Raw genomic sequence first — 144,179 nt, forward strand, 5'->3', positions numbered from 1 at the left:
CCATCACAATATTTCTTATTGCAAATCGAGCACTTTTCCATTTTGTTTTAAATTTTTTTAGTGGTTTCACTCTAAACTTGCTCTTAAATTATTTGTAATATTATAAAAAGATACTTTTAGGGAAGAAAACATAAACAAATTTGTTGTTGCATTCATTTAGGGCGAATTCACCATTGCAACAATTTGTTTTGACATTTAATGGTGCTTGGCTATTATCATTGTCGATTCAACAGTCGACGTGACATCGATTTTTGAGAATATCTGTCGCCGTAAAAAATTGTGACGACATTGCATTTTTTAGTCGACGTTGATATTGTAACCATTTTGTATTTGATTTTTGACCATAAAAATAACAACAGCAAAACAACTTGAAATTTTGGTTTCCGAATTGAAAAAAACCATGTTTGGCAAAAAGGTTTACCAAAGGTTATGTTCGGGCTAATTTCAAATCAGACTGAAAATCCATTGCTACAAAATTAAATGTAAACGGGCCTCCGATTAGAGACTCTGATGACTGGCAAAAAGTATGTTAAAATTATTTTTGTATGTTTTCATTATTTAGTTTTCTAAAATTCTTCTAGATTTGGAAAGATTTAAAATTCAAAACTAAAAAAAAACTTCAAGGGTCAGGCAATACAAATAGGTTTTTTTTTGCTGCCTTAGCCTTTGCCGCTGCACTATTAATACATTCTCCTCTTCATCCTCACTTGAACTTAAGATATGTAACGCATTTATAATATTCACTATTGACAACAACAACAAACCAAATCAATTTGGAATTGAAAATGTTGAATGAAAAACTATTTAAATTTGCAAAAATTGTTGAAAAACACGAATTATAATAACCTCCGAATGACGTCGTATAAGAAAACATATTAAAATCTACTTATATTTTAAAGAACATTTACATTTTTTTGACATATCAATGCTCCCAAGCGTTGATGCATCTACCTGTACTCTTCTGCCATGCTATGTGGTGATGCGAATTATTCTTCAACTAAGGCGAGGGAGTAGGGCAACAAGGAGGGGAACAACTTTTTCTCAAATGAGACATTCTTTTTTCACAAAGTGTTCATTTGAAATGAGAGTTAGAAAACGAAACAATTGAACGAAGCGGAGCTAGAGCACCAAATATATTTGTATGATCAACGCGACGACGGATGATCAGTACAAATAAAACTAATTATTTCCACAACAACAGAACTACTTGTTTTAGGGGAATGCGCTTGATTAACACATGAAGTGTTAATATAAGTCGACCAACTGACTTGTTTTCAAACGAAAGGCAAATGTATGATACCGCGACGTAGGATAATCAGTACAACGAATAATATGTGGACTGTATTTTTTGTAGCAATTACACGAGCGTAAAGCAATTGCGATTCGACCAAAAGTAAACAAATTAATATGCACGAAGAAACGCGATAGCAAATTTTGGCTCGAATCCGGCTCGATACGACCAATGTTTAACTTAGGGGAGTGGGGATAATAGCTTCGGTAGCGACAACAAAACTCTCCAGAGTTATTATGTGAGTAAGATGATATGGTGAGGTGCGGGTGATTCGCTCGTGTGGTGTGTAAAAGAAAGAAAATATACAAGAAATAAAACAAGGATAAATTAGTATAATTCTAAATATGACTCCGTGTTTTATTGAGGATTCTTTCTTTTCTCATGTATAACAAATTACCTTTAGTAATTGGGTTGGCGACAGAGGCCGTGTGCTTTCGCTTTCGTTTCTACTAGACAAGTGAACGCAATGGTTCTGAGTGACCGTTGAGGGTCTCATTTCTGTCTACTATCACATATACAAATACAGACAAGTGAACGCAGAGGTTCTATGTGATCGCAGAGGATCCCTTGTCTCTTTTTATTACAACGAGGGAGCAAGGGAAGTTTTGGTGGAACGTATCCAACTTATACACTATGTTTTTCATGACACAAATCGTGGGTTGCAAATGCAAATGCATATCATCATTTGTTAAAATTTTTTAAAAAGTTCAATAAACTTTCATTCAAAATATTCAATTTCAAAATTGGTTTACAGTTCATTGTTCCAGCAGCTGTGTCGATGCCAATACCTGCATTCTTCTACCATTTTTTTTTTTTTTCAAAAATAAGTAGATTGGTATTCCTTTTCCTATACGACACCAATCGGAGGTTGTTTTGATATGCATTTTTGTAACCATTTGCACAAATTTGAAAAATATCTTATCCAAAATTGGTTTGACAGTTCATTGTCCGGTAGCTGTGGCGATGCGACTACCTGTATTCTTCTATCAAAGAATTTTCCTTTTATGATATCAAAAAAACTGCAAAACCAGTAAATTCCTACAGGTTCCGGAACAGAGCATAGAAAGCCAGTGACGTCTCAAGTCTCGTGTGAACATACCAATAATATCCATTTGTGTGAACCCCATATTTTGACATTTTTGCCATATATCATTTCTCCCATGGTAGAATAATATAAGTAGACGCATCGACACAGCTGCTGGGACAATGAACTGTCAAACCAATTTTGGAAGTGAAAATGTTGAATGAAAAATATTTATATTTGTAAAAATTGTTGAAAAACGGGAATTATAATAACCTCCGAATGACGTCGTAAAAGAAAACATATACAAATCTACGTATATTTGAAAAAACATTTAAAAATTTTTGACATATCAATGTTTCCAAGCGTTGATGCGTCTACCTGTATTTTTCTACCATGATTTCTCCCCAATAGTTAACATCAAATTTTCATTGTTATTGTGTTGATTGTTTTGTTATGATAAGACGCGTTTTCTTTGGACATTGTTTATAAGTGAATAATTAATTCATAAAGAGATTTTTATCTTAAAATGGATTGCGAAGATATGCAAATGATTATTTCAGAAGAGCCAAACTTGTCGGTATGTTGAATTTAAATTTGGGAATTCTTCAATACTTCGGTAGCTGAACTAATAACCTTGGGTTTTGTGGAAATGTTGAAAACGAAATGATTTGTATGAGTAGAATTAACACAATTTTATAAATTAATGTTTTTTTCCATATACATGTCTAATTAAATTTATTTAGGAAAAATTTGGTAACAACTCTAGTTTAGTAAAAACTTAGATTTTTTCGAAATTTTTTCCAGAGGTAGGTATTTTTACCCTGATCCCGGGAAACTATTTTTTTTTGGGGGGACGGACCCGGGACCCCAAATTTTTGACCCGAAAGTCCGGGATCAAGACCCCGCCTGGACCCGGACCCACTCACCCGATATAGACATGGGTATCGATTGAAAGCTTATGGAAATACCTATCCAACAAGTGTTCACATGAAAGGGGTAAGTTGTCATGGTTCGGAAGTTATAGTCAAATTATCGATTTTTTGGACCCGGATTTTTTATGAAACCCCCAAAAAGTCAAAAAAGGGTCCATTATGGGGTTCAACAAAATTGTTTCCAAATTATAGCTGACACTTACCTTTCCAAAATGCTACAATTTGTGCTAATACCTTTACTGAGTCCAGAGATATGGGTCTTTCCATCCGCATAACACGATTTTAACCAGTTCATTAAAACTATGTTTTCAATAAAAAAAGGTATATTTTGCGTAAGAATGAAATTCAGAAATCTTTGGTTCGCGTTAGCCGGTGTAGAACATACCCAGAGGAGAGAAGAAGCTTTCCAACGATATATCGGGTTCTCAAACCCGGACTTTCGGGTCAAAAATCTGGGGTCCCAGGTCCGTCCCCCAAGAAAAAAATAGTTTTCGAAAAAATTGAAGAGTTTTTACTAAACTAGAGTTAAGCCCAAATTTGTAAACTACGCAGTAAATTCGTTTTGGAAGTATAAGGGGGTTAAAAAAACAACATCCTGGATATAGGGGTTGTTTAATAATACATGTTTTTGTAAATTTGCAGGAACGCAAGGAAGGAGGAAAGCGAGGACGCAAACCAGGACGTAAGGCTTCGAATGAAAAAGTCGACATCAAAGCTAAACTTGGTATATTAATACTTGCATATCTAGATCCTCGAGACTTATTAAATGTCTATTCTTTCAGAACGTAGTAGGCAAAGCGCCCGAGAGTGCCGTGCTCGTAAAAAGTTAAGATATCAGTACTTGGAAGAGTTGGTAGCTGATCGGGAAAAAGCTGTACTAGCCCTGAGAGCGGAATTGGAGCGAGTAAGTCAGTACACAATTTTATGGATTTGATGTTCGGGTCAGTTCTGACGTACCTGTAACATATTCTAATTTTCAGTACAAACAATGGAGCCATAAACTGGGCGAAGGACGCATTCCCAATGGATTTCAGCAGTTATTAGAAGAATCTGGAATTCTTAAACAAGAAATATCATAGTTAATAAATAAAAGTGTATCACATAATTAAAATAAGTACCAAACATTGTTTCTACCATAGTATTTGTATACATAAATAATATATTTCATCCTAAATGTTAATATGCAATATACTGGCGTTCCATTGTTAGATTTTTAACGCTATCTCCATTGTTAGATTTTTTTTCTATCGTTACGCGTACACTATTTAATGTACTACCAAATTAATATATATATATATATATATATATATATATATATATATATATATATATATATATATATATATATATATATATATATATATATATATATATATATATATATATATATATATATATATATATCTTCTTCTTCTATATATATAAAAATCAATTGTTGTTTGTTGGTAACGGAATCAGTTGAAAACGGCTGGACCGATTTGCATAATTTTTTGTACAAACGTTCGTCATACCCCGAGTTAGGTTTTTAGGTTTAGGTTTAAAAAATATTGACCACGCCTACTTTTACGCCCACTATTTCGATTCATCTAAAATCCTTATATTTGCGAAATTAATGAAGATATCGGTTTGAGAATTATTACACGAGATACTGTTGGCTTTCCATCCAACCGTAAGTATTTATTTAGGGGCTGAGGAACGCGCCTACTTTTAAATCTGTCTCTCTATATGTAAAAGAAAGTTATGTTAGTTACTACGCTTATAACATAAAGACCGCCGGTCTGATTTTAACGATTCAGACAAATTCGGAATTGCCTCTTGGCAGAAAAGCATAAAATCCAAAAAAATCGCGTAAAAATGTGAAATTTAGAACATTTTCATTTTGACTTTTAAAATGTACAATAGTAATGTTTTATTTTGCATGATTTTTTTTCCATTTTGACTTACTATTTTCGAATGTACATTTGTAGTTTTTTTTTTTTTTTTTTTTTTTGGAATTCTAATATGATGTGTAGTTTTTTTGGGTAGTATAAAGCGACAACGGATAAAACTGTTATTTATAGATTTTATGTATTTATTGGGTAATACGAATAATATCATTTCAGAAGAGAATAAGATATGAAAATTCTAAAATCGAGAAAAATCTAAAATTTTTCAATGAAATCGAATTTCAAAATAATAGTACATTCTACAGACAAACTTTAAAAATTTGGCGTAAAAAAATCAGCGAACCAGTTGAAGATTCTTTGTCTTTTTTCAATCCTTTCTTTTTTTCTATATTGAAGTGTACATTTCTTATTGTTTTCAATTCGATGTTAAATGGCGATCTTTCGTGTATAAAATTGGCATCTAGCGAACACATTTATACAAACAAAAATAATCGAAAAAGCGTTATGGGGTTCACTTCAAAAAGTGGACCTGTTTCTTTCATATGACAATAATTCGTCCAATGAGAACTCAAAATGCAAAATACATTGGGACTGCAATCAGTGAAATACCGAATATAAAGGGAAAAGGATTTCTATTCTTCCAAAACTTTCACGATACCTTAAATCACTTTTGCAGTTCATGATATGGGCCATAACCCCCGGATAAGGATACAACCCGATTTCAAGTATATCATACATTTTAACCATATTTTCATACTAATTTTGGTAATTTGGGAAGAAACCATCCTTGCAAAAAATGATCACGTTTTGTATAACCATCATATGATTTAAGGAACCGGACATTTGTTTAATCGTCTTTGAATTATACTATGATAAAAGATATGGACATTATGAGGTCTCCAACGCGCAATTTCAATGACAAATACTACTTATTACTTTAAAAACAAGTAAAAAAAATAAGTTCGACAGGGCAGAATTATTACTATCATCCATCTGAGGGAAAAGGAAAAAGTTTTATATAAAGGACGCAAAATAGTAGAGCGAATTCCTTCCAGAAATTCAAGATACCTTTAATAGCTTTGGGAAGTTATGATATGGGAACAACCCGATTTCAAGTATATTCCACATTTTAACCATATTTTTCGTACTAATTTTACCTTATGTTGATAATTAAAAAAAAAAAACACCCTTGCAAGAAATGATCACGTTTTAGTATCACCATCATATGATTTAAGCTATTTTCGGGGTCTTGGACACTTTTTCCATTTTTTGGCCCTTATTTGACATCTTTGTTTCTAAGGGGGAAGAAAACCTCTTCTCATAATTTATTTTTTTTTATTTATTTTTCGGAAAAGGGCCCATCTTAGTCTTGTGGCTACATTGGGTATATATATATATAGTAGTTTTACATGCATGTATTTACTAGCTGGCCCGGTCCGCGTTGCCGGACCGTAGTAGTGCATAGTTTTTTATTTTTTATTCAGCCACATGTTTTAATTTGAGACTTTAAAACTTAAATAATATATAACATTATTTAAAAACCTAACTCGGGGTATGAAGAACGTTTTTACAAAAAATTATGCAAATCGGTCCAGCCGTTCTCAACAACAATTGATTTTTATACCCTCCACCATACTATGGAGGGTATATTAACTTTGTCATTCCGTTTGTAACTCCTCGAAATACTCATGTCAGACCCAACAAAGTATATATATTCTTGATCAGCGTAAAATTTAGCCATGTCCGACTGTCTGTCTGTTGCAATACCCACCGAAATTGTTTGAGATATCGTATTTGACGTTAGTAATGGATGCTATAGCCTGTGACAGAAAATTGTCTATGCTGGTCCAGGTCTTCGCACAGCTCCGATATAATTGTACCTCCCTATGTACGATATTTTGATGATTTTAGCTACATTATTCACCGTTTATTTCAAGTTTCGAGTTTGAATATGGTAATGGCTTATGACGAATAATGCCAATGTAGGTCCTCGTCGTATAGACCCCAATATAACGGCAATATTCGGTATTTTTAAAATTTAACAGGACTTTTTAAGGATTTTATTTTTTTTAAATTTCCAAATTCGTTCCAAATGGTGGAGGGTATTCAAAGTTTGGCCCGGTCGAACTTACTGCTTTTTAACTTTTTATACCCTCCACCATACTATGGAGGGTATATTAACTTTGTCATTCCGTTTGTAACTCCTCGAAATACTCATGTAAGACCCAACAAAGTATATATATTCTTGATTAGCGTAAAATTCTAAGTCGATTTAGCGATGTCCGTCAGTCTGTCCGTCTGTTGTAATCACGCTATCTTTCGAGACAGAAAATTGTCTGTGCAGGTCCACGTCTTCGTATAGCCCCCATATAACGGTACCTCCCTATATTCGGTATTTTGGTGATTTTAGCGTCATTATTCACCGGAATTTTTTCAAATTACGCATTTAGAGTTCGTAATGGAAACTACAGTCTGTGACAGAAAATTGTCTATGCAGGTTCATTCCAAATGGTGGACGGTATTCAAAGTTTGGCCCGGCAGAACTTTCTGCTATTTAACTTGTTCATACTAATTTCGGCAAAAGGTGGTTATTTAAGAAATTAGAAAGTAACACGAGACCGAACATTTCTCTAATCGTCATTGAATTACACTACGATGAAAAATGTGGACATTATTGGATCTCCATCGCACAATTTAAATGACAAAAAATTTATGCCCAAAAGAGTAATTTTTTTGGCTATTCTGACAACATTCTACCTTCAAGTATGAGGTGAACAAATCTAAATACCAAGCAGTACGGGATTTTAAACGTTGGAAATACAAATTTCAAATTATAGCTCATTTGAATGCTTTTGACGATATCAAAAATTGAGCTGAATTTTCACATGGGGCTATTATAGATGTTCTTTATCATATAGGTATTTAACTCTCAAATTAAAGCCTATAGCTGAAAAATAAGATCAGGCTATTCAAAATATGTAAAACCGACGGTAATTATAATTTTTTCCATTAATATTAATTTATATTTAGTCATGGAGTCATTACTCATAATCAAGTCATTACTTATAATCAAAATTGTGACGCCTACACAAGTCAGATCTGTGATTTATTATGCTTTAAAGACTAAAAGTACGGGCCGGCAAAGCGGACCGGGCCAGCTAGTATATATATATATATATACATATATATATATATATATATATATATATATATATATATATATATATATATATATATATATATATATATATATATATATATATAGTAGTTTTACATGCATGTATTTACTAGCTGGCCCGGTCCGCGTTGCCGGACCGTAGTAGTGCATAGTTTTTTATTTTTTATTCAGCCACATGTTTTAATTTGAGACTTTAAAACTTAAATAATATATAACATTATTTAAAAACCTAACTCGGGGTATGAAGAACGTTTTTACAAAAAATTATGCAAATCGGTCCAGCCGTTCTCAACAACAATTGATTTTTATACCCTCCACCATACTATGGAGGGTATATTAACTTTGTCATTCCGTTTGTAACTCCTCGAAATACTCATGTCAGACCCAACAAAGTATATATATTCTTGATCAGCGTAAAATTTAGCCATGTCCGACTGTCTGTCTGTTGCAATACCCACCGAAATTGTTTGAGATATCGTATTTGACGTTAGTAATGGATGCTATAGCCTGTGACAGAAAATTGTCTATGCTGGTCCAGGTCTTCGCACAGCTCCGATATAATTGTACCTCCCTATGTACGATATTTTGATGATTTTAGCTACATTAATCACCGTTTATTTCAAGTTTCGAGTTTGAATATGGTAATGGCTTATGACGAATAATGCCAATGTAGGTCCTCGTCGTATAGACCCCAATATAACGGCAATATTCGGTATTTTTAAAATTTAACAGGACTTTTTAAGGATTTTATTTTTTTTTAAATTTCCAAATTCGTTCCAAATGGTGGAGGGTATTCAAAGTTTGGCCCGGTCGAACTTACTGCTTTTTAACTTTTTATACCCTCCACTATACTATGGAGGGTATATTAACTTTGTCATTCCGTTTGTAACTCCTCGAAATACTCATGTAAGACCCAACAAAGTATATATATTCTTGATTAGCGTAAAATTCTAAGTCGATTTAGCGATGTCCGTCAGTCTGTCCGTCTGTTGTAATCACGCTATCTTTCGAGACAGAAAATTGTCTGTGCAGGTCCACGTCTTCGTATAGCCCCCATATAACGGTACCTCCCTATATTCGGTATTTTGGTGATTTTAGCGTCATTATTCACCGGAATTTTTTCAAATTACGCATTTAGAGTTCGTAATGGAAACTACAGTCTGTGACAGAAAATTGTCTATGCAGGTTCATTCCAAATGGACGGTATTCAAAGTTTGGCCCGGCAGAACTTACTGCTATTTAACTTGTTCATACTAATTTCGGCAAAAGGTGGTTATTTAAGAAGAAAGTATCAATGCAAAAAATGATCACGTTTTGGTATAACCATCATATCATTAAAGCTATTATCGGGGTTTTGTCCATTTGGCCATTAACTTTTTGGCCCTTATTTGTTATTTTTTTTTAAGGGGGTAGAAAACCTCTTCTCAAAAAATATTCAATTTTGGAGTAGAACACATCCTTGGTCTTGACCACATTCATCAATTGATTTGGTTAAAAAATTTTAATTGGGCCACTCTGGGGTAGAGAACCATCTTACAGATAATTGTCCACATAGGCATTTATTTAGGTATAGTCCCCACATTAGTGTACCCCAAGTCCACTTTCCCAACCAATGAGTGTTCAGAAAAGAAAATTTTATATTATATTGAATTGGTTGAGTACGTAGATTCGGGATGTACGTCTAAACTCCGAAATGTCAAACTGGGACTCATTCAGTCGGCATTAGAAAATAACACGGGACCGAACATTTGATTAATTGTCATTGATTTATACTATGGTGAAAAATGTGAACTATATGGGGCCTCCAATGCACAATTTAATTAAAAGTAATTATCTTTGACTATTCTGAAATCGTTCTGCCCTCAATTACGAATTTTTTCATCAATATTTATTTCTAATTAGAAATTACTATGGAGTCATAACTTATTTAAATATTGTGACTTATAGTCAGATCTGTGATTTATTGTGCTTCAAAAAATATGCATTAAAGACTAAAAGTACGGGCCGGTAACGCGGACCGAGAGAGCTAGTAATAATAATAATTTACACATTATTTTATATATTATTAATTGTTTTTCTTTCTTTCTTAACTAGCATCTTTATTACACAAATTTATAAATTATATAAATATATATTTTGTTGAGGCCTAACATTAGGTACGGTTTCTAAAAGTTTGAACTCAGAAGTACTCAAAGGCATACCTATATTTAAAGGACATGGTGCAGATAATCAAGTTGGCAACAAGTGTTTCTACAAAAATGTGGAATAGCATCCACAAATAAAATGGTTTAAAGATAGTAACACAAATTTCACCTGAAATATCAAATACGTTTATCCATGTTTAGCATAATAGGCTTGGATTTAATAAATATGACCATAAATAAAAATTCTTTTGCGTTGCAAAATCCTATTATTTTTGTTTTTAGGAAAACAGGGAAAACAATAGCTTCGGAAAGATAGACCAATCCTTACCAGTCCCCTTTTTTTTGCTTGGGAACATTCTCCATCTGACAAAAGCTCAGTAGAATACTGAACGAATACTTTGTTCCACAACCTGAAACAATCTCCTAGTCTTGCATTTTTTCGATATTATAGATGAAAAATCAGTTATCGTAGCTAAATTTTTATTTTCTGCAGGATATGGAACAGAGCAAAAGAAAACTTTGGCATATCATCTAAATTTTACAACCGTACTTATAAGATTTTCTATTCCACAGTTTCTTTGTCCACTGTACCTTGGGAGAAGGTCAAAACGAAGAGGGAGTTTAGAATTCTGTACTAAAAAGTATTTGGCATACTTTGGGATGAGATAGGAAAGCATGCACTTCAAATAAAAAAATAAGCAATAGGATGTTGATTTTTTCAGAAAATTGGGTAGTAAATTGTATGGTACAGTTACTACAAGGTAGACCTCAACTACGACCCATTTTATTTTTTTATTCATATGGCTTTTCACATACCAAAATGTCTTGACAATATTATTATAGAGTTCCCAACATACAAGAGCAACATCTAGAAGATTTTGGCCATAATATTTATCCCAAATACTACTTCCTTGGGTCAACTGTTTGGCATGCTTAAATTTGTGTTAGTACAATTTTAGTTCAAATTATTAATGAATTTCAGAGAACTCACTCATATAAAAAATAATATTGAAAATAATAACAAGTAAAAACGTCAAGTGCTTCCGGGCCACAATTCAATACCCATTAGCTAAAAATTATATAAAATCGAATATCGGGATGTATCGTTATACGAGGGTTATACTATTTAGTGGACCTGAATCGAACACTTTTTGCAAATAGAGACCACACATACCAAGAACCACAAATTTAAACCTTCAACTGTTTTAGTTGAGAATTTTGGCAGAAACGTTTAAAATCCTGAAAATCTATAGGTATTGTTATATGAACTTCACTGAAGTTATTAATGATTTATTTCTCATTTGGTTCTAGTGTATAAAACATTTTTATTAAATATACACTCAATTTGGTAGTAAATTAAATAGTAACGTAACGATAAAATCCAGCAATGAAGATAGCGTTAAAGGGAAAAAATTGACCGTAACTTGGGTAGATGAACGCCAGTATATTGTATATTGTTATTTAGTATCAAATATATTTATGTATACAAATACTATGGTAGAAACAATTTTTGGTATTTATTTTAATTATGTGATACACTTTTATTTATTAACTACGATATTTCTTGTTTAAGAATTCCAGATTCTTCTAATAACTGCTGAAATCCATTGGGAATACGTCCTTCGCCCAGTTCATGGCTCCATTGTTTGTACTGAAAATTAGAATATGTTACAGGTACGTCAGAACTGACCCGAACATCAAATCCATAAAATTGTTGTGTACTGACTTACTCGCTCCAATTCCGCTCTCAGGGCTAGTACAGCTTTTTCCCGATCAGCTACCAACTCTTCCAAGTACTGATATCTTAACTTTTTACGAGCACGGCACTCTCGGGCGCTTTGCCTACTACGTTCTGAAAGAATAGACATTTAATAAGTCTCGAGGATCTAGATATGCAAGTATTAATATACCAAGTTTAGCTTTGATGTCGACTTTTTCATTCGAAGCCTTACGTCCTGGTTTGCGTCCACGCTTTCCTCCTTCCTTGCGTTCCTGCAAATTTACAAAAACATGTATTATTAAACCACCCCTATATCCAGGATGTTATTTTTTTAACCCCCTTATACTTCCAAAACGAATTTACTGCGTAGTTTACAAATTTGTACTAAATAAATTGAATTAGACATGTATTTAGGGAAAAAAAATAGTTTATAAAATTATGTTGATTCTACTCATACAAATCATTTCGTTTTCAACATTTCCACAAAACGAAGCATTGAAGAATTCCCAAATTTAAATTCAACATACCGACAAGTTTGGCTCTTCTGAAATAATCATTTGCATATCTTCGCAATCCATTTTAAGATAAAAATCTCTTTATGTATTAAATATTCACTTATAAACAATGTCCAAAGAAAATGCGTCTTATCATAACAAAACAACAAAACACAATAACAATGAGCATTTGGTGCTTACTATTGTGGAGAAAGACATATGTCAAAAATGTCGAAATGTGGGGTTCACACAAATGGATATGATTGGTATGTTCACACGACGCTTAAGCACATCATTCGCTTCATGGTAGAAGAATACAGGTGGATGCCTCAACGCTTGGGAACATTGATATGTCAAAAAAAAAATATTTTATTTTTTCAAAAATAAATAGATTTTTTTAAGTTTTCTTTTACGACGTCATTCGGAGGTTATTATAATAAGCGTTTTTCGACAATTTTTACAAATTTAAATAAATTTTCATTCAACATATTCAATTACAAAATTGGTTTGACAGTTCATTGTACCATTATTCGCTCCCTGAATTGTGTACATGAATTAAGGTGTGAGTTCATAGCTTGGAATCATGGATCGGCATATTAATGTCAAAGTATATAATATTCACATGAAAAAAACAAAACAATAAGAAGAACTAAAAGCACGCATACACAAATTTTCATCTGAAAAATATATTATTTCGAATGAGTTTAAAGCTATGAGAAAGAATAAAAAATTACGTGGCCAATAAGTTCATCTACAAGTCTTAAACGACCGATTTGGGATGCTGCTCGTTAGAAATTTACAGTGCCTAAATACTCTAATACCACCAAGAACAGTCACGCCAGTCAAATCTGGCGAATAGCTTTAATGCGCGTCTGCAATGTACGCGTCTTTCAATCATTGATTTTGATAAAATTTTGTTTTTATATTTTAAAACAATACATAAACAAAATTGGCAGAAGTACGGCACACTTAAACAAATTATAATCAGCTGGTAGCTCTACCTTACCTTTTTATTGTACCGTGGTTGTCACTATGGCCCAATTATAAGGTCGACCAGAAGGCGAATTCCAAAAAATACAACTCTGCAACCTACGTTTATTGTCAAAATTTGTTATTGAGGCGAATAACTCAACAATTCGCCTGGCGAATTACTGTTTTGACAGAAAAATAATTTTTATTTTTTGCGAAATATAAACAAAAAAAAAACAAGCTAGGTTAAAAGTTTGGATAGGAATTGAATGATGTCGTTTTTAAAACATTGAAATGGAATAAAAGGGTGATGGGAAGGCTTGCGCATTGCCTCATATCATCTAGCATTAATCCACATATCTCTTTTGGACATTATTGCCCTTATATTGCAACGGTTTCGGTTTTTGAATCGAATTATTCTCAAAACTCACAAGTGGAAGATCATTTCTAATGCGGGATCCTGAATACAAAATATCGTTACCGCCAAATTCAAATTCATCGAAAGGGTAAAGCCATGGGCATAACCCTCAATCTACGCCCTGATTTCTCCACATTTGAATCATTGAAGTGGTGGTGGCTACTTTCGATGTGGCTGGGAATTTGTCCACAGCTTTTCTTTGGTGAAAGTAGAAAAAGTTTAAGGCCTTTATTATGATCAAATTCACAAAACACAATTCCTTAATTTCATATTGAATTTTCAAAATGTATATTTTTGAAATATCTGACAAATATTTTTTTGACATGTTTGTAATTGCAAAGCGAGTCCAAATTATGTTGACAGCAAATGTAGGTATCAGCTGGTCTTACTTGTCGACCTTATAATTGGGCCATGGTTGTCACCATGGTAGAAGAATATAGGTAGATGCATCAACGCTTGGGAACATTGGTATTTGAAAAATTTTTAAGTGACTTGTCAAAAATAAGTCTATTTTTATATGTTTTTTTTTAAATCGGAGATTGCAATGATATGTATTTTTCAACAGTTTTTACAAATTTAAATAATTTTTCATTCAACATTTTCCATTCCAAAATTGGTTTGACAGTTCATTGTCCCAGCACATGGCAGAAGAATACAGGTAGATGCATCAACGCTTGGGAGCATTGATATGTCAAAAAACAATTAAATGTTTTTTAAAATAAAAGTAGATTTGTACACGTTTTCTTATACTACGTCATTCGGAGGCTATTATAATTCGCGTTTATCAACAATTTTTACAAATTTAGTTAATTTTTCATTCAACATTTTCAATTCCAAAATTGGTTTGACAGTTCATTGTCCCAGCAGCTGTGTCGACGCGTCTACCTATATTCTTCTACCATGTCCCAGCAGCTGTGTCAATGCGACTACCTGTATTCTTCTACCATGGTTGTCACTATAAACATTTTGACAGAAAGCGGACACAGCCTTTGTGACTAGTAATTCATATATCAATATTGATGTCATGCAAAATAGCAATAATGGCAGGAAATTTTGCTATTCCGTTTTTTTTATGAAGTCCCCGGTGGATATTGAGTTTCCAATGAGTTGGGCCTCAATTCTTGTTCTATGAAAATGTGAAATGAAAACTTTTATAAAGGAAGGAAATGTCAAATGAAAAATTTTATAAAAGAAATATTTTCCATTTCATATTTTCATACAACAATAATCCAGCCCCTGATATTCACGTTTTATGGTAAAGCGGCGACAATGTTACATGTTTCACATAACGGGGATGGCGAAGCATTAACCCTTTCAAGAATCGCATTGCAGAAGGCATGGTTTGTGATAATTCGGTTTATCGCTTTAATATCAGCTGGGGCGGAATTTTTACATTATTTTAGCAAGACAATGAGAGGCCTGTTCAAGCCTCGATGCTTGTATTCGTTTTTCCACTTTGAGCACAAATCACCCAGCTATAAGGTTTACTGCGTCTGCTTAATAGAAGAACGCCCCGGGATGTAATGTAGCTCAATCTCCCCCAAGAGTTTTAATAGGTGTGTCTGGTTACCCTAAAGTTTGTAACAATTGTTACAAATTGTTACTGGAAGTCGTCTGTTAACCCAAAAGTTCTGCAAAAGAGAGCGGTTGGAGAGAGAAATTTTGACAGTTCTTTCAGTGAGAGTTTGCAAATTCTTGCTGTAAAAATTTCTTCTTGCAATCACTTGCAACTCTTCTTCTCATTCATCGAGATTCAATCAGATGTTTTCTATTGTTTGTTTATTTCTTTTTGTGCTTTCAATTTGAAAATATTTTTTTGGAATTAGCATGACTAATAGTTTTTGGAGAACAACTTTACAAAATGTGAAAAACGTAAATGTTAATATGCAATAAGAAAATAAACGACTATTTCCAACATTTTTATTTAAAAAACTTGTAAAATTAGTATTGGTTCCTTTGTTTTAATTCTCCTTATGGGGGACAAATTGGTTTGTTTTGGCAAATCAACTGATTAGTTGCAAGCTTCTGCAGGAATAGCGTCTGTTTACTTTTCGCGTTTTCCTTGCAAAAGAGAATAAAACTACCTTACTCTCTCAGAAAGAAGTTACTGGACAATTCCTGCTGGAAAAGTAACCAGACACATCTAATGACAATTCCTTAATTCTAGGTGTGTCTGGTTACCCTAAAATTTTTAACAATTGTTACAAATTGTTACTGGAAGTCGTCTGTGTACCCGAAAGTTCTGCAAAAGAGAGCGGTTGGAGAGAGAAATTTTGACAGTTCTTTCAGTGAGAGTTTGCAAATGCGATTCGTTTGCGATTTCTAATTGCTTTAAGGCCACCAAACGAAACAAATAACGTACCTCTCACACGTAGTCACAAACTTTAAACATCTTTTCAATCGTTTTGTACTCCGAACAAAACCGCGAACATTTCAATGCCAGAAATACACAAACAATACGATTGCCTTAAAGCTGCCCTCAGACACACCAACAGTTGGCCCAACTTGTCACTTTTAAGTTGTATGAAAAAGTTGGTCGGTCTCCTCGCACGTACCAACTTTTAATACAACTGTTGTACCAACTTTTCATTTACAAAGTATTTTTGAAGCGTCAACATGAACTCGGATGCTCTTGCGCTACTTGGAATTGATATAATTTTAGAGGAAGAAGAAGAAAGACAACTGCAGAGAAAGAAAAAGCTTATGTATGTGCTGCTTCACCAAAGTCAAGACATAAATAAAGAAAACACTGAAGTTGGTACAACTTGTCCTCGCACGCACCAACAGTTGACCCAACTTACGAAATTATCAAAAATTTTTGATATTTCCAACCAACTTCAACCAACTTTCGAAAAAGTTGTACAACTAGCCCTCAGACGCACCAATAGTTGTACCAACTTGTCACAAGTTGGGCCGACTGTTGGTGTGTCTGTTAATGTGCTTCGGCCGAACTTCGTTCGCAAAGGATACATTGTCCATTGTATGATGGACATAATAAATAAATAAAAGGCATGAATTGAACTTAATATTAGTTTTAAATGTATTTGTAATGAGTTAATATGCAGGGTACTGTTTCGTTTCCAATTTTGCGTACGCCGAGTACATTTCAGTTTTGTTTTTGTTTTCACTCATCTACGTAATCAAACAGTACAAAATAAAAAAACAAGTCCCGTAATCTAATATCGGTTTTGTTTCATACTTCGAGAAAATACAGAACGAAGAGATTGCAAACGTTTGATATAGTTTATTTTCGTACCCTGTTTAAGATCACTAAGACAATAATATAGAATGGCTATTTTAGAGGTCTCATTATCAATAACGCATTCCAATGCCTTCATGATACCAATAAGCTCAGCTGACATCGAAGGACCGTTGTAATGTTGGAAAATGCGAACACTATACCATGGCCTTCGTGAATAAGGGCCGAACCAGAGAAATTGGGGAAGACAGAACCGTCTGAAAAAATAATTTCGAAGCACCTACTTTTACCGTTGTTTGTTTTCTGACTAATCCGGTTCTTCCTCAATGTCCAGGTTTAGGAATTCTGCTACCTTTATGGGCTGTAGCCATAGATCCTTCGGACGGAGTTGGGTAGGTTTGGCTGGACAATTACACAGGTGCAGCGTATTGTGCGGGCCTGTTTCGCACGCTGGGCAGGCGTTTGGCACATTTTCCTCAACTCGTGCCCAATACGAATTGAGACGGCTGCACCAGTATGAATGCTATTCAGACCCGCTTGATAGGCTTCATGATCTAGGGGCTCTCTTTTATATCGCTGGACCTCTCTCTCTAGATCATGCAGGTCCTTCCTGACACGCCTGGGTGGGGGAGTTCTGTCCACCATGTGGTGGTTAGGGTGACTCCCACGATAACACCCAAGCAGGTACTGCAACGAAAGCATATGATTATGCTGACGTAAGGCAAGAACTTTCGTCTCCTCATGTAAATGTTCCACAGGAGTCATGAGGAGGCACTCTGTTGCAGTTCTCAGGGCGCATAGCTGATCACAGACCGACCTATCGCTTTATAAGAGGTCAACAAGGCTGCCGGCTAGCGCCTTGAGGACCCCCTTGTCCCTACTTTTCATTTTATCGCAAATAGCTGTGGCTTGCGCGGAAGACTTGAACATGCTATCGAATGTGACCCCAAGGATTTTGGGGTAGTTGGTGGTCGGAATTATGTGCCCCTCGACCTGCACATTCAGCTGCGTTCTAATCTCCGCAGTCCATGTGGTAAATAATGTGGCCGTGAAATATTGGCATCCAGAAGAGATCTGGCGGGCTCAAACTCCCTTTGAAAAACAAGCAAAAAGAAATCAACCTCGTATTGGAATAAAACACAGTTCTCCGACTGAATTTTATGTAAAGAGACTGTGTATGCGTTAAAGAGGAGTGGTCTCAATGCGCTCCCTTGAGCCAGTCCACCATTAACGGTTACGACGCGACTACCATGAACGAATCCTGTGGAGGAGATAATCCCCCCGTCGTTTACTCCCAAACTTTCTAATTGAGATTTCAAGATTTCGACACAAACGCAATCGTAAGCATTTACACAGAATCCTAGTACGTGATATCCTTTTGATTTTAGAGCGTATACCATGTTAATTAAGTCATTAATACATATGGAAGTCGAATGGCCCGGTCTGAATGCATAAAAACTTGTTGGAGCAGGTGATTGTATTCGATAAAATTTTTTAACAATTTTATAATCATTGATTCTAGGCATTTAAGATGCACAGAGAGCAACGATATCGGCCTATGGTTTTATATTTTAAAGGGGTGCTGTTCTTGTTTCGGGATTAATGAAATTTTAATATTCCTCTATTCCTTTGGGTTTTAATCGCTTTTCCAAATGTTGCAAAAAATATTGAAAAATGCATGAAGCGGGGAAGATGATGGTATTTTTAGGTAATCATATGATATCAGGTCTGGCCCTGGAGCCGAAGCATGGTTTCTTGATTGAATAAAAATTTGAAATGTCTCAAAGGGAAATTTTGGTAACTCAGTGTTTGAGGGTGCTAATACGAACGTATTCCTATGACCTTCAGTAGGCCTCTCTTCAAAAACGTCAGTCGAATCTTCAGGAAAGTCTAACACAGAGTTGTCACCAGATTCTTCCGCAGGATTCTCCTCTAACCTCACCAAGCAGTCCTCCCTTAAGATGTCAATATATTCCTCTGTCAAATCCTCTCCCATATCAGGATTTTGTTGATGCACAGCTACATTGTCTCTACTGGTAGCAGTAGCTTATAAGTCAGGGAATTCCCCCTCTTGCTCTTCGTCTTTGAACCCCGACTCTGTAATAAATGCAATATCAATAATATATTTTTTTAAATTTATTCTTCAATTGCAAAACATTCATGAAAAAGTAAAATCAGAAAATGTTTTGGTCCTGGAATACTTTTCTTCATCGACTGAAGATCCATTTGGGTGCGACTGCTGTTCATTTCATTTCTAATTCTGTTAATGAGACTTAATTGTTCACTATTAGCGAAATTTGGTATTGTTAGGACTTTATTTAGCATATCAGTAATGACTTACAAATTCAGAAGTTTTATGAATTTCAGAAAAATTTATGGATGAACAATTTGGTATTACATAGGTCTCGCTTTCCGCAAGTGCCTTGCAATACTGTTGTTGTGCCAATCTAGCATTCTTCTCCGGATTCTAATTTTATTAATTTTTGCAACTTTATCATAAGATTTAATTTTGTGAAAATAACTAGCAGATTCAATAATATTATGTGGTAAAAATTTAGAACCTCTTTCTAAAGTTTGTTTAGGCTCTGGAAGAGCTGGAAATTTATCGTCTAAAAGATAGAAACCAATTTTACATATATTTGCTTTTCACTTCACTATACGAATGCACCTTCATACGAGCACCGCCATAAATTTCAATGTTATCAGGCAACGAAAGCCCTTTAAGATTTGGTATTCATTAGTTCGTCCTTCTCCGTTCAAATTAAAACAAAACCGTTCGAACGCGATAAAATATTGATTTTTTTGTTCATATCTGACCCTTTATATATTATTCGTATAGTTCCATTTACCCAAAAAAAGTCTCTGAATAATATTTTTGTCCGTTTTTTTTATACTACCCAAAAAAGACTACACAGCTTATGAGTAAATCAAAATAAAATAATAAAAAAAATATGCAATACAATTGCATTATAATTGTACATTCCAAAAATCAAAATAAAAATGTTCAAATTTCGCATTTTTACATTCACGTTCACAATTGGCATTTACTTTGAAATCAGCTGGTTTTATCGGATAACCATGGCGCAATAACAAGTACTTCCTGAAAATTTTAAAAGCTAGATAAAATGTATTTTTTTTAATTTCGGCTTATTGTTTATCTTTTGTTCTGTTATTTCAATCACAATAATGTATTTTGACATTAAATTTGTTTGTCAGTTGAACTGATGGATAGGCTAAGGGTGGGCGACTAAGCTGCTGGCAAATAGAAACAATGAACAGGTCGGGCTGGTGACTACATATATCGATAGTCAAGCGGCCCTGAAGGCTCTAAATTCATTTACAATCAAATCTATGGCAGTTCTGGAATGCAGGAACGGGATGTAATGTCTCCAAGAAGATTTGGCCGGTGAACTCCGCAAGGAGGTCAAGGTCACTTATATCCGTGACGAAGCTGGACTTGAAGCTTGGGGTGGGCCTAATTACTGGTTAAGCAAATTCTGCTGGACTTGTACTCCCTCTCCGACACCGAGCCAGCAGTCATTCTTCAGTTAGCCAGAAGACTAAAATGGCTAAGGCGACACGTTAACACAACGTGGATGCAAACCTACTAACTTCTCTGCTATTTATTCAGATTCTTACTTCTTCACTATTCATTTTCTTTTCTTCTTAATTAGGATGAACATAATGGACCAAAAGGTCTCCGAGTGGAGTGGTTGCTTTTTTTTACAACGCGCATCCTTTAACCTAACCTAAGCCCATCTGACAAATATGTTTGCTGTAAAAATACATGTTGTTGTTGTATTGATTTGGTATTAAAAGATTCAAATAACAATTGTGTACAAACTTTTAAGTTTATTGTCAAAGCGTTGTCAAATGTATACTTCTTGGACGTCCTTATGTAGGCCTTGACTGAAGGATAAAAAAAAAACATATTGAAATATGTATTTTGAAATCTTAATTAACATTTTAGTCATTTAGGGGCAAGCATAGAAATGTATTTATAAGTTAAAACTAAACTTGCTCACACTGTACTCTCTTAAATTCCTCCGGCGTATTTTCAGTACTGTATTCATTACTTTGCGCCTCAATTACAGAAAATTCCATCGAATAGCTTTAGTTTTTTTTTTTTTATAGTAAACTGAAGTAGTTCATTTTCATAGAATTCATAATATTTCAGTAGAAGTAAAACAATATACATTATTTAGGATATAAAATATCATAATGACCAGGTCGATAAATTAGAAAAACTTTAGGTGTTTGTCCTTCTGGAAAGTCATGAGCTTTTACAGTACCACCTTCTCCCCGATCCATATACTCCACTCGTACGCCTACTCCGAGAGCAGAACAGAGAGCAATGATGTGAATATGATCCGACTCTTTGTACATGGGTTCCACTTCCTGATGTCGAAATTCCTCAATGGTAAAATTGCCTTCAATAAAGTTTTGGTAAAAATCAGCCTCCTCTTGAAGTTTTCCTGATGTGAGCAACCTCAGGTATACCACTACGTAATCAGAGTACCCTTGGTCATTAAATATTTTGTGTAACTGTTCGCTCAATATGTCTGGATTGGACGTAGACGGATCCACACGCTTAACAACTTCCATAAACTGAAATTACCGTAAAACTCTAAAATAGTTCGAAATTGTAATGTTTCTTCTTACAGTTTCGTGAAAATCCTCCAGCGTAAAACTAGGAAATCCTAATTGTACTAGTTTGTCTTTGGAGTTTTCGCCTAACTGCCGAAACTTATCATAGTCTTCCTTGTTCGAGATTAGGTGTTCCAAGTAAGCATACGCAAAAGCTCTAAAAAAACAGTTTCCATCTGGACGAGTACGCCTAAGATGCGAATATTTAGCGGACAAATCTTCAATTTTAGATGTAAATACAGCATCCCCTATATATTCGGCATTCAAGCAGTTCACCGGCAACTTTTCACTAACCAAAGGAATTGTGTCACTTATCTATGGAACGACATATACACATATTGATGAGACATGAAATTATCAAAAGTAGGGGCCTCGTCTGGTTGCAATCGCAGACGAAATTCAAAAAACCCTTAAATACCTCTCTTTCGATATCCCTTTGCTGTTGCATTATCAATTCATCTCTGTTGACGTTATCGTTTTGTTCATTTTCCATTTTTTGCTTTTTTTTTAAGAAATTTTAGAATACAATATCAATTTAAGTCTCACAAAGTACAGTGTCGCATTTTATGAATATTATCGGCGGCATTCTTGTTTATATTAGAGGTCTATAGGGAGACTTACAACTGAATGGACAATGGCCCATGACACAATTACTAAAGGTAGAACCATGGCAGAAAGATACAGGTAGATGCATCAACGTTTGGGAGCATTGATATGTCAAAAATATTTAAATGTTTAAATATAAGTAGATTTTTATATGTTTTCTTATACTACGTCATTCGGATGCTATTATAGTTCACGTTTTTCAACAATGTTTACAAATTTAAATATTTTTTCATTCAACATTTTCAATTTCAAAATTGGTTTGACAGTTCATTGTCCCAGAAGCTGTGTCCATATCATAATTACAGAAGGTAGAATAAAGCTACCTTTGTATATGTGTGTATTGTTTTGAATAAAAAAGACAATAAATTATATCAAAATGTACAATCTTGTTCTACTATCTTGAATCAATATATAAAAATCGACTTATTTTTGACAAAGCACTTAACAATTTTAGACATATTAATGATCCCAAACGTTGGTGCATCTACCCAAGGTACAATGAAGAAAAGGTAGGCCACCTTCGAAAAAATTGCAAGTATAGAGGTCTACTTGGTTTAAAAAAAAGAATACTTCTTAAAATATTTAATTTTGATGCTTTCACATCATTCCCCTGAATGTATAGTTGTTAGCTGTTGGTCCTAATCTCTCAACACTTCAAACATACATACATAAAGTATTCTACATTTTGCAAATTTAGGAAACATGAAATATACGAATATATTATCTAACGTGGTGTTGATGTCGCTTTTTTGTTTAATTTTGAGATTAATTGTTAAAGGCATATTTAGCAACAAAACAAACAAAACAACAAAGTCACGAAAGGTTATATGAAAGAACGAACGAATGTTAGTGGAACGCATTCTGATACGAAAGTGAGTGACAAGCTTTCGTTCGCACAAATTTTCTTTGGATAACGCTTTTCAGCATCTATTGTTTCAATATTAGCTTTTTGATACATTATTGAAAGGTATATTAACTTTGTCATTCAGTTTGTAAGTCCTCGAAATATTTATAATAGACCCTACAAAGTATATATATATATTCTGGATCAGCATAAAATTCTAAGACAATCTAGCGATGTCCGTCTTTCTGTCTGCTGTAATTTTGCATACATGCATAGTTTAGCAGTAGGCAGGTTAAGTTTGTAAATAGGCCATGTCGGTCCACGTTTTCGTATAGCCCCCATAAAACGGTGCCTCTCGATATTCGGCATTTTCATGATTTTAGCGACAGTATTTATCGAAATTGTTTCAAATTTGGTATTTGGAGTTCGTAATGGGTACTACAGCCCATGGCTCAATAAGAAAGGATGCTCAACTTCAAAGGAACTGAGAAAATGCAACTCAGTGCTAGTGTCTCATAATGTCAAATAGACTTTTAAATATGCAACAGTCGGTTTTGTTAATTTTTTAACTAAATTCTTATACTGAGAAAAAATCGCGCAACTAAAATGGAATTTTGGAGTTATCAACAAGATTGAATCTAAAATGGTAGGACAATACAGTTTTATCCCAAAATTGTATGTATATAAAAGATTTAATATACATTTATTTTGCAACCGAAATTGAAATAATTACAAATTATTGTATTTTTTATTCAAAACAACACACATGGTACAATAAGTAAGGTAGAGCTCCCAGCTGATTACAATTTTTTCTAAGTGTGCCCGACTTCTGCCAATTTTGTGTATGTATTTGTTGTTTTGAAAAATACAAACAAAATATTTTCAAAATCAATGATTGGAAGAAACCTAAATTGCGGGGCGCGCATTGATAATATTAACCAGATTTTCCATGGAATTGAAGGATTGAACACATAGGATCATATTTTTGAGAGAACATCCAGATATTTCATTCATCTTTCGCGCTATTTTAGAAATTACCAAAAAAAAAATCTAATAAATAAAAACAACTTGTTGGATATAATTTTGAATAATTCTGACAGGATGCGGGCATAGCCTCAGAGCTGTATTTCTGTAATTTTACGAAGCTGTTCTACCTCCTTATTGTACCATGACAACACATACACATACACAAAAGGTGTATATGTTTTGACAGAATAAAGGTGCAAGTACATAAAAAGTTTGAAGTCATGCCTAGGCACATTAATGTCAAATTATAATGGAAAATAACGGCAGGATTTTAGTGCGTCTCTTTTATCCCTTTATGAAAAGTCACAATATATGCCTAGCCATGACTTCAAGCTTCTTTTTTAATTACAGCTTAAGGACACTAAAAGAAAAAATTGTATTTAGGGTGTAGTTTTGTTCTAGCTTCTGTAATTGTTCCATGCTTCAGTCTATGACAAAAAATATCGTAAGCAGTTCCTTGTCTCCCTATAACAGTTCTCGTTTAAGTAGTAGTTTCCGGAAGTTTTTTTTAAATATTTCAAATGGTATTCAAAATTCAGCCCGGCCGAACTTTTATGCTTCTTTACTTGCATTTGTATACGTTTTGCATCATCTCTTGGTGGTGCATTTATATCTTCCTTTATATGAAGTTCACATGGTACATGATTCGCTCTCTATTCCTCGTTCGACACTTAACTATGAACGAATCACTTGATTCTTGAAGATTAGAATTCAAATAATTGCTCCCGGGAAAAAGCCAACAATAAGGAGGAATAAAACATTGTTCATATATCTGGTAAGTAAAAATTATTTGGCTATTGCTTTCTACCATAGTATGGAGCGTATATTAATCTCAAAGTTTCTATTACAGCTTTTGAAGAAATGCGAGTATTTTCTTCTCAAAATGGAAAGAAAAAAGGAATTAATAAAAAAACTAGTGATAAGCCGTCGAAAACTTGCAAATGTGACATTGTTTGGGCATCCAGCTCCAATATTAGGACGTTGACTTGGGATTCAATGTATCACTTGCCTCGGAAAGATTGTGCTGGCGAAAGGTAAAATTAAGAAATATGTTTTTGTTATACCCTTCACCACACTACGCAATTATGCATTTGCTCTACTCCATCCCATGGTAGAAGAATATAGGTAGACGCGTCGACACAGCTGCTGGGACAATGAACTGTCAAACAAATTTTTGAATTGAAAATGTTGAATGAAAAATTATTTAAATTTGTAAAAAATGTTGAAAAACGCGAATTATAATAGCCTCCGAATGACATAGTATAAGAAAACATATAAAAGTATACTTATATTTGAGAAAACATTTAAATTTTTTTGACATATCAATGCTCCCAAGCGTTGATGCATCTACCTGTATTCTTCTGTCATGACTCCATCCTATATGCTATTGTCTTTCATGTTATATTTAATTTACAAATATATTTATTGCAGGAACGATCTCAATATTTTTGGGAAGTTGATTGCCAAAAAGGTGATGACTCCTTTTTTAAAAACAATTTCCGAATGACTCGAATGGTGTTCAAACAACTATGCCTGTTACTACATGGCCTGCGCAAATGTGACACGAACATGCGGGCAGCTATACCACTAGAAAAAAGGGTTGCAATAGGACTATATGCCTTAGGTTCCTCGGCAGAATATAGAACAATTGGAAACATGTTTGGCATTGGAAAAAGCACAGTCTGCTCAATTCTTTTAGAATTTTGAAAGTTTTAGCTCCAATGTACTTAAAAAAATTCCCATTAACAAAGAATAAAATAGAAAACCTATGACAAGAACTTGAAGCCTTGGGATTTCCTCAATGTATTGGTGCTATCGGTAAGTTATTCATGCATTAAAATTAGCAGAGGTAATGTGTACGTGTATAGATGGCTGTCATATAGAGGTTCATCCCCCAAAAGAAGACGCTACTGATTATTATAACCTTAAAGGGTGGTACTCAGTTGTACTACGAAGTAAAACACATTTTTAACTTTTGTTATAAACCTTAATAGTCTTTAAGGTGTCGTTTCATTTATGTCAATTGTGGAAGTCCTGGGCGCTGAAATGATTCCCAAATTTTTGAAGGGTCTTGTCTGAAGAAAGAGTTGGAAGAATGCAAACTATTGACGGACATGAAAAGAAATATATCGAATGTAGATGTTCCCCTTTTTCTAATTGGAGATTCTGCATTTAAATTGAGTGATAAACTGATGAAGCCATATCCATTCCAACTATGCCAAAACCGGGAACAGAAATGTTTTAATTATGCCCTATTGAAATCCCGCAGGTTTGTGGAAAATGCTTTTGGGCATCTTAAAGGCCGTTTTAGAAGAATCGGAAAGGGAATTGATAACGCATTAAAACATACTAATTTAATTATATTATCTTCCTGCGCTCTCCATAATTTTTTGAGTGATCATAATGACGTAGTTAACGGCAAGTGGTTGGAAATTTTGCAGGCGTCTGAAAAATATCGTTCGTACCCAGACGAAATCATGCCCTTGTCAGATCAAAGCACTGGTCGTCATGCAGAAGAAATAAGAACGGCACTTTCAATTTACTTCGGTAAGTATAAGTCGATTTTTTGGAAAACATAATTTTTTAATTCTTTAAAATTTCTTCTGCAGCACAAAGCTCGTGTTATGATAATACCGAGGAGGACATATAATATTTCTATGGAGAACCGCAATGAATGTGGCAGCAAGATATTCACGCAATTTGAAAATTTTTAGATTAGAACACGAATCTAAGAACATGTCCGGAATAAACGTAAACATATTTTCAAATTTTGTGATGCATCCATAATATGAAAAAACAATAACAATGGAGTAAAGATTGATAATTTTCAAAGTACAAATTGAACAACGTAATAATTTTTATGCTTTTAATATATATGTATTTGAGTAAAAAAATATATAAACATATAAGATACAAATAAATTACAAAGAAAGATAGAAATTATAACATTATGGTTCAGATGCTTTAGTATTTTTTAAAAATGTTATCAACGCTTTTTGTACCTCTGCCTCTCTTTCCAAAAATTTCCTTTCTTTCCTCAATTGCTTCCTTTTTTTCTATTTCTATTAAAACGTTTATTTTTTCTATACTTTTTCTACATATTATTTGTCTCTTTTTCTCTTCCTGGATGATGATGAAGTTGAAGGCATTTCTGTTGGGGGATCTGGAGAATTGCATATGAAATGACTGCTGAATGTTGAGGCTTGTGACATTTCTGGTGAGTAGTCTGGGGGATTTGAGATGTATTGATCAGTGATCATGGGCGGTGATGAAGGGGGTGAATATTCTACGGTAGGTACGTCGCACGTCAAAATGCTATTAACATCTGTAAAAAGAGATAAATCAAAATAACAATTGAAAGCCTACCAAAAATCATTAAATTTTTGTCCGTTCTAAATGTATTCGCATTCGTTTCTACTTACTATCTTTATTATCCACAACCAGGAACTCTGTATTCAAGTTCTTGCACGGCGCTAGGAGGATCTCTACATCCTTGTACAGGTCCCACTCCGATGGCGATCCCCCAGTTGTGCCAATTTACGTTTTTCCCTCCTAAAAAAACTATTAACAAATTATTAACGGTTCTTTCAAAACATACCTATAGCTCGCTGTTATGTTATGCATTTTTGTTTGTAATTCACAAGCCGTATATGTAAATCCAATTTTTTTTTAATTCTTCGGTCATCTCTTTTAGAATATGACTGTTTTTGCGACATCCTCGTAGTTGGCCCATATAATTACTCCAAACTTCCAATAGAGCTTGTTCGGCTCTTACATCCCACTTGCTGGGAGTTTTTCGGCTTCCTAAATTTGACAAGAACGCATATATTTGCATATTACAATTATTTTACTTACCTTTTGCATTGAAATTGTTCATTTTATAATTTAAATATTGAACGGAAATATGTATAACTATTATTGAAACGACGAAGTGGAATTGTCCAAATTAATCACGAATGTATCGTATGAACGAGTTAATTCGTGTACGTAATTCTGAGAGCGAACAACGTGATTGGACTTCCAATAGAGCTTGTTCGGCTCTTACATCCCACTTGCTGGGAATTTTTCGGCTTCCTAAATTTGACAAGAACGCATATATTTGCATATTACAATTATTTTACTTACCTTTTGCATTGAAATTGTCCATTTTATAATTTAAATATTGAACGGAAATATGTATAACTATTATTGAAACGACGGAGTGGAATTGTCCAAATTAATCACGAATGTATCGTATGAACGAGTTAATTCGTGTACGTAATTCTGAGAGCGAACAACGTGATTGGACTTGTAATGAGAACATAGCATTAGCTGGTATCAAACGATAAGGGGTTTACTTATGTCCTGTCACTATTGTTATTTATGTGTATTTTTGAGTGTATGTGAAAATTGCCATTTTACATATGACTCATAATTCTTACTATCATTGCGATTATATTGTATTTTCTCAAAAATTATAATACTTTATGGATGACTTTTTACCTCAAATTTAATTTTATATTATAGACAAACAAGACTTTTGATTAAATTATTTTGTTCCGATAAAAAAATGATCGTTGTGATCGAAAATGCACATATGTACTTTAATTATGTATTTCTCAACTGCAATGTCGTCCATGCTTTACATGATGTGTGCAACTGCTACGTATAGAAAATTTGAGACTACATATGAAAACTCTTATTTTCTAATAGAAGATTTAAGATTAATCTACTGAAACTAATATACCTAATGGATTAATCTTCAATAGTATAAATGTGCTTTATAAAGGTACGGTCACACTGGGCAAATATTTGATCGAAATTTGTTTTCCCATATTTGACTGAACAAATGTGAAATTCATACAGAGTTGATTCGATGTTCACATTACAGTCAAATATTTGACAGATTTTGTTTGTTCAAGCAGCCACCAAACAGCGTCAAACAGTGCTATGGGAAAACATGTTTGACACATGTTCACATTCGTAAAATATATTTTCCCATTAAATTGTTTGATCAAACTGTGAGGAAACATAAATTTATTTGGCCAAGAGAAATAGACAGAGAGAGTGAAAGAGAGACATAAAGAAAATGTAGTTTCGGGTATAATTTATTTGGAGAAGGGAAGCAAAAGACCAGCTGTTGTGGAATAAATTCCTTGTTACAAAAATTTTATTTTGCATTTTTGTTTGTATCATGGTAGAAGAATACAGGTAGTTACATCGACATAGCTGCTGGGACAATAAACTGTCAAAACAATTTTGGAATTGAAAATAATGAATGAAATATTATTGAAATTTGTAAAAATTGTTGAAAAATATATATCATTGCAACCTCCGATTTTTCGCCGTATAGGAAAACATAGAAAAATCTACTTATTTTTGTCAAAACATTTCAAAATTTTTGGCATATCATTGTTTCAAGCGTTGATGCATCTACCTATATCTTGTTCCAGAACCTGCAAGAATCTAATAGTTTCGCAATTTTCTTCGATATAATAAAGAGAAAATCGGTTATCGTAGTAAAAACACTTACATTCTGGCAGTTCTGGAACAGACCAAATATACACATTTTTTACTAAACATTCAAATTCAGTTAGTTCAAAAATATCAAATAAACAAAACCACTTATTGCATTCGTTTGTTTTATTTTATTCATTAAACATCATGTTACAAATGCTCCGGTTGTTAAAGCAAAATGCTGCCCAATGTTTTAAACTGATGTTTTTCCTTGTTTGACCTTACAAATCATTTGCACCGTCAAATAAATGTTTGACCAAAAAAGAGCAAATAATTGATCATATGTGTTCACATTATGGACACAAAATCAGCTGTTTTTGTATTTACCGTCAAATAATATTTGATGGTCAGATTGTGACAAAGAAATATTTCACATTTTTCGTCAAATATTTGCCCAATGTGACCTTACCTTAAGTCTCCGGTACAGACTTGCATTGAGTTAAGTTGCAAGTTGAGCAACCTTTCTGGTTGATTCATGACAAATCATTATTATGTTGCAAAACAGACCTGAGTGTAATATTTTTCGAAAAACCATTGGTAAATGCATGGTACAATAAAAAGGTAAGGTAGAGCTATCAGCAGTTTACAATTTTTTTGTAAGTGTGCCCGACTTCTGCCAATTTTGTGTATTTATTTATTGTTTTGAAAATGAAAAAAAAAATATTTTCAAAATCTTGTACATAGCGGCTCGCGCATTAAGGCTATTAACCAGTTTAGCTGTTCTACCTCCTTATTGTACCATGAGTAAATGAAATAACATTATTGTTGTTTGTTGTTACAGAAATGACGGGAGTCTGAAGTTGCTTACAGTTTTTCAACTCACCCTGTAGGTAGCTTTACACTTCGTTGTAAATGGCACACTAATTTTTGGATGTTGACTTTCAATTGAGGATTTTGTTGTTGTTGTAGCAGTAGTACATGCATGTGTTTGCGTTCTGCTAATCTGGTTCCAGCTCCAGGTGTAGAAATTCGGCTACTTTAACGGGCTGTAGCCAGAGATCTTTTGGAGTGAGCTAGGTAGGTTTGGCTGTGCAATTAAAGAGGTGTAGCGTATTGTGCGGGCCTGTATCGCAAGCCGGGCAGGCGTCATGCACATCTTCATCAATTCGTGCCAAATACGAATTGAGACGACTACACCATCCTGAACGTAATTGCGCCAAAACTACCCTGGTTTGTCTAGGCAGCTGACGTTCTTCAGCTGCAATGGGGTGGACTCCGAGGACGGCATTCACTTTATAACTGCTAATAGCATCCGCTACTGCATCGGTGTGAATGCCACTCAGACCTGTCTGATAGGCTTCTTGATCTAGAGGTTCTCTCTTGTAGCGCTGGACCTCCCTCTCTAGATCATGTATGTCCTTCCTGACAGGCCTGGGTGGGGGAGATTTATCCACCATATGATGGTTGGGATGACTCTCACGGTAACACCCAAGCAGGTACTGCAACGAAAGCATATGATTTTGCTGACGTAAGGGAAGGACTTTCGCCTCCTCATGTAGATGGTCCACTGGTGTCGTGAGAAGGTACCCTGTCGTAGTTCTCAGGGCAGCGTTCTGGCAGGTCTGGATATGCTTCCACTGCGATGCACTAGTATTCGTAGACCATACTGGAGCCTATCGCGTTATATGAAGTCAACAAGGTTTCTTTGTCCGCACCCCAAGTGCTGCCGGCTAGCGCCTTGAGGAAATTGTTCCTACTTTTTATCTTGTCGCAAATAGCTGTGGCTTGTGCGGAAGACTTGAACATGCTGTTGAACGTAACCCCAAGTATCTTGGGGTAGTTCGTGGTCGGTATTAGATTCCCCTCGACCTGAACATTCAGCTGTGTTCTCATCACCGCAGACCATGTGGTTAAGATATTTTCGTGGCGGATATTTTGATATTCCTCGCGTGGAAGTATGCGGCAAGCTCCGCGAGATAGGGGTTCAGCCTTTCGCATATGTCATCGACCACTAGGCCCGACGCCATGACCGTACAATCATCCGCACACGTTACGATCTCGATGCCGTCTGGAGGGCGCGGAATTCCGGAAAGGTAGAGGTTAAACAGTTCCGGAGATATCACCCCACCTTGGGGAAATCCCTGTTTTACTCTACGGGCTTTGGACTTCTTGTTCCGGGATTCCACGTACGACTGGCGTTCACACATTGTACAAGTTGCGATACAGGCGTATGGACTTGTAGGGGTTCTAAATCTACAGAGTAGATTTAGATCCGAAAGTGTATTATTTGTTGCACAAAGACGAACAACAAAACTATGAATATTAGACAACACAACAAGTATACAGGCGATACTTAAGCTGGAAATACATAAAGCGCTGACTTAAGCCAACGAAATATGCTCTTTATGTATTTCCAGCCTTACGTGTTGCTAATAAGGCACTGGTGGTTAAGGCTTCAATAAAACACTTGTTTTAATTAAAAGACTCTGACGGTCTGAATTTATATATTTATTAGTTGAAACTATTCTTTTTGTTGTGGCAAAGTTTAGCTTCTTGCTTCTTCTAGCTTAGCGATCAATCACTCTGGTCGACAGCAGCAATAGTTGAGGTATCGATTGTTGGCCTATCGGTGTAATGAACCAGGAACCTCAACACACATATAGTTGATTATCCAACGTTTCAAACTTGGCCGGAGTGTAGTTCTCTACACGTCTTCAAACAGTGTGGCTTGATTGACCGTATCAAATGCCTTTGATAGGTCAAGGGCTACCAACACTGTTCTGTCACACGGCCGGTTCTGGTTCAGTCCTCTACTAATATGTGTGGAAATGGCGTGTAATGCTGTTGTGGACGGAATCCGTGCTGGTGGTTGGCAACTGTATAGCTTCCTCTAATGCTGGGGAGGAGTAATGCCATGTTTACGTTAGAACTTTTTGTAGGGTTAACCTACTTTGAGAGGATTTATTTGAAGTAAAAATAGTGGATATGACAATTTAAATCCAAACCCAGTGGGTTAACCCTCATATATATAAACGTACTATAAAGCCTCAAGAGTCTTAGCTACTGCCGACAAAAGCGAAATCGGCCTGTACGATTCGCCTTTACTGGCATCCTTGCTTGGCTTCTGTAGCGGGACCACACGGCCCATTTCCCAGGTTTCGGGCCCAACGCTTTGGATGACTTAGCGTTACGGATGACATTTGCAACATCACCCATCGTAAACTGTGGTGGTTCCTCCTCGGCGGGAAGAGATCTGATACGACGTAGTACTCTTCGCTTCGCCCAATCGCTCTCGGGGTGCTCGACAAATTGTCGGTTAAAATATACCGCGCACCTCTTCTTATCAGTCACCGTTACGTCGTTAAAAGTGACTGAGGTCCTATCATCCTTTTTTCCTGAGGTCCTATCATCCTTTATGAAATCGGGCGACCTGCTTATGGAGACGATTATCGGGAGATGGTCTGAGCCAAGAGAAATTACGGGTTGCCAAGTCACGTCATTTATCAGACCGGGTGACACTATGGTTAAATCTGGCGAACTGTGACACTCTCCCCTTATTCGGGTGGGGGGCATCCTCGTTAACCGTGAAGAATGTGGAGCAGTCAATCTGCTCTGCCAGCGCCACAACTCATAGTGGGCATTAAAATCCCCTAGTACCAGGCGGTTATTGCCTACCAATAATGGGCTAATATCAGGCAAATAACGCGGTTCACAGCTATTAATCGGCGACCTCTACCTCGGCAGTTCCACACTTGACTGCTACCCCCATACATTCCATGTATGGGTGACTAGAGACTAGCTCAAGCGAGATAGGTCTGTACTGAACAGAATGGTGTAACAGGAACGCTAATCCCCCACCTCCACTTCTGGTGCGATCCTTCCTTAGTACATTGTAACCATAACAACGTTGTAGGCTGCAATTTTCATTCAGCTTGGTTTCCTGCACCGCTGCGATCTTAATTTTTGCTCCGACTCATAAATTCCACTATCTCATCTATTTTGCCTCGAGGTCCGTTGAGGATTTTGTACTTACCGCCGCTATTGCCGCACTTGGTACGTACTGAGCACCACTTTTTGCCTTGGCCCAATAGTTGACAGTTTCTGCATTTCACAATTCTGTTCCTTGGTCTTTTATGAAACTCCCATTCTTTTAAACTATAGGGTTTATAAAATCATTTTCGGGAGAAACAATATGATGTCACTTTTACCACCTATCGCCAACGTTGTTGTGAGAAAAATATTCGCCCGACTATGTGATGCTGTACACCATTATACATACCTAGTCTGGCCATCCGTAACAATAATATTAGATTTGAAGTATATCATGCCTATTACAATACCTATATATTGCGTATTGCGGCTTAAATTTGGGCTGGTACTACTTTACTGCTATTTTTAAATTGTGTGCGACCTTTAATTCCAAGTTCGTAAATATAAAATCAGGCGAAACAAATATATCGGCACTATAGCTAAAACTGAATCGTGAATTCATCCTATTTGGGCTGGTACTACTTGTTTGATTCACAAAAAACTTGAATCTGAAGGATTCACAAAGGTAACATAAAGTAAAAGATCGCGAGAATAGAGAAAATTGATAATTGTAAGATTTTTTAGTGTATTGATTTCAAAAACAAAGGCAAACAAATGAAGGCAAAATATAAACGACGGCTGCGGAAATGTTTATTTATGTCAAAGAAGAAAAATAAGAATCAAGTTACCAATCTCAAAAAATTTACCATTTTTGGTAGAATTCTACTAACTGTGGCAACTGTGTACAAAAAGCACAGCGCGCCGCCGCCGGTTTTTTTACATATGATAAGCCGCCGCCGTCGGTAAAATTATTGCGCTTCGTTGTCTCTTCGCAGGGCCTTTCGGTGTTGATATATATATGGCCATAGTGCCCTTAACTTCCAAATCAATCAGTTTTGCATTTCACCTGGAGCTCTTCAAACAAGTATCATAATGGTAAGCTGTCAAAATATAACGTCATAATAATAATTAAATAATTAGCAGACCATCTTGGATTTTGACAAAGACAACATCTTTAAAGGCGATTTAGTGCATTCTGGAGAATTGACTTTCATTTGACCTTTGCTGATTACGGAACTTATGGAATGTTGTTCAGTCCGCTTGCGATAATGCCTTATTTTGTTGTTTTTGTTGTAAGAACATTTGTAGCGGATAAAAAACTTGTTTGATTGAACATCTATTAACTTGACACAAATAGAAGAAAACTAATTGTTAATGTCAAGGTCTCGTAAAAGGAAAGGTTGGCGGGCTGATCAGAAAGTGTTCAAAAACTTGAAGGAAAAGTTTTCTAAGGATTAAGATCGAACTATAGATCCCTGCAATGAACAAGCATTAAATTTGAGCTCTGTCAAGAAAATAATTAAATATTTAAAATTGGAGATTTTTACAAATTGACTGGACTATTTCTTTTGGATATTGGTGTTTGAAGGTCTGGAGCTGTGGCTTTTGGTGGAGTTGGTTTTTCTTCTCACCTTTTTAACCTGTTGCTGTGCATTTTCGTTTGGCGCTCTTTTTTTTTTATTCATTTGCATCTGCCAAGGTAATCCTGAAAATGCCGTCGCTATTGACCTGTAATGTTTGTAAGGATCATATTGCCAAATCCAAATATAAAATTGGTTGCAAAGGCTGTGCAAATTTTTTCCATTTGGATTGCGTTGGCATTTCTGAGGCTGAGGCTAAAATAAATAAGCAACTCAGATACACTTGTGTGTGCTGTGTTCGGGCTGCTGGTGGTAGTGGTGACGCTGGTGTGGTTGATCGTGGAACAAAAGCGAACACTGCAGTTGATGCATCTAGGGTTGGTGCCACAGCTGATGCTTCTTTGAATGGTGGTGATGAGACAGTTGGTGTGGCTGCGTGTGATTTTGTTGGGAATTCAGATGCTCTGCGAGAGCTGCAGGATAACTTGATTTTGTCTATGAAACAACAAATGGACACGTATATGGCTAGATGTCTGTCTGAATTCCGTACCAAAACTGATGCTCTGTTTGATCTTTATAATGCACAAATATCTGAGGTAAAGCGTGATGTGGTTGAGCTTAAAAAGGCTGTAGTTGAGTTGAAGATGACAGTCTCTGAAGTTAAAAGTACGGCTTTGTTAGCAGAAAAGAAACTTGCTGATAGGATTTCTGAGCTTGAGTCTTTTAACAATGTGCTCCAGCGAAGGCTTAACAGAGCTGATATCATTATAAGAGGTTTGCCGGAAAATATTAAAGACCTCAGGAGCTTTGTTGTTAAAGTTGCTAATTTGTGTGGGTTGCAACTATCTCATGGCGACATGCAGCAGTGCTGTTACATATCTGAACGTAGAGCGGTTTTGGTGAAGTTTAATTCTATTCAGACAAGAGATTCCCTTATCCGCCGATTTGTTAAAAGAGGGAAGGTAACCCTAAAAGAAGTTATGGAGAATTGTCTATTGGAGTCCCGTATCTACTTAAATGATCATCTTGTTAAATCGGCATCTAGTCTTGTTTTTGCCTGCAGAGGCCTGCTCAAGAAGAAGAAGATTAAGAAATTCAGGTTGTTAAATAGTGATGAACCTCAAGTTGAGGTAATACTTGCTGATGGAAGTAAAACAATTTTTGAGCGACAAGAGCTTCTTGAATTTGCTCGTAGTTGTCCTCTGCAACCGGGTGGTGCTCCGTTGGTTGGTGATATGCTGCTGGGAGTGTAGTCATGTAATGTAAATATTAATTTTGTTTTGATCTCATTGGCAATTTAATTGTTTTCTTGATGCAAATTATTGCTTATTTGTTCTAAATAATCTTTCATATTATTATTTATTATTTATTTTTTTTTATTTATATATTTATATTTTTCAATTTTTAGTTTAAGATGCGAAATCGAATTTACATAATTTTGCTCCCCAGCCCCTTTATTTGGTTTGATGTCACTTGATGATAATCTGGGACCCATAATTAATGACGCTCACTTTTTTAAACCCTTATTTGAGGGTTTGTCTGGTAAACTAACGTATGGCCACTTGAACTGCCAAAGTATTCGCCCATCGAGATTCAATAATAAAATTGATGAGCTTCGATCCTTGCTGGTTGGTAGTGGTATCAGCATTTTTGGTGTCACTGAATCTTGGCTTAATTCTGCAGTCTCATCGAAATCGTTGGTTGTTCCAGGATATAAGCTGGTGCGGAGTGATCGTGTTGGTCGTGTTGGTGGTGGGGTATGTCTCTATATTGGTAGTGGCATTCCTTATAAGGTAGTTTTTCGCTCAAATAATTTTGGTGTTTGTGAGTCGGTGTGTGTTGAGTTGAATATTGGGGCATTGGTTTTGCTTGTGGCGGTAGTATATCTTCCCCATGGCGATGTTCAGTCTTTCTGTGATGTACATGAGAGTTTGTTTGATCGCTTCTCTAATATCATTGTCCTTGGCGATTTTAACTGTAATTTATTTGTGTCTTCGAACTCTGTTTCGATGAGAGGATTATGCAGATCATTGGGGCTAACTATTGTGCATAACATGAAACCTACCCATTATGATTTGGCCCATAACTCTACCTCGTTAATTGATTTTTGCCTTACTAGTGATAATTTGTCCTTGGGTTTCTCATCTCAGGGTCGATGTCCTGGTATATCGCACCATGCCTTTGTTTTTGGTTCGCTTAACCTGCCTGTATTTTCAGAGGAGAGATTTATTGAGTATCGTAACTTTGGCCGAGCGGATTGGTTGGGCATTTTAAATTTCATATCCGATTTTGACTTCAACCCCTTATATTCCACTTCTGATGTGAATTGTCAACTTTCACTATTTGATTTGTTGTTTAACGCGCTATTGTCTTTCGTTCCTGTTTCTGTTCGTAAGGTCAACCCCAGGAATGATGCATGGTTGGAATCTGATGTGGTAAAATCGGCACGGATGTTTAGAGATCTTGCGTACTTTGAGTGGCGCAAGCGACCTATGGAGGGTAATAGAATAATATATTGTATGTATAGGAATCGTTGTAAGGCTGTGATGAGGAATGAGAGGCGTAAGTACTATAATGATCTCTTTGGTCGTATGAATAATAATCAGCTGTGGAAATCTCTAAAGTCGTTTGGTGTTTTGGGTAGTGATAATGAAGCTCCACCAATTGATGTCAATGCTGCTAATCATTATTTTTCCAGTGGGAATCCTGGTTTTGTGGGTGAGCGTGGTCAGTCTCTTTATAGTGAGGGTCATGTGGGAGATGATGTTTTTCGGTTTTATTGCATATTTTATTCTGATGTTGTAAGGTCATTAAATAAAGTTAAGTCGGGAGCTGTGGGGGTTGATGGCGTGCCAGTAAAGTTTTTTAAACTTATATTTCCATACATTTCCTGTCATTTCCTGCATTTTGTTAACTCGATTTTTATGACATCTACTTTTCCTCGGGCGTGGAAGGTTGCACGAATTGTTCCTGTGCCGAAAACTGGTGAATCATTTGATTTGCCGAATCTGCGTCCCATTAGCATTCTACCTGCTATGTCAAAAATCGTTGAGCATATTATTAAAGAAGCGATTGTTGACTTCCTTGATGATCGTAGGCTATTGAGTAGTTCTCAGTTTGGTTTTCGGCGGCGATGTAGTACGACCACGCACTTATTATATCTTACTGACATGATCAGAGATGTATTTAATTCATCTGATGTTGGGTTATTATTGGGCCTTGACTTGTCAAAGGCTTTTGATTCGATAAACCATTCCCTTTTACTTGACAAGCTGAGGTTTAAGTTTGGTTTTTCATCTTCTGCGTGTCGTTTAATGGCTTCATATTTGGAAGGTAGGTCTCAGTTTGTTGTTCATTTGGGTGTTTCGTCTGAAGTTTGTAGTGTCCAATGTGGAGTCCCGCAAGGTTCTGTACTGGGACCGTTGTTATTTATTATGTTCATTAATGACATTGTGCACTCAGTTGTTGATGACAGGTGTTGTCTGTTTTTGTATGCAGATGATATTCATGTTTTCTTCAGAGAGGCTGATATTGCTGGGTTGGAAGGGTTGGTTAATTCTATTGTTTTGTCTCTTTCGTCGTGGATTTCGCTAAATGGCCTTATGATTAATTGGAATAAAACTAAAGCTATGCTGTTCAATGATCATGGTAATGGTGGTTCTCTTAATATTACTGTGGGTTCTGTGTTAGTGAAATTTGTTGATGAAATGAAATGTCTTGGTGTTATAATTGATCGGAAGTTGGACTTTAAGAGACACATTGATTCCTTGCTTTGTCGTATAAGGTTTCAGCTGCGGAGGCTGTATTGTCTTAATGCTTATTTGCCTTGTCATGTTAGGAAGAGAGTGGTTGTATCCTTGCTGCTATCGCAGGTAAATTATTGTCTAGAGGTAGTCTCCGGTACTACTTCTTCTCAAATGCAACGTATCCGTAGGGCGGTAAATTCGATTGTTCGTTATGTGTATGGCTTGCGTCGTGGTGATCATGTTTCTTGTTTTGTTAATGATCTCCTGGGATTGCCATTTAGCAGCTACATTGATCTTCGTATTCTTCAATTTCATTACAGTGTTATGTGCAATTTTGACTGTCCTCTTCGTGACAACTTTTTGTTTTGTAGATCATCTCGAAATCCTCAATTGTTGTGTCCAAGGTTTTCGTCCTCCATTGGTGAGAGATCATTTGTGGTTAGGGCGGTGAGATTGTGGAATCAGCTTCCTTTGGCCTTACGTACTTTTGCCCATACCAATTATCTGTTTAGGGTTAAAGTAATTGAATACCTTCGCCTAAATATGTAGGCTATGTTTTTGTAGTGGTTGCGTCGGTTTATTATGGGTCTTTCTTTTTGCTTTTCTTTTTGTTTGGGCTGGGGAGCCACTATATTATCTTCTTAATTTTATTTGTAGGGTATAATGTGAGTTACTATTTATACTCTGTTTTGTGAGTAATAAAATAGTTATCTCTTATTTTTAGCTCGTTTCTGCTACACTTTTTCACTGCTCTACTAGACTATTGTTTAGTTGGTGATGGTGAATCGAGGTGTAGGGTTCGAGCTTCTCGTGAATTATTAAGATAAATTATTAGGTTTAATATGTTATTTGTTAAGTTTGAATTAATCATTCAATTTGTATTATGTTAGGGTATTGTAGATAGATAATATAAGTTATGGGCCCTGTGGGCTTATTTATATTTCTTTGTAAGGTAAATAAATGAAATGAAATGAAATGAAATGAAGTGTGCTTCTGCTAGCCTGCATTAATTTTTTGTTTGCTGTTGCTTTGAATGATACTTAATGCGAACATGTGATATACATATATGCAAGACAATCGCCCACTGATTTAGCAGATTGTAGCAGCATATCAGGGTATATTTTTAAATATGCTTGTGTGAAAGAAGGTGGGAGAGTGTACATTTTTGTCGCATTATTTATGGCAGGCACAATGACTTTATTTTCGGGTTTTGTGTACCAGAAGTGGTTGTACTGCTTCCTTCTTTCGACGCTTGTTATTATTTCCGCAGATAAAAGAAAAACAAACGTTTATATCGTTTGAACTTTAAATACCAATATCATTAGCCAAGTCCAAAGTTTCACCATGATAACTATCTTATCAATCATTAGTTTGATTATATTTTTTTCATGTGGTCAGTATTTGTTTTTTACCGGTATATAAAAGGTATTTAGCCGCAAAAGGTGTTTTGGGATTCAATTTAAATTAACCAAATAATTGCATAAAGCATATTAAGTTACTATTTTTTATGCCTTCCCCTATAAGTTGAGATACATTAAATTTGTCATTCCGTTTGTAACTTAATACAAAAATCACAGATCCACACAACACCAGACGAAAGTACTTTCATGAAATTTATAGTTCAATTTACCGGATTTTGTAAACCCAGTAGATTTAAATTCCCAATTTCATTGCATATACGTCAAAATACAAGGAAATTAGCAATAAAATAAAAATATGAGCAATGAAAGAAAGATAGATTTGATGTGTTTCCTTTATACGTGTTGCTAATGTCGTTTGTCTAAAATTTTTGGAAATAGCCTTTTATTTCCCTATCGCATATTAATATTTACGTTTTTAACATTTTGTAAAGTTGTTCTCCAAAAACGATTATTCTTCCTAATTCCAAAAAAAAAAAATTCAAATTGAAAGTACAAAGGAATAAACAAACAATAGAAAACATCTGATTAAATGTCGTTGAATGAGAAGAACAAGAGTTGCAAGTGATTGCAAGAAGAAATTTGTCCAGCAAGAATTTGCAAACTCTCACTGAAAGAACTGTCAAAATTTCTTTCTTTGACCGCTCTCTTGCAGAACTTTCGGGTTAACAGACGACTTCCAGTAACAATTTGTAACAATTGTTCCAAATTTTAGGGTAACAAGACAGACACTATGTCAACCCGGCAAAAGTTTTCTTCATTTATTTGATATGTTTTGTTCATTTTTATAATGGGTCAAATAGCGCGAAAGATGAATGAAATGCCTGGATGTTCTCTCGAAAATTTGATCCTAAGTGTTCAATCATTCAATTCAGTGGCAAATCTGGTCATTAATATCATTAATGCGTGGAGGTTAACATCATTAATAATAACCAATCATTGATTTTGAAAATATTTTGTTTTTATTTTTCAACACAATAAATACATACACAAAATTGGCAGAAGTCAGGCACACTCACGGTAGAATAATACAGGTAACAGCAAGTTTTGTTGTACAACAGTAACATTCATCATCATCTTGATTCTTAGTTGTTTTTTCTTGATTTTAAGTTGTTTTTTCTCTGGGTGTACTTTGACTGAATATTAGATGACCTCAGCATCACTATCACCTACAAAGTGTAACCTTCTTCAATTTCTTTGAGAGCACATACATTTAAAATAATATAAAATCCATGTTTTAGCCGAGTAATTTCAATTAATTTGACAACAAACCCTTACCTGGGGAAAAAAATAACTCATTTTGTGAAAAACGCTACAGTTGTTGTTGTTGTAGCAGTAGTACATGTGTGTGTTTGTGTTCTGCTAATCTGGTTCCAGCTCCAGGTTTAGAAATTCGGCTACTTTAACGGGCTGTAGCCAGAGATCTTCTGGAGTGAGTTGGGTAGGTTTGGCTGAGCAATTAAAAAGGTGTAGCGTATTGTGCGGGCCTGTATCACACGCCGGGCAGGCGTCACGCACATCTTCATCAATTCGTGCCCAATACGAATTGAGGCGACTACACCATCCTGAACGTAATTGCGCCAAAACTACCCTGGTTTGTCTAGGCAGCTGACGTTCTTCGGCTGCAATGGATGGGGGGTGGACTCCGAGGACGGCATTCACTTTATAACTGCTAATAGCATCCGCGACTGCATCGGTGTGAATGCGCCTCAGACCTGCCTGATAGGCTTCTTGATCTAGAGGCTCTCTCTTGTAGCGCTGGACCTCCCTCTCTAGATCATGTATGTCCTTCCTGACACGCCTGGGTGGGGGAGAGTTATCCACCATGTGATGGTTGGGATGGCTCTCACGGTAACACCCAAGCAGGTACTGCAACGAAAGCATATGATTATGCTGACGTAAGGGAAGGACTTTCGCCTCCTCATGTAGATGGTCCACTGGTATCATGAGGAGGCACCCTGTCGCAGTTCTCAGGGCAGCGTTCTGGCAGGTCTGGATATTCTTCCACTGCGTAGCACTAGTATTCGCAGACCACACTGGAGCCGCATAGTTGACCACAGACCGACCTATCGCGTTATAAGAGGTCAACAAGGTTTCTTTGTCCGCATCCCAAGAGCTGCCGGCTAGCGCCTTGAGGACCTTGTTCCTACTTTTCATCTTGTCGCAGATAGCTGTGGCTTGCGCGGACGACTTGAACATGCTGTCGAACGTTACCCCAAGAATCTTGGGGTAGTTCGTGGTCGGTATTAAATTCCCCTCGACCTGAACATTCAGCTGTGTTCTCATCTCCGCAGACCATGTGGTAAGGAGTGTGGCCGTTGATTTCGTGGCGGATATTTTCATATTCCTCGCGTGGAAGTATGCGGCAAGCTCCGCGAGATAGGGGTTCAACCTTTCGCATATGTCATCGACCTCTGGACCCGACGCCATGATCGTACAATCATCCGCATACGTTACGATCTCAATGCCGTCTGGAGGGCGAGGAATTCCGGAAAGGTAGAGGTTAAACAGTTCCGGAGATATCACCCCACCTTGGGGAACTCCCTGTTTCACTCTACGGGCTTTGGACTTCTTGTTCCGGAATTCCACGTACGACTGGCGTCCACACATATAGTTGATTATCCAACGTTTCAAACTTGGCCGGAGGGTAGTTCTCTGTACGTCCTCAAACAGTGTGGCATGATTGACCGTATCAAATGCCTTTGATAGGTCAAGGGCTACCAACACTGTTCTGTCACACGGCCTGTTCTGGTTTAGTCCTCTACTAATATGTGTGGAAATGGCGTGTAATGCTGTTGTGGTACTATGTTGTGGACGGAATCCATGCTGGTGGTTGGCAACTGCATAGCTTCCTCTAATGCTGGGGAGGAGTAAAGCCTCAAGAGTCTTTGCTACTGGCGACAAAAGCGAAATCGGCCTGTACGATTCGCCTTTACTGGCATCCTTGCCTGGCTTCAGTAGCGGGACCTGGAAAAACGCTACAGTAACTTTTTTTACCGTTTCTTAATGACATTAATATAATCCTACATACCTAAAAATAAACAAACCTTAAAAAGTAGTGTATATTAAATTTATTATTCCGTTTGTAACTCCAAAAAGTATGTATTTTTATGACCAGCGTACAATTCAAAGTTGATTTAACGATGTCCGTCCGTCTGTTGGAATCGCGACACAGCCCACATTATTTGACGTAGAGCTCAAAAAATGTTATTTGTTGTTCAAAAAGGGATCCGGTGGCAGAATATGGTCCCATTTCGTGTAGCCTCCATATAACGGTACATTCCGATATTCGGTATTTTGACTATTTAGGCCATATTTTCCAAAGAATTAGTGTAAAACTTGGTATTTGTCCTAGTCACATTTACCTACGAAATTGTTTCAAATTTGCCATTTAAGACTCTCCATAGATAATTTTTGTAGTATAAAACTGCCTATAAACGTTCCCATATAAAGGCCTCACCCACTTTATGTTTTTTGAAAAGTTTATCTGCATTATCAAGACTGTCTTACTGGTAATTGTAGTTTAAAGTGGAACACGTGTGAAACCAGATGTTTTTGTGGAGGGTATTAAACTTAACGTTTTTTATTCGTTGTAATTATGTTATGCATATTTGCTCTCGCGATATATAAACTAAAGGAATGGAAAATATATACTTTTATGGTGTGGGTACATAAACAGTTTGAAATATTAATGCCAAATTATAAGAAATTCGAATGCGGCTCTTGCATCCCTTTATGATATGTCACAAATATGCCATACGAAGGCTCAATACTGCTTATGTACCCACAACCTTTATAGCACTGCACATAGGGCTTTGTTTGTAGAACTTTTGTCCAAACGATTATCTCTTACTTTCGTGGGATTCGTACTTATTCCATTAAAATTTTACAAGCTAATGCGACATTACCACAGTGCTGTGCAGTGTGTCAACTAAATCTGAACCTCTTTTGCATGAAAGTAAACAGACCGGAAAACGCTACAATATAAGCTTTTTCCAACACAGTTGGAAACAATACAAACAAAACCAAAATTCATACAAATTGAAAATGCCCTCTAGAATGCAATGAAAAATGAATTAATTTCCAGCAATTTCAAATCGGAGGAAGGCGAGAGAGTCACATTTCGCACTTGAACTTGTATGCATAGAAATGTATTTTTATAAATTAAAAAAGTACTTTCTGAGGTGGAAATAAGACCGTAGGTATCAAGAAATAAGGGAACAAGTTTATGCGGGAGTCGTGTTACTAGGACAACCGTGAATGGATGGACATCGATGAATAAAACCAATCATTAAAAATTGATAATTAATATTATGGATAATTTAAGGCAACAGTTTCAAACGGCTTTCGCGCATTATATCAAACAAATAGCTAAACTACGCCTTGAAAATAAATTGGCAATTACCTTTTATAGAATTTATACATCAGGAAGATCGCTTAAGAATGAATTTGGAGCTCTTTTTGAACACACTTAGGTTAGATTGAAAAGATGTGCGAAACAATTCGCCGCATCCCCTGTTGGGCATACACTTATGCCAGCATAGGCCTGTTGTGCGCACTGATTAAGGTCTGGTATGAAGTCGCTCCCGAAGAATTGGGTCTGATATTTGCTAACGCTGGACATTGGGAGAGAATATGTTCCAATGTTTCGTCATCTTCCCCGTATGCTCTGCATATGCTGTTATCTGCACATCCTATCTTGTACAGACGAGCTTTTAGACCCAGGTGCCCCGTAAGGATGTCTGTTACCTCATCCTTCCTCTCCTTCTTACCTAGTAATAAAAGGTTCTTCGTTTTTATCTGATTGGGATCGCCCTGTTTTAGCGAGAGAGTTTGCAATCTCGTTACCTCTAACTACCGTATGACCTGGTACCCATATAATGCGTACTAAGTCGTGTTGAGAGTAGTTGGTGATTGAATTTATACATTCCAATACAGTTTTTGAAGTTACTGCTTTGGATGTTATAGCTTTTATAGCGGTCTTACTGTCCGTTAGGACGTTTACCGTAGCCAGTCTCGTGTTGGTATTAAGTCAGTTCAGACACTCTGCAAACGCCCGGACCTCCGCTTGAAGGATCGGATTGAGGGCAAGCGGAAAGAGATTACGGTATTTGGTTCTTCAATCAAAATTTCCCAGTCGGCATTTGCTGTAGGAATCCGTCGATCCACGAGTCTTTCGTAGGGATTAATGTTTCACAAGATGAAGCTACAATTGTTTTAGATACCCGGTCCGATACATAGTTTTCAATTGATTCTCCCGTTGTTACCTGTAAAATTTGTTGATGGTATGTAGCGTGGCCTTTGCTTATCCACTTGTCCGTTGCCCTGAGCCTTAAAGCCGCGACGGCTGCTTCATACCGTATTTGAATATCTATTGGGTGCACAAATAGAATTGTCTCTAATGACCCAGTTGGTGTTTTTTCTCATTGCGCCGCAGATGCTTAAGCAGCGCATTCGTTGGACTTTCTTTAATATTTTGGTATTACATTTTTTATCCAAAGTGTCCACCTTAAACAAGCGTTCGAAAATAAACAACACACTAACATAGTGTACAGTATCAGTACAGTATCAAACTGTTAAACACTACCACTAAAAAATATTTTAGTGATACTGTACCGAAACACAACGATGATCGTAGTGTACCGCAGTTGGAGCGCTAAATAATCGTAGTGCACCGCAGTCGGGCTATTAAAAAATCGTAGTGTACCATATGTACCACATTAAAAAAATCGAAATCATAAAACTGATTTTAAACACTCAGTCATACTTTGTAAAATATTTGGTTTTTACACCTACATTCATTGATTTTCGGTACCATAAAATAACAGGTAAATTATTTGCATAATAACCCGTTACAACGGAAACACTAAAATACCCTTTTTCGCGAAGAATTGAAAATTTCAATTTTCAATGGTTAAATACAAATTATTATCACTTCAGATTTAATCCTTTTTTATTCTCTCTGCCTGTTTCCATATTTTTCTACTTTCTTCAATTTCGCAATCAATCTAAACATACATAAAAAAATTCAGCTTTTATTTTCATAATATTGAATTGTATTAGTCCTCCTCCACCTCGGAACGGTACAGAACACTACGTTACAGTACTATACTGTTTATTTTCGAACGCTGCCTTAAACACACTTAATATACCAAAAAAATGCTATTACTTCACTGCTTTGTGCACTGGTAATTTATTGGGGTTGCCGCAAGCAGAATATTTCCCAATGTGTTAAAATCAAAAAATTCACAAAATACTGGTTATGAAAATACTGACATATCAAATTGTTTCGGTGATGGACGAAAGTTTTCAAAATTTGAATAAAACCTAAACGATTTGAGTACAAGTAATATTTTTTTTACAAAAAAACGGGCCGTTCAATTGGTATGGATTTAGCGTGATATTTTAATCGCATAATTGTTGTTTTGTGGTAATGTCTACCCATTGAACAATAGTTTTCAAGCTAGTGCATAAAAATCACTTGAATACTTTTTTTCTCATGGTAGCCTTGTATTTGGAGCTTTAAGGAAGACTACATTTTTGCGTATTGAGATGAAAAACTTAGTCATATTAGGATCTCAATATTAATACATTTGAAGAGAATCCAGCTGTATTTTTCACATTTAATTAATCTGCCTTACCAATCGCCATTTTTTGCTCTAGCAAATAAATGGTGTTTTTATGCTGTAATGTAAAACATGTAAATGCTAGCATTTTTTTTACCTTGGAACAAATCTAAATAAAAAAATGAATATTTCTGAAAACCAAAGAAACGCATAAGAGAGGGGAACATAAACAAGAATATAAGCTTTTTATTAACGATTTGGCAATTGTCGTGATGCCGTCGTCACAAAGACAAATTTTTAAAGCCTATTGTCATGTCCCTTGCAGTCGCAAGAGCAACACAAAAAAATTAAGGTATCCGAAAAATGTCAACACTTTTCGAATTAGCATGATATTTAGACAATAAACCACAAATTTCGCCCATATATTGATCTGAATTAAACTGTTTTTCTTATTTTAAAGGCTGAACCAATCCGTGTTGTTGTCACTGGTGCTGCAGGTCAGATCGCCTACTCGCTTCTCTATATGATTGCTCGTGGCGAAGTATTTGGCAAAGACCAGCCCCTAATTTTGCATTTATTGGACATTCCTCCAATGGTTGGTGTTTTGGAAGGCGTTGTTATGGAATTAGCTGATTGTGCTTTACCTTTGCTCCGGGAAGTGGTTCCAACCACCGATCCTGCTGTAGCTTTTAAGGATGTCTCTGCTGCTTTCTTAGTTGGAGCTATGCCTCGCAAGGAAGGCATGGAACGTAAAGACTTGTTGTCTGCTAATGTGAAGATTTTCAAAGCCCAAGGCCAAGCTTTGGACAAATATGCACGCAAGGATGTGAAAGTGTTGGTTGTTGGTAATCCAGCAAATACCAATGCAGTTGTTTGCTCCTTCTATGCACCTTCTATTCCCCGCGAAAACTTTAGTGCCATGACCCGCTTGGATCAAAATCGTGCAACCGCACAAATTGCCGCCAAGGCTAAGGTACCTATTAGCGATGTTAAAAATGTTATCATCTGGGGAAACCATTCGTCCACCCAATTTCCTGATGCCAGTCACGCCGTTGTAACTGTTGGTAACACTGAAAAACCCGCTGTGGAAGCTGTTGGAGATGCCGAATTCCTAAAGAGCTCTTTCGTCGAAACAGTTCAGAAGCGAGGTGCTGCTGTCATTGCTGCCCGCAAGATGTCATCGGCTATGTCTGCTGCTAAGGCCGCTTGCGACCATATGCATGATTGGTGGAACGGCACTGCCCCCGGTCAATACGTTTCGATGGGCGTTATTTCCGACGGCAGCTACGATGCACCCAAGGATGTTATCTACTCCTTCCCCGTTGAAATCAAAAACAAACAGTGGAAGATCGTACAGGGATTGTCTTTGGATGACTTTGCCAAGTCAAAAATGGCCGTGACCGGCAAGGAATTATTGGAAGAGAAAAATGAGGCAATGGCCGTCTGCAACGCCGATTGACTAGCCGGCCCAGCCGACTCAAAATTGTAAATGATCAGTCTGACTAGTACTGGTTAATGTCAGGATTTGAGTTAGATAAATATGATTATATTAAAGTTTCGACACACCCAGCCCTTGTTATTGGATATTCTCTTAGCCCGCAATGTTATATTTGTTATTTCTCAATATTTATCTCATCCGAAGATAGTTTGATTCACCGTCTTCTTAGAAATGTATATTTAAATTTAGTGATATGAATTTAATATAATCGTCTAATCGAAATTTGTACCCATCTAATAATTTCAATGTTTTTGTTAGTTTTTTACGTCACAAATAAAATTTGTGTCATTGATACAAAAACGGTCATAATTATTTTGTTTTCTTCTCTGTATAGTAACATAATACCCTCCACCCATGGTACAAGAATATACGGTTATAGTAAGTGTTGTTTTAGAACAATTTGAAACAACAAAAAATTTGTAATAACACAATCCTGAAAGATCGAATATGAATGTCAACAAAGACGAGTCATAAAAACGCGTTTCAAGCATTTTTTTAACTTGCCAGTCTAGCCTCTAGTAAATAAATGAAAAAATGTGTAGGTACTGGGCCCGACCATCAATAACATATTTCTTTCATTCGTGAATAAATTTTATTCAGAGGAAAATAATGTGTAGGTATTAATTAGATTCGCGATTTGGTTTAATTCCAATTAAATAATGCCACCCCATTTCATTTATATCAAACAAATCTATATAAATAATGTCCAAAATCTTATATTAACATACAAAGACCTATGTTATAATGAGATATTTCATTGTTGCTTTGTAGCTGGTAGTTCAAAAATATGTTATGTCACCATATCGTGACATAGCATTATGTTATAATATAACATAGCTGGCACTTTTATAGGGGTTGTGCTGATTTTTGTCGATTAAATGTACACGGAATTGCTCTGGAATAGATTTTTGAGTCCATGTATATCATATATGTTGCTTTCGTCCGCGCATTTACATATTTATGTAAATTTTCTAATGCATTCTTGTCATTACCTGATAGAAAAATTAAATGGGCATATGCATTTGTCCAATCGTTACAGTTTTATGTCTTTGTTTATGTCTTTGAATAAAATAAGATGGGACCAAAAACATATAATATACAAAGACATAAAACTATAAAGATTGGACAAAATGCATATGGGCTTTACTTTTTCTATCAGGTAATAGATGGCAGGCGACATAACAGAAATGCATTGAAAATTTTAGAAAAATATGTTATTCCGATATCGTCGAAAAATGGCGGAAATACACGGGAAAAATATCAGGTGTGATAGAGCCAACGCCATCTATTGAAGAAAAGTAACAATGTAATGTCCCATCTTATTATATTATGTGTCTTTGATATCAGGCATGCCAGAAAATCCAATCGGAATGGTTTCAATTCCGTAATTTAAAATCGATCGTGTTTGTATTAGCTTTTTCAGATTCTATAAAAAATTATTCATTGTAGATATTGCAAAATTAGAGGAATGAAAAAAACGAATGAATGAGGAACCAAAACAAATCATAGATTAGAAAATACTGTAGAAGTAGAAATTGTGAAAAATATTCTGCTTAAAAGTTTTTTTATGCGAAAAGATTTTTTTTAACTTTTACACAGTGCCGGGTGTTTTAATTCCACCTGTTCATTCGTATCATGGTAGAAGAATACAGGTAGTCGCATTGACACAGCTGCTGGGACAATGAACTGTCAAACTAAATTTGAAATTGAAAATTTTGAATAAAAAATTATTCAGATTCGAAAAAATTGTTGAAAAACGAATATCATGACAATCTCCGATTGGTGTCGTATAAGAAAACATGTCAAAATCTACTTATTTTTGAAAAAGCATTTCAAAATGTTTGACATATCAATGTTCCCAAGCGTTGATGCATCCACCTGAATTTTTCTACCATGATTCGTATGATCAGGAGCCAAATCACCACAGTTGAAATAGAGTACTTCAGCATCGTAATGCAGTCGTTATCGAATTGTTTTTACTTGAAGTTGTACAATGTGGTACGTAGAGATTCTTGTGCGAGAAAAAGGAAAACAAAAAGAAACAAGAAGTTGGTGAAAGTGTAAGTTTTATTCTATTTTAAATAGAATCACTTACACCACTTCAGGCAATGTTAAAGGACTGAATTTGTCACGAATATTTTTCCTTATTAATGCCACTTTGTACTCATGCTCTGAGTCCGAAGACGAGGAAAACAAAAAACACACGGAAACAATATAAATTTCTCAGATATAACATATTTTGATCGCAAAAACTTATTTTGAAATTCTCTTTCGCTTCCAATTTCTTATTACACCATATGTTTACAGCAATGTAAAAAAAGTAGTAGACAAAATAAATTGCGATCGAATGCGGGGATCCAAAAAATTACAGCGATCGAAATATTTCTCTATACAAAACAGAACTCAATGCCGAATGCGTTGATTTGGCCCCAGGTCGTTTAGTTTTCACAAATGAATCATTTTTGTTGAAAGAAAAAAATAATGTGGCAACACTTTGTCTATTGAGAAATAATCTCATATAAAATTGTCTTATTATTTTAAATGAAAAGATAAAAAACAATTTTTTTTATGAAAGTGTTTCAAAGTTACAAGTTCCCACATAAATACAATTGCGACATGTCTATATGTATTTGTTTTAATCTATACAATTTTCCTAAGTATCCTCCCTGTTTTGACTCTCTATGTTCATTTATAATAGAGCCCACATTTATAAACTTCCACAAACATGGGAGAGCACTCAAAAATGTGTTGCAAATTCAAACAATATTCTGATAATATTTTAATAAGATTTATTACGACATATCTTCAAGTAACTCTTAGAAAATAATCTTAAAAACTAATGTAATTAAATAGGATAACATAATGATCATGATAATCAGGACAAAAGTTAGCAAAGCTCTTGCAATATTTAAGAAATTATGCATTTTGTATAAAAGTATAACTTTAGCCAATGCGAGATTATTTTTAAACCCCTTTTATTATGAACGGTTGATGATTGTTTGTTGTATTGTAGATCTTCCAAACGCATATCAATCCATAAGTGATCGACGGACCAAATGGAGTGTCATCTTACCCCTTCTAGTTATAATCAATCATTTAAAATTAGTTTCAAAAAACCGATCGTTCCATAGTATCTACCTAATTTTGGAGAACGAACGCCGTATCAATACGTATCAATAGCGGGTGTTATCAACTCATTTCTATTAAGGAGGCTGACAAAATGTGACTACTAAAATAAGTGAATATGTTTATTTTACTTTAATAATTCTTCTACACAGTATAGGATTCCTAGACCCTTTGAATAGTGTGAGTGAATGTTATATCTTCATTGAAAAGGTAGATGCATGTATGTAATAAGTTTGTTTCTAGTTTCAATCGAATTGAATTCCTTTTAATTAATATAAGAAGCTGGATATTATAATAAATTAAGTTTTAATATTATTTACATTATTTCGTATGTGTAATCAATATAAGAAACACTTAAAATTCACCTCAGCATATTTTGTTTATATATGTATATCTTCTTTTTTTTATCAATAACTAATGGTGGTGGTAATTAATGATGGTAATAAACATTTCCTTGTAATAGTTAAAGGTAATTTGGTTTGAATTGTTATTCTTCTAAAAATTACTATCATTGAGAAAAACGTAAACATCAAATAAATTAACAAAATTTCAAACCAAATTGAAAAAGACAAAAATTGCATTGAATAAAATTAAAAACAATATTAAAAGCGAGACCAAAAAATCTTTGAAATCTCGTTTTCCGTTTCATCTTACTAACTCGGCATCAAATAATCTCATCATAATGCTCACAAAATCAAAAAGAAAAAAACAAGGACAAATATAAATAAAATAGTCGATAATATAGAAAAAAATGTATAATAACAGTAAGGAGAATTTACATACATTAATTTTTAAAAGAATATAAATTGGTCGCGATGATGAAGTAAATGTAGAAAATGCATATAATTTTCTGTTGGCGTTTTACACACAACTCCATCCATCCATCCATTTATCAATCAATCAACCAACCAAACATTAATATCATTAACATATTAAGATTTAGTAAAGCTGAAAAAACGTAATTTAAGAAACAACACAAAACAAAATCTTCACAGTTAACATTGTTGCATAACATTAATTCAAATGGAATCCCTTTTCTCTGGTTGCTGTTAGCAGACGTTCTTTCATGATTTCTTCTGTCTGATAATCAGGTAGCTTCAAATAGTGGACACAGGTATTCACCGAGGGATAGCTGCCTTCTCCAGCATCAACCTTTCGAACGACAGTCAAACGAGGATGAAGATTTGCCAAGCCCCCAGGCGGTAGGCTGCTGCACCCTGTTGTGAATTGGAGGAAAGCTTTGCGTTCAGGACCGTTCATGCTCATCAGTACATTCACGAATCGCAAAAATCCGGGGCTGCAGAAAATGAATTGGTTGCGATTATTATAAAAATTTACTATTTATTTGTGAATAACGATAAAATATGAAATAGTTTCAGCGTTATCTAAAATTCGACGTATCGTACACAAATATTCAACTTCCCCACTATGGTAAAATGTCTAATGTTCTAATGTGAAATGAAAACTTTTATAAAGGAAATAAATGTCAAATGAAAAATTTTATAGAGGAAATATTTTTCATTTCATATTTTCATAGAACAAGAATCCAGCTCCAGGTCGATATCTTTAAATTTACCAACTATTAAAGTTGTAAAGATTGATCATTTCTAGAATTCACCCACATTTGTTTCTTATTTCAAAATACACAAAATAAATTATTCAATGGTCAATGTTGAAACTGTTCAACTTTCAAATTTCGTACGCTCGACGTATTTCGGTAATATAAAGTAAAACACTTGTGGTGAAAAACGTCGATCAAGTACGTCGAGTTTTATATCACGCTGCAAAACGTAAACTACATTGTGTGCCCCTATGTGTTTTCAGTGATATTTTCTCAAAAAAAAAAAAAAAAACTCTTTACAGAGAAAAAAACGCTAGTCATTTAATCATTATTTTCAAGTTATTGTAAAAAGAAAAATAAAACACTCAGTAAAATCTTTAATTGTATAGGAAATTGCAATAAGTTTTTTTTTCAAAATGTCTTAAAATTGTTTTGAAAAAGTCACCTGTTTAAATTTTCAAAACTTTTGTATAATTTTACTGGATATAAACATACAACATCCAGTAAAATTATACAAAATATAAAATACCCGACCTCATTGCATGATTTCAATTTCAATTATCTATGTGATTTCAAGGAATACAACTATTCAAAGTATGTTCTTATGTTGCAAACAAAACTTTCATTTACATACATACCTATCTTTGGAATAGCCTAATTTCGGTTCAGTATAATTAATGAGATCCTCTCTGGTCCATTCGGGATGCTGTTCTCCACATATCATCATGCGTGCTTCGGCTGGACTGAAGGCGGCCAGTTTTTTCAAAGGAAACACTTCACAAAAGCCGCTGTGAAAAGCATCCAATTGCTTTGCAATGCCGTCTTGCAGGCAGAAGTTAATCAATGAGTCGCAGTATTCTTCCAGGTTGTTTATGTTCACATCGATGTCAGCGCCGTTTGGTGTCAATTCGACGTACTCATATCCGTACACAGACGAGCTGGGTAAATAAGTAAATGTTAATGCCATATCATCTAGTTTAACTTCCGTGCCATTACGAGTCCGCAACTTAAGATCTGCAATAGCAAGTTGACGCTGTTCTGGTGAAATATTTAAATCACATTCAATAGCTTGCTTCCGAGACAATAGATCTTGGATTTCTTTGATGAACTCATAGCGTATGGGATCGATTTCGGCAAGATTTTCATATGTTAAAATGCCATCGTACCACCTTGACTCGGATGGGTAGGTGGCGCCGAGCAGCTTTGAACATGTATCGGCTAATTCCGAATCTTCGGACATTACTGACGATACCATAACATCATCTGTCACTGTTGATGGCCTAACATGAGGATTTGAGCTAGCGGAAGGCATTTTATTGTGACACAACAACTGAAGAAACGAGTTCGAAAGTGGTAGATCTACCAAACGCATATCCTGTAAAACTTTAGCAATGAAAACACCCAAAAACCAGAAGTAACGGCAGGCCTTTTCACAAACATCCGAGTCTTGAGGTAATGGTGCGGGAAACAGTCCATTTTCACGGCGATTAACATAGTATCCAATAGGCTTAGGAGAATCTTTTGCTGATGCTGACGATGATGATCTGTTTTCTTCGGGGTCATTGTTGCTTTCGCCATCGTCAGGGATTGGTTGTTCGTCATCACACAACCACATGCAAAGATCAGACCTCTGTAATTCAGATGCCACCTGAAAAGACAAGAATAGTTATGAGATAATTGAGAGGTACTTTATCACACAATAGACGAGTTAAGTTCTTACCAAAGCGAAAAACTCCAATGTTGGACCTAAACCAGTTCCTTCTTCTCCCGTAAATCCAACCTCCAACACAGATTTGCGATTGCAATGTACCTTCATTACTTGCATGGCCCATTCTAGTAGGTTTTCATCGCGAGGCACTTTTACGCGTTCATGTTTTAGGCGCCCGACTCGGAATTCGTGCTGATCGTCCCGCCGTGGGCTTAAACCAGGCATCCGTTGTCGCTCCAACGTAGCATCTCTTTGCGATTGCAGGCACACGATACTTCTTGACGCTCCAAATGCAGTACAATTAAAGTAAAGTTGCCGAGTTTCAAATGGGAATAAGAAGGGACAAGATTGATTTAGATCTTCGCACCACGAAGGCAAAGAATTGCTTGACAATACTAAAGGATCTTGGATTTGTTGTTGTAGTTTGTTTGTTATCTTCTTGCTCATGAATATCTCGTGCGGTAGATGTACGTTTCCATGTGTGGACTCAGCAAGGATACTATTGGATGGTTCGTTTGTTCCCTGATTCAGCGTATTGAGTTGGCTCAATAGCTGCAATACATCTTCCACGGTGCAATTCACGTTCTCCGATGTAATGAATTCACCTCTGACAGGGGAGTTTGGTGACAATGTAGATGCCCCACTTTTCGAGGACACAACGGGAGTATTTGGACCGTCATCAGCATCAACGGTATCCTCTGGCTGCGTCTGCTGCACTTCCCTGTAGACAATGGTGTATGTTGGCTCCCAAGCTTTGCGGAACTTGTCAGTTTTATTCATTTGCGAAGCTTGAAGAAGCTCCTGTACTGCTCGGAATATTGTCCAGTCATTGTTATCCAATTCAATCTCTACGTCTGGAATTCCCCCAATGCTGGGTCCACGCAAGGACAATGCCAAAACTGGTTGTTGCAGGACTTCTTGATCGTGCGAACGCATCGAATCTGTGCTCGTACCAGGAGCAGGGATTTCCAATTCAGACGTTTGGTTGACATTGGTACGACCTGGTCTGGGATCAAAAGCAGGTATAAGTGCAGAAAACTGACGCTTCAATACAAACTCGTCGTCCCAGGATTTCCGTTTGGTTACGCCGGCTAAACGATTTTCCAGTGTTTCATCATCCATAAATGTTAACAAATTCCGCGACACCATGACTTGCAGTAGCGTGTTTCCGACCTCCTCGTATTCGTCTTCGTTTTCTTCGTCGTCGTTGTCCTCGTCCATATCGTCGTCGTCATCCATGTCGCCCAGTAATGCCGGAGCTCTACAACTCTCCAGAAAATCTTCCAATGAAACCTGTTCACTGTCGCTAGATGTTGATGTAAGACTCATGGTAAGAGCAGGATTGATAGATGTTTGCCCTTGTTGACCAGAGGAAGAGTTTCCTGTGCTGGAACTTACGTTGGATCCAGCTGTGTTAGCCGCATTATTCGATGACAAACTCGGATAGCTCTGAGCTGTACTCAAAAGACCAGAGTGGAAGTTAGATGAAAGTGCCAACTTCACTAGACTTGTAACAGAATTGGGTCCACGTGGAAAGAATGAATTGGAGCCCCCGCCAGAGTTCTGATTATTACGATCATTGGAATTACTGTTTGATGTATTCATAATTTGGTTGTTCTGTAAGTTGGTACCCTGAGAAGTGCGGCGACGAGCCATAGCGGCAAAGGTCTCCAATAACCCAGTGTGTGTTGATGTCTCCGACTGAGATTGTGTCTCCGAAGTTGAAGTCGTTGTTAGATTCGGCACACTGACACTCATCTGATTCGATACTGATACGGAAACAACATTTTCATTGTTGCCCCCACTTTCTGTGGGTGCTTGCACGTCCACCACTGTGATGGGATGACTGCCATCCGCATTTAGTTGTTCAGCGTAGACACCACTTTCTACTTGGGAATCGCTGCTGCAGTTCTTGTCGATTGTGGTGGCTACATCAGGTCCGCTGTTTGACACATTTGCTGTCGTATTCTGAGGACATTCGACACTGATGTTACTCATATTGTCTGCATTGTCAGTTTTATTATTGGATGATTTATTGACACAGGCAGCTGCCAGCAAATTAGAACCGGGCAGTGAGAGAATATCTGATGTCAGGATGTTGTTGGTATTGTTGCGCAACATGTCAACACCGTCCCTCATTTTGTCAATCATTTCGAGGGCATCTGTTGAAAACTGAGACACTCGCTGACTAGCCGATGACCCAGACCGCAAGTTTACCAATAGGCCTTTGCTTATGCTACCTCCAACAGAACCAGCCGTGTTATTGGCATTCATTTTGTTGTTTGCCTCACAGGTGGAGGACGATGAGTTGGACGTTCCGGCTGTAGTCGATGCAGTACCGAAATTGGTACCAAATATTGCTGCCAATGCATTCTTGCCACTGCTGTTCGATGTATTAAAGCCCGCCGGGGCACTTGTAATCGCTGCCAGCCCTATGCCAGGAGGATTATCGCTTAGAGCTAAATTTTCGGTAATTGTAGCCAAATCGGAAGCTACGTTGGCATTAATAGCTTGCATTGAATTGTTAATGGCCGATAAATCAGTTATATTATCGCGTTCTCGCAGTAGGGTAGAAGCCGTTCCTGGAGTTGCCCCGCCTGCTGCACCACTACTGGATACGTTCTTGTTCTGTAGACTTTGATTTTCATCTGTGGCCATAGCACTACCTGTGCCTCCAGCAAGCATTTGAGACTTAACAGATGAAAATACATCTTCGGTTATTGCCTCTACGGTTTGTTTCCATGCTAAATTATCGGCAGACGCGGCTTGATCTGGTGGTCCTTCAGAGTTTCGATTGATCTCCGTGGCTTCTGGTAGAGAAGGTGTGGAACTAGATTTCCTCGACGTTAGTGATATGCCCTTCTTAGAGCTATTGCCTGCAGTATTTGGAGCTATATTTGAGCCTCCCTCGAACATTGAAACGTTATCGCTGTTGGCTAATTTTAAATCATATTTACCCTCAGCGCCCATGCGGTACGAGTTTCTCACTCCGTGATCCCATTTGACGTCTATCCAGCCATTATGTATTTCCCCCGTCACAGTTCCCTCGCAGCCACCGTCCTGATCGTCCCAGCGCCAATCAACACCACGAACTACGCGTGCGCCAGTTGTAATATGCTTTAGCTGGGCACGGATTTGCCTACGCTCACGACGTATCTTGGCTTCTACTTCCTTGGATCCTTTACCAATGTCATCACAGACACTGACAACACGTCCATAAATTTCGAAACCACTCAAACTTAGATAATGTGTCTGGCCAGATGCGTTACGGCCGTTTTGCTGGATTCGAATGTGTCGGAAACCTTGATTTTCGTCCGGAGCACAGACAATAGGCCACGTGGCTGTGCTGCCAGGCTCAACGAGACTCTTATCGTCGGCATGAGTTACCAGTGTGGTCCAATTGACACCATCTTTTGAAGCCTGTAGCATCCAGTTTCGCAACGCGGATCGGCCGTAGCCTCTGGCATGACGCAGCGTATATGCATTTGGTATTATAAAAACTCCGAGATCTATTGCGAACCAAGCCTTTTTGTTATCTTTTGTGTGACAATTTACCGATATACTGTCGCGGGAGAGAATATCTTCCAGTTTTCCATAGGGCAATGTTTTGCCCTCCGAGCTGGTGACTTGTACAAGGTTGTATTGGGCCGGATTAACCCATTCACATGTCTTGCCATTCGAACCTATGTAATAAATAAGACCTTCTTCGTCGAAATCACAATGGTGCTTAAACACCATGCCCTGCTTGTGTTCTCTCAATTTCTTCAAATAGAGGAAAGTGCTGCGCTCCATGTCATACCACTGTTTAGCCACCATTTTCAGCAGATATTTCGACAGTTGGCCCACAGTGGCTAATGGTTCCATTTTTAAAGTTCTACCAGTACGATCAAAAAGTGTGGTCTCGCAAGCGGCCCGCTCCAAACGAAAACGTAGACGTTTTGTCAATATTTGAAGACCATATCCAGGACCAGGTGCGTCGTACAAGTAGACTGGCAGTTTTTCGGTGCTCTCCAAAACCGCTACTAGCTTCTGAACTAAAATTGACGCTGTGCTATTCCCCTTGGCATTGCAGTTAATGATGCATTGTTTAAAGATGTTGATGCGTTGCTTTTGCATTTTATTCATCTTGCTTCGAGACAAACCATTGTCCCAATAGTTTTTGGAAAGCACTGCCACTAAGGCCTGAACAAGTCCAGACGAGTGCATTTCATATGCGCTGACAACTCCATCCTCTTGCAGCAATTGTGACAACTCATTGAGAGCGTCGCGCAGTTTATCTTGCCACATGCTCTGCCCCGGAATCCTTTGTTCTTCCAGGGCCACTTCTATTCTCTTCACGATGCTCGTCAACTTGGCCACTGCTCCACGGGGTACAGCCTGAGCCGCCTTGAAATATTTATTGTAAATGTCACGAGCCATATTTTTAACCTGTGTCTTCTGAATTTCAGTTTTAGTCTTAATTTTCTTTTTCTTATTAGTGGACCAACCCGTCGCAAAGTCGGGACCCAGTGTTGTTTCGGCCGTAAACGTGTGTTTGGTACCCCTATTACTTTCGAAGATGAAACCGGGTAAATCATCTTGCAGTATAGTGACTTGATGACCTTCAGTATTTTGGATTTGAAGTTGGTTCTGCTTCTGTGACTGTAACACCCAATTACCAACCACTAACCGCAGGACGCTTACTGTGGGTAAAATCGGTTGAGAAGGTGTTCCCGGACGTACAGCAGAGCGGGCACGCAGGAGCTTTTCCAAAAACTCTCCTCGATTTTCTGAAACGAACACAAATGAAATATTACTCTTCAATAAAAGACACTGTTTATAGCGAAGCCTTTGCCGATATGAAATGCAATTAGAGTATGGCAAATAATACAATACTTGGTCGAAAACTCAAGGCGCATTACGGCTGACTTATAACATAAGTATAGAACTATTCATCGTAACTTTCACTATTATCGCATACACATTTTGAAATCTGTTTTCTACACACCAAACATTTTGCAACTTTTTTAATTGGAAATTGTTTTGGGATCGCTACCGTTCAGTTCAGAATAGTATTATCAAACTTCTATGTTGCTCTTAGATTTATCAACATCCAACATATATATTCGAATCATAATGTCGTAAAACATTTAATTTATGTTGTTTAATTTCAATGTACACAACAAATAAGATATCGTTGCCAGATTCACAAGTTATTTTCACCTAATTCTTTGTGAATGTATGAATTATCTCTCGACAGAAGTCATTTCGGTGAGAATGATATTCATGATTAGATTTTAGATGTGTTTTCCATTTTTCTTTCTAAGTAGAATACGTACCTTTATGCACAAAACTAAGTTTTGTGGCAATCAGTATTTATATATGTCATTGTAATGAGATATTAATTTTTATTTAAAAGACTGATTGATATGAATAGGAAAAAAAATTTGAAAGTTTTAGGAAAGTAATTGAAATGCGATAGGCTCTAACGAGACAAGAATGCTCATAAATTGAAGTGCGTATCATGGGAATTTCAATTAAAATATTTTGCGTTGATCGATTTAAGAAAATTAATTATAGTAGCCTTCCGCTTGTTGAATTTTAAGATACTTTTTAATATTCATTGGTTCAGACAATCTCTAAAGATACAGCCTAAAAATGTATATGTATGCTCAATTACAGTATCATGGTCACGTATGTGTAATAACTAATTTATCGTAATTAGCAGTCGTAATCCTGAACAATTTTACTTCATTAATCCAATAATAAAGAGTACGCAAGCAAATTCCCACAAATCTAGGGGTATAAGCCCTAAGTCAATGGAGTCTTTCTAAACTAAAGCAAGCATATCTGTGTGAAAAATAAAGTTAGATGACAGTCAAGAACTACTTCCAGATATTTTAAGAAATCAACAAAATAAATCAGATCATTACGATAGCGCAGAAATTGCACTGCTCCACCTTTTGCACGTCGATTAAAAGTAACCCCACCAGAATCAAAGAAAACCCCAGATATGATAATCATTTTACCCAATCTCAAGCATCAGATAATATTCAAAATCAGCCCAATCAGCAGATTGGCCGATTTCATAATCCCTAAACTAAATTAAACACTGAAACAAAAAATAGCCACTGATCTGCTTTGGCTAATCTCAAAGAACAGTTCATTAAAAGATATAGACTTTCAGACTCTCGAGTCAGGGAACTAACACTAAAAAATAAAGTATAAGCGGAAAAAAGTGGTTTGGCTGTGAGAAAAGTTTCAGAATTGAAATTTAGTAAATTAGTAAATTTGGGTAACGGTTAAGTTCCATTTTTTATTATGAAGAAATTAACAACGAACGATCTGAAGAGGTACGTAGATGGTTTTTAATATTTAATATATGAATATTACTTTGTCTCGTTACGCGCATGATGTAAAAGCTCGTTTTACGATGGGTGATTTTGCACTTGGCAATACTGTCACATACAGTGCAATGAGTAATGAATTCTTAATTCGTATTAGTCGAGGATTGATAAAATTAAAAAAAAAATCTGCCTATCATGCGTTTAGGGCCCCCATATCTAACCCAACTCAACTGTTAGATTTTTAAACTTATTTACTTATTTTTTATATAACCAGATTAGCAGAACAAAAATGTATATTTAAGATTATACAAAACCACTACATTTATTTACGTTAAAATGTTTTTTTTTTATCCCTAAGCCACAAACAAACCAATTAAATATTGATTGAAATTCTTAAAGAATGCAACCTATTCTGCAGTGCATAGTGAAATCGTTAAATAATCTTAAACACTATAGTTTTTTGACCCAAACCACAAATTTTACTTCGTATGTAAATCCGTCATAAAAGTACATTAAAGTAAGACACAACTATTTGAACTTCCTATATAGTCATCAACTTTTCAATATAACATACCTTTGTTATCTTGACCTAATTAATGCTTCGTGCAATTGATATTGCAACAGAATGGAAAGAATCATCAATTGTATTTAGTTATGTCAAAAAATGTTATTTTAGTGACTTCAAATAACAAAATAAACAAACATATACATACAATAACATAAGTATATTTATCTCATTCATGAATGCTGTATTAAATAATTTTATACATTCATAAATAATGGTCAACTGATTCATAAATATAATGTGTATTTAATCATATTTCGAATTTCACAAACAGTTTCATGAGAACTTCAGATTTTAGCAGATTCCAAAAAATTCACAGTCAATTTTTACAGCTCCCAGAATTTGTTTGCGTCCGCGAACGTGTTAAGCATTGCAATACTTATCCAAGCAAGATGAAATACATTTATTTCTACATAACCTCAAATGTCTCTGAATTAAATTTCAAAAGTGATTATTTAAAATATAGAAAAAAAAAAGAACCGTTGCATTTTTTCTTTGGTATTTTGTATATGAACGTTTTGAAGACCTTAGTAATAAGTCAATAACATATGCCGTTGCAAAATGAGTAAATCGGCTAGTATAAGCTTTCAAAGAACACATATAATATTATTCATTAGGCATCGATAGTAAGTCGCATTAATAAATAAGAAAGATGTTAGAGCTTGGTACAATGTTAATAATAAATACGCAATGCAATCATAAGAAACAAATGTACAAATAGCTAGAATTTACGTATGACAAAACAGAATACAAAACAAAACAATGAAAAACCAGAAAAAATCTCTCACCTTCACTATTCGAAGAATCCATGCCACGTCCCCTTCCTTTGAAAGTAATTTTATTAATACGTAGCAAAGTTAAAATAAATAATAAAAATAGAAAAGGAAAAGAAGAATGAACAAAAAATTGACCAAATCAAAAAAGAAGATATATGATTGGTTTTCCGTTAAATCATAAAAACTCAAAAGATACAGACTTGCAAAATTATGCTGATCTACAATGTTTATTTACGATAAACCATATCCCAGATGATTCTTGTTAAGAAGCCATAACCAAATGCCATAACAAATGTAAATAAATATCCTACAATGGAGTTTGAAAACCATACAATACAAATCGATAGTCACATATGTTTTTACGGATCTGCATTTGTCAACAAATGAGATTTGTGTGTGTTTTTAAACGACCGCACTTATCAATAAATGTATGACATATTCGATCCAGAATCAAATTCTTAAGGCAATAAATATTTTATGAAATGTCTGTAAAAGACACATGCATTTTATTTTTTTCTCTTACTAAGAAGGTGTCGGAGCTCTGTATATAGTCTTTATCACGGGAAAGTTCATAAGAAATATTACAAAAATATAAACTATTTTATTGCAGGAATAAACTTTTTGTAAACTTATACCAATATTACAATGATATGCTCATAAATAAGCGTTCTCTTTTTGTTACACAAGCATTAACAGCATATTATCAATGCATTTTTTAAACTTTAGGCTTTCGTATTCGTAAGCTTATTAAAAGATTATTCTTAATTTTTCTGGTATATTGGGTAGCAAAATTTTTTGTTTTTGTCACAAAATCGCAAAACTTTCAACATCAGAATATAGTTGCAAAGGCATGACACACAAGCCAACAAGTCTAGAGACCATTTTCTTCATTTGATGAAGGAAATAATAGAAAAACTACCTTATTTACATAAAAGAGATGGCTATCATTGTCAAGTACTTTTCTATTCAATTTTGTATGTAATATACGTCTATATACAGCTAAGGTCTTGGTCATGCATACAAATAATTTTTCAACTAAATAGTTCACAGCTTTATGCTTGTGTATATTGTTTTCGCTACCACAAAAACGTTCTTTTTTTTGATAAACTATTTCTCGTTTCAACTTTATGCTGTTACTATATTTTACTCATCTATATTCAGAGGCTTCGCTTTTTTGTTATCTGTTCTCCGTTATGGTTTGAGTCTACAAATCTGCTTTCATATTAAATCAAAGGCCATCAGTCTATTTGACTTTGAGACAGCAATTGACAAGTGTTTACATTCATTAGTTTTTCGATAACTCGTTTGTAAATTTAACAGTCGTTGTATACTACTTAGTTTTTTGCCGAATTTCATTATTACACTATGTTATTCCATATATTCTATCATCGAAAGAATTTTTCCTTAAATTTTCGATAGCCTAGAAGAAAAGTAATAACTTAATTCCTGTCAATTAAAAAAATGTGCCATTCTAAAACGTTCTGCTTAACATCCAGTATCACAAAAGTATCAATGGTTTTAGACTTAATTTAATTTTATCCATTTGTGGCGCTGAAAGGCATGCTATTAGTACTTAAACTATTTTTAAGTGGGTTGATTTTGTTTTGTAACGACGAAACATATCAAGTTTTACCTAATACAAAAATTTAATTGATTGGATCTTGTTGAGCGAAGGAAACCGTATATATGGGGTCGACAGACGGAAGTGTTTTTTACTAAATTGAAAAACTTCTTACACAAAACTTTATATATACGTCATCTCTTATGTCATGTTTATGTTGAAGCTTTTTGTAGGGTTAACCTACTTTAAGAGGATTTATTCGAAGTATAAGTAATGAATATGATATTTATAATCCCAATCCAACGGGTTAACCCCTTTGTATGAAAACGTACAGTTACCCTTATATTTTTATTAAATACATTAAAACACATAATTGTACATACCTGAACTGTCATTGCCATTTTCAGGGCTGCCGCTGGAGTACATTGTGGCCAATTTTCCATCGAGTATAAATCTGAACCAACCGTTAGATCCATTTGAAAGTTCCAAAGCTGCTGAATCGGACCAAACGTATAGACAGTCGCGTCCTCGACAAATACTCCATTCATGCCAGTGATAAGCTTTCCCTTGTAAAATTTCTTTAGCATCTTCCATAGCATCTTCTGGATGTAAATACAAAATTTAAATGAAATATGTTTATCGAACTTTAGATCACTGATTTATAATAATCGGGAATTTGTTGTTCATTTTTCAGAAAAATATAAATCAAAATACCTCATGCTCGATAGGTCTTTCAATTCATTTAAAAATAAATAAGTCGAAAAAGTGATAAAAAAAATTTGATGAAATTTGTTTACCTGTTTGTGCTTGTTGTCCCGGTGCTCCGGTGGTGGCTGTTGTCTCATCCGAGTTATTGGTAGTTACATTAATAGTAGCCTGTTTAACGCCATCAACTTCATTTTCTGTTTCCACTAAGGATTGTACTTTTGAAAAGACTCCCAATCGAGCAAAATGATCCAAAAACTCGTCTTGAGTCTTGTTCATGAGCTCTTCGATTACTGTAAGTACAACAAGATGGCCGTCATCGTCGTCCTGTAAAAGAAAATTAAGGCAATTCGCATTTGAAAATAAAACATTTTTAACGTTTCAAGGAAAATCAAAAACAAGAAAAAGGCCATGGTTTAAGCAAATTGTTATTTTAGCACAAAATATCAGAAAATTAAAAAAATGAAATGTCAAATAGTTGGTGTTGTAAAAAACGTTGACTTTTAAATTTTCTAAAGAAAGTGCAATAGAAATGTAATTGTTAATTCAGACTTACTTTCTGCTCGCTTATCTACATATTTACACTGGAGTCTTTAGTGTGCCTATGCAAGGAGCTAACGAATATTACATAAATGTATCAAAAGAGATGGTGAAACGTGGACATTTCGTCGTGCCTATACGTTATTTTTCTGCATGAAACCGAATTTTAGTCAATGTTTTTTTTTGTAGTTTTAATTCATTGTCAACGTAGTAATAAAAGGGTCTGTGCCGAGTCCAAGCTTACAAAAGGGATGACAGTGGTATTAACTACCGTAGAATATGAACGAAACGAACAGGGGAGGGCAAAGAAGGAAAAAATGTTATAATTGTTTGTGTTCAATATTGTTTTTTTTTTTCTATCAATATGAAATAGGAATGATTGAACATTTCTGGGCTGTTGAACATGAGACACAATGTCTTTATCAGGTAGCAAATAAAAAATAGTGTTTTTCATTCGTCATGTTTACATTTTTCTAAAATCTCTCGACTGGACAAAAATAATTTTCTGCTATAGACTTTCATTGTTTACCTTTGTCATGTCAACCTCCTACACTCGTTATTATTATCTAAAAACTTCATAGGTATCGAGGTTGAATACAATAGACCAGAGGCATTCGAATAAGATAGCTGCCGTTCCTGTTCCAAAGACCTAAAAATCACGTTTAACCAAATACTATATAAAATATGAAATCCGGTAAGCTGAAATTTTGGACGGTGTGTCTAATAAATGTGACTAGGAGTTGTCATTTGAAGCTTCTATATTTATATATATATATATGCCTCAACCATCACCCCATCATCATCGGAGACAGAAGGTGACATCTAGCTTTAATTTAATTTTTAATTATTCAACATTTCAAATTAACAGTTACTAACATTAGACAAGTAGAAACTACGACATACTAAAAAAAAAACAATATTTGCATTGAAATTATAAAAATTCACTACAAAATTGGAAAAAATTTTGCAGTCCTATTTCCTGACACTAAAGCATTTATGGGTCGTCGTGAAGCACTTTTTCGGACTAAAATACAAAATTGGTAGAAAAAAGTAATCGTATATGGGACTCGAAAACCCTAAGAGTTATTGTTGAGAAGCTTTAACGTGCGATTATTTAATACCGTGGTTAGTGTTTTGGCGAGGTCACTGAAATTTGCATTTTCGAAAATGAGGTTGGATCAACAGTTACGGTGCTATTTCATAAAAAAATTCCAAACCGAGTTTTCTCCCGAATAAATCATCACAAGTGACCATCGAGATCTTTCGATATAACATCTTGCGACTTCTCTTCTTTTGGGACCCCATGAAAGATATGACCAACGCCAGCAGATCAGGCGTATGTCCCTGAATTGTGTCACTAGGCGAATAGACTATCTTGGCAAAATAGTCGGATATCTTAGACTTTACGTCACGAATATTTACGCCCGATCTTAGGAGTCACAAGTTTCATAACAACTTGGACAACTGTTCGTCGCAAATGTTTATCTTTCCTCCGATATACTAGCAAGCTGTGCTTCCGGACTACATCAATTTGTGATATTAACAAGGACAGGGTACGGATAGGAGGCTTTCAATTTCATATTCCAACATTTCTGGCAATGAAGCAACAGATAAATTGACATGACGTGAAGCCGAGTTAATCGATATTGAAGTGGACCACTCTTTGAAGTTACCATCGTGCACACTTCTTCCGAGGGATATATAAGTTTTACTCCGGGAGGTTTCAGCAAAATTTACTAAATTAAAGGGGATGCAATGTCTCGAAGAAAACATCTCCATGGGTAAATCAGACCTAAAGCTTGTGGTTGGAATAATCGCAGGTCACCGTTACATAAGGGCCATGACTTATAAATGGGATGGCGACGACAACGATTGCTGCAGGCACTGTCAAGACAAGGAGGAATCCAAAAGGGTCAAACATTTACTTCGCCATTTTCCAACTTTTTTCGGTGTGAGAAATAGGCTTATGGGTTAGCAAATTATACACGATCTGTCTTCAGTTAGCCAGAAGACTAGATTACAAAACTACTTTTCTTTTCTCTTCTATTTAGGCTGAACCCAGTGGATTTTCGAAATTGTGGCGATTTTTTGGGATATTTTTTTAATTTTGCCATATGAATTTTGTGGAAATTCCATGATAAAGATTAAAAAAAAAAGTTTCATGAAAAATATTGGTGATGAGTGGCAATGTATTGGTGAAACGCTAGTTTAAAAACCATTGTCGATTAACGATTCACTGCACCCATTATTCAACGTTTGATTTGTTGCTTTACAAATTGCTGTAGACTTCTTAAATATTGTTTGTTCATTCGCATTAATATTGTAGTGTTCCCATCTTTTTTAGAGAATAAATGCAGTGAACTTTAAAACCCTTTCCAAGGAACACATATTGTTCCTATATTTTTACGAAAGATGTCTACCAGTAAACTGAAAATTATGATTTCATTTGCTTTGTTAATGGTTTGAGTAAAATACTGGTAGTTGTGTTAGATCAAGACGTAAAAACACATAACTCAGGCTCACAAGCATTAACAAAAATAAGAAACATGTACTCATTTCAAACCTAAAACTATACAAGAGCATGGAAAGGATGTAGGATTGATGCATTCCATTATTTTCAACTGTATATACGCCGATTTCAATATGGCATACAATACATAATGCAAGACACGGACATAAAGTACCCCTGAATACAATTAATTACCCTATATTCAGCCTTAGTTTCAGACGCTGTTATAATGTACCGTGGATCGGAAGCCTGTCCGGCAGCATATCGGAATGGTCTTAACATGCCATTGCATGAAGGATACCAAAGCGTTGGCCAACTGTAGCTAATCTAAATGTATAGTAAGTTTTAAAATAAAACTAATTTTTAAAATTAAATTATACCAAAAACAAATAAAGGATCGATGAACAATGTTTGAGTTTTGATTTTCCTTTGGAAATGAAATGATTTTTAAGTTCCATATTAAGTTATCATCACTAACCTCGTTGTCGAGAACACTGGCCACAACCTCCACTAGAAGTGTTCCTAAATTACAGTTCGAGCTAATTGGAACTATTGCTGCATCCGCTGATAATGTATCGGGTTGAGAATTGCAGAGTCCTTTCAGAACTTGAGGATTTGCATACTGCACCATCTTTTTAATTAGACCCAAGCTGGCGCGGCGAACACTACTTAGCATTGTGCCTTGAAATGTACGACAGAACATTGGCAAAAACAACTTAAGGTAGACTGGAGCCATTTCCGGATCTCCACGTGGCTCGATTGCAGTGTTATCATCGGAACCTTCCTTATTGACGAGGCTATGACCTGCAGCCATCCATTCACCTGGTGATTGTAGTATGGCAGCGACTTCACGATGTCCATCGTCATTACGTTCTCTTGCCTTATCTAAAGGTGTCTTTCCATCTTCGTCGCGCAAATCGGGATATGCACCATATTTTAGGAGTACTTTTGCAATACCAGGACGTCCAAAGCAAGCGGCATAATGCAGGGACGAGCTGCGCTGACCCTTGTTGACGTCGGCTCCTTTTTCGCACAAATATTCAACCATTTCCAACGTACCAAAAGCCGATGCCCAATTCAACAAAGTTTGACCAACATCATCCATACAGTTAACATCAATTCCTCCAGATTCGATAGCTTCCTGTAATGCTTCTGTGTCTTTTGAACGTATGCAATCTATTAATTGACGGTGTGTCCGTTCCACGGTAGAATCACTGCGACGAGTGCGGGAGGCCAATTGACCGCCTTGGCCGCCTGCCGCATTAACCCGGTTTAGAGCTTGCCGGCCTTCAAAAAGGAGTAAAAGTAACAGATCTGCCAATCTCATACAGTCCAACACGCATCTTTCATCTCCTTTTAGAGCTCTCTCAATAGCATCTGGTAATTGAGAGCGCAATAAGTCATGCGTAATTGAAGAAGAGCCACGGCATAGAGTCGACAAGAGTGAAATAGTTGTTGATATTGATTGAGAAGAACGGCTTGTGTCTCCAGATTGGGGTTTTTGAACAGATGCTGTTATAGGAACTGTTACAGCTTCTCCATGACCACCTGAGGTCGTTGGGCCAGCAGCGGTGGGTGTTGTAGCATTCGGTACGTTCAGACTTGTATTGCCAACAGGTCCTGCAGCATTACTTAAGCGCTTAAGTAACTCATTGACTAAACCATACTCAGCCAGAGGAGCGGGATCAACCCACTTGCGCGTAAAACGATCGGCGACAGAAGCGAAACATTTTAATGCTCCATCTGAAACCATTGGATCCTCGTGTTGTAACAGGGTACTCAGGCTTTCCACACAATTTTGAATGCATGGCGTGTTTGGCTCTACTTTGGTGCATAATCGAGAGACAACCGCCATCGAAGAATGGAGAGTATCTTTGTGAACTTGGGAACCACAATCTCGAATAAACGAAAGGACACAGTTTAGGCCGCCTCCATCGAACACAGCGCCAGCTTCCCTCGTACAAATTAATTCCAAGACTTTGATGCATTGTTCCGCTAAATCACGAGACGTCCGGGATGATAGATCGGCAACAACTAAACGATTGCAAATAGCTTTAATAGCTCCATCAATAGCTACGATACGACGTGTACATTCCGCAGACACGTCCAAGTAGTAAGTAATAGCACGAGCGGTAACTTCTAGGACATTTTCCGGTGCCATTTCATCAAGGAAAATTTTGCAAAGTGCTGGCAAAAATGTTCTCGGTGGACAGCTGCAGTAAAAAATAACACAAATTTGAATTATTAAGTCCGCTGCAATTACAGAAAAATAATGACCAACCTTTCGAAACATCTATCCACATTGTCTGACATTAACAAAAGCATACACAATTGTTCCAAAGCAATCAATTGCATATCACGCTCATCGCCCTGTCCCATTGAGAGCCATTCCAAAAGGGTCTCAGGATCAACGTCTCCCATCTGTAACAAGATAAAATAATTGAAAAAAAAAATGTAATTTTTTTATGGATATAATTGAAATGTAATGTAATACGCAGTAAAAAGTTAACGGATTAGATTAAAAGACAGACTAGGATAAGTTCGAATGTAACAGCGTTACCTAAAATTCGACGCACGCAGTCGACGTTTTTCACCACACAAGTGAAACAAATGTATTTATATGAAAGTCACGCTTTCAACGCTTTCAATATGTATGTAAATTTGTGTTAATTTTAGAGCCTTCTTGGAAAATTTAATGTTCTGACTAATCTATTAAATATTTTAAAAATGAATTCGAATATTGCCGCTAGCTTCAGAAATTATTGTCTAACAATTTTTGCAGTCCTGTGTAATTTTTAGGATCCGCGAACTGTTAAAGAGTCGCATACTCCTTTAGAAAAAAGCGGAAATTTCTGAAACCCAAAATTTTTTAGGGAAAGTTAATTTAATTTACCTGAGCGGTATTCGATCTAGCCATAGGTAAAAGTATCAAATTCAATTCTACTGTACTATCCAGTTTTTCTAGGCTCATCGAAAATGAAACAAAAGTAGTTGCTCAAAATCCAGTTCTCTAACAGTGTTACCTAAAATTCGACATAATTGGTCGAGTTCCTTCAACACACAAGTTAATACATGTATTTATATAAGAGTTATAGAAATACGTCGGACGTACAAAATTTACAATTTGACAATTGAATCAATTCTTTCTTGTGTGTGTTGAAAAAAGAAATAATAATACAAAAATGTTTATGTTTGTAATTGTAAAATGTAACAATTTAAAAAAAGTATCAATTTTTACGTTTTACGTTTTAATTTGCTACATTATAAGATATGGACCTGACGTAGTTGGGTAATACGGACGTACAAAATATTTTACCATAGTGGGAAGTTGAATATTTGCTGTTAGAACGTTACCTAAAATTCAACAAAGTGTCTATTGTATTTAATAGAATAGAATATTGTATAAATAGAATTTAAATTTGTGTTTATTTCCGAAGAGACAACATCATTGTTGCGCACATTAAAACAACACGAAATCCGATCAAATTACGTGATTTTTATGAACATTATAATATTATTAAATGGGATTTTCAAAAATTAATAATAAATGATAGCTATTGGGTCAATTATATGGCATGAAATTCTTTCCGGGGTTATCTGAAGTTGTACAAAGAGGTTGCACACAAAGTCGTATCATTTGTGGCCGAAGCCACGGTCGTAACGTGTGCGGTTTGCATTAAAGCTTGTGTTTTAACCTTGTCACTTTTCAAATTTTCTCTTCCTTGTAAATAAAATGACGTGCACTTTTGGAAATAATTCTACAATGCGAGTCTATAGAATTGAAAATGGCGACATAGTTTGTTAATGGGGATTGTATATTAATCTGCTATCCGTTTCTATAATGGTTCAAAATGGACTCAAAGTTGCATGTGATGCAAAAGGCTGTAAAGTTATCAACAATGGTGGCGATATTATTATTACGGGCTATTTAATTGAAGGAATGTTTCGCATGAGTTATTCAAGCAACAAAACAATCGTTTCTCAAAGAAAGATCGAAGAAGGTATTTTTTAAAGAAAACTGCATCAGAAGCTGTTATATAGACAGTATATTCAAATTCACTGTAAGTACGGACGCGTTTTATTTTTCGTTGCTAATGAAAGGTGTTTTTTTTTCACAAGCAAAGCAAAATAAATAATATAAAAGCAAACAGTACGCTATTAAATAATCTCAGGAAATATAATCTAAAAAAAAACCTGCTAAAAAATCCTTTTTATTAAGAATTTTTGCAAAATAGTTTTTTTTTCTACTTTATCCTCTTTTTCCCCAAGCACATAAATCGGTTTGTTATAGTGTTAACAACAACAAGTGTATGTCACTCTCTCATACGGAAGAGAGAAATGTAAGTGAGAACGGGCAAAACGTATACCTTAAGTTGACGTCGACAGATTTCAGATCGACCGCGCCAAAACGCCACGAAAGCTGGTATCTTACAGCTAAACCCCAAAGCCGTTCTAAATCGGCATCGCCGAGAGTTTTTCATGACAAAAACTTGCCAGGTGAGACTACTCCCAACGAAACAACAGAAATGTCATATAAACAAAACAATGTAAACACGCCCAAAATAAATTCTATAAAGGTGCTATCACACGATGCGATTGTACATCAAGAAACTATCGCTTCAAGTAAGCATGCGTCTCTTGAAAAAAACAAGAAGCAAAACATAGTTCCTCCAGGCATGGACCGATATGTCTTAGTAACAAAGCGTAAGGCTAGTTCTAGAACTCCAACCAAGGAACCAAAAGCTAAAACCCTAAAGTCTATAAACAATGACCGCAACAACAGATTCTCAATTCTCGGCTCGAATAACGAGACTGATGAAATGATACAACCGGTTAGATCCCAAAAACCTCCCCCACTATATCTTCGCGAAGAAACCACAAACAATCTTGTGAACAAACTCTCCCAAATATTGGGTAAACCTAATTTTCACGTGGTATCTCTTAAGAGAGGAAATCTCCAAGAGACGAAAATACAAACCTATACTGAGTCGCATTATAAGGACCTAGTTCGTGCTCTGGATTCTGAGAAGAAGAATTATTACACCTATCAGATTAAGAGCTCAAAAGGACTAGTCGTCGTCATTAAAGGCCTTCATAGTTCTACACCCATAGAGGACATAAAAGATGCTCTCGCAGCAGAAGGATTCGAAACAAAGTCTATCATCAACATTTTCAATAAAGATAAAATTCCGCAACCTATGTTTAAAGTAGAACTAACATACGAATCTTCGCAACTAAAGAAAAAGGGACAATTTCATCCAATTTATAGCCTTAGGCTTCTTTGTAATCGCGGTGTGAAAATTGAAGAACCTCAAAAAAGAAAAGGCCAACCTCAATGTACAAACTGCCAAGAGTATGGGCATACCAAAACGTACTGTAAATTGCTATCGGTTTGTGTTACTTGTGGTGACCTCCACAAATCATCGGAATGTCCACATCCCAAAACTGACCCAAGCGTCAAAAAGTGCAGCAATTGCGGTGGAAATCATACTGCAAACTACAGAGGATGTCCTGTATATATCCACTTAACAAAATCTAGCTTAGCCACAAAAAAGCCTACAAGCTACCGGGTACGGGAAAATCCACAATTTAATATCAAAACAGCTGAGTTCCCCGAGCTAAACAAGAGGAATGAAACCACCGCTCCTAATTACAATCTCCCCTCACAGAATATGCAATACTTATATTCTGATACTTTGAGAAATGACTCACCTAACTATAAAAATTCAAATATAGAATCATCTATTGAAAAACTAATCGTCACCATGAATTCTTTTATGACAAGTATGCAAAGCATGATGCAAGATATTGTGAGAAATCAATCTATGATTATGCAAATAGTTTTAAAACAAAAATAGATAAAATTCGAATCTGTTTTTGGAACGCAAACGGCTTAAGCCAACATAAACACGAGGTCGAAAACTTTATTCACTCACTCAACATACACATTTTACTGGTATCTGAAACTCATTTCACTTCTAGAAACTGTTTTAGAATAAACGGTTACAGTACATACGACACTAAACACCCTAGTGGGAGAGCTTGCGGTGGCACCGCGGTGATAATTTCTAATAAAATTCAGCATTACCCCATGCCAGAATATAAGTTTGACCACCTACAAGCTACAACAGTTGCACTATCTTCAACGAATACAGCTATATCTGCAATATATTGTCCTCCGAGACATAGTATAAGCAAAGATGAATTCGCACACTTTTTCTCATCTCTTGGTAGTAGATTCATTGCAGCTGGAGATTATAATGCCAAACACACCTTCTGGGGATCTAGACTTATTACACCCAGAGGTAGACAGCTTTTAAACTCCATTTCGTCCGCTAAACTGGACGTGTTATCTACTGGCCAGCCTACTTACTGGCCTTCAGACCTGCAAAAACGTCCTGACTTAATTGACTTTGCGGTAACAAAGAATATTAAGAGGGAACAAATGTCCGTGGTACCCTCGTTTGACTTGTCGTCAGACCATTCCCCAACTATAATAACATTAAATGATGTTCAACTCGCAACTTCCCCGGATTATCTACCAAATAAATATACAAACTGGATGAAGTACAAAAAATATGTCAGTACACATGTGAATTCTAACACTCCTCTAAAGTCCGGAGAAGAAATTGACAATGCAGTTAAAATATTTACTTCGATAGTCAACACCGCTGTCAATGTTGCCACTCCCACTAAATTTTCAAAACTAGAAAATAATTCCCATAATCCATCGACCATTCGAAAACTCGTGTCTGATAAAAGGAAGGCCAGAAGAGAATGGCAGAAGCACCGATCACCTAGGTTTCGGGAAAAACTAAAAGAATGTGAAAAACTCTTACAACAAGCACTCAGATTAAATGAAGAGCGAAACCTAAAAATATTCCTAAATAACCTGGATCCCACAGAGAGAACTGACTACAGCTTATGGAAAGCCACAAAAAACTTGAGAAGACCTATCGCCCACGAATCTCCAATTCGCCTAGAAAATGGGACTTGGGCAAGATCTACAGAAGAAAAAGTAAACGCATTTGCCGAACATCTTGAATCTGTATTTACCCCAAATCCCGGACCATCGACAGTTGTTCAACCTTTAATTGACGACATTGTTCCGAATCCAATACGATTTTCTCTAAAAGAAATCGAAAGTTCTATAGCCTCGATAAAACTAAAAAAATCCCCGGGTAAAGATAGAATTACTCCAAACATGCTCAAGAAATTACCAACACCGGCCGTTAAATTATTGTTATTTATATTTAACAGCATTCTTCGAGTAGGGTACTTCCCGTCTGTATGGAAAGAATCTGAAATAGTAATGATTCCGAAACCTGGAAAAGATCCAACGCAGGTAAAATCGTATAGACCCATCAGTCTTCTATCTATACTCTCAAAGCTGTTCGAAACAACTTTACTAAGGAAGTTAACTCCCCATATTACAAATAGCAGTATTATCCCCGACCACCAATTCGGCTTCCGTAAGAACCACAGTACTATTGAGCAAGTGCACCGCATAGTCACAAACATTAGAATGGCATTCGAAAGGAAGGAGTACTGCTCGGCGCTATTTATAGACATTTCCCAAGCGTTTGACAGAGTCTGGCATCTTGGAATTCTATACAAAATTTGTGAAACTCTACCTAAAAACACTCATAAACTTTTTTGTAGTTATTTGTCAAATCGTACGTTTGTTGTTAAATCGAAAGACATACTTTCAAATTCGAGAAAAATATTGGCTGGCGTCCCACAGGGTAGTATCTTAGGACCAATTCTGTACGTGTTATTTACTGCCGATATGCCCACAACCAATGAAACTCTAACCTCAACGTTTGCTGATGATACTGCTTTCATTAGCATACACAAGGATCCTCTGATTGCGTCGGAAAAACTACAATACCATGTATATCTTCTCGAAAATTGGCTGACAAAATGGAGAATATCAGTAAATGCCAGCAAGTGCATACATGTTACTTTTGCTCTAAGACGTGAACTTTGCCCCACGATAAAAATCTTTAATACTCAAGTTCCACAGAAAGATACCGTAAAATATCTCGGAATGCACCTGGACCGAAGACTTACATGGAAGCAACACATCGATGCAAAAATCACACAAATTAAACTAAAAAAGGCCAATCTTGAGTGGTTAATTGGTATACGTTCTTCTATTAAATTAGAATATAAAGTCCTATTATATAAGACTATAATAAAGCCAATTTGGACGTATGGCATACAGCTCTGGGGTACAGCTAGTGCCTCTAACGTAAGTAAACTACAAAGAAGACAGTCGAATATTCTTCGATCTATTACAGGTGCACCATGGTACATAAGGAACGCAAACATCCACAAGGACCTAAATATACTTACTGTTGAAGAAGAAATAAAGAAGCTTTGCCGCAGGTACTTAAACAAACTATCCGAGCACCCAAATAACTTGGCCCGCCAACTCCTACTATTCGGAGGCCACGATAGACTGCGCAGACGTGACACTCTTTCTATCATATAGTTTATTTTTTTTGTCTTACGCTCTCATTATTTTCAGCTCTTGTCTGGCCAATTGAACGTCGCCCACTTTTATACTTCTACAGGTAGTAGTATGCTAAATTGGAAGCTGCTTCTGTGAAGAAATCGAAAAGACTATTACTGTAGTCCGCGGGAAGATTAGTGAAGAAATCGATAAGACTATTACTGTAGTCCGCGGGATGATTAGATATAACTGTATCTAAACAAAGCAACATTATATCCGTAAGACTATTTCTGTAGTCCGCGATTCACTTAGATATATCTGTATCTAAAAAAACTAAACTAATCTTAACTACCTATCCAATCAATTCACGGATATAACTGTATCCACAAGCCCACAAAATAACACACATCTATATTATAAAAAAAAAAAAACAATAATAATTAAAGCATGAAAAAAATATGGGGTGATTGTATTGACAACCTCCCTATAAAAATATTAGTATATAAGATATGAAACCTTATTGTTATTTTCATTAAATATATGAAAGATTCAATAAATTAAACAATAAGAAAAAAAAAAAAAAAAAAAAAAAAAAAAAAAAAAAGAAGCTGTTATTGGAGTAAATTGTGGAGTCAAGTAAAGAAAATTGTAATACTTGCTTGAAAGGAAAAAATAACGATAATAGAACTAGAGCTAATGGCAAATTGGATTTAATTCACACCGACCTCGGTGGTCCAACGAATACAGACTCAATATTGGTTCTAAATATATACTAACTTTTATAGATGATTACCTGGGGAAAGTTTTTATATACTTTCTAAAACGCAAGTCTGAAGCATGGTAGAATTAAGAAGGTATAGTCAAGAAGGATTAAATCCGTGAGAAGGGATAACGGAACTGAATACTGTAATAAAAGAATGAGACCCACACCGGGCTTAACAATAGACTATACTAATTATTCTGTTGCTAGATCTAAATATACTTTAGAGTCTCGTAGACTGCACAATCGTTACCTCAACAAGATTAAAAATAATTTTAAACCAATCCTACATCTTTTTATGATTTTGTTAACCTAAAACGAAAAGTTTCCCCAAAGCCCTCAGTATTGAAATATAACAATAAAGAATTTGTCACAGGCACAGATATTGCTGAATGTTTCGCAGATTTTTTTTTTGCCACAACCTATTCCAGTACATCTTTCCAAATTAAAGATTCGTATCCTTATAAGTTATCACAGGCTGATCAAATTTGTATGCCTTTTCTACAACGTCTACCGGTGTTCAATGGTCTGCGTAGTTTAAAATCGATTAAATGTTCAGGCCCGGATGGCATACTTAATATGATTCTTAAATATTGTTCAGAAACATTGGCACTTCCTTTAACTATAGTGTTTAATTATTCACTTAAATTTGGTCACTTTCCTACTTGCTAAAAAAATCTTATGTTATACCTTTACATAAGTCTGACTGTCTTACTAATGTGTCAAATTATAGAGGAATTGCAAAACTAAGTGACATTCCAAAATTGTTCGAACATTTAATTAATGCAGTAACAAATCTTATACCATTTACGTCAACAGTAATAAAAGGATTTGTTCAGCGTAAACAAACTGATACAATTTATACTGATTTTAGTGAAGCTTTTGATAGGGTTAACCATGAACTCCTAATATATAAATTAAATTATATGGGTTTCAACACAAACTTAGTCAAATGGATATCATCTTACAACATAGGTCGCAATAAGTTTTGTTTGAAGGGTATCTATCCAAAACGATTAACGTTCCATCGGATGTTCCGCAAGGAAGTCACCTTGGACCGGTCCTCTTTCTTTTATTTATCACCGATTTACCTAATTCTATAAATTACTCGAAATTGTTAATGTACGCAGATGATGTTAAATTATACATTTCCCATAATTGTGATAAACAAGCTAGTTTACTTCAAAACGGATAGCCTTTTTAAATGGTGCAGGTTAAATTTTATGGATTTAAATTTAAGCAAATGTAAGCACATGTGCTTCTCCAGATCTTCTTCTCTGATATTGCAATATAATATAATGACGGTCATTCATTATCAACTGTAGATTCATTTGTCGATCTCGGCCTCATGATGGATCCAAAATAAAATTTTAAAAGCAATGTAATAACAATGATAAATAAAGCAAATTGTGTTTTAGGTTTTGTTAAACGATGGACCAACGAATTTTCTGATCCATATATACGTCTCTTGTTAGACCTATATTAGAATACGGTTCTGTTGTATGCAATATGCAATATACTCAGATAAAATACAATCCGTGCAAAAACAATTTCTGCTATCTGCCTTACGAGGTTTACATTGGAATAGTGATTTTGTTTTGCCTTTTTATGCTAGCAGGCTAGTATTAATTAGATTGCCTACACTTAAAAGCAGACGTATTATGTTGGTACTGAAAATATTAAATATTCAGATTTCCCAATGTCATATATTAGAATTAATGTTCCTGATACTGATTTATGCCAGGTGCAAAATTGGAAAATGTTGGTCCAGTCCATCGTTTGTCCCTAAAAGAATACTTTAGTAGGTGACACCAAAAAAAGGATCAATTCCTTTTTACAAAACCAAAATAATCATTATTTTATAAGCCTCTTTCAACAATTTTTTTTTACTAAACAATAATATAATACTAATACTCTTTCACTTACCTTTACGCTTTACTCCTCTCCTTTTCACAGTAGACCACGTTACAGTAAAAATCTACCACGATTTTTTGTTTGACCTGAAAAAGGACACATGTTTCAATGAATAACCTGCGAGATTTAGAACGATTATTGTACAATAAAAGGTTAGAATACTTGAAAATAAGGAGGGATTGAAAGGATATATATTGCAACAAATATCAGAAAATTAAGAGGAATTCAATTAAATCAGAACCCTTACGAATCTAAAATGAAAAATAAAACAGTAAATACAGGTCGAAATTCGATAACCACTCGAAAAAAAAAATAAATGCTTATAATGGGAATTTATGTGAAGTATGAAGCTTTTTTTAACGCGTTTTATGGATTTAGTGCAGTGATAATTTGGAATCAAAGGCAACTTATATATGATTGGAGTTTCGTCAAATTTGATGGAGGCATTTGTACCTCTCTTTCCAAATAACATTGCAATTGGCTGCATGATATGATTTCGAGAAGGATTATATTAAAAAATAAACATGTATCGAAGCAATAGAATGGGAACCAATTTTTACCAAATGGAGAAATTCTGTTCAATTTGCAAAAATCCATCAAATTTGGGCTCAATTAATATTTGGTGGAAAAAACGTGAAATCGGATAATATGTTTGAAAGCTATATCCGAATCCGGACCGATCTCGCTAAAATTTTGGCAGAGATATTTCTGAGCAGTATGAGATATCTGGTACAACATTTCATTGTTAGAGAGTGCATGTTACGAAAGTGAGGGACTTAAATACCAACTCGAATGAAACATATGTATGGACCGATTTTCACTAAATTTTATGTACTTGCTTCTGAATTCGATCCGATGTGTCGAAATACATCCTATTTAGATGACTACTAAGCATATGGGGTACAACAAAAATGAAATCGGACGAAGATATATATTTAAGCTAGTCATGTATAGAAGTTTTTGGAACAGTCCATGATCCTATGGGCTAGGTTACTGTGCAAATTACAAATAAATAAATAAATCTAAGTTTGGACATATTCTCACTATTTTCAATAGGGTCCGCCCTAGGGCCAAACAAATAATCTGTGGATAAATTCATCTCAATCGACATTAAATGCGACCTGAACTTTGTTTACAAATATACATGGACAGACCGACGGACATGCATTGATCAACTCAGAATGTGATTTCTTGAAGATCATAATACTCAGTATAGACACAAAACATGTGATTTGTTCCCAAACCTGCAAGAATCTACTAGTTTTGCAATTTTTTGATTAATAAAGGGAAAATCGGTTATGGTAGTAAAAACTTTTACATTCTTGCAGTTCTGGAACAGACCAATGATTCGAATGCTGAGGTTATTTCACAAAATTAAAGTGACGATCGAAAAACGAAGATGTGCGTGACGTCTGTCCGGCGTGTGATGCAGGCCCGCACAATACGCTGCACCTCTTTAATTTCACAGCCAAACCTACCCAGAATGAAACACATACATGTACTACTGCTACAATAACAACAACAAAACATGTGATTTGTTCCCGAACCTTCAAGAATCTACTAGTTTTGCAATTTTTTCGATGTAATAAAGGGAAAATCGGTTATTATAGTAAAAACTTTTACTTTCTTGCAGTTCTGGAACAGACCAATGATTGGAATGCTGCTGTTATTCCACAAAACAAAAGTGAAGAAAAACTATATTGTTTTATCCCAACATGTATTGCCCGTTACTGTCGAAAAATTATTTTTTGCTGACAGCGTTACCTGAAGTTCGACGTACTCGGTCGACATTTTTCAAAACATAAGTTAAACACATTCACATGAATTTTACAGAAATATGTAGGGCGTACCATGTTTCAAAGTTGAACAATTTCAAAATTGACAATTGAATATTTTTTGTGTTAAAAATAGAAACAAATAATACAAACAAATGTGAAATAATTGGTTGAATTTTAAAAATGATTTTTACAATGTTATTAGTTGGTAAATTTTAAGACCTTAAATTAGGGACCTTGAGTATTTGGGTAATTTCTTGCCAAAATTTAACTGTGGCTGCAAATACTTAATAATAATTGCAGTGAATAACTAAGGTCAGTTTCATTGGATGATGGTTTTTTCTTTTAACACTAAAGTAATACATACTTGCTCTGTTCCAGAACCTGCAAGAATCTACCAGTTTTGCAATTTTTGCGATATCGTAAAGGAAAAATCGGTTATCGTAGTAAAAACTTTTACATCCTTGCAGTTCTGGAACAGACAACAAATATATTTAGAAATGTGGTGCTGCTTTTTCCTTACCGCGGAAAAAGGTTCCGCACAATCGGCGTGTTTTTCTAAAGTATAATAGCGTTTTTCGGTTATCATGGAAAAATTTCCACACTCCACTGAATTGAAGTTTTATATTTTACATTTTAAAAAAAGCAACTAAGTTCGGCCGAACTTTTAACTCCCTCCACTATTTGGAAAGAAATTGAAAAAAAATCGTCGAAAATGAATGAAATGAAAATAGTTACATGGGCCTATACGAACCGGAGAACCTGCATAAGTAATTTTTTATCATGGCCTGTAGTATCGATTCCGAACTTCAAATACGAAATTTGAAAGAATTCCGGTGGATAAAGTCGCTTATATCATCAAAATATCGAATAAAGGGAGGTTACATTGTATGTGTGATATACGGAGACCTGCATAGACAATTTTCAGTAATAGACTGTTGTATCCATTACTAATTTCAAATACGAAATTTGAACGGTGAATAATGTTTCTAAAATCATAAAAATACCGAATATTGGGAGGTACCGTAATATAGGCGCTATTCAGAGACGTGGATCTGCCTAAGGAAATTTTAGTCATAGGTTGTAGTACCCATTTAAATCTTCCAATATGAAATTCAAAACAATTTCGGTTAATAATGTCGCTAAAATCGTCAAAATACGGAATATTGAGAAGTACTGTTATATTGGGGAGATACGAAAACGTAGACAACGAACTGAACCCGCCTACTGACAAAATGCACATGTGTGCAAAATTTTAGCCTTCTATCTCAAATCGCTCGAAAGATAGCGTGATTACAACAGACAGACAGACATCGCTAAATCGACTTAGAATTTTAGGCTGATAAAATATACAGGCTGAGATGAAAAAACTGCAAACAACTTCAGACTGCTGTCATTTCTAAGCCACTCGTCCGACAGTTGTCAAAATTATTCCAGTGACAACTCATTATATTGTTTACAAGCGTAAAAAAGCATTTTGGTGAGAAAAAAAATTATTTCTGATGAAATTCAAGAGTGATAGTATGATTTCTTTATATTTGGATGGAAAACCGCAATTGGCTATTGTTAGAGCATTCTAGCATTTATATGTGAATAAATCGTTTGTGTCTCGTACCATCCCTCGTTACCGCGAAACTGGTAGCGTAGCCCGACGTCAAGGAAGTGGACGGAAGAAAACAGCAACATCAGCAGAAATAATTCGAAAAGTAAAGAAGCGACTTGATCGAAACCCGCGTCGAAAAATGGCTCGGAAGCTGAACATATCGCAATATTCCATTCGGCAAATATTGAAAAATGAGCTCGGGATAAAGCCACTAAAATTGTGCAAGAACTTACACCGCAACAGAAAGAAAGTAGACTCAAAAGAGCTGTTTCGCTTGGGCGAGAGTGGTGAACTGCCGAATTTGGTTTTCTCCGATGAGAAAACATTCGTTGTCCAGCAATTTGTAAACAAACAAAATAATCGTGTTTACTTGCCGAATATTATCGCGAAAATATTCTGGAGGGTGCATTAGAGCCTTGGGCACGCAAATATTTTGGCCGCAGCCCTTGGACATTCCAACAGGACTCGCAACATCCCACTCATTCATATCCAGCGCACAATGGTCACCAAAATCTCCGGGTACCAATCCGTCGGACTATTGTGTCTGTAGTATTTTGGAAAGCAAGGTTGGCACTAAAAACTACCAAAGTGTCGATCACCCCAAGCAAGCGTTTCGCCGGGAATGGGCCAAAAAACCGCAGAGCAACATTCGGGTAGCGTGTGACGGTTTCATTGGCCGTTTGAAGACCATAATTCGTGCCAAAGGTGACCAATTCAAACAAATCTAAACTTCTTCTAAATTTTGATGCAATTTTTCTGATTTCAATAAAATTTAAAAAAAATGTAAAAATTATGGAGTTTGACTTTGTTGCAGTTTTTTTATTCCACCCTGTATGTGTATTTTGTGGGGCTGACATACATATTTCGAGTAGTTATAAATGGAATCCTCCATAGCATGGTGGAGGTTATAAAAAGGAAATTAAGTATTATTTGTATGACCAAATCGTTTACGCAAGTCAAAAATTATCTTGAATCAAACTTGTATATTACTACCAGCACAGTCAAAACTTAATTTTAAACATTTTTGATATCACGAAGTGATTGAGTTTAATATTGCACAAAAACAAAAAAAAAAAAGTACAGAATTAACAAATGAATAAGGGAGCGGAAAGAAAACAATTATATTGTCTTTCCATTGTTGGTTTTGCGTTACAAAAGCAAATTTAATACATGAATTCTGTTCTATAATACATGTTATATTGTCCCTATTTTTTTTACTAAATAATTTAAACTTCACTTTTTCATATCTCTTCACAAACAATTTATTGACGAACTGTATTTAAGTACCGCATACTACACATTGACAACAACAAATTAATGAGAAAAATGAATACAACGTTGACGTGTACGCAATAATTAACAAAAAATCATAACAGCGCTGAAAAGAAAGAAAACAACGACGAAATTACTATTTGTATTGTATGCATGTATGAGCATCGATATCTTGGTGGTGGTGTCCAACGGAATAAATTCCCTGACACCGCCTTTGGAGAATCGAAAATTCAAATGTCTGTGATAACTATTCTGATGATGTGATATATTTATATAGGTATGTATCCATATAAATACATATAAACTTACAAAGAAAATACAACGATATTAAAAATTGCGCAATATAGGAAAGCTGTGAAAATCCATTGACTGTGAATCTGTCCTCAATGTGCGCCGTCTGCCTTCATTGTCACAAGGCATGGGTCGATATAATCTCCCGTGTGCCCTTCCTTTTAACTGTTGATTCGCGTCTATTGATTATCATCCGTGGTATAGCTAGGCATAATGGCTACTAGCGAAACAAAAAAAACTTTCTACAAAGGGCAACCTAGCAACCTACAAAACCAAAGAATAAAAAACATGACAGCAAACTAACAACTTAGAGGGTAACAGGCAGACAGACAGATACACCAAACAACACGAACACAAACATCAGACCAACCATAAGAAAGCGTACAAAATGCAAATGGTTGTTTTCGTCGTCGCACGAACGGCCATCGGTCAAAGAGGACGGGGCATCTTACCTTATGGCTCATACAATTTTTTTATTTTTTCATCAATAATCTTAATAATAGTAATTGTTTATTAACAAAATTGCAGCGTATTCACTGCTAGTGGTGACAATCGAATTAACTTGTTGTGTAATTAAGGTATACATTTTTGAACATCAATTTCTTTATACGAACGATTCCTCTTTCAATGAAAAGCGAACGGTATCCATCAATAAGTCACAAAAAAACTATGGATACTAAAGTCATTTCAGATGTCTGTAATTTGTACAATTACCAAACATTCCATAGTAGCAACTTACCTATTGTTTTATTTTATTGAAACATTTTTCTTGTTAATTTTTTACCTATTCCCCAATCGCAATAACGCAAAAAAGGAAATGTGTAATGCTTATTTTTTTTTCTTTTGTGGTTGTCCCTTGGCCCACAATTTTGCAGATATGGTTACTTTTTTCTTGCTACAAATTCTTTCTTTCTTCAAGAAGCTATTGATTTTTCTGGAATCAGAGTGTTGCACACGTTTTTCTTTTCCCCTTTTCTTTATACTTTAAGCAAAAGAAATTTCACAAAATTTCAAATTGGAAAAAATTTTCTAAGATCACAAAAATTCTTTATTCACTGCAACGTTGCTCGTGACAGTAGCAATGCAACCACAGTTGTTTCTTTACGGTTCAAAATACGGTTCACAGTGCATGAAATGAATTGTGAGGCACAAGGTACACTTATCAGTTAGACGATTTTATTGTAACTTTTTTGCCTACATACTGTTAAAAATATATAACGTTTACATCGTTAAGGTAGGAATACATAAACGCTTATTTGGCTGGCTTAAGTCGTCGGCTGGCTTCTTTCATTATCCCGCTGTTTAATTGATTTTAAAAATGAGGAAATATATTGAATAAATGAAAACAACTTATATTTGTATTTGTCATACAACATAATCTTTTTAGCTATAGGAGAGATGTAATAATCGGCCATAATATATTAGTTTTATTTTGGTTGATATCGGATGCGTATTAAGGTGGGGATACATTAAGCGCTTAATAATAGCTTTAAATGATTTAGAAAATATTATGTTTTTTAATTTTTCAAAATAATAAACACATAATAAACACATACGGGTCGGGCACACTTAGAAAAAAATTGATATCAGCTTGTAGCTCTACTTTACCTTTTTATTGTACCATGATTCCCATCATGTTTTGTGGTTTCCCTCAACATGAGAATTTATGAAAATATTTAAAATAAAGAAAACCAATTGTTAAATATTTAAATGTCTATTTGACACAAAAAGTATTCACTACTGAGTTGTATTTTCCTTATTGCTTTGAACTTGAACAACATTTCTTAATGAAACATGTGTCAAACCATCTTCCTTTTATCTCTTAACGTAAAGTTTACTGAATTTATGTTGCCATATTTTATATTGATAATATGGCAATAACAGCAAAAATTAAATAAAAAAATGGACAACGCAAATCGTTTTTTTTTATACTGAAGGACTTAATTATAAATTTATTTCACGAAATATATTATTATTATTATTTTGTTTTCATTTTTGCATGGTAGAATTAAGATGATAAAGTCATGCAATCATATTTTTACAATTTTTTCAGATTTATGCATTTGACAACATATCATTGCCAAAATCTATATTCAAAAATCCATTAAATACATACAAAATCAGAGGTGGGAACTGTATTTTATCCATTAAAATTTGACAAGGTAAATTACAGAATATACAGAGATGGGAATGCTAATTTGAAAGATGTTACCTTTATTTCATTGCACCATGGACACACTTAGAAAAAAATTGTTATCACGAGGTAGCTCTACTTACCTTTTTATTGTATCATGATCCCAATCATGTTTTGTGGTTTCCCTCAATATGAGAATTTATGAAAATATTTAAAATAAAGAAAACCAATTGTTGAATATTTAAAAGTCTATTGAATTCATTTTGCCATATTTTATATTGATAATATGGCAATGCCAGCAAAATGTATTCAAATAAGAAATGGAAAACACAAATGATTAATTTTATGTTAAAGAACTAAATTGAAAATTTATTTCACGAAATTAATTACATATTAGTTTGGTTTATTCCTTTAAACAAAAATTAGGATACCATTGCACAGTGGTCGAGGTCGTATGGGAACAGCGGCAAAAAATACTTTCAGTGCAGATATCAATATGAATCTTTGGTTATGGTACCTTGATGGGATAAAAATAAAAAATGTGACAAAATGGATATAGTTGATGCATGTTTTGGCATTGTCCCCTTACAACGTACCTCCTAAATAAGGGTTATTTGACCAATTCTTGTCACATTTCTACACTAGATTGTAATATTATTTGACATTTTACGTTCTATGGAGTTAAAAAATAATCTTACTGAAAATTATTTGGAACAGCCCGCCTTCAGGTAGAGTCCCCCTGTAAAGGTACCTCCAAAATAGAAGCATTTTTTATACAGATCATGTCCAAATTTGATTATTTTTTGTAAACTAAATAAAATAACAATATAATGTAAAATTAAATCAAAGTTACATTTTGCACAAATAATTTGTTTGACTTAAGGCCCTATTGAAATTGGAGATAATCTGTCAAAATTTAGGTATAGCTCCCATATATATTCATCCAATTTGCCTTATATTGCGCACTAAACTTGTAATATCAGCCCAAATAGTATGATTTTTGGACCTGAAAATAAGTATGCCGAATTTGATCGAAATCGGTTCAGTTTATATATAGCTCCCATATATATTGTTCATCCGATTTGTTATTTTTGTCCTCCGCAGCCGTAATATGCACTCTGTAACAACAATATTTGGGGAAATATATCAAATATAACTCAGAAATACCCTTTCTAGATTTTATAGAGATCTGTTAATATTTGGATATGGCTCAAATATATATCTTCGTCCGATTTGCCTTTTATTGTGCACCAAACGTGTAATATTAGCCCAAATCAAATATATATATTTAATTTCAAGTTGATTGTGCACCAAATAATACAAGCCCGAATTGAAAAGGCGCAAATGCCTTGACAAATTTAGTAGAAATCCATTCAGAGGAGGATATTTCTCCCATATATTAGTTCCTTTGGACATTTAATTATTACTATAATCATAGTTGGTATGATTTAATTCTCACAAATTCCCCATAAATACCTTTATTTGTTTTGTGACGCTCTACTAAATATGCAAAGTGGTGTAGGGTATCATGAAGTCGGCCCCGCCCGACTTTAAGACTTTCTTTACTGGTTATTGTTTGGTAACGTTCGCTGTCCCGTCATAAAAGGGTCAGAGCTCAGAAGAAGACGGTTAATAAGGTCTGTGTTTGTTGAAACACGAGATTTTTTCGGGTATGATTTAGTCGAAACTTTTTATATCTTTGTTTCTAGACTCCACGGCCTCTTCCTAAAATTATCTAATCGATATAATGACAAATTTATAATGTCGGGTGCATGTATTAAAATTTTATGAACTGTAGGTGGAAGATAGTGCCATGGATGTATATTCTATGACACTATCACCATATAACTGACAAAATTGCAGCGAAGTCACTTCAGTATATTGGGCATAACGTACACATCTGACAAAATCTGAATGTTAAATTAGCACTTTTAGAATCTTAGGGCCATTACTAATGGCGTGAAAAAAATCACATTGGAGGATTCAGGGGGGAAACAATTAAAACTGAAACTGAAATGTAATTTTATTTTCAAAATTAATCTTAAAAGCAACTCAGAACACTCACTCACATCATACACATATACTAAACACACAAATTACTACACTAAAAATAAGTCAATACCTTGCTTTTCAATAATAATGCCAAGATTTGTCATTTTAAAATGTATTTAATTTTGTAATACAGTTCTATTTTTACTCCACTTTTTCTCTGATTCCACTGAAAAAAAGCAACTAACTACATTTTCTCTTTTTTGATGCTATTTTTGAAGTGGGTCGTTAAAATGAAGCCAAGGTTATTATACTTTCTAAAAAGCTTAACCCCTTAAGAGTTAATTTGTACACATTTGACAATAAATATCTGATTTTCATTTTTTGAATTTTGGCCAATGGCAGCGACCACTGTGCATTGTAAAAAAAATGCAGTGACTACCAGTTACACTTACAAATTATTACTCATTTTATTGCCACTTTCTAAAGTAAAGTAAACTTTATTAGATTCTTCTTCTTTTTTGGTAAATGTACGTACAAATCGAATGGTTAACATGTTTAACTTAGAACTATAGTCGTCTTGTTCTATTATGCAGTGAAGTCGTAAAGATATGCTACTTAGCGTAATATTAGAATGTATTATGTATTTCATGCAAAGTGAAAAAAGAAAATGAGGCTTGCTCCCGGCCTCCGCTGAAAGAAATCAAAACAAACTAAAAAACTAAATAACAAAGTGGTCTGTTACAACAGTGTCGAACAGACGGTATAATAAAAATGATAGTTTTTATACCCTCCAACATATATTAACGTTGTCATTCCGTTTGAAACTCCTCGAAATACTCATGTCAGACCCAACAAAGTATATATATTCTTGATTCTTGATCAGCGTAAAATTCTAAGTCTGTCTGTCTGTCCGTCTGTCTGTTGTAATCACGCTATCTTTCGAACGAATTGAGATAGAAAGCTAAAATTTTGCACTATTCCAGTAGGCAGGTTAAGTTCGTTAATGGGCCATGTAGCCCCCATATAACGGTACCTCCCGATATTCGGTATTTTGATGATTTTAGCGACATTATTCACCGTTTATTTCAAGTTTCGAATTTGAATATGGTAATGGCTTATGGCGAACAATGGCAATGTAGGTCCGCGTCGTATAGACGGAACATAGGGAACTACAGTCTGTAACACAAAATTGTCTATGCAGGTCGAGGTCTTCGTATAGGCCCCATATATCAGTACCTCCCTATATTCGGTATTTTGACGATTTTAGGTGCAATACCCACCGAAATTGTTTGAGATGTGGTATTTGAAGTTCGTAATGGATGCTACAGCCTGTGACAGAAAATTGTCTATGCAGGTCCAGGTCTTCGCACAGCTCCGATATAACGGTACCTCCCTATATACGATATTTTGATGATTTTGGCTACATTATTCACCGTTTATTTCAAGTTTCGAGTTTGAATATGGTAATGGCTTATGACGAACAATGCCATTGTATAGAACCCAATATAACGGCTGTATTTGGTTTTTTTTTAAATTTTAACAGAATTTTTTAAGGATTTTATTTTTTGAAAATTTCCAAATTCGTTCCAAATGGTGGAGGGTATTCAAAGTTCGGCCCGGCCGTACTTACTGCTTTTTAACTTGTTAAATATAATTTATGCTTAATGTATAGTTTATCACAGATCGAGTGCTTAAAGAGCTTTTTTTGTATAGTAAAATAACATTATCACCGATAAATGTATCGAATAATACTGATCGAGTGCTCAGTGAGCTTATATATGGAAACAATTATATGGAACCTTATGTGGTATGTAAAGTTGCTATATAGTATACAATGTAAATAAGAATAAAATTATTTATCTATCCTCTGTGACAGCCAGATGCAATTTTTTGTAAAATTGTGGCAAGTTATGGTCAAGAAGGCTTTCAAGCGTTTCGTTCAAGATTCCTACAGATGATAGGTAGGAGGATTGTGACCAGGAAATTTCTTTTTCGATTTCATATATTTCTTTCATCAGATAGTTTTTATGCGTGGCAAGTTTTTCGACAAATGTTAATTGTTGGCGTTGGGTTTATTCACAAAGAGGAACAACATTTGACGCAGTATAAATGTGGGTGTTTGAGTATTGTTTATGTTCATTCATTAAATTTTTGTTGATACATTTCCTTATAATTTTTCTTTCCAGGACTTCCAATTCTTTGGCCACTGTTGGGGAAATAGAGAACCAGATCGGAAATCCATAGAGCAAAATAGGACGGATTGGAACCTTGTAGAGGAGAAGTTTCGTTTTTTTGCATGATTAAACGGGCATGGAAATTAAATTTCATTAAGTTGTTGAATTGGACGCCGAGATATTTGAAAGAGGTTCTGAATGGTATGTTTATGCCATCCAAGGACAGTTGTAGTGATTTGCTCTCTGGGACAACGTACCATGGGCATTTTCCGGAGGCGTTACGTATACAGATTGCAACAGACTTCTCGGCGTTTATTTGTATACCCCACTTTTTGTAGTAGCTGTCAATGTTCTGAAGGTGATTTTAGGGACGAAAAACGTTCTTGATGTGAAGAAACTTTTCATCATTTTTATTAAGTATGGGTCAGTGCCCATTTATATTAACTTGTAAATGATTCCGACGTGACATATTGAGTTAAAAGCTCTTTGAATGTCTAACGATTTTGCCACGGTACACATTTTGTTCCGCAAATTAGAGGTTATATCGTTATGGAACTTGAGAAGAGTATGATGGGTGAAATGTCCAGGTTTAAATCCAAATTGGTAGGCAGAGATCGGATCTATTGTGAGTTCATTAAAAATTTTTTCTTTCAGGATTAACTCGAAGATTTTCCCAATGTTTGACAACAGCGAAATTGGCCGAAAGTCAAACGCAGCGTTCGGCTTTTTTGATTGGAATGATTTGGGCGCGTTTCCATTGTATTGGAAAATACCCATTGTTGATGCAATTGTTGAACAGACAAGTGAAAAATCTTACTGCTGTGTCCGGAAATTTTTTAATTATAAAGTTTGATATGCCATCGGATCCACAAGAACTTTTTGAATTGGTAGTAGCAATAACACTCTTTACTTTTCCAGGAGTAGTAAAATGATGGGAGTCGGGATTGTTCAGGACACTGAATTCGTCATTGAAAGTGTAAATGAAAGGTGTTGTGACGTCAATACACAATTCAGATCGTGAACTCGATGTAGAGGCAATTTCTCTAGGAATATTGAAGAATAAAATAACTGGAACTTATTTGCAATTTCAGAGTTGTTTGTAATAATACTATCGCCGTGTTGAAGTTTTTGACAAAAAGATGAATTTGTTATTGTAGTAAATTGGGAAATTTTTTTGAAAGCTGAAGGTCCGGGTTTGATTTTTTTTCAACTTGTTGCTAAATATGTTGGCAGATTCTATTTTTATGAGTTCCTTTATTATGTTTTTAAATAATTGAACTTGTTTTGAGAGAATTATGTACTCACGGTTGATTCTGTTTCCTGTACGGTGGAAATTTTTTTTCAGTTCTTTCTGCCATTGGTGTTTGACTTTAAGAAAGTTTTTAGTTCTTTCGGAAGGAGGGAATTTTCCGTCTTTTATGAGTATCTTTTCTGAATGAGAGCTGTGAATGCTGTTAAATTAATTGTTGAAGTTCTCGATGATCATTTCAATCTCATTGTTTTCGAGGTTTTTATTGGTCGGTGGAATAATTTGTTGTGTTATTGTCTCCAAATTTCGACGAAAATCATACCAGTTTGTATTTTTGTATGATGTGAAGAATTTTGGTTGCTTCAGAACTAGATTGGAACTATCTATCTAACTATTATTGGAAAATGATCCGAAAAGGTCGGCAGCGAAGATATGTGGTAGTTTTGAATTCCATGGTTTATTAGATGTGGGCTGATTAAGAAATGGTCCAAGAAAGACGGTGCATTTGTATACGACGGCGAGATGTCACAAAGCCGAGTGAATCTAAGGCTGAAAAACATAAAGCGCATATTTGGCTGGCTTAAGTCCTCGGCTGGCTTCTTCGTAGATGAACAAAGGAGTTTTAGGTTGACCTAGTTCGATTTTGGCCCTAGTCTCCTTTGTTCATTTCCGAAGAAGCCAGCCGATGACTTAAGCCAGCCAAATAAGCGCTTTATGTATTTCCAGCTTAAGGAGTTGCTGCTTAGCAATGAATTCAAAACTTTACCATTTGAGTTTTCGTTGAAATCACCCCATGCAGGATTTTTGGAGTTAAGGTCTCCACCGATGATAAATCCATCAAAGGAAGTACAGAATTCCAAAAGTTTATTTAGATCTTCTTCGAGTCTGTTGACAGAATAACTGCAAGGTATATACATCGTGCCAATCAAGAACATTTTAGGTCCATTGTTTGAAGAAATTTCTACTTGTATGAAAGTTATGTCGTTTTCCAATAGGAGAGTTGTCGTATATAAATTTGTATACGTCTATTTTGACGTAACGCTTTCTTCGAAGGTGGCATTCTTGAACAAGAGCAAAGTCAATTTTTTCGCTGTGGGAATATTTTGCAGCTCTAAGTGACGACTCGCTTCAACAAGTGTGCGAACATTGAATGTTAGGAATTTTATGAGCCTATGGTCCATAATTAGTCCTAACTTTTGTTAGAAGCCTCAAAAATTCCTTCTTGGCTTCATTTTTGGCATGTTTTTAAAGTTATTTAGAAACAATTTAATTTCTTCTTTCAACGTTAGTTGATCCTGCAAGTTTTAAAAAATCCTGTATAAGTGATGGTTTTGGAATGTTTCCGTTTGTAGATGCAGAGTTCGGTTTAAAAAGACTTGCAATTAAATTTCCATGGTAAGTATCGGACGAATTTGACTTTTTTGACGTTGTTTGGCGCAATGTTTTTAATCTCTATATCTTTAGCTGTTCTTTTCTTTTTGGCAGCTATGTATTGTTTGTATGCTGGACAGCCTATATAGTTTGCGGGATGTCCTGATTTGTTGCAATTTACGCAAAAGGGTTCTGAGGTGTCGAATTTCTTACGCTGACATTCTCCTGGGAGGTGAACTTCGCGCCACTTTACGCATTTATATGGTGTATTGCAGTTCCTGGATATATGACCGTAGGCCTCACATCTACGACATTGTGGATCGCCTTCTTTCTTTTTGAGTTTTTCCCAGGAGATGGATTGGTTTCGTAGGCCACGCATATGGGAGACTTCCCCGAAAGTTTTGCCTGGCAACAATGTTACTAGGAAAAGACCCGTGTCGGTGTTCATTTTTATTGACCTCGGCGTTTTAAATTTCGTTACGTTTGCCACTGTATTTGGAACAAGTATATCGAGTTCCTCTTTAATATTTTCTGGATCTGTGTTTGGATACAGGTCTCTTATTATTAGCGGCACTTGTTTAAGCTTCTTTGGTGTAAATGAATAGGAGTGTACGTTTTTGGTCTTGAGTATAGCCATCATTGAGGCGTGTACTTTCGGGTCTGCAAAGTAGATTTTGCTTTTTGTCCTGTTAACGTTTTTTATTTTAAACGAAGATTCTGGGACGGGTATACGTAAAGTTTCCACTAGAGCATTTATATCAACGTTAAATACAAAAATTGGAGGACACCAGGTTTTCTTGGTCTTTGGCTCAACAACGCTGTAATTTTGAGGTTTTTGATTATTGTCATATTGATTTGGCAATTCAATGTTGATGTCTGCAAGGGCTCCTAGAATGTCAAATCTATTATCGTCTTGCATGTTATGTTTCAATAACTGGTCGTTTAAGTCAGAAATGTCTACGTTTATGGGGGACAGAACGCTTTCCAGTCTTTGCTTTTTGCACCCATTTTGTGTTGTTTGCAATTTTGTCGTTGCTGTAACATCAAGGTCCATATCTGGAAAAGTTTCAGGCACCTCCAATGCAAGTTTAGATGCCGGGTCCACAAGTTATTGTTACAAATTCTACTTGGCTGAATTTATTTTATTATCTTTTATTGGAGCGAAAATCGGTACGTCTTACAAGTTGTAGGGTTCACTAGGTATTTGCCACTTTCTAAAGAAAAGATATAATTGTGAGAACCCTTGGTAGAAGAATACAGGTAGATGCATCAACGCTTGGGAACATTGATATGTCCAAAAATTTGAAATGTTTTTTCAAATATAAGTAGAATTTTATATGTGTTCTTATACGACGTCATTCGGAGGTTATTTTAATTCGCGGTTTTCAACAAGTTTTACAAATTTAAATAATTTTTCATTTAAAATTTTCAATACCAAAATTGGTTTGACAGTTCATTGTCCCAGCAGCTGTGTTGATACGTCTACCTATATTCTTCTACCATGTGAGAACCTGATAATGTAAACTTTATCCTTTTCTTTCCTTAAAGTAAGAGATAACAAAACTATAAAGGAATGATATAAAAACGGGCCTATGGCCGGTAGATAAAAAAGTGATGTTGTCGGACACATAAATCGTTTTTCGTAATTACAAGTTTCGGTTAAATATAAACTGTCCGATAAGCAAAAGGTCAGACCATCTTCCCTTTATCTTTTAACGTAAAGTTTACTGAATTCATGTTGCCATATTTTATATAGATAATATGGCAATAATAGCAAAATTAATTTAATCGATGAAATGGATAAAGCAAGTAGTTTATTTTATATTGAAGAACTTAATTATAAATTTATTTCACGAATTTAATTACTTATTAATCTTTATTAATTATTTTTAAACTAAAATGAAGATGCCATTGTGGAAAAAATTAAAAATACTTTTAAAAAAAGCTTGCCATATCTCTATAAAAATGCATATATTTTTAATGTGAACTTTGTCCTTTACTTTCCCTAAAGTAAGGGATAACAAAAGTGAACTATAAGGGAACGATATCAAAACGGGCCTATGTGTGAAATATTTTTTTTGTAGATGTCAAGAAGAAGTCTTTTAAGGGCTAAGTACATAAGAAGCTTGAAGTCATGGCTAAGGCATATTAATGTCAAATTATAATGGAAAACGACGGCTGGATTTTAGTGCGGCTCTGTAATCCCTTTGTGAAATGTCACAAAATATGCCTAGCCATGACTTCAAGCTTCTTATGTACTTAAGGGCTAAAGCTGGGAATACATAAAACGCTTATTTGGCTGGCTTAAGTCATCGGCTGGCTTCTTCGGAAATGAACAAAGGAGGGCCAAAATCGAACTAGGTCAACCTAAAACTCCTTTGTTCATCTACGAAGAAGCCAGCCGATGACTTAAGCCAGCCAAATAAGCGATTTATGTATTCAGGAGTGAAAGTACACCTCATGGGCTTTCCAACGTGCTATTAAATGAGCTTGCACTATTTTTAGTTTTCGCACAGTGGGGCTCGTTGATAACTTTTGAAAAATAAGAAAAATCAATTTTTCTCTAATTTTCCACCATCGATTTGGCCAAGTAATAGCGTTTTAGAAAGCTCTTGGAACGGCCTTTCCTGCACTGCCATTCATATGCGTGCACTATTTTTTATTGCTGCACAGTGGGCCATTTAATGTTTCCCTCTAAAAAAAACACTTGACTTTAGGAAAAATATTTTTTAAAAAAAATCTGCCCGATTAATCTTTCAGGAGTGTTTATATATTGAAAGTACACCTCATGGGCTTTCCAACGTGCTATTCCATGAGCTTGCAATATTTTTAGTTTTCGCACAGTGGAACTCGTTGATAACTTTTGAAAAATAAGAAAAATCAATTTTTCTCTAATTATCCACGATCGATTTGGCCAAGTAATAGCGTTTTAAAAAGCTCTTGGAACGACCTTTCCTGCAGTGCCATTCATATGCGTGCACTATTTTTTATTGCTGCACAGTGGGCCATTTTATGTTTCCCTCTAGAAAACACTTGACTTTAGGAAAAATATTTTTTAAAAAAAATCTGCCCGATTAATCTTTCAGTAGTGTTTATATCTTGAAAGTACACCTCATGGGCTTTCCAACGTGCTATTCCATGAGCTTGCACTATTTTTAGTTTTCGCACAGTGGGACTCGTTGATAACTTTTGAAAAATAAGAAAAATCGAATTTTCTCTAATTTTCCACGATCGATTTGGCCAAGTAATAGCGTTTTAAAAAGCTCTTGGAACGACCTTTCCTGCAGTGCCATTCATATGCGTGCACTATTTTTTATTGCTGCACAGTGGGCCATTTTATGTTTCCCTCTAGAAAACACTTGACTTTAGGAAAAATATTTTTTAAAAAAAATCTGCCCGATTAATCTTTCAGTAGTGTTTATATCTTGAAAGTACACCTCATGGGCTTTCCAACGTGCTATTCCATGAGCTTGCACTATTTTTAGTTTTCGCACAGTGGGACTCGTTGATAACTTTTGAAAAATAAGAAAAATCGAATTTTCTCTAATTTTCCACGATCGATTTGGCCAAGTAATAGCGTTTTAGAAAGCTCTTGGAACGACCTTTCCTGCAGTGCCATTCATATGCGTGCACTATTTTTTATTGCTGCACAGTGGGCCATTTTATGTTTCCCTCTAGAAAACACTTGACTTTAAGAAAAATATTTTTTAAAAAAAATCTTCCCGATTAATCTTTCAGGAGTGTTTATATATTGAAAGTACACCTTATGGGCTTTCCAACGTGCTATTCCATGAGCTTGCACTATTTTTAGTTTTCGCACAGTGGGACTCGTTGATAACTTTTGAAAAATAAGAAAAATCAATTTTTCTCTAATTTTCCACGATCGATTTGGCCAAGTAATAGCGTTTTAGAAAGTTCTTGGAACGACCTTTCCTGCAGTGCCATTCATATGCGTGCACTATTTTTTATTGCTGCACAGTGGGCTATGTAACTTTCTTCCATTAAAAAATAGTCGGTATGATGACGAAAGTTTTTTATTGAAATACCTTTAAATTAGTTATTTTATTTTTTTATACTTATAATTATGTTCATTATCAGGTACAAACAAGAATAAATACAAATTTAAAAAAATGCATTTTTGTTTCGCATCTTCAAAAATCGTTTTTATTTTACCCCTACCAAAATCGTTTTTATTTTCCGCATATCTGTTATACACTGTTATACAACAGAAAGTGCGCCCAGACTGGGTGTTGTCTTCGCTAGTTAAAATCGATTTTATCTTCACGCACATTGTCATAATTCTGGATACTAATTACGAGCTTCAAGTACATCATTTTTATCGATTCTTTAAAAAACCTAGAAGAGAGTGATCGAAAGTTGGGAAGGGCCAACTATATGATATCCTACACTGCCAAGATATCTCACAGATGAAGATGATTCTTTTGAAAATGTGGCTAAAATCATTCAAATACCGGAGATTAGGGAGTATCGCTTTATGAGCGCTATGATATGGATCAACAATATATTAACCATTATAATTTCTTCTCAAAATTTAGCTGAATATAATATCAAGAGGTAGGGCATTTTGATATTTATTTTTTAATATCCAGATAAATCAACACTTATAACATCAAACTGTATATCATTTTGGTCGATTCTTTAAAAAACCTAGAAGAGAGTGATCGAAAGTCGGGAAGGGCCAACTATATGATATCCTACACTACCAAGATATCCCACAGATGAAGATGATTATTTTGAAAAATGTGGCTAAAATCATTCAAATACCGGAGATTAGGGAGTATCGCTTTATATCTGGGGGTACCGTTATATGGGCACTATACGTTGACCTATTTAGACAATTCTCTTTGAGGGGTTAAAGTACTCAGAAGGAACAACTTGTGTGCATTTTTAGACAATTCCATTGGATTCTATTTGGCTACAATCATAAAATACTGAATATCGGGAGGAACCGTTATGTGGGCGACATACAATATAATGGACTAATATACACAAAATTTTCCAGGGGTAAAGTACTCAAAAAGAACTCCTTGTATGGAAGTTTCGATAATTCCATTAAAAAATACCGTTATATGGGGGATATACGATATTGTGGACCTATGTAGACAATTCTCTTCCAGGGTGTAAAGAACTCATTGTGTGGAAGTTCACACAATTCCATTGAAAAATGTGGTTAAAATCATCAAAATAACGAATATCCGCGGGTACAGTTATCGGGCTGATTATCGGTATCGTAGACCCATATAGACAAGTGCCTTCCAGAGGGTAAAATACTTGTAAAGAACTCCTTGTGTATACGATATTGTGGACAATCCTCTTTCAGGAGGTAAAGTACTCACAAGGAACTTCTTGTGTTATATGGGGATATACGATATCGTGGACCTATATACATAATTCTCTTTCAGAGGGTAAAGTACTCACAATGAACTCCTTGTGTGAATTTTCAGACAATTTTGTTGAAAAATGTGGCAAAAATAATCAAAATACCGAATATCGGGAGGTACCATTATATGGGGGATACATATACGATATCGTGGACCTATACAGACAATTCTTTTTCAAGGGGCAACATACTCACGAGGAACTCCTTGTGCGGATTTTCACACAGTTCCATTGAAAAATGTAAAAATCATGTAAAACCATCAAAATACCGAATATCGGAAGGTGCCTATATGCGGTATATACGATATTGTCGACCTATATCGATAATTCTCTTTTAGGGGGTAAAGTACTCACAAAGAACTCCTTGTGTAGAATTTCAGACGCTTTCATTAAAAAAGGTGGCTGAATTCATAAAAATACCGAATATCGGGGGTACCATTATATGGGGGCTATACGATATCGTGGACCTATATAGATAAATCCCTTCCGAGGTATAAAAAACCCACAAGGAACTATCTTAATTCGTTTAGACTGTAGCGTGATTACAACAGACAGACAGACGGACGGACAGGGCTAAATCGTCTTTAGAATTTTACGCTGATCAAGAATATATATACTTTGTTTGGTCTAAAATGATTATTTCGATGAGTTACAAGAGGAATGACGAACTTAATATACCCTCCATACTAACCATAACATTAGGCAAGTTAGAGCTACCAGCTGATTACAATTTTTTTCTAAGTGTGCCCGACTTCTGTCAATTTTGTGTATGTATTTATTGTTTTGAAAAATAACAAGTAAAAAAGCTGTAAGTTCGGCCGGGCCGAACTTTTAATACCCTCCACCATTTGGTACAAATTTGGCAATTTCCAACTTTTGTTATAAGTTATTACGATATTTAAATGCGAAACTTGAAGAAAAATCTGTTTATAATGTAGCTAAAATCATCAAAATACCGAATATGGGGGGTACCGTTGTATGGGGGCTATACGAAGACGTGGACCTGTATGGCCCATTTTCTGTTTTATGCTGCAGTATCTATTACGAACTTCAAATACAAAATTTGGAACAATTCCGGCGAATAATGTCGCTAAAATCATCAAAATACCGAATATCGGGAGGTACCGTTATATGTGGGCTATATGATAACTTGGACCTACATGGCCCATTTACGAACTTAACCTGCCTATTGGCAAAATATACACGTGTGCTTTCTATCTCAATTTGTTCGAAAGATAGCGTGATTACAACAGACAGACAGACACACAGACAGACAGACGGACATGGCTAAATCGTCTTAGAATTTTACGCTGATCAAGAATATATATACTTTGTTGGGTCTGACATGAGTATTTCGGGGAGTTACAAACGGAATGACAAAATTAATATACCCTCCATAGTATGGTGGAGGGTATAAAAGAAAATATTTTCAAAATCAATGATTGGAAGACGCGTAAATTGCCGGACGCTCATTAAAGCTATTCGCCAGTTTGCCATGGAATTGAAAGATGGAACTGTTTTGATCATATTTTTGAAAGAAGGTCCGGGTATTTCATTCATTTTCCCGCTGGTTTTAAAAATGAGGAAAAATATTGAATATATGAAAACAACTTGTTGCATGCAAATATGACAGGAAGCAGGCATAGTTTTACGAAGCTGTTCCACCTCCTTATTTTACCATTGTCTTATCTGAACCCATATTTTTTTTCTATTTGAATAACAATTGAATTAATATTTTCGACGTTATTATCACGTGTTTTTAAGGTTCCTTACAGATCTAGAAAACTTAAACAGATCCAAAAGAGAAGAAGGTGTATGAAATCTAAAGCGTTTGTGGAAGAACAACTTTGACCTTAAATTCACAATATAATCATAAATAAATAAAATTAAATAATTACCTGGCATGAAATAATTAGATCGCTTTAAAAAATACTGATATTTTTGTAGGTTCTCTGGCAGAATCCGATCATAGGTAAAATATAACGTTTTTATTGCTTGCAAGTGAAAAAATATAATCGGCATTTTTTTAAACCAAGTAGAATTTATTTTTTTTTTTATGTTGTTGCAAAATCGTCAGGCGAAATCCCATTATTGTTGTTTTTATAAAAACAACGTTTGTTTATGAGTGGAGAACGATGGTAATGTTTACCAGGGGTAAGGCAGGGAATACCTAGGTTTCGGAAAGAGCCACCAATCCTCATCAGTTCCCTTGTTTCTTGTCTGGGATATTCTCCCCAGAAGTTATTTAAAAAAATAACTTCTATGACAAAAAACATTTTTTACCCAAGTGACGAGATCGTAAGCTCAATAGAAGAGGAACAAAAGAATTACAGAAAACTAAAATTCTTTTGGAAAATCTTCTAAATCTTACAACCGCACTTATAAACATTTACATCTTTCTCCACTTTGTTATGCTTTCGTTCAACCTGAACGAAATAACATAACCATGTAAGTTTGTTTTGTCTGTTACAACAAAAACCCCTTCGTCGACCGTGCCTGTGTCTATTAATAGAACAGAGTTTGGCTTGCTTGTTTGGGATACCATAGTATTTTGTTGTTGCAAAATCGTCAGGCGAAATCCCATTATTGTTGTTTTTATAAAAACAACGTTTGTTTATGAGTGGAGAACGATGGTAATGTTTACCAGGGGTAAGGCAGGGAATACCTAGGTTTCGGAAAGAGCCACCAATCCTCATCAGTTCCCTTGTTTCTTGTCTGGGATATTCTCCCCAGAAGTTATTTAAAAAAATAACTTCTATGACAAAAAACATTTTTTTACCCAAGTGACGAGATCGTAAGCTCAATAGAAGAGGAACAAAAGAATTACAGAAAACTAAAATTCTTTTGGAAAATCTTCTAAATCTTACAACCGCACTTATAAACATTTACATCTTTCTCCACTTTGTTATGCTTTCGTTCAACCTGAACGAAGTAACATAACCATGTAAGTTTGTTTTGTCTGTTACAACAAAAACCCCTTCGTCGACCGTGCCTGTGTCTATTAATAGAACAGAGTTTGGCTTGCTTGTTTGGGATACCATAGTATTTTGTTGTTGCAAAATCGTCAGGCGAAATCCCATTATTGTTGTTTTTATAAAAACAACGTTTGTTTATGAGTGGAGAACGATGGTAATGTTTACCAGGGGTAAGGCAGGGAATACCTAGGTTTCGGAAAGAGCCACCAATCCTCATCAGTTCCCTTGTTTCTTGTCTGGGATATTCTCCCCAGAAGTTATTTAAAAAAATAACTTCTATGACAAAAAACATTTTTTACCCAAGTGACGAGATCATAAGCTCAATAGAAGAGGAACAAAAGAATTACAGAAAACTAAAATTCTTTTGTCATAGAAGTTATTTTTTTAAATAACTTCTGGGGAGAATATCCCAGACAAGATACAAGGGAACTGATGAGGATTGGTGGCTCTTTCCGAAACCTAGGTATTCCCTGCCTTACCCCTGGTAAACATTACCATCGTTCTCCACTCATAAACAAACGTTGTTTTTATAAAAACAACAATAATGGGATTTCGCCTGACGATTTTGCAACAACAAAATACTATGGTATCCCAAACAAGCAAGCCAAACTCTGTTCTATTAATAGACACAGGCACGGTCGACGAAGGGGTTTTTGTTGTAACAGACAAAACAAACTTACATGGTTATGTTACTTCGTTCAGGTTGAACGAAAGCATAACAAAGTGGAGAAAGATGTAAATGTTTATAAGTACGGTTGTAAGATTTAGAAGATTTTCCAAAAGAATTTTAGTTTTCTGTAATTCTTTTGTTCCTCTTCTATTGAGCTTACGATCTCGTCACTTGGGTAAAAAATGTTTTTTGTCATAGAAGTTATTTTTTTAAATAACTTCTGGGGAGAATATCCCAGACAAGAAACAAGGGAACTGATGAGGATTGGTGGCTCTTTCCGAAACCTAGGTATTCCCTGCCTTACCCCTGGTAAACATTACCATCGTTCTCCACTCATAAACAAACGTTGTTTTTATAAAAACAACAATAATGGGATTTCGCCTGACGATTTTGCAACAACAAAATACTATGGTATCCCAAACAAGCAAGCCAAACTCTGTTCTATTAATAGACACAGGCACGGTCGACGAAGGGGTTTTTGTTGTAACAGACAAAACAAACTTACATGGTTATGTTACTTCGTTCAGGTTGAACGAAAGCATAACAAAGTGGAGAAAGATGTAAATGTTTATAAGTGCGGTTGTAAGATTTAGAAGATTTTCCAAAAGAATTTTAGTTTTCTGTAATTCTTTTGTTCCTCTTCTATTGAGCTTACGATCTCGTCACTTGGGTAAAAAATGTTTTTTGTCATAGAAGTTATTTTTTTAAATAACTTCTGGGGAGAATATCCCAGACAAGAAACAAGGGAACTGATGAGGATTGGTGGCTCTTTCCGAAACCTAGGTATTCCCTGCCTTACCCCTGGTAAACATTACCATCGTTCTCCACTCATAAACAAACGTTGTTTTTATAAAAACAACAATAATGGGATTTCGCCTGACGATTTTGCAACAACAAAATACTATGGTATCCCAAACAAGCAAGCCAAACTCTGTTCTATTAATAGACACAGGCACGGTCGACGAAGGGGTTTTTGTTGTAACAGACAAAACAAACTTACATGGTTATGTTACTTCGTTCAGGTTGAACGAAAGCATAACAAAGTGGAGAAAGATGTAAATGTTTATAAGTGCGGTTGTAAGATTTAGAAGATTTTCCAAAAGAATTTTAGTTTTCTGTAATTCTTTTGTTCCTCTTCTATTGAGCTTACGATCTCGTCACTTGGGTAAAAAATGTTTTTTGTCATAGAAGTTATTTTTTTAAATAACTTCTGGGGAGAATATCCCAGACAAGAAACAAGGGAACTGATGAGGATTGGTGGCTCTTTCCGAAACCTAGGTATTCCCTGCCTTACCCCTGGTAAACATTACCATCGTTCTCCACTCATAAACAAACGTTGTTTTTATAAAAACAACAATAATGGGATTTCGCCTGACGATTTTGCAACAACAAAATACTATGGTATCCCAAACAAGCAAGCCAAACTCTGTTCTATTAATAGACACAGGCACGGTCGACGAAGGGGTTTTTGTTGTAACAGACAAAACAAACTTACATGGTTATGTTACTTCGTTCAGGTTGAACGAAAGCATAACAAAGTGGAGAAAGATGTAAATGTTTATAAGTGCGGTTGTAAGATTTAGAAGATTTTCCAAAAGAATTTTAGTTTTCTGTAATTCTTTTGTTCCTCTTCTATTGAGCTTACGATCTCGTCACTTGGGTAAAAAATGTTTTTTGTCATAGAAGTTATTTTTTTAAATAACTTCTGGGGAGAATATCCCAGACAAGAAACAAGGGAACTGATGAGGATTGGTGGCTCTTTCCGAAACCTAGGTATTCCCTGCCTTACCCCTGGTAAACATTACCATCGTTCTCCACTCATAAACAAACGTTGTTTTTATAAAAACAACAATAATGGGATTTCGCCTGACGATTTTGCAACAACAAAATACTATGGTATCCCAAACAAGCAAGCCAAACTCTGTTCTATTTTTTTTTATATTTGATACCAAGAGAAGCGTTTGATGACTTCTTAATCTCAAAAAGGAGGGTATATTAACTTTGTCATTCCGTTCGTCGTAGAACCCATAAAGTGCATATAATGAATAACTATGTCCGTCTGTCTGTTAAAATCACAATGAGGTATATCGGTTTTGATATATGAGGTATATCGGTTTTGAAAATGAGGTATATCGGTTTTGAAATGAGGTATATCGGTTTTGATATAGCCGCCATATAAGGGTACCACCCGATATTCGTATTTTGATTATTTTTGCCACTTTTTTTCATATATTTGTCTAAAAATTGCTCCGGTGCCGAAACATTGTATTTACAGGTCCACGTTTTTGTATAGCTCTCATGTAACGATACCTCCCCATATTCGGTATTTTGATTATTGTTGCCACATTTTTTCACGGATTTGTCTAAAAATTGGTATTTGTAGTTGGCAAAGGGTCTAGCTCCGGTGGCGGTCCACGTTTTGGTACCTCCCTATGTTCGCTATTTTGACGATTTTCGCCACTTTTTGTCCCGGATTTGTCTACAACTTGGAATTTGTAGGTCATAGCTATAGCTTCGTTAGCGCAACGCTGTATGTATAGGTCCACGTTTTTTCATAGCCCCCATATAATTATACCTCCCGATATTTGACTAAAAATTGGTATTTGTCGACGGAGGCAGAAAATTGAGAATTTAGGTCCAATTTTTCCTATTGCTCACATATAACGATACCCACCGATACTCGGTATTTTGATAATCCTAGTCACATTTACCCACGAAACTGTTTCTAATTTGGTATTTAAGAAGATTTGGCAGATGACAATCCTTGAAGTATAAAATTGTCTATGGAGTTTCCCGTTTTGGTATGGCTTCCATATAACGGCCTAACCCATGATTAACAGCGTTATCCAAAAGGCCTTGTAGTTGTAGTTTAAAGTGGAACACGTTTGAATTCAGACACTTTTATATAAAAATGTTTTCTTTGCCCAATGGTGGAGGGTCGAAAAATACTAATGTGCTAGGACACGTTGTACATAAATTTAGAACACAACGTTCTGAAGACAACCTGCAATTATAAAATAATGCGACAATTATAAAATAATCTATATGGAACAGGATAAAATTACTCTCTTGCGAAGAGACCTAAAAAAAGAAAACAAAAAAAGTTATGATCCATTTCGCCCCCTAAATATTATCCGTTGACCATCCAAATTGCCTGTCTAAACATTTACCCCATGCAAAACCCTCTAAATATTTTCCGATGACCATCCAAAACCCTCTAAATATTTTCCGATGACCATCCAAATTGGTATGCTTCTGTCTGTCTTCAACCTTTACCCCATGCAAAACCAGTTGACCATTTGCAATATCAGGACAATTATCTTTTTGGTCCATTTTAATCCCTAAATAACAATAAATCACAAAAATATATTTCTCATTTTTATTGGCGATTTCTTTTGGATTTTATCAATTTCTTCCAGGAGACCATTCCGAAACGGTATCAATTGTGAAAATCGGTGCAGTCCCCTCCTAAGTTATACGCGTAATAACTAAAAAAACTTTATTTTATATATAAATATTCATTTAAATATATCTCTTTTGTAAACATGTTTATCAATAAAAAATATTTTATACACAACTATTTAAAAATGAAGTGCAACTGTAATTTTATGCCTATGGGAATCCAAATAGAACACTAGAAAAGGAAAATCACCAATTTGAATTTTTTCGCACTAGATTGTTGATTTTTCCCACAGTGGTATTTCAAAAATCCTAGCAGGTCAACAAAGGTGAAAATAGGTAGCCCAATATTTCACGTATTGCATTTGAAGCGGAGTACATGCACTATATTGCTATCTTTAAAACTATATATGTATCGTATAAGATCAGTTGTGTATTTAAAGAATAGTATTATTTATATTGTTGATCAGCCTTTATATAAACAAAATTTTTTTTCATTGTTTTTTCATTTTCATTGTTTTTTACTATTTCCAATATTCTTATATCGAAATTCTCTGTCATACTATAAACAGTCGACGCCGAGTAGAACTTGCTTGGCTAAAAGAGATTATAAAACCTTAGTTTGGTTAAAACACATTTATTTGTAAACAATAAAATCCATTAATTCTAGTAAAACATTTTCTTTACACAGCATTTAAAATTGTAAATCATTCGGCTTGTTCATGCTCAAGACTCCAAACGTACAAAATAATATAATTGTGTATAAAAAGAATTCGTAAATAGTTTCCAGGCGTTGATTAATACGAATAGAATTTAGCAAAAATAATGCAAAAAATTTTTATGAATAAATCAGAAAACAGTTGTATTATGTTATTTCAATATGTGGGCAAATAAGGAATGAAACGAGGGATCAGAGTTTATGTTCATTCACCGTTCTTTGTTTCTAGTATAAAACTAATAATATTTACTGTGGTTGTATGAAGTTAATTCTACCTATATGTACATCATTTCTGCCATGGTCGACATCTTCTTGGGTATGTGGACGAATGTATCAAAATAACAGGCCAGCTCATCAATGGTCACATCGTCGGATGCCGCTGTTGCAGCTGTATTTCCAGCAGCCTGCTGAGAACATGAAGTATGTGAAGAACCACTGCGTTGCATAGTTAAAGGAGGCTGTGACAACGAACCCTGGTGATGTGTTTGGCCATTAGAATCATTGACACAGCCTCCGCTTGCAACATCTGATCTTGTGGTTGAACATTTTTGTTGGTTTTGTGCTACTCTATTCCGGGATTTGTTGCAGGTCTGTGTTTGCATCTTTGTAAAGTTCTTGAAATTTTTGTTGGACAAACTTAGCTTATTCAAGCGACCGCTAAAATCGACGTCCTCTGTCAAAAGACTTCGACATTCTTCGATAAGATCTCGGAAATCGCTAATCCCCTTCGAGGCCATAGGTAAGCGTTCATTGGTTTCAAGACTCTGACTTTGTCCGGCGTGAGGCGTTGGAAGCATTAATTTACGTCGTACACTACTCTGTGGATGCAAACACAGGGACATTGCCCTCAACACGGGTTCACGCAGTATTAGCTTTCTACCGGGATTTCCAGCTGATGACGATATGCATTTTTTAAATGTTGGCTTTTGAACTCCCCCCGAAGCATTTGATGCAATTAAAGATTCTGCTGAACTACTATTAGAACTTGCTGCTATCTTCAGCTCTTCTAGAACATTACTCTCTGATGCTCGTCTAAAGCGACATGTGCGACAAGTTCTTATTCGAGATTCCCTTGGAGATTGTCCTTCGATTGTCCTTTGTGTCGCTTCACTTGTTGTTTTTACTTCCTCGTCGAAGAATGGATTTAAAACCAGAGGAAGATTAGTGTCGAGCAATTTGACCTGGGGTAAGTTCGGTGTGATTTGCAACTTATCCAGTTCTTCTGGCAACTCCTCGTCTGCTGCCATGGCGAAGCGATGTAAAGTCTATTATTACTCTTGTCTTTACGGGTTCTTGTCCGCAAGATATTTCTACTGCAAATATTCTGACAATTTTCTGGTTGTTATACACGCAGTTGGCGTCCTTGAAATTTGTATACAGGAATAGGAACAGTATTTCTTGGCTTCCAGTTTTAAGAACTTGCTTGCTCCTTCACCAAATGCCATTCATCGTGAGAAAATACGCGTAAGTTGGGCTCACAAAACTTCAATTACAAATAATTTAAAGATTTATTTATTTTTTTGCTTTAAAAACACCTTAATATACAATGACTTTTCCTATTTTTGTTAGCTTTTTGTTTTCAACAATATTTTTCCATTAGGGATTTGTAAGTCGACTGTCGAGAAGTCGATATATCAAAAACGATAAACACAACTCACATCAACAGTGACGGAAAATAGTTTAATCGACTTTTACGTCGTGGCCGTTTTTATACTCACCGCCATGCTAAAATAAATGGTGGAAGAATACAGGTAGTCGCATTGACACAGCTGTTGGGACATTGAGTCAAGTTTGAAATTGAATATTAAACAAATGATTGAAATTTATAAATTTATAGAAAAATGCATATCATAAAAGCCTCCAATTGGTGTCGCATAAGAAAACGTTATCTTATAATTAAAAAAAAGGAAAAACATATGACATATCAATGTTCCCAATCATAGTAACATGATTTCAGACCCCCGAAAAAACTAATGGTGAAACTTGCTCTCGTGGGAAAAGAAAAAATAAAACAAGCAAAACTCTATTTTTTGTTTTGCTCAAATAAGGGCGAGCATGCTTTGTTCATTTTATAGAGGAAGCAAAAATTTAGAGAGACAGCAATCCTGCAAGCAATTGTAGCTTGAATAGTTCGAAATCGAGCAGATTCTACCCTTGCCATCTACTCTGTATATTTATACGATTGTATGTACACGATCACACCTACTCTTTCCCTTCTGCCCATTTGTCTTTCGTCCACTTTTCCTTTTCCCCTCTTCTATAGTACACAGCGATTCTTACGCATCAACATCGATTTACTGTTGCACACAAATTCAGTAATTCGTTCGCGAAGAGTCCACTTAAAAATTTTAGTTTCGTTTCAACAGTTCATTTTGGTACTCAATGCACGATTTATTCAGGATACATTTTACGAACAAAACTCCATACACCGCTCTGACTTTTAAACTGCAGCAGTCCTTTATCGGAAAATGATTGTTTTTGCACCAAAAAGTCTTCAAAATCTTTAATTTGGAGTTTATCGAATATAAACCCTTGCGCAATGTTTCACATCAAATTCTGGCCAAAAACAGTTGTTAAAACGTTTTTCTTAACACAAAGTGACTAACGCCATTTCTAAATCCTAGAAAACAACAATAACCTCAATATCAAATTTGAGGATTCAAGCTCTATCCATCCACTAAACGGCAAATTTAGTACTTTTCCAAATATAATATTACGCATTCCTAAACCCACCTCCTTCTCTTAAAACTTTATACAAACAGCTGTATCATATTTCAGAATTCCAGCTATATTCTAAGACAATCCCCAATTTTATTACCATACTTTGCATTCAATTATACTACGCATGCCCAAAACCAACTTCTCTCCACCCTAGACGCCAACCGTGACCACAATAACAACACCCAACGGTACATTTTGTGCAATACACTTTTCGTACGTTCATAGTACGAATTACCAAAACCACCTCCTTCTCTCAGCTACAGACACAAAGAGTGACATCCATATCAAATTTCAGGATTCCATCTCTATCGCTTCACCCAATACCAAAATTTAGTAGCATTTTGTACTTTACAAACAATTATGATACGCATTTTCAAAATAATATCCTGTTCGAAAATTCACCTCTATTCGTTCACCCAATACCAATATAAGTACGAGTTTCCAAAGCTTCCAACATACCCCAATAATATACTCCCAAATTTCATTTCATCGGTTCGGTTCAAATACAAATTGTAGTATTAATTTCCAAAACTTCCTACCTAGCCCACTTCCTACTTACACTCCTGAAAGTTTCACAGAGGGCAGAAGGAACTGCATTCATTCTTTCCAAGGTGGCATTGCAGAAAGGATGGTTTGTGACAACTCTGTTGAGTGTTTTTGTATCGAAAGGGGTAGATGTGGTGTTGTGAAACCATGGTCGTTTGGTGACTTCAGGGAAGATTGTGAAGTAATGAGAGGAGCCGGACAATCCTCTTTCTTTATACTCATTTGCACATTCTATCCACAGGTCGTGGGTTATATGGTTAACTGCGTCAGAGATAGTCAAGGGTGTCTCAATCTGCGAGCCAATTTCTCTCGCCCCTCTTGCGGCTTGATCAACTGTTTCATTAAGTGGGATACTACAGTGCCCCGGAATATGATGCAATTCAATCTCCTCAAAGTGTTCCGAAGCTAGCCAATTAATTCTGTCAAAAAGATAATTTCCCCTCTGATTGTTTTTTATTGCTACAAGACCACTAAGACAGTCACAAAGAATGGCTAATTTTCGAATTTGATTGTTAGCTACATATTCAAGTGCTTTGACTATTGCTATAAGTTCGGCCGACATTGAGGACAATGCCAGGTCCCCGAAATACGAGAACACAATACCAGGGCCTTCATGAATAAAGGCCGAGCCAGAGAAGTCGGAAGAAACGGAACCATCTGTGAAGAAAATTTCAAGACCTTTGTTTTTTAACTGATTTATCTTTTTCATTATATAATTGCCCAATTACCAAAGAATCCGCGTCAGCCTTCTTTGTAACTATTCCCTTGAAAAACACGTCATCAACCACCCATCTTGGTACCCGTTCCTAATGGGTTTTCCCGACTTTATGAAGAATATCTTTGAATCTTGTGTGTACTCTATAAATGCCAGTGTTAATAGGGTGGCACGAGATTCCCGAGGGTATTTACAATAGGTCGCTTATATGCATAGGATTTCACCAATTCTTTTGCTGCCGTGAGACAAAATCTATAATTTGGAGGTAGCTCTGCCGACAACTGGTAGAGACATGGGACCGGCGTTGATCTTATTTAGCCTTTGTCAGCATTGGCAAGAGCCGCAGATGCATATTCTAACTTGGACCTAACACATGCCCTGTAAAGGCGCAGGGATTTTCGTGGATATATGCCCCTGTTACAACCACCTAAGATATTTAAACACCTGTTTTTCTTTTCTACCTCTGAAAGGACATTTTCAACATGTTCCTTTGCGGAGTTATTGGATGCCACAAAGTAAGCTAAGTACTTAATTTTGTTTACCTGCTCAATACCAAGTCCGTTGTGATTAAGATTTAGGTTTCGGACTCTCCTATTAAAATGGACTGTAGACGTTTTACTAATATTAAAGCGAAGGTTAATCTCCCCGCACCGATCAGCGAATTCATTAATCTTCGAACCCAAAGTGCATCTGGCGGACTGGAATATTGGAATAAAATGCAATTATCAGACTGAATAGCATGTAATGAAATTGTGTATGAATTTAAAAGAATTGGGCTTAACGCACTTCCCTGAGCTAGACCACTACTGACGGAGACGACGCGAGAACCTAGGACGAGATTTCTCCTGTGGAGGAAATCTACAATCCACGAGGTAATCGCGCCATTCACCCCCAGGTCATCCAGTTTTGATTTCAATATATCCGCCCTCACGCAGTCATAGGCCTTTTCAACATCGAAAAGAAGTGAGATTGGCCTGTAATTTTCTAACTTAGTGGGGTCCTTTCCCTGTTTTGGGATTGGCGAGATTTTAATATTCCTCCAGTCATCTGGAATTCTGCCACTTGACCAAACACTACACAGGATATCGAAAAAAGCCACAAGCGCCGAGTGAGACAGACTTCTTAAATGCTTATAGGATATTTGATCCAGTCCTGGGGCTGAGTTGGAGCTTCTCGACTGTAAAAAACGTTGAAAGGTTTCAAAAGAGAGAAATGATGGAAAAAGGCGACCTAAAGTCGGAATCCCATGATCCCCCGCCAGGTCCACAGCAGAATCCACATCCGGGGCCAACACAGGTTCCCCAGGAGCATCGTCATCAGAGTTGGCAATATAATTCTCCAGGGACACGACCCTGGAGACCTCCACTGGCGCCCCGTGAGACTGTCCCGCGTCAATCCTGAATCCGCCCAGGACATCGATCCCCCCAGGCCCATCGGACCACATGGAAGCTATACTAAGCTCATCCGTATCAGGTTGGTGTACAGCGGACGTATCCGAGGTGGAGGCAGAAGCCAATAAATCAAGAAATTGTCCTTTTTGATCTTCATCCCATGTATGATTAATACTTTTAGGCTGCTTGTACTTACGTAGATTTCTAATCGTTCTCCAGAAATGCTTGGTGGAAGTACTACTGGAGAGTTCATTGACCACCGATTCAAAATTCTCAATTTTACAATCTTGTACCTTTTTACGAAGTATATCTTCTGCCTCTGTAAAAGTCCTTAAGTCTTGTAGGGTCCTGCTTTTAAAATATTTAGCCTTTGCAGTCTGTCTTAACCTAAACAGCTTTTCTATTTCTTTATTCCACCACATTTTCGGGACATATTTATTCTGTGCATCTATTGGCTTCTGAATCGCAGTGTTTTTTTTTTTAAATCTCACGAACCTTGTCATTGAAATTTTCAATGGAGCCACCTACATCTAATTTAGCCATCTCTTCTAAAACTGCCCATTTCTTCACTCTTTTGGTTGCCCTTGGTGGGATAGGGTTATTACCGAATTCCACAATTACGGGCAAATGATTGCTATTAGTAAGTTTATTCGAAATAACTGACCAAGTGGGTGTTAAATTGAGATTTTTTGCAAACGTTAAGTCCAAGACAGAAGCCTGGAGACGAAAAGTAGGCTCACCATTATTAAGACAATAAAAACCACAAGATGACGCTATATCACCCAATTTAGCTCCTTGGGCGTCCGTGATCGTATCACCCCATTCTACAGATCTGGCATTGAAATCACCCCAACTACTATCGGCAAAGCAATACGTCCAAGATGTGTGAAAAGACTATTAACCATTAACTCAAAAGTACCCCTCTGCGTATTCGGAGGAATGTATACAACGCTAATCTTATTTCCTAATTTGTTGGTTGTCCCAAAACTTAATTGTATTAAATTTAGTACACATAAGTAAGAATTTCCAAAACTACGACCTACAATGCAATAGTAATCTTATTTCCAAAATCCACCATTCTATCTCAATCGGTTCACACAAAGCGAAATTGTACCAAAATTTAGAACCATTTATTACTTTTCGTGCACATAAGTACAAATCAGCCAGTAATGTTCATTTATCCATCCATTCCTCTAAATTCGAATTGTACCAAATTTAGTACCGCTTAGTACTTTTCGTATTCTTGAGTACGTACTTCCAAAATTACCTCCTTACATCAACTCTACTCCTCAACCATGATTCCCATTCCAAATTTCATGTTCTTAATTCTTACCTTTCATATGATACGAAATGGTATATGTACATAGATAATGTCCCTCATACAATAAAACAAGTAAAAAAGAAACTAAGTTCGGCCGGGCCGGACTTTCATACCCTCAACAATTTAGAAGGAACTTGAAAACTTTGAAATGTAAAACAATTCCGTTAAAACAATTCTAATATCATCAAAATACCGAATAAAGGGAGGTGCCGTTATAGACAATTAGGCATAGACAATTTTCTGTCATAGGTTGTAGTACCCATTAGAAACTTTAAATAAGAAATTTGAAAAAAAATGATGCATAATGTCGCTAAAATTACAGAATATCGGGAGGAAATTTTTTGTAATAGAATGTAGTACCCATTACGAACTTTACAGCTTTACCTAAATAGCAACACAAATATTCAACTTTCTCACTATGGTCAACTCTTTTGTACGTCCGTGTTACCCAAATACGACAAGTCCGACGCGACGTAAGTTTTGTTGTTGTTTTCGATATTTCAAAAATTTATACACTCTGTATACGGTCATTTTGGCAAATTAGATAAATAGAAATAAAATTGTTATTATATTTATTTTTGATTTTTGCCCCAAAATTGTTCGGTATTTCTTTATTTTACACTCGCTCCTTTACAAACCTTCATTAGAGCATTGGACGCTTTGACTGAATTTGGTGCACAAATCGGTGCAAGTGAAGATAATGATTTAGTTATTAGTTTTTTAGAGCATAGGAAGAGAAAATTAGAAAAACTATGGCAATTGGTAAATAAATCATTGCGCCTCTTAGAAAATTCGGAAAATGTAACCAAAGAGTATCTGCATTTGGCAGGAAGTAAATATAATGTTGCTATTAACATTTACTCTAGTACGATGGCAACAATTAATAGAAAATTATAAAATATCATTGCATAACAAGAAATTCGATTTAAATAGCGGATAAAAATCAAGAGCAGTTGGCTTAATTACTTTTGGCTTCTGAATCGCAGGTTATGATATCGTTCACAATATGGCATTGCCCCCAATTGATATTGATATTTTTGAGGGAGATTTTTGTTTAGCACCATTTACATAAATAACTATCGCTTGAGTGATGTGAAACGCGTGTATTAGTTTCTTCAAAAAACTGTTGGAGAAGCTCGGTAAAACGTTTCACAATTTCCTTAAACTAATCGCGATTTCGCTGTCGCATGGAAAGCATCAAATGATGAATACAATAATATTCGAATATTGGTTCATCATCAACAATTATTGTAAAAGAATCTGCATCGGGTCTAAAAGAGATCCGATGGAGAATTAACACACACTTCATCGTTTACCAAATGAACAGAGGTACTTTGGGAACAAGGTATCAAAAACAGACCGGCACTTTCTTCGTTGAAAGATTTAGAAACATTTCTTTTAGAAAGGATAAAAACGCTTGTATGTTTGGATAGTTAAAGAGATAATTTAAATTCGTTTAATACCGCTAGGAATTCCCAAACCAAATGTCCATCTTCTCCTTCAATTGGAAAATCATGTTCTCTGTGCCGAAAAAATAAGAATTTATCCCCCGTAAATAGGTTTGCATTCGTAAAGCGCCACCTGTTTGGTAAAGGGACATAAACTAGTAAATAGTCAGAATAGTTGTTTGAAATGTGGTCAACGTCATCACACGTTATTACATCGGGTGTCATTAAAACCGAATAGTTCGATTCCGGTCTTGACTCCAAAAGCTCCGGCAAACTCGTCAAAATCGTTGTTGTCACTCAAAATGTATTTCCTCCATATCGGTTGGAGTCCAAAATAAAAAATAGGAATTGGTTCGTTCAAAATCACTACACCAAATGTCGAAAATGAACTTAAATAAACTCATACAAACAAATTTATCGCAAGGAAATCATAAAAAGAAATTCAAATTTGTAAATATTGTTTTAAAGCGACCTTCGCGTAAAATCGGTCTCGCGACAGATGCCGGTATATAATCTGACGTTGGCACAGAGTCTCAATTGGTATACCTCTCGGGATTGGTACACCATAGCTCGATTGAAGTTCGAATCTGTAACCATTAAATTTCGTGAATTAAATTCAAGTCCGAATTTGTTACTGGAGATTCATGTACTTCATATTACGTAATTTCGTTGTAGCGGAGATGGATCCCGAATCTGTTACAGCAGATTCATTTGCATTTTCATTTCCTACATTTTGTTCTAAAAAAACTCACACTGCACTATACATCCCTTACCTACTATTGGAACTTATTTAGATTAAGTTGAGTTGTGTTGAAACATGCTATGTTCAAGCGGTCGGCATGTTTAATTTCGAATCGCATTAAATATAGATTTTTATTGTCCGTTGTTTTGGTCCTTAATTATTCGTTAAAATGTACGCACTACGGTTTATTGCAACCTTGCGCTAGCGCCTTTGAAATTTTAACGACCAATTAGTTGTCACTTGTTTTGCCGCCTCAGACATCAAGTAGTATTTCGCTGTCATTCGGAAAGACACAATAGCGTTTGCATAGAAAGGCATGTTGTTGTTTTATTTATCTTTCTATATTTCGCCCTACTCCCGATTGTTTTCAAATTACACACACCACAATCTTGTTATTGCCAACGTGGGTACCTTCTCCACAAATGGTCAAAATTTTGGATAACCAAAACGATTATAAAATCCGATATAAGCATCCGGTTCCCTTAATATTTCACACATTCCAATTTGATTCCATTCAGACTTGGTACATATGGTATGGTATCTTCCCCTCATAAGGTTCAAGATATGAAAAACAAAACGCTTAAAGGAAACGAAATAAGCATCCAACTCTCTTCAACCCACAAACGCTTAAAGGAAACGAAATAAGCATCCAACTCTCTTCAACCCACAAATGGTCAAAATTCTCAATGCTTTTATCTGCCATAAGTTGCAAACAAATCAACGATTCTTTACAACTTGCTATATCTAAATATTTCTCGCAACTAGAAACCTGGTATGAATATGGAATTTATTATTTCGCATAAAATCTATATATAAAAAAATCAATTGTTGTTCGTTGGTAATGGAATCAGTTGAAAACGGCTGGACCGATTTGCACAATTTTTGTACAAACGTTTGTCATACCCCAAGTTAGGTTTTTTAAAAAAAATATTGACCACGCCTCCTTTTACGCCCACTATTTCGATTTATCTAAAATCCAAAAATCGCGTAAAAAGGTGATATATTAACATTTTCATTTTGACTTTTGAAATGTACGATAGTAATGTTTTATTTAGCATGATTCTTTTCAATTTTGACTTACTTTTTTCTAATGTACATTTGTAGTGTTTTTTATATTTACTAGCTGGCCCGGTCCGCGTTGCCGGCCCGTAGTTCCTGTCTATTATGCATATTTGTTCAAGCATAATTATTCACAGATACGACTGATATAAGTGTTCACATACTGGTCGATTACAAGTGTTTTAAAATACCTGTACCCATATTTAAGCCGTGGGCTTCAAATGTGTGGATGTGCTACACAAATCTATTAAAAAGTATATATCAATCGTATCCCCATGTGAGGGATCAAATTAATTTTTAGTATGGTAAAAATCGTAGCAAAATTTTCCAGTCAAGTAATTTGGAATTTACTGTATTTTGTACACCTCATAATTGAGGGCTGAATGATTTAAGAATAGCTAAAGTTAATTACTTGTTTTAACCCATTAGCACCTTAGATTGTGCATTAGAGTCCTCATAAATCCCCCTAACCATGTTTGTCCGCCGAAAGGTGGACTTGAAGGGGTATTATTATGTGGAAATTCTAAAATTTGTAGATATGTTGAAATTTTTGTGTAAGATTTTCACTCCCCAAATACACATTTTTAGCAAAATCCTTTGAAATATGGTAAAAACAGGAGGTACCTTTATATGGGCACTACTCCGAAACATCGACCTACATTGAAAACTTTCTTCTGCCCCTTATAATCAAAGATGACAAATAGAGACCAAATCAAAAACGTAGCAAAAAATTCGCGTGATTTAAATAAGTAAAAATAGTTTTATCCACCTCTTAATTGAGGGTAGAATGATTTCAGAATAGTCAAATATAATTACTATTTTATACCCATTATCGTAAGATGGAAATTAATTTTATTTGCCATTTAAATTGTAAGTTGGAGACCCCATAAAGTCCATATTTTTTAACATAGTATAATTCAATGACGATTCAACAAATATTCGGTCCCGTGCTACTTTCCTATATTTGTAATTTGTTCATGTTTTCATAATTTATTTCCCAACTAATAACCCCCATAGAGAATTACAAATTCAATAGAATACAAAATTTTCTTTTCTGATCACACATTAGATGTGAAAGTGGACTTGGGGATACTCCAATGTGAGGACTTTACTTAAATAAATTCCTATGTGGAAATTATTTGTATGATGGTTCCCTACCCCAGGGTAGCATAAATACAATTTTTTAGCCAAATCAATTGATGAATGTGGTCAAGACAAATATGGGCCCTATTCTGAAAATTTCAAATTTTATGCGAAGAGGGTTGTACCCTTATCCGTGAATTATGATCGATATCATGACCTGCAAAGTGATTTAAGGTATCTTGAATGTTTGGGAAGAATTTCTGGAAGGATAGAAATCCATGGATGGACGGATTATTGTCACATGAAAGAAGTAGGTCCAGGCTTTGAAATGAGCCCCATTAGGCTTTGGCTATTTGTCATCTTGGATTATAAGGGGTAGAAGAAAGTTTTCAATGTAGGTCGATGTTTCGGAGTAGTGCCCATATAAAGGTACCTCCTGATTTTACCATATTTCAAAGGATTTTGCTAAAAATGTGTATTTGGGGAGTGAAAATCTTACACAAAAATTTCAACATATCTACAAATTTTAGAATTTTCTCCACATAATAGTACCCCTTCAAGTCCACCTTTCGGCGGACAAACATGGTTAGGGGGATTTATGAGGACTCTAATGCACAATCTAAGGTGCTAATGGGTTAAAACAAGTAATTAACTTTGGCTATTCTTAAATCATTCAGCCCTCAATTATGAGGTGTACAAAATACAGTAAATTCCAAATTACTGCCCACTTGACTGGAAAATTTTGCTACGATTTTTACCGTACTAAAAATTAATTTGATCCCTTACATGGGGATAAGATTGATATATACTTTTTAATAGATTTGTGTAGCACATCCACACATTTGAAGCCCACGGTTTAAATATTGAAGCCCACGGCTTAAATATGGGTACAGGTATTTTAAAACACTTTTAATCGACCAGTATGTAAACACTTATATCAGTCATATCTGTGAATAATTATGCTTGAACAAATATGCATAATAGACAGGAACTACGGGCCGGCAACGCGGACCGGGCCAGCTAGTCTATATATATAAAAATCAATTGTTGTTCGTTGGTAATGGAATCAGCTGAAAACGGCTGGACCGGTTTACATAATTTTTTGTACAAACGTTCGTCATACCCCGAGTTAGGTTTTTAAAGAAAAAAAATATTGACCACGCCTACTTAAACGCCCACTATCTTGATTTATCTAAAATCTTTATATTTGCCAGATAATGAAGATATCGGTTTGAAAATTATTAAACGAGATACTGTTGACTTTCCCTCCAAACTTAGGGATTTATTTGGGCGCTAGGGACCACGCATACCTCTAATCTATCTATATATAAGGAAGTTGTGTTAGTTACTACGCTTATAACTCAAGAACCGCTGATCTGATTTTGATGATTTACACAAATTCGGAATTGTCTCTTGGTAGAAAAGGATAAAATCCAAAAAATCGCGTAAAAATGTGAAATTTTAAAATTTTCTGAATAGATGATGTCAAAATAAGTTAACGTGATCAAACCAAAATTGCTAAAAAAAAACAAAAAAAGATCCTATTGAATTACAAAAACTCTAAAATTGGAGAAAAATACAGAAAAATTTTTCAATGGAATCAAATTTCAAAATAATAGTAACGACCAAACTTCGTAAGGACTTTTAAACCTTCGCTGTAAAAACCAGCGAACAAGTTGAATATTTTTTTTTTCAATTTGTTTATTAGTTACTATGTTTATAACTCAAGAACGTTTTGACGGATTTTGACAATTTATACAATTTCGGAATGAAACCCTGGCAAAGAAAAAAAAAAATTGCGTAAAATATAAAAGAAAAAATCCTTTTGTCGTGAAATTTTTCAATTTTAAAACTATACAGAAGTGTACATTTTTATTGTTTTAAATTCTAAATGACGATATTAAATGGCGATCTTTCATGTCTGAAATTGGCATTTAGCTTTCAATTCCGGGATCTACATCGTGCTTCAGCTGGAAGATGCGAACACATTTAAACAACCAGAAATAACCGATAAAACGTTATGGGGCTCATTTCAAAACGTGGACCTACCTACTTCTTTCACATGGCAATAATCCGTCCACCGAATATAAAGGGTGCAAAAAAGAAGAGGGAGAAGGATTTCTATTCTTTCAGAAATTCTTTCTAAACTTTCACGATACCTTAAATCACTTTTGCAGTTCGTGATATGGGTCATAATCCCCGGGTTATGATACAATCCGATTTCAAGTATATCTTACATTTTAACCATATTTTCATACTAATTTCGGCAAATGTTGTTAATTTGGGAAGAAACCATGGAACCATCCATGCAGAAACTGATCACGTTTTGTATAATCATCATATGATTTAAGGAACCGGACTTTGAATTATACTATGATAAAAGATATGGAAATTATGGGGTCTCCAACGTGCAATTTCAATGACAAATAATGCATATTACTTTAAAAACAAGTAAAAGCATTAAGTTCGGCCGGGCAGAACTTTTAATATCATCCAGCTTAGGGTAAAGGAAACATTTTTATATAAAATTATCTGAATTCAAGCGTGTTTCACTTTAAGCTTCATATACCAGTAAGACTGTTTGGATAATGCAGTTAAACTTATCAAAAAACCATAAAGTGAATGAGGCCGTTATATGGGGCCATACCAAAACGGGAACCTCTGTGGACAATTTTATACCTCAAGGATTGTCATCTATCAAACCTTCTAAAATACCAAATTTGAAACAATTATACACGTAAATGTGTAGATTATCAACATACTCAATATAGGTAGGTATCGTTATATGTGTTAGACAAATCCGGGGAGAAATGTGGCAGGTATCGAGAGATACCTTTATATGGGGACTATACCAAAACATGAACCGATAGATCATTTTCAATACCAACCATCCTATACACAATTTTTCAGCTAAATTTTGACGCTATACGTCAAATAATGTGGGCTGTATCGTAATTTAAACAAACAGACATACAGACGGACAAATCGAATTTTATGCTGATTATGAATATATATGCATATTTAATGGACATTTAGTGTGTTACAAATGGAATGAAAAGTTAATGTACCCTCCTTTCCAAGGTAGATGATATAATAGCATTAAAGACTGAAAACTTCAAAGTTGTTATTTTCCAGCTTCCTTATTTTTTCTTGAAATAAACTGTTTATTGCTTCACGGCTGCAATTCTGTTTTTTCTTTGCCATATTCAGAAAGAAGTCATTATAAACAGAGATATTTCTTGATTTAAAAGCAATGATGTCCTTGTATTTGTTTGCAGTTTTCTTAATCCCGTATTCCAATTCATCTTTCAAATTTCTGACAATGGGTCTACCGTATGCATTCACCGCATTGAGCAAAATTCGTTACAACGGAGGAAGTTCTGCTGCTAGGTGATACACACAATGAGTGGTGGTTGATTTGATAAGGCCAAGAGACTTTTTCAAGAAGGAATTTGCCGTGGTTTGGATCCTTGTTAAAGACTTTTTATCCGCATTCGCTAAAGCAGCTAAGGCATATTCCATTTTTGATCTTATGCAAGCTTTGTAGATTTGCAACGATTTTCCAGGGTCAATTCAACGTGTTCGAGTGCCGAATTAATTACAGCAATGTGGAAACCTAAGTATTTTATATTGGAGACTTTGGGACTGCACCATTACAATTTAACTCCGATTGTCTCCTCTTTCTGCTAAAATGAATTGCTTTCGTTTTTTTCCGGATTAAATTTCAGATTGATTGTTTCGCAAAGATTCTTAAATTCAATCAGTTTTGATTGTAAAATAGCTTTGGCTTCAATAAAGCTCCTATATTTTGCTAAGATGAAGAAGTCATTCGCAAACATCTTGCAATTCTCATCCACAAGTAAGTAAATCTTTATTGTTGTTATGATAATGTTATATAAAAGGATCTTCATTATTAATTATTTTTAAAACATTTGATTATTTGGTTCCTTGCCGACTCGCTTAATGGTTTCCACGTTACCATCTATGCGGAAACAATCAATTTCTTCGCGTAGTTTGTTTATTATTTGCATTTGATCTCTGTCCAGCTGTGAACTGGACAGCAATACTCCATTTAGCATTATCATAACTTTATTCAAGATTTTCTCAAACTCTGTTGAACGATGCTTACTAGTAAGATCCAAGGAAGTGCCATTGGAGAATTCAAAGATTTCGCCTTTTTCTAATTTTGTTTATGAACCAGCAGCATTTTTCTGGCGTTCTCTTCCTCACGTAACTTGTTCGCAAACGAATTTGCGGCATGCATGTATTTTGTCGATTCTTGTATGTTTTGAGAGAAGTGTCTTGCTCCAGAATTGAAAGGTTTTCTTGGAATTGGTAGTTGGGGAAATTCCATTCCTCTTCCAATAGTTCAAATCTATTTCCAAAGAACTTCAGATACTTCGCCTAACCTCACCTATTGTCAAGGCTCGTTTAATGTTCATTACTTTCTCTCTCGCAGGAAAAGTCTTGCCCATTGGACTGGGATTTTGGTGGCAATTTGGACATTTAATTGGACCCGGTGGGCACTGTTCTTCCTCCTTATGTTTGATAAGACATTTAGAACATGTTCGAATAGATTGTTTGCAGTGCTTTGCAAAATGATTACGTCTATAGCAGTTCAAGCAAATTGAAGATGGAATGAATGGGTGAACCTGAAAGTGAGCCACACCGTTAATAAAGGTATCAGACGTAAGGTCAGGCCTTTAAAAAAAATCGTAATTCTTTGCGTCGGAAATGAATTCTCAACTTCCCTACTCATAACTCGAAAGATCTTCAGAATTGGCACGTCACTTTCAAAATTTCTTCATCACTGATATTGGTATCCACAGGATAGACTAATCCCCATTTAGACACGAAATGGGATAAAATTTTCGCCTCAAAGCCTGCAACATCCAAATTTGCATTATCAGCGAAAGCGTTCGCAGCGCACATCCACATCCTTTAGACACAAGGTTTTAACACAACGTGTCTATATTTTCTGTTCATATTTACTTCAGCGTCTTGAAAATTTGATGGGCCATCAAAGTCCGAATCCGACGTAGACACCACGTCCGAAGACATATCCGTCATATGAATCTTAGCCTCTCTATCGGATTGGATTTTTTCTAGCGCTGGACCTCTTTTGGCGGCACCTCTGGTTAAAATCGTGCGGGGGTCTCCAGGTCACGTATCTCCAGTCACGTATAGAAACACGTGATTTGAGAACGGCTTAGCCGATTTGACTCAAATTTTATTTTGGTTATTTGTACAGTGAAAACGTTTTCCTGAGAGAAAATGTTGAGAAAACGTCTTTATAAAAATAGCGGGAATGAAAACATTGACTTTTCTATTTTGATATGGAGTTTTGTGTAGAATAGTTTCAAAATGCCTTTTGGAATTGAAAATTCTTATTGAAAAAAAAACCGAAAATATCGAGAAATTTTGCATATTTTCTATAGATGCCGTTATATGGTTGCTATACCAATGCTGCTATTTTGATTGAAAAATACTTTTCAAAGCATCAAAACATTAAAATTTTCAACGTACTTGTAAATTGAGGCTATGCCTAATGGAGACCAATAGTAGCCAGTTGTCGGTAATGATTTCTCAATAACGAAAACTTTAAATGTCAATTTACATATGATTAGGTAGAAATTGTAACAAAAACATGCAAAAGGACGAATTTTTAGTGGTATTATTATAACTAAACGGATCGGATATTTTTTTAACTTCCTAGGAATTTTGTAGTTTAAAGATTAACCTAAATATTTCGCCTTTATTGCGATTTCAACGAACGAACGGCCGCATACACAGTCGGGTATAGTTTAATTGACTGGTAAAAAATAAATACCATGATCTTCTAAAAGTTACGAATTCTTAAATTATTTTTGATTTGGAAAATATTGCTACGACCTTTATAGTACTGATAACTGAGATTTGAAAATTTAATTAAATACAATGAAACAATGAATATAAAGAGGCACATTTGGTCGACGAATATTAGAAGATAATATTATATGAGGGCTATATCTAAATGAAAATAAATATATACCTTTTGTAACATCAATCATCCTAACAATAATATAAAAACCTATGCAAAGTTTGAAAGACGCATATTAAATTTGTTGACCTCTATCGTAATTGCAGATGGTGAACGAAGAGGCTCACGGACATAATTTAATCAATAAAGATTTCTACTCATTAATATACTTTATGGGGTCCCTAACTTTTATAAATCGATTATACTTTATTTATGATAGTTAAATTATAGTCATATTGCCATCATATTGGATTTCAATTTGGAAATTACTATCGAATCTGAGCATGGTACAATAAGGAGGTAGAAAAGCTTCGTAAAACTTGTTGCATTCAGCCTACTCGGCGTTATGGTGGGGTTCCGCACTAGCTCAGGAGGGAGCGGTTAATCCAGGGGGTTCTCAACCCTGCCACCATCAACCCTAGGGAATGAACACTTAAAGAATTGTACTGGAATAAACACAAACACAGAAAATCTGAAAACAAACATACACAACATACACCTATGACACAGGAGCTTGATATTATTGCTCCCCCACTATGCCCACCCATCCTTGACCCTTTAGTCCAAATGCACTCAAAAAAAATTAAAAAAGGGCCCCAAAAAGCCACACACACTCACTTACAACGCCTAACCTCCTCTCTCACAAATAAAATTTAGCACAACATATTATTTCTTCAGACAATTAGACATTAAGCTTATTTATTAGAATCATTATCGTTCTCTTAAAACTAATTTCAACACGAACACATAAAAAAAAACTGGATTATTAATACCCGAACGAAAAACAAAAATTGTGAGTCAATACTCAGATTACCTTTTTTATTACCCTGCTAGAAGCGCCAATTTTGGCCAATACAAGTACTTTAAATTTCTGCCTAAAGGAGCTCACTTAGACAAATCTTTTGGGCATTTCAAATCCTTGTCCCAAACAGAAAAATCGAAATTTTCTAGCTGTAAAATTTTGAGGCAACCCTACACTCACTAACAATAAGATTTAATGGGCATTAATTTTCCTCACATTTGTATCTTAAGCACTATTTATCTAACTACAAACAATACGTTTAACTTATATACTAAACTTCACACTAACAAACAAATATTTTTTTATAGCTTCTTTTTTTCTTTTAGTCAAATTCGGATTAATTGATGAATTTCATATTTTTTTTTATTTCAGTGGTGTTTCCGTCAAAGGAAAAGGAACTTCATATGACTTTTTTTTTTTTTAGCGGGATTTGGCTTTCTTTCTTTTCTTTGGTAAGTAACTTAAATTTTGAATTACATTACCTTCACAACGGCATACTTAGGCAACTTTTTATCTTCTTTTTACAGATTTTTAGGTGGGATCTACTGGTTAGCTTCCCGGATTGGTAATGTTGCCTGTTCCAAGGGCTATTCACTGGCAGTATCCCAGGTCTTTGGCCGTTTCCAGAACCTTTTCGTTGCCTGGAACCCCTGTGCCGCACCTGGCGATACAAAAATAATTGTTGGGGATGCCCGCTTCTTTTTCGTCCAAGTCGGATGGCGTTGTCCAATTGTGGATTTATGCGCGGCGTTATTCCTAAATAGAACACAAAAACTTAACACAACACATCCGACATAACACCACTTACAAATCAACACTTACAAATTGTTTAGATACGCCACACAAATAAAACAATAAAACACACAAATTGTAACTGCCAATTCAGTATTTCCTTTTTTTTTATTCACAAAAAAAAACATTTAAAAATTGACTGAACTGTTTCTGTTCCACACCACTTTGAAATAATGGCGCTTTTCGCCCTCTCTGTGCTTTATATACGGCCACCAAGGACGCTCAACCAAACTTTCCCTCTTTTCCAAGATTTTCCCACAATTTCCCTGACATTTATTATTTACCTTTATCAGGTGTTCTACCTACCCACTATTATCCCCAGTGTTGTATTTTTGCCACACGTCTCTCATGTTGTACAATAAACAACATGAAACTTGGCATCACTTTTTAAAATTTAGCCGGCCGCCCTGCGTATCCGGTTCTCTTTTTTGGCTGGCGTTCAGCACGTTCGGTGCATTAAATTGCACATTATAAAAATTTTACAATGAGGATGAACGCAACAAAACTTCACCACTTTAGAAAAAAATTAAAAAGAAAAGTGGTGATGTGCGTGAATCCTTACATCCAGTCGTAAACGGAATATAAAATTGTGGATTTAAGTAAGTTTGTCCTTTTTTTCGCCACCATTTCGCGTGGAATGACTACGCGACCAAACCAAATTTCTTGTGTTTCATTTTATTCCTTCGGACAAAGGTAAGAATTCCCTTTTATAATAAATTCCCCCCCAGAAATATAATCAATTTATATTCTTTTATTGCAGACAAATCAAAAAAATGCCATGTTCATTCTTGGGAGTCTCATGTGTAAGTATGTGTGTGTGCAGGCACGCTGCATCCATTGAAAAAAATTCCATGCACACACACATGCACGAAGTAGTTGCAGTCGTGTAAACGCACATGAAGGGTGCGCAACGCCGTTCATTCAACTACATCGCCCATTCATGCCGTTTGTCGATTTATAAATCCCTACGCGACTTTGCCGTGTATTGTTGCAGCTCATTCATCGGAATCGGACAAACCAAAAACAGGTAGTAAATTTTTAAAGAAATAAGGTATTTGTACATTCTAACTCCTTGTATTTTTTTTTTTGTTTTTAGAAATTTGGCGAAGTTGCACGCACTCATCAAACAATTTATAACCAGGTCTCTATATTGTGCAGGTAGTCATTTTTTTGTATTTATGCATCTGCAAAACAATAGTTTTGTTGTCATTTTCTTTTCCCATATTTACTAATGTTTTTCTTTTTTCCTTTTCAGGTAAACGACCATGGTTGTGTATAAAAATAAAGTGCAAGTGATATTTAAAATTGACAGTGCATCTGCCTGAAACTTATTTGTGTGTTATGAAAAAAAATTATAAAATTAAATTTAAACAAAGAACTGATGTGCGGATAGACAGATTGTCAACCAACAAAAATAGGATATCCAAACGGCTTTAAATCGCTGCATAAGGAGTAAACTGCTGATTGGCGTATTTCAAGAACATAATTCAGGTGAGTAAAAAATAATTTTTGTAGTGGATTATTTTATAAAAACCGAAAGTGTTCGTTTGGTAATGAACCAAGCAAAGCCCACTAAAGCGTATTGACATAGTGAAATGAGTCAACGCCAAGACGAAGCGACTAAAGATTACAGTTGGGATTACCGTTGGGAACTATTCCAATGTATGAAGCCTGGTAGAAAAATACAGGTAGTCGCATCGACAATGGGACAATGAACTGTCACCCCGATATTGGAATTGAAAATGTTGAATGAAAAATCATAAAATTTGTAAGAATTTTTTGTGAAAGAATGCATATTATAACAAACTCTAAATTGCGTCGTATAAAAAACATTTAAAAATCCACTTATCTTTCATAAAACATTATAAAAATTTGGACATATCAATGTTCCCAAGCGTGTACCTATATTCTTTTCCCATGGTATGAAGATGGTTTTATGGAAATGTGTTATACGTGTACAAACTGTGTAGAATTTGAAAATGTTGGTTTAGTACGAACGACTGAATCTGGGATTTGGAAATTATGTATTGGGGGTATCTGTTGGTGGCTGGATTATGAAAAAGAAGTGTTTTTAGAAAAGTGTACGAAAAGTATTATGGTATTGGATGAAGATAAAAAAATTAAAGACATTTTGATGGAAATGACGAAAAAAATTATTATAATTAGTCTTTCTTAAAGCCGAAAATTCGATATTTAAGGTTCTGATAGAAAAATTATGCCAAAGTGAACAAATTGTGTTTCTTTTTGGAGTACTAAAATTACTACCTCAGGCTTTTGTAACAATTCAAATGCCTTTTTACTATAAAATGTTGAATTCTTAATGGGACAATGCAGAGTATTGTGTGAGCAAAAAAACTTTTCGTGAATCTTCAAAACTGAGCTGAAAAGTATCTAATTTTGTTTTGCTAAATTGCCAAAGAGCAAGTGGTAAGCTGATAAAATGTTGTAACATTAGATATTCATTGATAGACAAACACTGAAAAGATGAGTACATATAAAAAAAAAAAACAAAAATTGACACAACTTTCGGGAAATTTTCTGAAAATACAGGAAAAACAGAATACCTACAAATGAATAGAATAAAAAAAATCTTCTATGGTTTTTAATTGAGATGAAATACAAACTATCATAAGGCCATATGTAACAAAAACCAAATGATATCGACTATATTTTTGCATTCCCCGAAAAAAAAGGATAATATTGGAAAAAGATATTTAATCAAAACAAATGAAAATCAACAGCAATACAAAGGGGATATGATTTTATTCTTCCCTTATTCACATTGCCACATTATATTACTCTTTTAATCTTAGTTGAAAAATCTGTTATGCTTTTAAAATAATTTAACAAAAATCAACTAAATTTCCACGATTGTAATGTGAGAAATATCGGTTGCCAGGTAACAATTGAATACTTTAATACCGGAAATGGTTGTTAGAAAAAAAATCTACGGAACTTTTCATGAATATAAACGGACTTTGGTTGTTTGAGACAATCAGAGATGGTGGCTATTGTATTTTGAAAGGAATTAAATGGAATATTGGTCTTTCTACTTATGTTTTCCACAACGTGGGGAACTCCCACACCCTGAAGTCTCATTCAGCCGGGCTCTTTAGCTGTTATCTTTGCTTTAGACATACAATTTAAAAAAAAAAAGTTGACAATAACGACTGAGAAAAAAAATTCTGAGCAATACAAATAAATAATTTAGGACAATAACGAACTAATTTAATTATCCTATATTGCACTAGTAAATTCTATATCACAGATTTTTATTATTGCGTATTTCCTTTCTAATCGCATATCTATTGCACAAGACCCTCAAAACATCCACATCCTATTTGATAATACAAACCTTAAATTTATAAAACAAATTCTATGTATAAAACAACGACACATTATAATTTATAAAATAGACATACACGACATACATTTTATAAATTATATTGCACTTAAGTAATTATATCACAGTAATTATATCTCACATCATTTTAAGCTTTTATATCCTTGACATGGAAGTTTCCAAGGGGTTTCCCTTGCAGAGTCTCCAGCTCATACATATTGTTTCCAATAGGTCTCACAATTCTGCACTTCAAAAACTTCTTGCAAAATTTCGCATTTATATTATTCTTGAAATCTGAGAGAACGTGATTCCTACGAAAGACTTCCTGGCCTGGACGAAAAGTTACATTTCGTGATCTACTATTGTACCTTTTGGCACTGGCCTCATAAGCTTGATGCATGTTTTTCTTGATGTTTTCTCTCATTAATTCTAATCTATCCTTTCTATTAAATTGTATAATTTGGTGGTCAGTGAATGATTTGAGTTTCTTGGCTAATCTATAATCATTTCCGTTGGTAAACATATTGTATCCGAACAATGCAAAGAATGGGTTAACACCTGTGGCGGAGTGTACCGACGTTCGGAGAGCTTGCTCGATTTCAGATAGGTATAAGTCCCAATCTCGGTGATCTTTCTCGACATAAGTCCTTATCGCCGCCAGTACAGACTGGTTCACTCTCTCTGCCGCATTTGATTGTGGAGAGTAGTACGCTGTCGTTAAATGGTTTATTTTGTAGTTCTTAACCATTTCTTGAAACATATTTGAGACAAATTGTTTTCCATTGTCACTATGGATTGTTTCTGGGACCCCAAATACACGAAATACTTTGTCCTCCAGAAATTCCACAACATTTTTAGCGGTAGCTTCTCTCATCGCATGTAAAAAGATGAATTTAGTGAAATGGTCCATGACAATAAAAATGTAGGCGTTTCCATTTTTAGATCTGGGATACTTTCCGAGGAAATCTACATAAAGTTTTTGGAATGGCCTTTCTGTGATAACCTCGTTTCCTATGGTAGGTCGCATAATAGAATTTGACGATTTGGTTTCTTTGCAGACTTGGCAATTGGACACGTAATTTTTTACTTGGCATGCCATTTTTGGCCAATAATAATACGTTTTTAAACGTTTCATAGTTTTATTTATGCCATCGTGGACAGACTGATTATAATTGTGGGCCTTCTCAATCATCGTATAGGTAATTTCTTCCGGTATCCACAATTTCCATTCAAATTCCATCGTCGTTTCATCAAAATTATTCACTCTTATGTAAATTTTGTCGTTGTCGACTTTTAAATCGGGTAGTCTTTCTTGATTCTCTATTATTGTTTTTCGCAACTTCAGGTACTCCTCGCTATCAAACGCGGTGGTTTCGAAATCCAAAATATCATCGTTAGTGATTTCTTCTACTGCTATCTCCGATTCAATTGGCAGACGGGATAAGGTATCAGCCACAACATTCTCAGATCCTTTTCGGTATTCAATTGAAAAATCAAAAGCTTGAAGCTGCAGAGACCATCTAGCAAGTCTCCCATTTAAATCTTTCAGTGACATAAGCCACTTGAGACTTGCGTGATCTGTGATCATGGTGAATTTCATGCATTCCACGTATGGTCGAAATCTCTTTACGGCAAGAACCGCCGCCAAACATTCCTTCTCAGTTACCGAATAATTCCTCTGACTTGAATTTAGTTTTTGGGAGTAGAAAGCAATTGGATATTCCCAACCATTATCATCTCTTTGGAAAAGAACGGCTCCAATTCCGTACTCAGATGCGTCACACTGTATGAAAAATTCTCGCTGAAAATCGGGATGTCGAAGCACTGGTGCCGAGGTGAGAGCTTTCTTCAGTGTTCGGAATGATTCACATGCTTGAGGTGTCATCGTAAATTTCTGCCCCTTTTTTAATGTATCAGTTAGGGCAGCGGATATGGAAGCGAAATCTTGTATGAAACGACGGTACCATCCGGCCGTTCCTAAAAAGCTTCTTACTTCTCTTGGAGTCTTTGGTATCGGTATTTTTAGAATTGCGCTGACTTTTTCCGGGTCGGTTTTTAAACAGCCGTTTCCGATTATGAACCCAAGATACTTCAATTCACGGAAACAAAACGAGGACTTTTTGAAACCAATTGTTAAGTTGGCCCTCTTTAAACAATCTGCTACCTCGCTCAACAATTTCAAGTGTGTTTCAAATTCATCAGATATAATCAGTAAATCATCTAAATATATGAACACGTTGGACTTCAGTTTACCAGGTATTACTCGATCCATCAAACGACAGAGTCGTTGCGCCGCATTGCATAGACCAAACGGCATTACTCTGAATTGGTATAGCGGTCGACCTGGTACTGTGAAGGCTGTGTACGGTTTGGCTTCTTCTTCAAGTTCTATTTGCCAAAACGCGTACTTCAGGTCGACACTGCTAATATAATGCGTTTGATCTATTCGACTCAATATCCCATCAATGTTCTGCAATGGATATGCATCCTTGATGGTTAATGCATTGAGTTTTCTCGCATCTAAACAGAATCTGTTCTTTCCTGGTTTTCGCACTACGGTAGTCCTGTTGCTCCACGGTGAATCGCTTTCTTCAATCACGTTTAGTTTGATCATGTTATCAAGTTCTCTATAGACTATTTCCTGTACGGCGGGCGACAGAGGGTAATGTTTGTCCTTGACAGGATTTGCTCCTTCTATCAATTTAATGGCATGTTTCTCCAACTTGGTACATCCCAATCCATTCTTTTCAAATGTCGGAAATTTGTTTACAATTTCATTTAGCTGTTGCTGTTGTTCCTCTGTTAGAACATGCATATTTTCATTATCATTAGCTGAATTCCCATGAATTTTTTGCTGAAGTTCCAGATTTATTTCTTCTGTGGGAAATATTTCGGGTGCAATTCCAAATATCTTCCAAAAATCTATCCCTAAATATAATTCCTGTTCTAAGTCAGGACATAGAAACAATGTCATTTTAGCTAACTGACTTTGATATTCAACATCGACTTCAATTGTACCTAAAATGCGGTGTCGTTGACCAGAAGCAGTGGTGACATTTGAAATATAGAGTTTTACATTAGTTCCTATCTCTTCCACTATTTCTCTACAATTTCTTCCCAGTAGACTGACTGTAGCGCCAGAGTCTAATAAACCTCTAACTGCCTTTCCTTCAATTTTTATCGTAACATATGGTCTTAAATCTGTTTTATATTGGCATCGGACTATTGATTCAGACACAGATTTCTTTAGCAATTTAAATTGTTTTTGCTTTTGCCTTAGTTTTGAAATTCTCTGTTTTTTCTTGAATTGCTTGCTATTCATTTCATTTTGATCTTCTCCGAATATTCTTGACCTTATTTCCTCATAATTTTGTTCCCTGACCTCCAATGGTAAATAATGTCGAATTTTAGGGTAAATTTGTTTATCGGTTTTACTTTTTTCTAAATCGATTGTGGATTCTGATCGGCGGGCTGCTCGGCAGAACGGTGGTTTCCCGCTGTAACCAGGTTCTTCCTCGAGTTTCCCAATCGACAATTTGCACATTTCGGCGTAATGGTACTCTGCTTTCCACACTTAAAACAAAATAGATTTCTTTGAGTGGAAAGACAATCCCTGAATCCGTGGCCGGGAGTTTGGCAATTCCAACAGACTAATTGAACATTGACTGCTGAAACATCTACTACTTCATCTGGTTCATCGAATACCTGAAAAATTTCTTTGTCATTCTCTTCATGCATCGCATTTACACGAGCTGGTTTATTGTAAGTAGGAGTAGTAACTGGGGCAGGATCGCGTCGAAAGAATGTCTTTTCAATCTCAATACACTCAATTCTCAATTGCTCAAGCGAGGATACTTGCATCGAATAAACAATACCTGAAATATTCTTTCGCACATTTTTCTTAGCCAGGGAGATCATTTCGTATTCCGAAACTGGTCTTTCTAGCTTAGATCTCATTGCGTTTAAGTCGTGGAAGAACGAGTTTATCGATTCTCCTGGCATTTGCTTTCGCTCTAACAAATCACGCATTTCTTCGAAGCATGTTCTTCTGGTTTTAAACCTTTCACACAAGGCATGTTTTAATGACTGCCAAGTAGAAATATTGTTATTCATTTGTTCTAGCCAGAACCATTCATTAGCAGGGCCTGAAACTAAAACATGGAACTCATTCAAAATATCTTTCCATGGAAGGTTGTAAAGCTTTTGAAAATGTTCTAGCCGGTATATAAAGTCTTCTACTGACAAAGTATTGGGTCTGCCAGAGAAATTTATCCCAAATCTCTCAATTCTTATACCTTGAAAATTTTGAAAACTCATGAAGGATGGGGTAATAGTATGGGTACGGTTTATAGGTGGATTATTTAAGCTATTTGGGGGTGAGGAAGGGGGTTTAGGATTTAATGTAGGAATTGGTTGAGGCATCTGAATTGGTGGTGCACTTTGATTGCTGATCGACAATTTTGCGATTGCATCATTTAATTTATCTACTACAGTGTAAACCTTTTCCATTTCCTTGCTCACGCTCTTTTCAACCAGAGCCTGCAGATTTGCCTGGGCATGGTTCAAACTATCTTGCACCAAACTTCTGACAAGTTGGTCAACTTCTTTTGGTTGCATTGGCACAGTGGGTTGAGGCATGTTAGAAGGCATTTTAGCTGCAGCACTAGTGCTAGGATTAGGGTTATTAATTGAACCTGATAAATCCCGAACAGTTGGGTTGACATTAGCGTTTTGCATTTTTTCTTTTTTCTTAGTTTTCGGTTTTGGTGATGCAATTGAAGTTCTGCTAAGGTCAAACACTAACGATCTATTTCTTTTCCTGCGATTTTTCCCTACCGTAGCTGCGTTCATTGATATTACTATATATGAAAAGATGGAAATACTTATGTGGTTGGCTGTAAAGATTATATGGAATGAACTACAAACTAATTAATTTAAAAAAAAACAATAAAAGGGATTAATGTATTACACACAGTTATAAAAATAGTAAATATTAATAAAACAAAACATTTATAAATCAATAGGTTAAATAACAACAAAACAAATAAAAATCAATAGGTTAACAAAACAAACAAAATTTAATTTTTCAAAGACAATGACAAATATGAGAGGAGTTTAGGAGTATTTTCAGCTGTAATAAGGTGTGTGTGTGGTCTATGCTTTTCAAACAAAAAAAAAACATGATTTTATTTTATAGTGGCCTATTACGGTTGTCATAGAGTATTGACTAGTTGGACTTTACAATTACAAACATTGAACTTTCCATTTAGAAATTAGCACCGTGGCAGTTTTCTCCAATATTTAAAGAAAAGAGATCTCACGAAAGGATAAAATTAGTGCAATACAGTCTGTGGCCCATCGGTTCGCAGATACTGTAATTATCCTATGCTAACCTTAAAATATTGTCGCTACTCTAAAAAATTTAAACACATACACGTCAAAACACAGGTCATAAAACAATACAAATTTTGTTACACTTCACGAACAAAAGCTATTGCACTAGACCCTAATCAGTGGAACAGAATATCCTAATTTTTTACTTTCTATGCTAAATATTGCACAATTGACACTTTTTAATCACTTAGAAAGTGGTTGCAATATTCGCAAGCATGTAAAAAATGCGATATTTTGCTTAAATCTATTGTCTCCTATGGTATATTGCACAGTGCGTAGATTTTATTGCACATATTATTGGCTAATGTCTGGAAGACATTAATGTTTTCTTTTGAACTTGGGCGCCATATTGTTGCATTCAGCCTACTCGGCGTTATGGTGGGGTTCCGCACTAGCTCAGGAGGGAGCGGTTAATCCAGGGGGTTCTCAACCCTGCCACCATCAACCCTAGGGAATGAACACTTAAAGAATTGTACTGGAATAAACACAAACACAGAAAATCTGAAAACAAACATACACAACATACACCTATGACACAGGAGCTTGATATTATTGCTCCCCCACTATGCCCACCCATCCTTGACCCTTTAGTCCAAATGCACTCAAAAAAAATTAAAAAAGGGCCCCAAAAAGCCACACACACTCACTTACAACGCCTAACCTCCTCTCTCACAAATAAAATTTAGCACAACATATTATTTCTTCAGACAATTAGACATTAAGCTTATTTATTAGAATCATTATCGTTCTCTTAAAACTAATTTCAACACGAACACATAAAAAAAAACTGGATTATTAATACCCGAACGAAAAACAAAAATTGTGAGTCAATACTCAGATTACCTTTTTTATTACCCTGCTAGAAGCGCCAATTTTGGCCAATACAAGTACTTTAAATTTCTGCCTAAAGGAGCTCACTTAGACAAATCTTTTGGGCATTTCAAATCCTTGTCCCAAACAGAAAAATCGAAATTTTCTAGCTGTAAAATTTTGAGGCAACCCTACACTCACTAACAATAAGATTTAATGGGCATTAATTTTCCTCACATTTGTATCTTAAGCACTATTTATCTAACTACAAACAATACGTTTAACTTATATACTAAACTTCACACTAACAAACAAATATTTTTTTATAGCTTCTTTTTTTCTTTTAGTCAAATTCGGATTAATTGATGAATTTCATATTTTTTTTTATTTCAGTGGTGTTTCCGTCAAAGGAAAAGGAACTTCATATGACTTTTTTTTTTTTTTGGCGGGATTTGGCTTTCTTTCTTTTCTTTGGTAAGTAACTTAAATTTTGAATTACATTACCTTCACAACGGCATACTTAGGCAACTTTTTATCTTCTTTTTACAGATTTTTAGGTGGGATCTACTGGTTAGCTTCCCGGATTGGTAATGTTGCCTGTTCCAAGGGCTATTCACTGGCAGTATCCCAGGTCTTTTGGCCGTTTCCAGAACCTTTTCGTTGCCTGGAACCCCTGTGCCGCACCTGGCGATACAAAAATAATTGTTGGGGATGCCCGCTTCTTTTTCGTCCAAGTCGGATGGCGTTGTCCAATTGTGGATTTATGCGCGGCGTTATTCCTAAATAGAACACAAAAACTTAACACAACACATCCGACATAACACCACTTACAAATCAACACTTACAAATTGTTTAGATACGCCACACAAATAAAACAATAAAACACACAAATTGTAACTGCCAATTCAGTATTTCCTTTTTTTTTATTCACAAAAAAAAACATTTAAAAATTGACTGAACTGTTTCTGTTCCACACCACTTTGAAATAATGGCGCTTTTCGCCCTCTCTGTGCTTTATATACGGCCACCAAGGACGCTCAACCAAACTTTCCCTCTTTTCCAAGATTTTCCCACAATTTCCCTGACATTTATTATTTACCTTTATCAGGTGTTCTACCTACCCACTATTATCCCCAGTGTTGTATTTTTGCCACACGTCTCTCATGTTGTACAATAAACAACATGAAACTTGGCATCACTTTTTAAAATTTAGCCGGCCGCCCTGCGTATCCGGTTCTCTTTTTTGGCTGGCGTTCAGCACGTTCGGTGCATTAAATTGCACATTATAAAAATTTTACAATGAGGATGAACGCAACAAACTGCAGAAATACAGCCCTGAGGCTACGCCCGCTTCCTGTCAGAATTATTCAAAATTATAGGCAACAAGTTGTTTTAATTTATTTGATATTTTTTGTTTATTTTTAAAATGAGTCAAATAACGCGAAAGATGAATGAAATGCCTGGATGTTCTATCAAAAATATGATCCTTAGTGTTCAATCTTTCAATTTCATGGTAAATCTCGTTAATATTATTAATGCGCGCCCCGCAATTTAAGTTTCTTCCAATCATTGATTTTGAAAATATTTTGTTTTTATTTTTCAAAGCAACAAATACATACACAAAATTGGCAGAAGTCGGGCACACTTAGAAAAAAATTGTAATCAGCTGGGAGCTCAACCTTACCTTTTTATTGTACCATGGAATCTGAGATCCAAAACTCCAAGAAATTGACTAGATATGGAAAAAATCCATCCAATGAGAACTTAAAATGCAAAATTCATTGAGACTGCAATCAGTGAAATGCCGAATATGAAGAGGCACTGTAATATGCGGGCTATACAAAATAGTGGAGCGAATTTAAAATTAAGTAAGAAAGGGATTCATATCCTCGGAAAATTCTTCCGAACCTTTAAAAGTAACCTTAACACACATGTAATGCCAAATAAGGGCAAAATCGATTGAAAGACCCTGGCAATAGCTAAAATCCGGGAACCCCTCTTTTGGAATTTTTATTTACCAACCGAAAAATTTCCTAACCCCAAGATTGTCTGCGACGCAGTGTAATTACTGACGATAGCGCACAGTGCCCGCATAACCTTACCTATGATTTAAGGTTACTTTTAAGGGTTCGGAAGAATTTTCCGAGTATATGAATCCTTTTCTTGCTATATTTTCAATTCACTCCACTATTTTATATAGTCCGCATATTATAGTGCCTCTTCATATTCGGTATTTCACTGATTGAAGTCCCAATGATGAATGAATTTTGCATTTTGAGTTGTCATTGGATGGATTATTTCGATATCTTATCAAAATTGAAAATTTGGGTATGGCAACCATATAACAGCATGTATAGAAAATATGCAAACTTTCTCGATTTTTTCGAGTTTTTTCCAATAAGAATTTTCAATTCCAAAAGGCATTCTGAAACAATTCTACACAAAATTCCATATCATAATAAAACAGTCAATTTTTTCAGTTCCGCAATTTTTCTCAAAATGTTCTTTCTTGACAACGTTTCCACTGTAATTACAAATAACTAAAACAAACATTGGCCCAGCCGTTCTCAACTGTTGTGTTACTATATCTTTTCAATTTTTTTACATATAAATTTACATAGGTGGGCCAGTTCCTCTGACCCCAAACAGATGGCTAGGGTTGGAGGGAGAGTCAAGATTACGTCGTATACTAACTGTGGAACAGATATCTTCATGTTGGCAAATATTAGGATTTTAGATAAATCGAAAAAACCTAAATCGGGGTAGGACGAAGATCTAAAAAAATATCCAAATAGTTCCAGCCGGTCCCAACTGTTCAACGAAAAAAATTGGTTTATAAATAGATTAAAAAGTAGGCTTGGTCTGTTCCTCAGCCCTCAAATAAATACTTAGGATTAGAGGAAAGGTCAACAGTATGTCGTGTAATAATTTTAAAACCTATATCTTCATTATTTGGCAAATATAAGGATTTTAGATAAATCGCAATAGTGGGCGTAAAACTAGGGGTGGTCAATATTTTTAAAACCTAACTCGGGGTATGACGGACGTTTGTACAAAAAATTATGCAAATCGGTTCAGCCGTTCTCAACTGATTCCATTACCAACGAACAACAATTGATTTTTATATATATAGATGTATCAGGTGCGTCTACATTGTGATATAGCCCCCACAAATGATATAACCCCTTTCAAATTCCTTAAATGTTGCTAATTTGCTAACATAAAATTAAAATTCTTGTTACAAAACGTCCAAAACAAGAAGGGAGATATTTTTTACGAGCTTTTTGGTTTCTCTCACACACACAAGCGCAATGTTCATTTTGTGCATCATTGGTTTAAAATCTGTGTTTAGGCCTTAGATGAGCAAAACAGTACGTTTGCGGTGCTCTCAGTCGTTGATTAGACTTCAACGATTGTAGACATGCGTGGGGGATGCACGCATTGTTGCTCCGTTAACATTAAGAAAACAAATTATACATAGTTTTTGTAGAAAAATATAAATATATGGAATATATATATATATATATATATATATATATATATATATATATATATATATATATATATATATATATATATATATAATAAAAGACTATTTCCAACGTTTTGAAGGATTCCGCTTAAAGGATTCAGTGGAACACAAAAAATCTATTTTTCTTTTATTGCTCATATTTTTATTTTATTGTTAATTTCCTTTTTATTTATAAAACTTGTAAAATTGGTGGTGCTTCCTTTCTATTTATTCTATTAATGGAGAACAAATTGTTTGTTTCGACAAATCAGCTGATTAGTTGCAAGCTTCTGCTGGAATATCGTCTGTTTACTCTTCGAATTTTCCTTGCAAAAGAGAATAAAACTTCCTTACTCTCTCAAAAAGATGTTGCTGGACAATTCCTGCAGGAAAAGTAACCAGACACACCTACTATCTATCAGAGTTTTGATGAATCAGCTGTTATCTTACGAATATTTTGCAAGATGCTGTTCGTTTACCGTTTGCAATTTTTTTCCTATCGAGAGAAAATATAGTATTTTTTCTCAATAACTTCTTACTGAGTACATTTGACTGGGAAAATAAACGAACGAACCTATTGTTTGCGCACTTTCAGCATTAAAATGTTTGTGGGCTTGTTTTGAGTGCAAAACTATATTAATTTAAAAAATGGAATTTGGTCGATGATCGCTCTGGAAAAAAGAGTCACATCATGGTACAATGAAGAGAAGGTAGGTTATGTTGAACACTTTACAAGTAAAGAGGCCTACCAGTATAGATTGTAATGTCAGAATTACTATAAAAATAATTGCAAAAAGTTGTTTATTATTAAATAAACAAAGCAACTTGTTTATTTAAAGATGCATCAACGCTTGGGAACATTGATGTGTCAAAAATTTTAAAATGTTTTATGAAAAATAAGTGGATTTTTAAATGTTTGTTTATACGACGCAAATCAGATGTTGTTAAAATATGAATTTTTCAACAATTTTGACTAATTTTAATAATTTTTCATTCAAAATTTTGTATTCCAAAATCGGTTTGACAGTTCATTGTCCCAGCAACTGTGTCGATGCGACTACCTGTATTCTTCTACCATGCGTTGTAATAAGCATTATGATTACAACTGAATTTGTGGGGGTCAGTTGGAAATGTAAACCACAATTACTTCCCTCAATAGAGTAGGAACAAAGGAAAAACTTAAATAATACTTAACAATGTCGTGTAAGACGTCTTAAATTAACTATGGTGCATCCTACCGCTGGCATGGATGGCTAAACAACCGTTCTACAAATGTCCCATACGCCTGAAAGTGACTATTTGCCTACAGGTCCAACGTTTCTGGGTTGCTTTAGATACTACCTATGGTTATACATTTTTTTTTTCAAATTTATACATTGTCAAAACCTATATTCATAATTCCATTGTATACACACAAAATCAGAGATGGAAACTGTTTTTTAGCATTGAAATTTGACAAGGTAAATTACAGAAATGCGGAGCTGGGAATGCTAATTTGAAATGAGGTTACCTTCATTTCATTCATAGTAAAATGAAAAAGGTATGAAATTTGAAGAAAACACTCTCCACATTTTAGGGAGGGAGGAACCAGAAGGACCGATGTATCCCATTTCCACACTAGATCCTGTATTGATGGTAATTTAAGGGTGTGCCGTTCAATTTGCCTTTTATGGGCGTCATTGTTATTCAAAATTTTGACCCGTGGGGAAGGTACCATCAGGAGTCGTCCGTTCAATCTTTTCTTCATATCCGATCTTTTGTCAGTGGAAATATTATGGATATTTTTTTTAAATGTTCGTCCTACCTGTTTTTTCGGTTTTTATGCAAAGAAAAAGTGAACACGCCCAATTTTGCGCCCATTTTTTCGATTTATCAAAAATCCTAATATTTGCCAAAATCATGAAGGAATTTATATGTAAGAAATATGGAAAAGTATGGTATCACATCTGTTGAGAACGGCTGGGCCGATTTGACTCAAATTTTCTTCTGGTTATTTGTCATTACACTGGAAACGTTGTCATCAAGGAAAATTTTGAGAAAAATCGCGGAACTGAAAAAATTTGCTGTTCTATTATGATATGGAATTTTGTGTAGAATTGTTTCAGAATTCCTTTTTGAATTGAAAATTCTTATTGAAAAAAACCGAAAAAAATCGAGAAAGTTTGCATATTTTCTATACTTGCTGTTATATGGTTGCCATACCCAAATTTTCAATTTTGATTAGATATGGAAATAATTCATCCAAAGAGAACTCCAAATGCAAAATTCATTGTGAGTTCCATCAGTGAAATAACGAATATGAAGAGGCACTGTAATATGCGGACTATACAAAATAATGGAGTGAATTGAAAATATAGTAAGAAAAGGATCATATACTCGGAAAATTCTTCCGAACCATTAAAAGTAACCTTAAATCACAAGTAACATAATACAGGCACTATGCGCTATCGTCAGTAATTACACTACGCCGCAGATAATCTTGGTGTTAGGAAATTTTTCGGTTGGTAAATAAAAATCCCAAAAGAGGAATTCCCGGATCTAAAAAGTCCATTTTATATAGCTTAACCATACGCAAAGGACCGCAAATATTTTGCCCTATACTCCGCAAAAGTTACGACAAAGTTTTAAATTTGATACAGTCCTAGGGGTTACATGGGGAATCATTTGTACAAAATATGTGTCAGGTTGGTCTATATTGTGATATAGCCCCTTTCAAATTCCTCAAATGTTGGTAATTTGAGATTTTAAAAAGAAAAACAAATTCTTTCAAATTATTATAAGTATAGAACCAGGCTTCATAATAATTCTTATGTGAAGGTATCTGGTGATTTTAGCTATTACCAGGGTCTTGGTCACATTTTGCAATTGATTTTGCCTTTATTTGGCATCTAGCTTTTGGTAAAAGTCCTTTCGCGTAAATTTTTCAATGTCAATGTTTCGAAGTAGGGCTCATATAAAAGTACAATGATTTTTCAAGGTTTTACCTTTTTCGAGGGTTTTGATTATATTTTTGATTATTATTTACGTTTTTAACTCTCAAATTAAAGACTCTTAGTGAAAAATAGGATCAGGTTTTTTGAAAGACGTATTTATTTCAATTTAGTGGAGTCATCATATATGCAAAAAATTGTGTCACTTATGTGAGACAGATTTGTGAATTATTATGCTTTAAAAAGTATGCATTAAAGACTAAAACTACGGGCCGGCAACGCGGACTGGGCCAGATAGTATATATATATATATATATGTATATATATATATATATATATATATATATATATATATATATATATATATATATATATATATATATATATATATATATATATATATATATATATATATATGTATATATATATATATATATATATATATATATATATATATATGTATATATATATATATATATATATATATATATATATATATATATATATATATATATATATATTGTTTTAATCAAGATAAAAAGGTCGATCTTCGGTAAAAATACGTACTTCTTGGGACACATGTTGGGTTAATCATGGATGTAGCCGACTAATATCTTTGACCATTCTGAATATATGCCACAAACATTTCATTTCACAAAATTGATTGAATATATGAATGGTTTATAAATGTAAATAGACAAGTGTTGTTTTTGTTGTGACAGTTCATTTGAAAGATTTAGTTGACAAGCTCAGCTACAGAAAATGCAAAGATGGGAATGCTTATTTGAAATAACTTTACCTTATTTCATTCTACAATGATCTCATTCATTCAGAACAGAATAAGCGACCAGACCAGCTATAATATCGACTCTTGATATGAATTTGTCCATGAAGAATTAAAAACAGTGGAGTTATACTCTCCAATTCAACAATTTAGGCATGCACAATTGTATTCCTTTACCCCTTTTCATTTCAAATTGTTTCTGAATCTTCACAACATTTTGCAATTAAAACAATACGCAATAGTTTAAACCAAAGATAGATCTGATCCTATTGTACTTCTCCCAAAAAAGTAGTTATTTTTTATTCATATTCGATCTAAATCACCACTTAATGGAACGCTAACCTTACCATTATTGCTGATCACTCTGGAGCTTAGGGGTGTTCTCTTAAATTATTTTTTTATTTCAACTTTAATGTTGACTCTCAGAGATTGTCCGATTGGCAGGGTTTTGGTTTTCGACTGTCGAAATGTTGTAAATGTTAGAAACGTCATGTACCTTAGAAAAATTGTAAGAATTCATAATCTTTTAAAATATTGTAATATCCGACATACAGGCATGCCACAAAATCGTATCGAAATGGTGAATTTCGCAATTTTGTTTTATCTTCTTCAGATTTCGTACGATTTGGTGAACTACGAATTCAGTGTAAATATGGCAACATTATATATTCAATATGGTAACATTAGGTAAATGAAAGAACGAATGAATGAGGAATCAAAACAAAACACATGATTAGAAAACATTGTAGAAGTGTAACTTGTGAAAAATATTCTGTTAATGAGAGTTTTTTTTTGCGGAGGAATTTAAGAGGTGCTTCGGACCGAATATTAATTAATGATTAATTGATTAAACAGCATTCCACAATCCATATTTCACATATTTTAAAATGCATTTTTGTACAAAAATATTTTTTGTGTGTTCTTTTTGTTTGGTTTTTTCTCTTTGCTTCGGTTTATTATTCGTAATACCCATGTCAGAAGAATACAGGTGCAATCTCTTGCAACTCTTCTTCTTCTCATTCATCGACATTCAATCAGATGTTTTCTATTGTTTATTTATTTCTTTCTGTGATTTTAATTTGAAAATATTTTTTTTGGAATTAGCAAGACTAATGGTTTTTGGAGAACAACTTTACAAAATGTGAAAAAAGTAAATATTAATATGTAATAAGAAAATAAAAGACTATTTCCAGCATTTTTAGACAAATGCCATTAGCAACAGGTTTAAAAGATTCCACGGAACACATCATATCTATCTTCCTTTTATTACTCATATTTTTATTTTATTGTCAATTTCCTTTTTATTATACAAATTATAAAACTTGTGAAATTGGTGGTGGTTCCTTTCCTTTAATTCTTTTAATGGGGGACAAATTGGTTTGTTTTGACAAATCAGCTGATTAGTTGCAAGCTTCTGCAGGAATACCGTCTGTTTACTTTCTGCAATTTCCTTGCAAAAGAGAATTAAACCTCCTTTCTCTCTCAGAAAGATGTTGCTGGACAATTCCTGCAGGAAAAGTAACCTATTGTTTGATTTTCACAGATGAATAATTTTTGTTTGACGAAAAAAGTGATTTGGCAACACTTTGTTAACACTTGCCTTTGTCAATTGAGAAACCGTTAACATTTGCTAATTTTTTTGAATGAAAAAATTAAAAATGTAAATTTAATTTTGTTTTTGTCATTAAGACAACATTTTTATTACTTAAAAGTATTTTGAGAGTGTTTAAAAGTCACAAATTTCCATAAAAATTCAATTTCACTTGCAAAAACAAAAGTGGTTTCAAGTCGGAAAAATGTTGCGATTTACATTTTCTGAAGAAGCTAAATACGAAATTAAAATCACTTTTATACCGAATTCTTTTATGTGACATGCCTGATAGCTATTGAGTCAATTATAAAACATGAAATTATTCCCGGTGCCATCTTAACTCATATGAACTCTTCAAAAAGTGAAGTTGTACACAAAATTGGGTACAACTCTAGTTTAGTAAAAACTCTTCGAATTTTTCGAAATTTTTTTCCAGAAGTAGTTAATTTTACCCTAATTCCGGGAAACTATTTTTTCTTGGGGATGGACCCGGGACCCCCGAAAGTCCGGGTTCAAGACCCCGACTGGACCCGGATCCACTTACCCGATATAGACAATTTAGCTCTGGGTATGTCCCATATGGGCTAACGGGAACCAAAGTTTTCTAAATTTGATACTTTTCTAGTCGGGGTCTTGAACCCGGACTTTCGGGTCAAAAATCTGAGGTCCCGTGTCCGCCCCCCCCAAGAAAAAAATAGTTCCCCGGGATCAGGGTAAAAATAACTATTTCTGGAAAAAAATTCGAAAAAAAAATCGAAGATTTTTTACTAAACTAGAGTTAAACCCAAAATTGTATCGTTCGTGGCCGAAGCATACAACTTGGCTACCCTCCAAGTTGTACCAACGCACAGTGGTCGTTGACATTGGCCAAAATTCAAAAAATGAAAATCAGATATTTATTGTTAAATGTGTACACATGAACTCTTAAGGGGTTAAACTTTTTAGAAAACATAATAATCATGACATTATTCTGACGGCCCACTTCGAGAATTGCATAAAAAAGAGAAAATGTAGTTAGTTTCTTTTTTCAATTGGATCAGTGCAAAAGTGGATTAAAAATAGAACTGTATTACAAAATTAAATACATTTCAAAATGACAAATCTTGGCATAATTATTGAAAAGCAAAGTATTGACTTATTTTTAGTGAAGTAT

General features: G+C 35.3%; 6 protein-coding genes and 7 long non-coding RNA genes across 19 annotated transcripts in view; 6 read left to right on the forward strand and 7 right to left on the reverse strand.

Annotated features, from left to right (window-relative positions):
• The first annotated feature begins 2,666 nt into the window (after nt 1-2,666).
• LOC131804867 (REPTOR-binding partner-like) lies at nt 2,667-4,434 on the forward strand. The gene is made up of 4 exons (XM_059128119.1): nt 2,667-2,892; nt 3,890-3,971; nt 4,030-4,151; nt 4,228-4,434. Exons 1-4 carry the CDS (start codon nt 2,842-2,844, stop codon nt 4,324-4,326), a joined length of 354 nt encoding a protein of 117 aa, XP_058984102.1. The 5' UTR covers nt 2,667-2,841; the 3' UTR covers nt 4,327-4,434.
• Nucleotides 4,435-11,948: 7,514 nt separating this feature from the next.
• LOC101888631 (REPTOR-binding partner) lies at nt 11,949-12,868 on the reverse strand. Its single transcript, XM_005177978.4, has 4 exons — nt 12,703-12,868; nt 12,366-12,447; nt 12,186-12,307; nt 11,949-12,106 (listed from the first exon to the last, which is right to left on the reverse strand). Exons 1-4 carry the CDS (start codon nt 12,751-12,753, stop codon nt 12,008-12,010), a joined length of 354 nt encoding a protein of 117 aa, XP_005178035.1. The 5' UTR covers nt 12,754-12,868; the 3' UTR covers nt 11,949-12,007.
• An 8,219-nt stretch (nt 12,869-21,087) lies between these two features.
• Nucleotides 21,088-22,496, reverse strand: LOC101888928 (ubiquitin thioesterase otubain-like). The gene is made up of 3 exons (XM_005177980.4): nt 22,321-22,496; nt 21,918-22,217; nt 21,088-21,863 (listed from the first exon to the last, which is right to left on the reverse strand). The coding sequence occupies exons 1-3, from the start codon at nt 22,393-22,395 to the stop codon at nt 21,453-21,455; spliced, it is 786 nt and encodes a 261-aa protein (XP_005178037.1). The 5' UTR covers nt 22,396-22,496; the 3' UTR covers nt 21,088-21,452.
• A 1,031-nt stretch (nt 22,497-23,527) lies between these two features.
• LOC109611713 (uncharacterized) lies at nt 23,528-27,244 on the forward strand. The gene is made up of 5 exons (XR_002194064.2): nt 23,528-25,153; nt 25,229-25,412; nt 25,810-26,196; nt 26,247-26,925; nt 26,988-27,244. It is a non-coding gene; the product is annotated as an uncharacterized LOC109611713 (long non-coding RNA).
• LOC131804855 (uncharacterized) lies at nt 27,245-34,463 on the reverse strand. The gene is made up of 3 exons (XR_009343363.1): nt 28,234-34,463; nt 27,801-28,182; nt 27,245-27,703 (listed from the first exon to the last, which is right to left on the reverse strand). It is a non-coding gene; the product is annotated as an uncharacterized LOC131804855 (long non-coding RNA).
• Nucleotides 34,464-34,621: 158 nt separating this feature from the next.
• LOC101889109 (malate dehydrogenase, cytoplasmic) lies at nt 34,622-48,801 on the forward strand. The gene is made up of 2 exons (XM_005177981.4): nt 34,622-34,779; nt 47,455-48,801. The coding sequence occupies exons 1-2, from the start codon at nt 34,777-34,779 to the stop codon at nt 48,451-48,453; spliced, it is 1,002 nt and encodes a 333-aa protein (XP_005178038.1). The 5' UTR covers nt 34,622-34,776; the 3' UTR covers nt 48,454-48,801.
• Nucleotides 48,802-51,264: 2,463 nt separating this feature from the next.
• Nucleotides 51,265-85,036, reverse strand: LOC101889289 (E3 ubiquitin-protein ligase Ufd4). 5 transcript variants are annotated; one of them, XM_005177982.4, is made up of 11 exons: nt 84,682-85,036; nt 79,014-79,087; nt 70,151-70,290; nt 68,348-70,082; nt 68,065-68,196; nt 64,913-65,147; nt 64,499-64,714; nt 62,567-62,602; nt 54,900-59,656; nt 53,818-54,827; nt 51,265-52,915 (listed from the first exon to the last, which is right to left on the reverse strand). In XM_005177982.4, the coding sequence occupies exons 3-11, from the start codon at nt 70,288-70,290 to the stop codon at nt 52,633-52,635; spliced, it is 8,544 nt and encodes a 2,847-aa protein (XP_005178039.1). In that variant the 5' UTR covers nt 79,014-79,087; nt 84,682-85,036; the 3' UTR covers nt 51,265-52,632. The 5 variants fall into 5 exon arrangements, with proteins under 5 accessions (XP_005178039.1, XP_011290263.1, XP_011290265.1 ...); XM_011291961.3 differs by having other exon boundaries at nt 64,499-64,717; XM_011291963.3 differs by lacking the exon at nt 68,065-68,196 and having other exon boundaries at nt 64,499-64,717; nt 84,682-85,035.
• Nucleotides 85,037-88,667: 3,631 nt separating this feature from the next.
• On the forward strand, nt 88,668-90,414 carry LOC109611714 (uncharacterized). Of its 3 annotated transcripts, none has more exons than XR_009343511.1 (5): nt 88,668-88,801; nt 89,741-89,875; nt 89,945-90,029; nt 90,087-90,179; nt 90,255-90,414. It is a non-coding gene; the product is annotated as an uncharacterized LOC109611714 (long non-coding RNA). The 3 variants fall into 3 exon arrangements; XR_009343510.1 differs by having other exon boundaries at nt 88,692-88,828; XR_009343512.1 differs by having other exon boundaries at nt 88,697-88,828; nt 89,751-89,875.
• Nucleotides 90,415-105,927: 15,513 nt separating this feature from the next.
• Nucleotides 105,928-107,648, reverse strand: LOC101889571 (uncharacterized). The gene has a single exon (XM_005177984.4). The coding sequence runs from the start codon at nt 107,269-107,271 to the stop codon at nt 106,300-106,302; it is 972 nt and encodes a 323-aa protein (XP_005178041.1). The 5' UTR covers nt 107,272-107,648; the 3' UTR covers nt 105,928-106,299.
• Nucleotides 107,649-123,735: 16,087 nt separating this feature from the next.
• LOC131804846 (uncharacterized) lies at nt 123,736-124,835 on the reverse strand. The gene is made up of 2 exons (XR_009343340.1): nt 124,694-124,835; nt 123,736-124,627 (listed from the first exon to the last, which is right to left on the reverse strand). It is a non-coding gene; the product is annotated as an uncharacterized LOC131804846 (long non-coding RNA).
• Nucleotides 124,236-135,114, forward strand: LOC131804844 (uncharacterized). The gene is made up of 7 exons (XR_009343338.1): nt 124,236-124,323; nt 124,399-125,356; nt 125,424-125,690; nt 125,760-125,821; nt 125,919-126,154; nt 134,604-134,684; nt 134,760-135,114. It is a non-coding gene; the product is annotated as an uncharacterized LOC131804844 (long non-coding RNA).
• Nucleotides 134,759-136,234, reverse strand: LOC131804845 (uncharacterized). Its single transcript, XR_009343339.1, has 2 exons — nt 135,056-136,234; nt 134,759-134,989 (listed from the first exon to the last, which is right to left on the reverse strand). It is a non-coding gene; the product is annotated as an uncharacterized LOC131804845 (long non-coding RNA).
• A 5,992-nt stretch (nt 136,235-142,226) lies between these two features.
• Nucleotides 142,227-144,179, forward strand: part of LOC131804802 (uncharacterized) — a 3,891-nt gene continuing 1,938 nt past the window's right edge. Inside the window, exon 1 of the long non-coding RNA XR_009343282.1 lies at nt 142,227-144,179. This exon is cut by the window's right edge and continues 1,675 nt beyond it. This is a non-coding gene — a long non-coding RNA (uncharacterized LOC131804802).

The sequence above is a fragment of the Musca domestica genome, unplaced genomic scaffold (assembly GCF_030504385.1).
Source record: "Musca domestica strain aabys unplaced genomic scaffold, Musca_domestica.polishedcontigs.V.1.1 5, whole genome shotgun sequence".
NCBI classification, from domain to species: Eukaryota; Metazoa; Arthropoda; class Insecta; order Diptera; family Muscidae; genus Musca; species Musca domestica.

Bases quoted from the DNA above. Each gene is read 5' to 3' on its own strand.
- LOC101889571 (XM_005177984.4), bottom strand. From the start codon at position 107,271: ATGGCAGCAGACGAGGAGTTGCCAGAAGAACTGGATAAGTTGCAAATC.
- LOC131804867 (XM_059128119.1), top strand. From the start codon at position 2,842: ATGGATTGCGAAGATATGCAAATGATTATTTCAGAAGAGCCAAACTTG. The intron at 2,893-3,889 runs GTATGTTGAATT...GTAAATTTGCAG, and splicing joins CAGAAGAGCCAAACTTGTCG to GAACGCAAGGAAGGAGGAAA. The intron at 3,972-4,029 runs GTATATTAATAC...CTATTCTTTCAG, and splicing joins CGACATCAAAGCTAAACTTG to AACGTAGTAGGCAAAGCGCC.
- LOC101888928 (XM_005177980.4), bottom strand. From the start codon at position 22,395: ATGGAAAATGAACAAAACGATAACGTCAACAGAGATGAATTGATAATG. The intron at 22,218-22,320 runs GTATTTAAGGGT...GTCGTTCCATAG, and splicing joins AAAGGGATATCGAAAGAGAG to ATAAGTGACACAATTCCTTT. The intron at 21,864-21,917 runs GTAAGAAGAAAC...CGGTAATTTCAG, and splicing joins TGGAGGATTTTCACGAAACT to TTTATGGAAGTTGTTAAGCG.
- LOC101889289 (XM_011291961.3), bottom strand. From the start codon at position 70,290: ATGGGAGACGTTGATCCTGAGACCCTTTTGGAATGGCTCTCAATGGGA. The intron at 70,083-70,150 runs GTTGGTCATTAT...TTTTTACTGCAG, and splicing joins GTGGATAGATGTTTCGAAAG to CTGTCCACCGAGAACATTTT. The intron at 62,603-64,498 runs GTATGTACAATT...TTACTTTCAAAG, and splicing joins AAATGGCAATGACAGTTCAG to GAAGGGGACGTGGCATGGAT.
- LOC101888631 (XM_005177978.4), bottom strand. From the start codon at position 12,753: ATGGATTGCGAAGATATGCAAATGATTATTTCAGAAGAGCCAAACTTG. The intron at 12,308-12,365 runs GTATATTAATAC...CTATTCTTTCAG, and splicing joins CGACATCAAAGCTAAACTTG to AACGTAGTAGGCAAAGCGCC. The intron at 12,107-12,185 runs GTAAGTCAGTAC...TCTAATTTTCAG, and splicing joins TGAGAGCGGAATTGGAGCGA to TACAAACAATGGAGCCATGA.